Source organism: Lemur catta, chromosome 14, assembly GCF_020740605.2.
Source record: "Lemur catta isolate mLemCat1 chromosome 14, mLemCat1.pri, whole genome shotgun sequence".
Taxonomy (NCBI): Eukaryota; Metazoa; Chordata; class Mammalia; order Primates; family Lemuridae; genus Lemur; species Lemur catta.
The window spans coordinates 25,169,000-25,286,233 of record NC_059141.1 but is presented as its reverse complement, the minus strand read 5'-3'; the positions used below and the strand labels follow the sequence as shown (position 1 = coordinate 25,286,233).

At 51.5% G+C, this 117,234-nt stretch overlaps 2 protein-coding genes across 15 annotated transcripts; both read right to left on the bottom strand.

The window, feature by feature from the left end:
* Positions 1-64,820: 64,820 nt before the first annotated feature.
* On the bottom strand, positions 64,821-89,847 carry PYROXD2 (pyridine nucleotide-disulphide oxidoreductase domain 2). The gene is made up of 16 exons (XM_045568687.1): positions 89,519-89,847; positions 85,115-85,134; positions 82,621-82,714; positions 82,474-82,547; positions 77,116-77,271; positions 75,061-75,214; positions 73,392-73,453; positions 73,209-73,306; positions 70,970-71,111; positions 70,432-70,566; positions 69,127-69,199; positions 68,729-68,885; positions 67,982-68,136; positions 67,244-67,350; positions 65,666-65,786; positions 64,821-65,123 (listed from the first exon to the last, which is right to left on the bottom strand). Exons 1-16 carry the CDS (start codon positions 89,757-89,759, stop codon positions 65,038-65,040), a joined length of 1,875 nt encoding a protein of 624 aa, XP_045424643.1. The 5' UTR covers positions 89,760-89,847; the 3' UTR covers positions 64,821-65,037.
* Positions 89,848-90,871: 1,024 nt separating this feature from the next.
* Positions 90,872-116,836, bottom strand: HPS1 (HPS1 biogenesis of lysosomal organelles complex 3 subunit 1). 14 transcript variants are annotated; one of them, XM_045568675.1, is made up of 20 exons: positions 116,760-116,823; positions 115,157-115,273; positions 113,377-113,493; positions 107,952-108,089; positions 107,615-107,757; positions 106,404-106,512; positions 103,983-104,143; positions 103,364-103,490; positions 102,630-102,728; positions 102,401-102,470; positions 100,340-100,389; positions 98,981-99,148; positions 98,710-98,889; positions 97,847-97,908; positions 97,564-97,698; positions 97,404-97,496; positions 96,222-96,366; positions 94,125-94,238; positions 92,659-92,741; positions 90,872-91,511 (listed from the first exon to the last, which is right to left on the bottom strand). In XM_045568675.1, the coding sequence occupies exons 3-20, from the start codon at positions 113,491-113,493 to the stop codon at positions 91,352-91,354; spliced, it is 2,154 nt and encodes a 717-aa protein (XP_045424631.1). In that variant the 5' UTR covers positions 115,157-115,273; positions 116,760-116,823; the 3' UTR covers positions 90,872-91,351. The 14 variants fall into 14 exon arrangements, 13 of the variants coding, with proteins under 13 accessions (XP_045424631.1, XP_045424628.1, XP_045424633.1 ...); XM_045568672.1 differs by lacking the exon at positions 90,872-91,511 and adding an exon at positions 91,516-92,237 and having other exon boundaries at positions 116,760-116,836; XM_045568677.1 differs by lacking the exon at positions 90,872-91,511 and adding an exon at positions 91,516-92,237 and having other exon boundaries at positions 97,404-97,469.
* Positions 116,837-117,234: the final 398 nt, after the last annotated feature.

The following is a 117,234-nucleotide window of genomic DNA, read 5'->3' as shown; positions in this document are numbered from 1 at the left end:
AAGGGAGCTGAGGCTCTAGGAGAAGAGATGACCTTCTTGACTCACTGCATGAAGGGTAGAGCTGAGATTCAGACTCAAGTCTGTGGCACTTGAAAATCCATCCTCTTTCAACTACAGCACACTGCAAGACTGAAGAGGATGCAGACACTGGCAGGTTGTTAGCAATAGATGCAGCTGGTCTATGGAAGGTGGAATGCAGGAAAGTAGAGGGGGCAGACCCAGCTCGAGGCCTGAGGGTCTGCTGGGTCCAAAAGAGGTTCCCGCAGAGGCTGTCCAGGACCCTGGAGAGCTCCCGAGGAGCCTCAAAGACCGCCCCCCCCATGCGTTTGCTCCTCACAGCCACAGACCTACCTGGTGTTCAGCCTCTACCATGAACCTCCAGATGTTGCCGGCTGATCACCGGCATCCACAGGGAGGGTTTATTCCCTGCAACCCTGGGGGTTTATCCTGGATCATCCTCTGCACCTCCCACCCCCACCCCGCACCACCCCCGCTGTAAGTCTTTCTGTGCATCGGCTATTGGGAGGGAACGCTGATTTAGGGTGCTCATGTCTTCGTATCCAGAGTTGAAAATAACTTAAACAATCTCTTTCAAACTAGCCCACCTTTTCATAGATGAAATGACTGGCAAATGTGATCTGTTAATCATGCCAAGCTTCCTTTGGCAAAGGAAAACCAAACAGGCTGCTTTGCATAATAAAAGGTTAAAATTATGAGCTGTACAGGGAACAAATAAGGCTTGATCATTCAGGCTCGAAATTTGTGACTGAACCTCCTTGCACTTGCCTTTCCCGTTCACTCCACCATCACGTGTCTGCCCTCACCGACGGCTGTTTATTTTTAACCCACGTTTCCCCAAAATAGATACTAATAATTTTTCTGCAGCTTCTCTGGCAGCATCCTCTACATCGACCAAGAGCAACAATATTTCCTTAACCATATGCATTTGGGGTTTTCTTTGACACCGTAAATGGATTTTCTGCTTGGTATTTAAGTTGGTTCTCTGTGGGAAGCGTTGGCCAGTTCAGACTCCCTTAATAAGTTCTTCATGGCTGCGCTTGTGATGACATTAATGAAATCATCCTGAATATCACTGAGCAGATAATGAGCCCAGAGGCAGGGCCAGGGCCCGTGTGGAGGGACAGGTGGGGTGACCCAGCAGAAGGGGGAAAAGCTGTCTTTCTGGCTCCTAAAGGAAGGTGCAATGAATTTGAACCCCCTGGGGTCTGACTCTTCTCCCTCCATTTGGGGGGATTTGGGTGGGGAGTATCCAGGAGTTTAATGGATTTGTCCTCAGCCTGTGTGGGACAGTGAGACTCAGGGGACCGTTCTCCTTGAAAAGAAGCAATTTAAGGCTCTTCATTCCATGGTGAGAGAGGAACCCTGGAGGCAGGGTCTTGATGCTTTCTGGCGGCATTGTGCCCCTCTTTGTTGCTTGTCTGTAGATGCCCACGTTGACCCGCCTCCCCCCCCCCCCCGCCCCGCACCCCTTAGCCACACTGCCACAGGCAGCTCCCAGCCCCTGCCCCACTCCCTGTTTCAACCAGACGCTGGGCTGGGCTCCGATCTCTGGGGCCTCTGGCCATTCTCACACTGGGGAGGGTGGAAGAGGCCCTGGGGGCCCAGCTCAGGGCTCCCCAAGTTTAGGGGTCACCACGGCTGTCCATTCTAGGCTGAGCCACCTGTTTGGGGAATGGAAGGGGAGAATCAAAGGTCTCCACGGGGCCATTTTGGAGAGATCTGAGATGAGACGCAGAAAGAAGCAGTGCCACATGTCTAGGCCGCCCCATGCAGGTGACACATTGCACAATGTGGGGACCCCACTTGTGTCTTACACACTGCAGATTTGTAAATGAATGAATACAGGTTTGTTGCAATCAGGGATCCTGTACTAACAAAATCATATAGTACATACTTTTTCTACAATTGTAAGTAAAGTGTGTTATCTAAGGGAAATGTTCTCTACTTTGCACAAAGATGCTGTACAAGCTGGGCGGTTCTCTATTTGGGAACCCCATACATTTTGAGGGACTTTCTGTATCACCTATGAAGTAAATCTCATTCCACCATTTTTGCCTGGGCCCCAGGAATGTGAAACCAAACTGGTTTCCAAAGCCTGCATTCAGGGTGCCAGGAATGGGACCCACAGACAGGCGGCTGGGTGCTCTTGAAACAGGCATGTGACTGCTCGGACCTCAGCTGATCATCTGTGGGCTGTGAAGTCCATTGACCTGAGCTCCTGGGGACACTAGGAGGTACAGGCATGAGAGTGATGCGCACATGCTTCGGAGTCTGGGATTTGGAGCTGTTTAAAAACTCTGACACCGTAATATACACAGGGTTGGAACAGGGGTCAGATTACCCCCACTCCTGCAAACAGCGGTTCCATTTCATCCTTCTAGACATTCCAGAGCCGCTGGAATAACAGTCTGCTCTTCAGAGGGGCCATTCAATAGCTGTGGCCCTGCCCAGCCCCTCTGGCTCTTCCCAGAAGAAAACACACCAAGGCAGTGTGGGCAGCAGCAGAGTGGGACCGGGGGCAGCCAGGCAGCTGCAGAGGGCGCTGGCTGATCCAGACGTGGAGCTGCTGCTTTGGGCAACAGATGACCCAGTGGAGCAACCTGGCCGGTGAGTCCCCCAGGGAGGTCACTGGGAGGCCAGGAGCTGTGGCTTTGCCTCACCGTGAGCACGTTCCCGTCCGGGCCTTAGTTCTCCTGCTGCTCCGTGGAGGGGTTGGGAAAGATGATCTCTGAGGTCCCTGCCAGCTCCGGTAGGTGTGATTCTGGGCAGCTCAGCCCCTGGTGGCCTGGAGGTGCCACGTGAGGGGATGGCACGTGTGGGTTATGTCCGCCTTGGCCCTGTCCCTGGAGCCTGGAGCTCTCAGGCCACCTCCAGGCTGCTTGCTTGGAAGAAAACACATTCCTTTCCCGTCTGGGAGCCGGGCATGCCCCAGCCCGGCCTCGTGGCCCCAGCTCCCAGACAGCTGGTCTCCCAACTGGGGCACACGAAGGTGCCAGAGCAGCAGAACCACTCGAGCAATTGATTTCAGAGAGGCTTGGAGGTTATATATACGCGTCCTCTCCCCCCAGTCCCCAGAGAAGCCGTTCCCTGTGGCCAAACATCTTAGCTCAGGGGAGTGCAGAGCTGATAAAAATAGATTTCAGTCAGAGCGGCAGACATGGAAGGAGGGGACTCGGCCCCTCTCCCTCCTGAAAAGCAAGCACAGGTGTGTGCTCCACCCTGGGGGAAGGGGCAGTTGCCCCCCACCCATCTTCTCTCTGCTGAACCGCTGTGTGACAGTGCCTGGACCAGCGTCCTCAGCCAGGGAGGGCAGCAGCGAGAAGAGGCTCGGAGGGAGGCTTATGCCATCAATGAGCAGAGAACGAGAGCTTGGTTGTCAGGAATAATGATAGTGACCATGGTAATAACAGCAGTAATAGCTAACATTTATTGAGTGCTGGCTGTATGCTAGGTACTGCTACGTGTATTATTTCATTTAATCCTCATAGCAAAAGTAGAAGAGTTACGGTATTGCAGCCAGTTGGGGCTGCCATAAGAGGTACCATAGACCGGGGGCTTATAAACAGCAGAAATTTATTTCTCACAGTCCTTGAGGCTTGAAGTCTAGGACCAGGGTGCCGGCACAGCTGGGTTCCGGTGAGGGCTCTGTCCTCAGCTTCAGATGGCTGACTTCTCACTGTGTCCTCACGTGGTGGAAAGAGGGCGAGAGAGTGCTCTGGGGTCCCTTTTATAAGGGCACTAATCCCATTCACGAGGTCTCTGCTGTCACGACCTAATCACCTCCCAGAGGCCCTACCTCTTAGCACCAGCACACTGGGGATGAGGATTCCAGCAGATGCCTTTGAGGGGGCACAAGCGCTCCGTCCGTTGCGTGTCATTAGCTCCATTTCCCAGACAAGAAACGGGAGCTGAGTGAGGGTGATTCCTTGCCTGAAGCCACCCAGCTGGTCCACAGCGATGCCAGCATTCAAACTCGGGCCTGTCCCCCGGGAAAGCCCACGTGCCTGGCCATGAGGCAGTGGGAACTAGACCCGCCTACGGGGTTTGTGATCCAAGCTCTGGGGATGAGGGCACAGTGATAGACAGATGAGGGAGCTTCTCTCTCTCTCTCTCTCTCTCCTTTCCTACTTCCCTTGTTCCCTCCTTGCCCATCCATCACTCCACCCCCTGGCTCTTCTCCCTATCTGAGAGCCTTATTCCCTTCCATGGACAACTTCTTCTGTGCGTGGTAGGGAATGGGACCATTGCCGGCTCCAGGTCACTGTGCATGGAGGAGGAGCTTCTCTCCCACTGTCCTTATGTCACATCCCATGGAAGTGTCCTGACTGGCCCTGCTTGGTCATACGCCCAGCCCTTTGATCGGTCACTGTGAACTGATGAGGCCTTGGTTACATGCCCACCCTTTCAGCCAGGGCACAGACCCGCGATTGGCGACCTCACTAGAATCACGTGATTAGAGACGGGGAGGGGGGGTTGCCAAAAGAAAGGGACCTGGGCAAGAAGTGTTGGGTGGATAAACATACCAGAAGTTTACCGAATGATCTTAAAACGGCTTCTGTGTTTACAGTGTCTGTTAGATTTGGTGTAAGACCTTTTCCATACGCTATTTCTAATCCCTTTAATAGCCAATCAAGGTGGGTATTATAGATGGATAAGCTCACATATTCTCCCTTGGGAATTGAATCAGTCAGGATAGGCTTGGTTAAGGTACAGCAACAAACAGCCCTCTAATATCAGTGGCTTAAAAAACCACAAAGTCTTCTTCCTTGCTCGGTAGACATGTCCATGACGGGGCAGAGAGAGCTGTGCTCATTACAGTGGCTCAGGGAGCCTGGCTGACGCAAGAGCCACCATTTCAAATGTAGCCAGTCGCTGTGCCAGAGGGAAAGGAGCTCTGGAGGCCCCAGAACCTTCCACTGACAACTCACTGGCCAGAAGTAGCCACACAGCCTCAACCAACGACAGGGGGCCCTAAAAGTTCAAATCTACCATGGACCCAGAAAAAGGAAAAATCAGAAAAATTTAGAGAACAACACTAATGAATTTTTGAAAATCATTTTGTAATTTTCTTGCAATATGCAAAAGAGTGATTTTTAAATGTAATAATTTTATTTTAGATTAGTGCATTATTAAAGATTGTATTATAATGTTTATTTGAATCACTAATTATATCCATAATGTATAAAGATGAATTTGGACATTTTCCCCATTGAATAAGTAATAAATGCTGTTTAATTTATTTTAATTATGCAAAGAGGTGATTTGTTGACAAATTTTAATTTAATATATGTTTCACTTGAGGACCAAATGTATTTTAAAATGTAGGTTATAATGATAAGTTTCAGAATAAAAAACTACTTTTAGGACTTCATATTTGAAGTTAATGAAATTTTTATATTTCAAAAAAAATCAAATAGTTTTTTTAAAGGTAAAGAATTTTCTTTCATTGGATATTGCGATTAATGGGTAAGTTTGAAACCGCTATTTGCAAGCACTTCTCAAAAATACATTATAGGAAAGAATCATCTTTATTTTTAATAAATAAAATAGCCAAATTGGCCATAATTGCCACTGTGTTTTCCCTTTTTAGCACTGGTTTATGGAGTACTAGGAAAATTTTTAGGACTATTCTGTTTTTTATGTCCCTCATTAACTTGATGTTGTGTTTCCATCTCAGTGTTCCTTATGCTCCTTATCTTAAACCAATGGTCCATACTGGGTGTAAATTAAACTGCGTATGACTAAACATAAAAAGAATTTAACGCTGCATGGTGGTGAACCCACCAGGATGGTTAATGGGGTTCGGCTGAGTGAGGAGCAACGGGATGGAGATGGAGTCACAGCCACAATGATCCAATCTCTGCCAACGGGCAGTGTGCCCTCCTGTTATGCCTTCCGAGCGTGCACGCCCTTCTGGTTAAAAAGATTACTATTTTATTGCTGATTTAGAAAAGAAATGGAAACATACTATCACTGCCTTTAAGCATGAGGACCCCTTGCAGAATCCTCAGGAGCCCTGGGGGAGCACAAACAACCAATCGGAGAATGTCCCCCAGCATCAGCTTCCACGTCGGGGCACATCTGGACTCAGTTGTCTCCGTGGTTACAGCCGCAGGGTGCCCAGCACAGAGGCTTAGATGCTTGCTGCTTGTAGGCATTTGTTGACATTGCTTGATATTTGGAGGGAGCAAAGAAAAAAAGGAAGAAAAGACCAATTACCCCCTCTTGAGACTATTTCTCTCCCCAGTGTATAAGAGGGTTGACTGCATTGCCCGGGTCTGGATCGTGTCTACACAGCCCAGGGGACGAGAGGAGGCCCCCGGGCGGAAGGACGCAGGCAGGGCTGAAAGGAGAGGCAGACACCCCCCAGTAACCAGCGTGTGAACTCCCAGGCCGCGCCCTCCCCCCCTCGCAGAGCCGAGATAATGAAGATGGAACAAGTTCAGAGAAGGGCGGCAGAAGCGGTCTAGGAGACATGACTTACGGGAGGAGAGTTTAATTGGTTTAGCCTAAAAAGCCCATTACGCTCTCTGGTGGACATGGTAATGCTATAAATATCTACAAGGTGACAACAAGGGAGAGAGGATGGAATCTGTCTCGCTGGAGGCTGGGAGAGACGCAGAACCTGCTGAGAGCTTGAGCCCGTTTCGGGGGCTTGGAGACTTTTTATAGTCAGAATCCTTTGTTCCAATGACAGCCGGCGTGGACCTGTGTTACCGCTGAGCTTCCAGCTGAAGTAAAGGCCCCTGTCTGCCCTGCCCCTGAGATGCCCTCAGGGCTTAGCTGGAAGCCTCTAGGTGCCATACTCGGAGGTCCCCAGATCTGCTGTCCCTGCTGGGGAGTGGCCGGGTCCAAGCAGGAGCTGGGGAGGGGGGCACACAGAAAGACAGGGGGCGCGGGATGCAGCCTGGAACGGGGCCACCGGGTGGAAAGGGGTTTGGGATGAGACCCTGGTAGCTGTGAGACAGTCCCAAACAAGCCCTGGGAAGAACTGAGCTCATTACATCATGACCTGTGATTCCCGGCAGCTGCCGTCTTGGGAGCAGGTGCTGGCGATGGAGCAGAGGACCTTGGGTATAAGCACCTGCCTGCGGGTCTCTCATGGTCGGGAGAGGAGCTTGGCTTGTGGGGAGCATCTCGGCTTGAGCAGGTAGGAGGGTGTTAGGGAGAAGGGAAATAGGGACATCCCCTGGGCCTGGGGGCTGCCTCAACGGCCGAGAGTCCTGGACCCAGAGTGTGGAGGTCTGAGGACGAGGGAGGTGTAGTCCTCACCCTCGGGGGCCTTACGGACCATTCCCCGCCCCCACTCCGTCCTGTGCCTGGGCGCAGTCCCGGAAGCAGGATCCAGCCCCCGCTCTCCCTAACCCTGTAGTTTGTGGAGCAGGGTCCTAAAAGGGCAAAAGTGGGGGTCTAGGGGCAGAGGGGGAATAGGAATGGGGCCCAGACTGCCCCACACAGCTCCTAGAGAAGCCTCCTTCTGGTCTGTTCTGTTCCTTCCTGGCTGTGTGTGTGCATGTGGACATCCCAAAACTCGGGGTTCTTAGGTCACAGGTGGGGCCTGAAGCCAGAGGGCATCCCTGGAGGAGCCGAACACCCTGGTGACACATTCCAACAGGGTGGAGGCAGCGGGCTCCTAGCAGCCGTGGGGGGGTGGAGACAGTATTTTCTGGCGTTGCTTGGGAAGGCGGTGCAGGTGGGCGAGAGGAAGAGGGAGGGGGGTGCTGTCTGGCAGCAGAGAGAGGCCCTGGGAGGCTGCAGTGCTGGCGAGTGGCCCCACAGACCTCGCTCCCGCAGAAGTGGGCGCAGCCCCCACCCGGACCACACAAAAACCTCACGTGTACGCAGGACAGATGTGGGCCAGGTCACTGAGGTTAATACAGGACTGTCCCTCACCTTCTCTCATGTGAACACCCCCGTAACTTTGTTATTAGTGTCTCTCAATTTGCCAAGGAGGAAATGAGGCACAGAGAGGTCAGTTAACCCACGCGGTCTCACACAGCCAGGGAGTGGTTCAGCTGGGAACCTCACCCAGGGCCTGTCTGACATAGTCCAGTTCTCATCTTGGTGTTTGCCCCAAAGGGTGGTGTTAGCCTTGCTCCTCCCCACTCTCCCTTCTCCCTCTCCTCTCCCCTCATCCCTACCCTGACCCCTCCCAGCACCGGCTCCCAGACCTCTCTGAGCAGCTGCTGGAGGCACCTGCACAGGGCACTGGCTGCCAACGGCCCATTACCAGCCCTCTCCTGCCCCCTTATGGCCGTCCCGAGCCAGCCTTCGCTGCGGGCTGCCCAGCCGAAGGAAGCTGGGCTTGGCCATGACCCAGGCAAAGGTGTCCCAGGGCCTGGCTCCTGGATGAGAGACAGAAGGGTCACATCCACCCTGGAGGGAGGTGAAGTGGGAGAGCTCCTTCCCAAGGGGCCACCCTGGGGTGACCCTTGAACCTCTTCCCGCCAGAGGACAAAGACAGCCGCACGAGTCACTCCCCTGCTCAGAAGCACAGCTCCCTGCTGCCTGCTATGCTCTGGTTCCCTCTGTCCCTTTCCTCGCAATTTCCCTCCTCACGCTCTGTGCTCCATTTAGTCCCTTGGGCTTGACAGTCCCCAGATCTCTGCCAGATGCGTCCGCTGCCTGAGGTGCTGGCGCCTGCCCCTAAGCAGTGGACTTGTGCTTCCTCTGTCCTCCCTCGTGAGACACAATTAACTTGTCAGGGGACACTGGGACACTTTTGAGAGTAAAAGGGAGTCTTATCTATAAAAACACGGGGACAGCAGGTGTCAAGCAGGTCCTAAGCTGTGGGTGGTGGGGTGTAGGCTCCGCCCCAGCACCCACAAAGCTCGCCTCCCAAGAACCCTGCGGGCTGCTTGCTCAGGTGCAGTGTAGCAGCAAAGTTAGCGATGCCAAGGCCAGACCTGCCCTCCCTCCTGCCACTTCCAGCACTGCCGTCACACAGAGCTGAGCCTCCTCCCACTGGAGAGTCCAGGACACATTGGATGTCCTGGGCATGTCACCGGGCTTCTTCCAAGAAATACTGCTATGGCAGCTTCTCTAAATGGCAGAACACGATGTGGCTTATAAAGTCCCTTCGTGGTGCTCTAGCCCACTGGAACTCTATGGCATTCTCAGGAGGCAGGCATCATGATTCCCATTTTATAGGTGGGGAAACTGAGGCTCCAAGACATTAGCTTGTCCCAAACCACACAGCTACCGAGTGGCCCTGTTGGGACCCCAGGCCAGGTGTGTGGCCCGCTCCTCTAGCCCTCCACAGTTCACCACGGACTGAGTCTCGGCCACTCTGCGCAGGCCTAAGTGCCCCGAATGGGAAGCAGAGTTTGGTGGTGGGGGTTATAAATCATTTGCTGAAACCTCAGGCTAAGTACTAGGCATTCTGTGGTTTTGACTAAGTGTAAATGCTTTCCCTCAAGTCTGTAAGCTGGGCTAGCTCAACCAGAAATCCACTTCTGGGATCCTGAAGATATGTATAACTTTGCTATTTGTGGAAGCAGCATTCGTGAGCTCTTCCTTGGCATTTATAATAATTGTCAGTTAGAGGTTTGCATTCTTCCCCTCCGCGAGGGTCCCTCCCTGACCTTCTAGGTTGAACTTGTCTGTGAACCTCGTGGAGGTTTTTGGAAGTGTGACAGGGATGGGAATTAACATGAAGCAAGCGCCTACTATGTGCAGAACACGCTGCTCCTGTTCTCTTGTTGAGTCCTCAGCTTGGGCCTGGAAGTCATCGAGCTCAGGTTTCAGGTGGGAAATGGAGTCTGGGACTTGCCCGGGTCACACGCTAGGGAAGTAGGTGCTGGGAGTGGTTCTCAGAAGCCAGCAACATCCTGGGCAGGAATTAAAGCTACATTTAATTGAGACAAAGGTAGAGACCGTTCCAAGAAACCAGGGACACTTGGGAGCCTTAAAATCTGTTTCTGGAATTCCAAGGTCAAAGATGTCGGAAAGCTGCTGACAAACACCCATTAAAGGGGCTTTGGAATTCAATTAAATCCAACAAACGTTTATTACAGCCTCCCACACGCCAGGTGCTGTGCCAGGTGCTTTGCGGGGGAAACAACAATGAATAAGGCAGGTCGCTGCCTTTGTGGAACTCTCTGGACGGGGCTGGGGCACTTCTGGCCTCACCACACCAAACAGCCCCACAACCCAGAGGTGGGAGAACCGAGAGTCCTCGGTGATGGTCATCAAACATGTTTGGGGAGCGTCGAGCTCCAGAACCTTCTGTGGCAACTCATCCGTATTAGCATTTTCAAAGGCTTAAGAAGGGAGGACACTGGTTTAACTTTCTTCAGCCCAGAACTTCCTGAGCTTGTTTGGGAATGGAGGCCCTTTCTCCAACACCCCCTTGCCCCTGGTGGAATGTTTACTAACATCCTTAGAATGTTCCATGGAACACATTTTGGGACACGGTGGCCTGGGGGCAGCTCCATGGTGGGCCTGGGGGGCTGATGAATAGTCTCCTCTTTTGGAATAAACTGTAAGGTTCTGCTGTTTGGGGCTGCGGGCGTTTCTCAGCCTTTGCTCTCTTGGGTGGAAGATCCATTGCTGATGCCGTTCGGGTCTGGCTGCGAACTGACAAGGGTGTCTTTCACAGCTGGGGGATTACTCAGGCCTCCCAGCCTTTTAGCTAAAGGGATCCCTTGGGTCAGCAAACAAACATTTAGGACACACGAATATGGTCACAGCTTTCAAACGTATGCAAGGGCACAATTTCTAACAGGGGATTGATGCCATCTGAATTTTAACAGGGAAAACACACTGGGAAACAACAGAGGAGGGGCCATTTGGCCTCCGGCTTGGAGGCTTTAGTCAACAGGGCTCTGCTTTCATCCAACTGAGGTCGCCCTGCCCGCTGGCCAGACTCCAGGCATTTATTTGCAGGATGAAAATGGGCGGGCAACTGTTTACAGCATCTCAACATCCGAGCCTTGGCCTTACAACCCTGGCCTCTTCTCAGAGGTGACACGTAGGCAGGGCTGTTTACCCAGCAGAGGCAGTGCAGGGAAGTGACTTAGATCCCTGGGGAGGTGGCAAAATTAAATGCCTTCATGGGTGTGGTGACATTTTTCTTTGGTTGGGAAACAGCCTGGCACCGTGACTAAGACGATGTGCTCCAGTGTCATGCGGGCTTGGCCCTGCCTTGGGCCTGTCACATAATCCTCCCTAGCCTTGGGTTCTCTGTAAGACAGGGACACCTCCTACCCTGGAATGTCTAGTGCTTGATGAATTTAGATGTCTCCTGTGGTGTCCCTTTAGGATGTGATTGTCAGGGGTACGTGAAAATGCTTATAAACTGTACAGTGGTGTTCAGACAGAAAGGACTGTGGCTAAACCGTACCAGGTGTCCGCTGCTTGCCAGGGTCTGTTCTAAATCAGTCACCTGCATTATCTCATGTAAGTCTCACAACAACCCTACAAGGTGGGATAGCATGACCGTCCCCGTCTTACAGATGCAGAAACTGAGACCCAGAGAGGTTAAGTAACTTGTTGAAGGTTCCGTGTGATAGAACTGGGGTTTCTCTGCAAAGCCCCAGACCTCAGTTCTGTAATCTTTGCCAGGGAAGTATTCTCCTGTTGGGAGCTGCTGGGAGGAAGAAGCCTGAAAGTTGTGAGTTCGGGCACAGGGTCCTAGGGGCTCCCAGTTCTTTCCCGGGGCCTTTTATGTTGGATGTCCCCAGAGAGGAGTGGCCTTCTCACTCTGGCCCCTGCAGGTTCTAGTCCTTCCCTCTGTCCCGGTGAGGAGGTGGCTGCAGTATAGTTACTGCTGCTGCTGCTGCTGTGGTGTTACTACCAGCAACAACATTTAGGGGACCCTTTGTCTCCTTTCATCCTCACAACTGTACGGGAGGGGCAGCTAAACACCTCATTTCATAGTTGGAGAAACTGAGGCATAGAGAAAAGTTTTGCAAAGTCATTCAGCTAGTAAGCTCCTGAGCTGAGCCCTGAATCCCGGCATGCTGGCCCCAGAGCCCATCCTGTGGGTTCCGTGGATGCTGGTGTTTCAGACCCTGGAACGGCCAAAGGGGAAAGATGAGGTCCAGTCCCCAGGCCAGGCCTGGAGGGAAAGAGGTGGCCCTTTACATTTTAATATCTTATTATTTTGCATAATTAAGGTGGGTCTTACTGTGCTGCTTTTACAGACGAGGAAAGGCAGGCTCAGAGAGTTCAGAGAGACTCGTCCAAGGCCACCCCGCTGGGTGGGAGCCCCAGTCTGCCTGGCTCCAAAGCCCTTCTTGTCCTTCTACATCTGGTTCACCCTTAGAATCCTTCTGCTCTCTAAGGTTCCGAGTCCTTGGACAGCCAGGCACACTGTGTCCTTCTCAGAGGGCATCCGTGGGAGTAGGTCTCTACTCACTTCGACTCTTTCCTCAGCAGTCCAGACCCAAGGGCAGGTAGTAAGAAGGGACAGGGAGACGTGTTAATGGGGTGACCCAGATCACCTGTCTTCCCCCTGTGGTGGCCACGCCCAGAAGAATCTCTGCGGAGAACTTTGGTTTCTCTTCCCCCTTGGCCTCTGGATGGGCATTTTCTTGTTCAGACCCGTGACCTGCTCTTTTCCCAGAACCACACGCCCCTCCCTGACATGTCATTGCAGCACACATGGCACCAGGACCAGGAACTTGCAGCAGGACTCAGGGCAGGACGTGAGGCAGTTGCAGAGCCGGCTGCAGAGACGCTCAGCCTGGGAGTGCTGAGGGAGGTGGGTGTCTGCACAGGCCGGGGGAGGCAGGAAGGAGGCGTTCGTTTGTCTCCTTCCTCCTTTCACCGCGTTTTATTGCATACCTACTGTGTGCAGGGCACCAGGGCGGGTGCTGGTGTTAGCACAGAGGCTTTGGGGCTCTGAATTCAAATGCTAGCTGCGTCCCTGGGAAGTCACTTTCCCTCTCTGCACATTAGTGTCCTCATCCCCCAAATGAAGGCAGAGGCAGCCCCCAGCTCTCTAAGCTGTCATGAGCATTAGACGAGGTTATGTATGTTATCCATAAATACTGAGAACAGCGCACAGGCACATAGTAAGAGCTGAACAAACGGCGGCTATTAGTGCTATTATTATCTCTGTCCTTGGGAGTTCGCAGTCTGGTGAGACACAGACATTAAAGGAAACTGATTATTTCCTAATGACTTGGGCCAGGAAGTGATGCCGGGTTACACCAAGTAATGGTGTCAGAATTTCCTGCCTTTCTGCTCTCTATGAAGTGTGCTGAGGTCACATTCTGTGCTTCGTCCCGGAGATGGGGTCTGGCTGCAAGCGCCCACTCTGCCCTGGGCTGTGGGCCCACCACAGAGGTCCTCGCCATCTTCTGCTGTTTGGTGTCACCTTCCGAAAGGAGAGAAAAACTGCTGGGACTGGAAAGAGCAGCTGAGGCTCCTGTACAATCCTGCACTGCAGACAGGAGACAATGAGATGGAAAATCCAAATGGCCAAATGAATATATGAGCAAGAAGTTTAACAGCCTTGATGATAAGCGGCACATGAAATGATAATCCCTGGCATGTGACAAGCATTTCGGAAGCAACTAAGCAGAAAAGGATTAGTGGGGTCAGGTCAGGGACCCCCACTCCCCGGCCTAGCGGAATTCCGCTGGGGTGGGGCTGTGGTCAGCTGTCTCGGCTTGGCGGGGGCTTCGGCGGGCAGAGGCAGAACTCTGTTCTCAAGTGTCAGCTCGTTTATTATTCTCACAATCTTAAGCATAATATTTCCCTGGGGACAGAGGGGACTAGACTTTCCAGAGGCCCCAGAAATTCTTAGCTTTAATCAAACCTGTGATCATCTTACTCTCTGATCATAATTGTGGAAAATAAACAATTTAGTTTTTTTCTTTAGTATTGTCAATTCTGCACCCAAAAGATCATCTCCAGGAGATACCTTTAGGAAGATTTTTAAATTTTTATTATTTATTTATTTAGAGACAGGGCCTTGCTCTGTCACCTGGGCTAGAGTGCAAGGGTGTCATCATAGCTCACTGCAACCTCAAAGTCCTGGGTTCAAGCCATCCTCTTTCCTCAGCCTCCTGAGTAGCTGGGACTACAGGCACGAGCCACCACGCCAAGCTGAGTTTTCTGTTTTTTCAGTAGAGATGGAATCTTGCTCTTGCTTAGGCTGGTCTCGAACTCCTGGCCAAAGCCATCCTCATGCCTCAGCATCCCAGAGTGCTAGGATTACAGGTGGGAGCCACTGTGCTCAGCCAGATTTAAAAAAAGAAAAATTGATCTATCAGGTTAGAGTTAATCGCAGTCTGTATGGAAAATCTTTATTCTAGGAGGTCAGGTGTGCTGGTCTTAGGGTGAGATGGGACTGGAGGTAAACGTGATGTTGGGGTTTGCCTGCTGGGGGGACTCTGCCCTGGGCAACTGATAGAGTCCTGACGTGGTCTAGGTGCCACAGTGATGTTAAACCAAGACCCGGACTGAGGGAGGGGGCGCCCACAGCAGAGGACACGTGGGGGAACCAGCCTCGTCCCAGGTGGGATGAGTTCCCACTGGGGTGATCTTGTCTTGGTGGGTGTAACGGGTTGAATGATGGCCCCCCAAGAGGTATGTCCACACCTTAGCCCCCAGAACTGACAATTGTGACCTTACTTGGAAAGGTCTTTGGAGATGTGATCAAATTAAGGATCTCAAGGGGAGACCATCCTGGATTATCTGAGTGGGCTCTAAGTCTTTACCAGACATGGAAGAGAGAAGGCCATGTTTGGAGCGAACACTTGGAGCCACCAGAAGCAGGAGAAGTGAGGAGAGATTGTCCCCTGGAGCCTTTGGAGGGAGCACAGCCCCGCTGACACCTCGATTTGGACCCAGGGATACCGATTTTGGACTTGTGGCCTCCAAAACCATGAGAGAATAGATTCTGTTGTTTTAAGACCCAAGTTTGGGGTCGTTTGTTACAGCAGCCCTAGGACATGGACCCAGTGGGTGCAGAACTAAGTGGTAAGACATTAATTGAAACACTGTCCCCATGAAGATTGTGGCTCAAATATAGGACCTTTTGAGGCAGTGGCCCAGCGTGGGCTGTTGTGGGAAGGAGGGGACAAGAGGTCCAGAACCTCTTATCCTCATCCAGCCAGAGATGACATCAGCCTGGGTGACCTGGCAGTGCACCATCCTGGGTGACATGGTCAGTGGGTGACTCTCCCCTTGCTTCCTGCTTCCCGATCCTTCCGATTATGCCCGCTGGCTTGTCATGGTCACCAGCAAGAGATTTGCTAAGGTGACTTAAGAACACATGAGCTCATGAAGTGGTGGGGACATCATTTCAGCAGTGGCCAAGTCACACTGGAGTCTAGTGCCTCAACCACGTGCCAGCGTCTGCAGGGCTCTGGGACAGTCTGGTGGCTCTCAGGGAGCTGCCCATGTCCCTGGGGCACTTCTGACACCAAAGCCCCGTGTCTGGGCAGCTCATCCACTGAATTCCAACTCGCAGCTGCTCAGGCTTCTTGCCCCGAACCCTCGATTTGTCTCTCGAAGCCGTGGTATGTGCTGCTCCTTGCCAGCTGGGCAGCCTGAGGAGATAACAGCGTGAATGAACAGGCAGCAGACAAATGCAAAGAGAAATTTCACACACAGCCAGTCTCAGCTTGGCAGCCTTTTTCTTCCCCTAGGACACGTGTGTTTGTGGTTGTGATATTATATTTCACACATTAATATAGTCATATTTTCTGCTAGTAAAATTGTTCCTGGCTCATATAATGGGATTAAACATATCAGTATTTCATGGTGTTCCGCAAAAAGGCCCATAACTTCCAGGTGCTCAGCCACATGGACAAGTTTGAGAACCACTGATCTATAATAAAGGGTAAAAACATTGAACACATAAGTGAGCAGGATGTTTGAAAGAAGCCATTTGTCACTAATCCGTCAGCACTCCGGGAGGTGGTAACGGTCCGTGTGCACAGGCAAACTGATACATATAAGTTATTTAAATTTTTCAAAAAGTATTTGATTACACTTCATGTCTACTAGAATTGATAAGAAACACTGCTGAAGACCTTTTTTGGCCTTTGGTGCCATACCAGAAAATCAGCATCATTACTTCATGAGGCAAACATAGCCTCATTACTTCATGGCCACAGTTTGATCCGTCCATCCCAGCCTGTCATCGCAAACGGATGCTGTATGTATAAAAGCCACTTCACAGATGTTGGCCCCGGGGCCCAGTGTTCGTAGGGTCCACCTCTCAGCCAGCTGAGTCCGGAAGTGCCCGCAGTCTTCCAGACCTGAACTGTATCCTACTGAGCTAGCAAATGAAACCTACAGAAGAGTCCTAGAGTCCCTGCAAACTATTCTCTGCAGTTATGCAGGAAGATATGCTTCCAAGGCCCAGAAGCCTGGATGTTGGCTGCCTGCCAGAAAACGTTGTTGGGCCTCTGAACTCAGCAATGGACTAGCCACCGCTGGAGTGCGGAATGCATCTTGGTCACTGGACATCCCCAAATCAGAGACAGTGCACAGAAGTTTGCTGAAGACCAAGGGGGGTGGCAATTTGGGATGAGAAGACAGAGACATAAAAAGAATACTCATACAGTAGTAATAATAACAATAAACCTCTTTTACTAATACTATAGTAATATCATGCAATGAGATGAGACGGAGGAAAATGGTTAAGGAAAAGCAAGGAGGCAAGGGCTACACTTTAGACTTGGAAACGGTGACTTTGAAAGGGTGACATCAAACAAGAAGAAAGGCTTCTTTGTAAAATGGAGCACATTACAAGAAACCATTCACAGAAAACTAGAAAAAAAAAAAAGATTTAGCAAAATCCCACTTTGATGGATCCACAAGTGGCTCTTCAAGAAAATCATGAGTTTCGGGGCATTTGTTCATTCAGTCATAATTTAGTTGGTCCCTGTCATGTGTCGGGCACTGGGCTAGGCCCTGGGGAAACAGCTATTCAGAAGACAGACACTGTCTTGCCCTTTAAGGAATGAACGTGTTGGTGCAGAATCCAGCGAGAAAGGTGGTCATTGCAGTATCAGGTGATGCTCAGGGTCTGAACAGAGGGGGGGGGGCGTCTCCCCCAGTGCTGGAGAGCAGGGGAGAGGGGACCCTGGCTCACTGAGCCCTGGGCAGTGGCTCTCACACTGGGACACACCGTGCCCCCCGCAGAGGAGCTACCGGGAGCACAGATAGTTTTGAAAGCATTTTAATGACTGGGTCCATGTATAATGCAGCCGCTGTAGCCCCAGAAACGCAGACACCAGGCAATACGATGGAGTCTACCCTAGTATAAATATTTGATCTCCTAAAACAATATTACCGTAAATATTATTCGATGCCCTGAAAAGCTTCAAGCTCCTAGCTTTAATTTCCCCCATTAGGAGCCTAATGAAGAGAGTTTCAAAGTGAGCTCTCTGGGGACAGGGCTTACGGGCAGGCTCCACGCTGGGCCCTGGGGAGGGAGGGTGAGTGTGGACCAGGTGGTGCCGGCTCTCGGGAGAAGGGCAGGCTGAGGGTGGGGGGGCTGCAGATGTGGAGGGAGGAGCCCGTGCTAGGGTCCCCTGGGGTCCCCAGGGACGGTGGGGGGAGGCTGTACTTCATCCCGATTCCCAGAGAGGTGATCAACCATCCAGGTGAGAAGTGTGGACTGGAGCTGGCTCTGCTTCTGATTCTCTGGGTGGCCTCTGGCTCCAGACAGGGTCACCTCATCTGCAAAATACAGGTCACATTTGGCCCTACCTTCTAGGGGGGTGCTGGGAGAACGTGTGTGCTTAGCACAGGGCCACATGGTAAGTGCACAGGAAACGCCAGCACAGCGTAGCTCTCGCCCAGTGAGCCCCGGCTCTGCTAACTGACACCCCAGCCCAGGTTGAAACCCAGCCCCTCAGCATGGCACACCGCGCCCCGCAGGCACAGGGACTGACCTTAGCCTCTGCCCTGTGCTGACCTCCTCACTGCTGAGACAGGCCCGGGCCCAGCAGACTGGGTCCCCTACTGTCCTCTCTGCAGGAACACTCCCGTGTGCCTAGCCAGCTCCTTCCCATCTGTGGTGCTTTAACTGCTGTTGCCTCCTCCAGGGACCCTCGGGCATCCCTGCCGCCTCTTCTCTGGGCTCCCTGAGGGCCCTGACCCCACGATAGGAGCTGGTTGTTTGTCTCCTTTTCCATGCAGCTGTCTGGCCAGCCAGGAGGGAGCTTCACTCGTCTTTCTACCTGCAGGGCCCGGCAGAGTGCTCGGTGCTTGGTGCCCGGTGCTTGGTGCTCAGTGATTGTGGAACGAAGGAATGGATTACACAGAGATCTATTCAATACAATCACCAACGGATTTTCATACCTGATGTGCTGTTTGTTCCACCAAACTCCCTGGGAGCATTGTGATGCTTCTCAGGGGCTCAGGGAAGTTAGGTGACTTGTCCAGAGTTACTCAGCAAGTTAGGAGCATGACAGCAGCGGAGGCGCCTCTACACCCTGGGCCCAGGACGACTCTGAGTGATCACAGGGTGCTCCAGGGGCCGGGGTGTCGGAGTTGACTGAGGGCATCTTCCCCTAACTCTGGCTGATTTAAGAGCCGGGGGCTCCTGTAGAAATGCTACCCCTGGGTCTCCTGCAGTTCGGGTCACTGGGGTGGGAGTGGGATGGAGGGTGATTCCTGGAGCTGGAAGCCCTCAGGAGCTCCCAGAGTCACTGGATCCTATAACAGGGCTCTTGAACTTCCCGAGGCGTTCTCCTTGAGTGCTTATAGTTCCATTTACAGAGGAGGAAACTGAGGCACAGAGAAGTTGGGTCCCCTGCCCAAGGTCACACAGCTCGTCAGTGGCAGCACTTGGCACGGAACCCTAGCTCATTTCCCTGGGTCTTCGGCGCCTCAGAGATGGTGCCAGGACCTAAAACCAATCCAGCCCCCAGGATGGCTGCCGCTGGTGATTTAAAGGGCCTGCGGTGCTTAATCTTCCTGCCGGGCTCCCTCATTTTCGAAAATGTTGAGATTTAAGAGCTCATAAAACTGAGCTACAACAGTGCCCTGCCAAGAGCTCTGCACGGGGCTCTCTGTCCTGGCTGTGCTGGCCCTGTGGTCTTGTCCCCAGTCACCCTGGGAGAGTTCTGCAGTCGATTACAGCTGCCGGGCTCCTCGGGCCTCGAGAGGCCGATCAGGTTGTCTGTGTCCTTGCCAGGGCTAGAATGACGTGCGGGGTGGCAACGTGCACAGTGACTGACTGGGTTCGTAAATCGTTAGGATTCTGGCAGCAGCGGCAGCAATGCGGGCATCAGGGTGCAGGCTGGTTGCACAAGCAAATGAGCACAGATGAGCCTGTGGCCGCAGACCCTGTGGAAGCAGCTCTGGGGGTACCCGCAGCCCTCCGAACTCATGTCAATGCTGGTTTCCTTCTGGTTGGAAATGCCCTTCCAAAGTCTGGGGCTCCTGTCACCAGTGTACACATTCTCCAGCCATGCCGCCAATGCCTAGCATGGTCCTGTCCTGCAGTAGGAATTCTGTCAGTGTGTATGGGATGAAGGATAGATGGGCAGAAGGATGAAAGGGAGGGAGGAAGAGAAGTGCGTGGTAATTGATGATTAAAGTGACCCCCATTTCTCCATGTCTCCCTGTATCCACTCCTTTTGCACTGTGCCTTTTCAGCTCCTTGCATGAAGAGGTGGAGGGTTTTTTCCCCCTATGCCTTAAATCTAAGTTACGCTTGTGGCTTGCTTTGGCCAATGGAATGCAGTGGAAGGGACAACGTTCTCGCTCCAAGTCAAAGGCTCAGGACCTCTTGTGCACGTCTGTTTTTTCTCTTGGAGCCCTGCCAAGCTGACAAGTGAATAAGCACGAGCCGCCTGAGCGGGTGATGAGAGGCACGTGGCCCAGTCACCCCCACCCCAGCCTACAGCCAGCCAGCCACCCGGCCTGCGTGTGAGGGGCCTCTGGGCACCACCAGCTGACCTGCAGACGCAAGAGTGAGCCCAGTCGAGGTCAGCCAAGCCTGGGTTAGATCTGCTCTGCCAAACCATGGTCTCACGGGTGATAATAAGTGCTTGTTGCTTTTAAGCTGCTTAGCTATGGTGTGGTTAGTTATGTAGTGACAGCTAAGTGATAGCTAACTGATAACAGCATAGAAACCTTGGGAAACTACACCCTCCAGGGTCAGCCCAGCCCTGATATCTCATCATTAGAGGTCTCTTCCTCACCCCCCCTTTTTTTTTTTGAGACACAGACTCACTCTGTCACCTCAGATAGAGTGCTGTGGCATCATCACAGCTCACTGCAACCTCAAACTCCTGGGCCCACGCAATCCTCCTGCCTCAGCCTCCCGAGTAGCTGGGACTACAGGCATGCACCACCATGCCTGGCTAATTTTTCTATTTTTAGTAGAGACGGGGTCTCACTCTTGCTCAGGCTGGTCTCGAACTCCTGAGCTCAAGCGATCCTCCTGCCTTCACTTCCCAGAGTGCTAGGATTACAGGCGTGAGCCACCATGCCTGGCCGTCACCCTCTTTTATTCTACACCCTCATCTCCTGTCACACCCTAGCCAAAGCCTTTTACCCATGTTTGGACTTTCTTCATCTAAGTCCATGAGATGTTGTGCAAGCTCCTTCAACTCAATTCAGCCAACATTTATGGAGCCCCTGCCGTGTAAGAGACTCCATAGCAGATACTATGGAGATGGAGGAAAATAACACATGGTTCTCGCCTTCAATACACGTAGCAGCCATAATGACAGCAACATTAACAATAACTGATATCTGCACAGTCCTTGACAGTATTTAAAGAGCTTTCATATGTATCGTATTTTTAAACTTATGATTTAGGGGGTGACACAGCAGGTCAGCTGCAGAGTCAGCTATTACTGAGTACCTACTGTATACGTAGTACCATGATAGATGCTGGTAAAATATAAAGGCCACAGGTCACTGTAAAGATTCAAGCTTCACTAAGTGTTGAGTGGTTGAGTCCATCTCTTCTAGCCTGTATTTCTGCTTGTAGAAAAAATGGAGATGTTGAACCAAAGACTATAAAGAACAAATGTAAAGTTCTACCTTTAGGTTCAAAAAATCGATTTTGCAAGTGCAGGTTAGGGGAGCCACGGCACAGCATCAGTCCCTGTGAAAAAGATCCCAGAGAGGTTTTATTTGTCTCAGCCACTGAGAAGCCAGCTGGAGCTTAGCTTGCAGAATGAACACTATGGGGTCATGCTGCAGGACGGTAGCGCCCCGGCGGCTCAGAACACACCTAGGCGAAGGCTTTTTCAGGTCCTGCTCTACATTCTAAGGAGCACGACCAGGCTGTGGGCAGAGCGAATGGCTGGGATGGAAAAGTGTCAGGAAATTGGGTCTGGAATGTTTGGGAAAACTGGGATGTTTTGCCTAGAGAAGGGAGGGCTCAAGACAGATGCGAGGACGACTTCAAATGTTGGAAACCTGCTGTGTTTGAGATGCTGAACTTCTCCACTGCTGGCCACAAGAAAAAATGAGCAAGATGAGGGATGGAGGCATTGTAAAGGGACACATCTCAGTTCAATTTAATAAATAACTTTCTAATCTCTGGAGCCATCCATCAGCAGAACGGCTCTTCCTCCGTGGAGACCTGAGGTACCCACCGCAGGGTTATTGGGCTTGCTAGCAATGTGGGTTCAGTGACTTCCAAGGTCTCTTCCACCTCCCAGTTCCTGTGAGGCGCTCCTCAAAAGTGGCTTCTGAGCCCCCAGGGTTCTGCCACATTCTTTTGTAGACAGCTGATAGGAAGGTTAATTGGAAGAATGCTTCCATCAGCACGCTGGACGCTGGGGGCTGCTGAGAACATTTGAGAAATGGTCTGTGCCGGGAGAATGTATGTAGCCTTTCTATAGGAATCTATATAAAGATTTTATCTGTACAAAGGTTCATATGTATACGTTATAAAAACATGGCCTGCAGTTACATAACTATATGACATCTATAAAAATATATAATATTTATACATATTACGTAATTAAATATATATAAATGTGATGTGCAATTTACAATTCTGCCCTGAAGAGGTGGGAGTGAATGTCTGGGCCCCTTTGTCATCATGATGCGTGGCTTCTCTCTCCTTATTAAAGGGTGCAGGAACACGAAGCCACTAAACACCCAGCCAGAAGGGCAGTCAGAATAACAGTGCCACAGCATGGACACACATCAGCTGGGGGCAGGGACGCGATGGGGCCGTGTTCACTCACTTCTGGTGTGCAGCTGTGGGAAGATGTTGTTGACGATGATAATAGTGGTAATAGCTGACGTTTACTAAGCACTTATTATTTGCAGGGACTATGCTTTACGTATATCGTCTCATTTAAACCTCAAACAGTCCAATGCAGTAGGTGCTCTTGTTGTCTCTGTTTTATAGAGGAACAGTTAAAGCACAGAGAGCTCAAGTAACTTGGCCAAGGTCACACAGCCAGGAAGTGGCAGACCTTGTGTTTGAACCTAGATCTTCCACCTAAAGCCTGCCCTTTTAGCCTCTTTCCAGTCCCACCTTGTCTGTCTCTGCAGTGCTAGTGTCGTGTTAGCTGTCTGTCTGTCTCTTAGTCATCAGCAGTCCCTAGGGTGTGATGGGACGGTGTCAAGAAACATTTCAAGAGTGCTGAGCGATCCCACCACCTCAATATATTGATTCCTCCTCTGGAATGAGACAGGAGAGAAAGATGAGTCCCGCCTGACGGCATAAATTAGCTCTGTGCCCTTGGGGCCCTGTCTCCCGTGCCGCCTCCTTGCCATCCAGGTGGCGGGCCTGCCTGCGGCGGAGCGGTTGCTTTACAGCGATTCACGGCTGGCACATGGCAAGTGCCGGGACAGCAGCTTCCGCGCGGAGCCTGGACAAATGGCAGAACAGAGCAGAGGGCAACGCAATTTACAAGGAATCTTAGCAACCAGGCGAGGGGCAATAAACCAGAAAATCGCTGAGGAAACTCAGCGGAGCATGAGCTAAACGAATTGCAGGATTTGTGAACCAATTTACACCCGTCAGAGGAGGGGTGAGAGAGGTACCGGGTGACTCCGAAAGCCTCGGCCAGAGAACAAGGCTGTCACCTCGGGCAGACTTGTTGAAGGGCAGTGAGGACACACGGTCCCTACCGAGGGACAGCTGGGCAGGGGCCTCTGGGGACATTACTGGGAGGACTTTGGGACTCCTTCCTTGAGGGGGATCTGGGCATGTCATCCTACGGTGGGGGTGGACGGCAGGGGATGGGGGAAAGGTGACAATGGAGTGACCCTCTTCCTTGCTGCCAGGAAACAGATAAAAGATAGATAGATGAAGTGTTGTGGGCTCGAAATGGAGCCCAGCTTTGGTTTCCCTCTCAGGGAGTGAACACCATTTCTCACATGAGGCACCTCGCTGGGGGGTGGGAGAGGCGCGTGAGGACGTGGAAGGGAGGTGACGAGCACGTTCTCTTTGGGACGCTGCTGGGACACGTCTGTCCAGAAGCACATGCCCATCCCAGGAGACCTGTGGGAGGGACAAATGCACCTGTCCCCGGGACCTGTGCAGGGGGGAGGACGCAGGAAGGGACAGGCTTTCACAGTGTAAACATACTCCTAGTTAAACAGAAGCTCTGCAAGAGCAGACATATACAGACAACACACCCCTTTCAATCACACGGGTCCAGAACCGTGCCTGGCCCCATGGCAGTCTGGCATGTCCACATCGCAGCTGAAGGAGCTAGACTAACGGTAATAAATGTGCAAGATGAAGAATTGGTATTAAGGGACATAATCTCAGGTTAAAAAAAGACAACACTGTATAAAAATTTTGATAAGGGGACCAAGTGCACTGCCCTGGCTGTGTAACCCTTGCTGTTGCTCCTGGGAGGTGGGGAGTGTGACGCTGCACTGCAAGGAAATGGGCCTCAGTCTCCCCATCTGTAAAACGAGGGGCATTGGAACTAAAGTTCTCTAGGGCATATCCAACTCTGCCCTGCTGTGGTTTAGCGATTTTCAGCAGTATTGGTGAGAGGTGGAGGCTCAGGCTTTGTCCCGGGGGAGCAGTGTGATCTAGATTTCCCACAAGCCACACATAGCTCCCCCTAGAAGTTTCTGGAAGCCTCCCTGATTATCCCATTGCTCCCTCACCTCTCAGTTCTCTAGGCCCAGGGGCCACTGAATGGCTCCCTGAGGCTTCACTGCTGCTCAGCAGAACATAGCACAGGGCATCTGGCCCCTGCGGGTTGCTGCCATGATTCCCATCTCAGAATCCACAGGCAGTAGGGGGTTCAGAGTGGGGCAGCGGGCAACAGCAAAGACAGAAGCTACCATGAATCCAGGACCCGGCTTTCTGGCCCTGAGCACAGAGGTGGGGCGAGAGCCCAGCTGTGACTGAAATGGCTTTGGCTGCCAACCTAGTCGGTCGGGCACAGAGCAATTCACACATTTAGGTAAACACAAGGGTGGCGGCATGGCGCGGGCTCTGGAGCTGGACACAGCTGGGTTCACGTTCTCCCTCCAGGTGGCTGCGAGGCCTGGGCCAGTCCTCTGAGTGCATCAGTCTCCTCGGGTGCACAGGAAAGTGAGTAACAACACCTGCCACCTACTTCTGAGGGGTACCTGAAATAGCACACGTGGCACTTAGTGCAGGGCCTGGCGTGTTGTTAGCGCACAGTTAGTAAGTGTTAGCTATTCATATTTGGTGTCCAGAGCCCAAATTCCAGGGACTAAGATGCACACACTCTGTGCTTGTTACTAGGACATGCTAGAGATTCTAGCCCTGTGGGACAAGCTGGGGGCCTAGGACTCTGCCTGACCTGGGGTCCTTGGGACAGGCTGGGACTGCACATCGGAGGACTGGCCAGTGAGCTGAATGGTCTGAAGAATCAAGGCCACGTGGATGAGGACGAGAACAGAACCAGGTCTTTTGGAAAGGATCTGCCACAGACTGTATCAGTCAGCTTCTGCTGCATAACAAACAGCCACAGTATCTCAGTAGCATATGACATCAGGTATTTATTGTGTTCATGAGTCTATGAGTCATCTGGGGAAGCTCTGCTTTCACTGGGCCCCAGGCTGAAGGAGCAGCAGCTACCCAGGAGGAACTGTGCTCACAGCTATGGCAGAAGCACAAGGGGGCAAGTGGAAGCTCACCAGGCCCCTTAGGCTTAGGCTTGTAGCTGGCACACTGTCACTCTGTTCTGTTCTATTGACCAAAGCAAGGCACAGAGTCAGGCTTGAAGTCAAGGAGCAGGGAAGTATACTCTGCTCATGATGAGGCCACAGCAAGGGGGTAGTTGCAGGCAGGGGTGAGGAACTATGGTTTCTAATTTCATCTTTTACTTACAGTGCGGGCCCTGACGGGTAGGAGTGGATTTAGGAGACAGAGAGATCCCCAGGGGACGTACACCAAGGAAGGTTCACGGCAGGGCTTAGGAGCGAAGGAAGTGCTAAGTGGCAGAGCTGCTTCAGGCAGCAACAATAGTGTCCCCTCCCATGGGTCCCAGGGCACTGTCAAGAAGCCCCCTGGCCAGGACCTCTGCACTTTATCAGCTGCTAAGAGGTGTGAGGGTGGAGTGGCTGTCATCCTTACAGGGTGATAGCCCACTGTTCTATCAGAAAGAGGGTGTATTTTATCTGATCAGAGAGACTTACAGGACTTCAGTGATACAGGAAAATGACTGACATTCATTCCTAAAATTCCTATTCCTCTCAGACAGGCCTAATGTACTCAACTGCATCTTCTAATGGCTCATTGGGTGCAGCTGCCTGGAAATACCAGGAGGGAACCTGGCATTAATGAACGGAATGATTAATTAATAAGGCAACTGTGAATTAAAAGAGACAGTCTACGTGTCATGATTATTGTCCATTTATTTATGATTTGTGTTCCTTGTAACTTCCAAGCAAACTTGAGATGACTGACATTTAAAAATATAGGCCCCAGGACAGTGAGATTAAAGGCAAAATATCCAAAGTCATATGGATGAAGGGGGGAAATGATTAAACCCGAAACCTAGCAGAAGATAGTTACTGCAATTGCACATTAAATTGAGCTAAAGCGAAAGGGAAAATATGATGAGTTATTGGGCGAAAGGAAGCATAACCATTTGTCAGGAGAGCCAAACTTTTCCCTGACACTCAATGTGAGCGCAAATTTATCATGAGAATCTCAATAGAACGGACGGCGAGGCACATAATAGACGCTCTCTTCAAAGGCTTTTGCAGAAGATGCAGAAACATTCTTCAGACGGTCGTTTATTATATCGACCCTGGATAAAAGCTGAGGTCTTAGGGATGAACCCTTTTGGATTTAATATAGCCCCAGCTAATGGCTTATAGATTGTTGTGGAGGCAGGTCCAGTTAGGAGTGTTTAGAAGGTCAGCGCTGGAGCCAGGGGCAAAGCACTGGGAGCGACGCGTGGTTTCCCTCCGGGAGCCAGGCTGAGCTTGGACTCCTGGGCAGACACCACGTGCCCCGCGTCCTCCTGGACTCGCGACAGCTAAGTGGGTCCCCAGTGGGTGAAGGGTCGGAAAGCCCCTGGTATAGGAAGACACGTGGAAACTCAGACTACAAAATGCAATATGACTGTGGTATTTCATTGACATGAAAAGAGATGGATTTCCTAATCCACCAAAATGTTAATAGTGGTCATCTCTGGGTTGTGGAAGTTAGGTGGATTCCTTTTTTCTATTTTTCAAATCTTCTAGATTGAGCCAGTGTGACTTTTACAAGCAGAATAAAAGGAAAAAAAAAAGATTCCTTTTTTGAATTCTGATTTTTGAGGTCTTTTTATTTTTCTTTTGTTTTGAGATAGGATCTCACTTTGTCGCCCTGGCTAGAGTGCAGTGGCATCATCATAGTTCACCGTAACCTCAAACTCCTGGGCTCAAGCAATCCTACTGCCTCAGCCTCCTGAGTAGCTGGGACTACAGGCACGCGCCACCACACCTGGCTAATTTTTCTGTTTTTAGTAGAGATGGGGTCTTGCTCTTGCTCAGGTTGATCTTGAACTCCTGGCTTCAAGCGATCCTGTTGCCTTGGCCTCCCAGAGTGCTAGGATTACAGGTGTGAGCCACTGCACCCAGCCACTTTTGAGGTCTTTAAGTTGTGGAGAGGAACCACCAGCAATGGCCCATGTTTTCTTAAACAGAAGCTTTCCAAGCAGGTGAGAATGAGACTTTCAGAACCATGGAACAGCCTTCATTCCTGTTTCTGCTTCTCTCACAAGCATCTAAACCTAGCCCTGCCTTTCTGAATGGCATAAATAAATCATGCACCACTGGTTCCACATGGGAGTAAAGAATAATGGCGGAGCTTGGCAGCTGTGACCCCCGGATGTAAGAATGTATTACTTTATCGGCACGACTTCTCTGGCGGGAAAACTGGCAACACCTGGCAAAAGCCTTAAAAATGTGCATGTCCTTGCTACGTTAATTTTACACATGAAAATGTATTCTAAGGAAATAATCCTGGCTATACGGGAGGACTGAGCTATAAAGATAAACATCACAGCTTTCTCTCCATAGTAAAATGTGGGGCTATCACCTCACGCTTAGTGAACCTAAACATTCACTGTTAGAGATTTAGTTAAATAAACAGTGGTCCTAAGGAACACAACACAACCCTCACAAAGGACAGTTGGGCAAGATTCTTGGCGGCAAAGAGCCATGCTTTATGGGTCTCTGTTAAGTGAAAAGTGTAAGTTGCAAAATATGGTGTATAGGACCATTCCATTTTTGGAAAAAGAAAAAAATGTATCAGTGGGATTATAGACAATTTTCCTTTCTCCTCTCTTATTTTTGGCTTATATGTATTTACTAAAATTTCTATTGTGCCTATGTATTTTTTTGCTAACAAAAAAGGGAAAAATGCATGTTTTTCAAAGCAATACTATTTCATAGTTCTGTTTTCTGGAAGGAAACTAGAGGAACACCCCTCATGCTGGGTTATTTTTAAGGAGCTAATTGGGAACCGGCTTGCCCCGGTTTCAGGATAAGAAGTTAGAGCTGAATAGAGTGAGGCATCGTTGGTCCTTTGTCTCCTCCATCCTTTCCCTTTTGTCCCCCTGGGGTTTGAAGCAATTCGTACGAGAGTGCGAGACCCCGGCAGGCCCACCCTGCTCTCTCCTCTCTCCCATTCCAGCAAGTGTGACGGTGAAGGATGGAGTATGAGATGATGATGGGGCATGTTCTGAAACAGTGGCTGACGTGGGATGCCTCCTACTGGAACAATCGCTGACCCTGCCTTCACGCTGGCTTTTAAAAGATGACAGCTTCTTCTCAGGGTACACCAGCTTCTAAGAGACAAAGACCCAAAGCAGCGCCCCCGTGTCCTATCTGTATGCTCCCTGAGATTTATTTAGCTTTTTGCTGTTAAGGTCAGCCCTGCAAAAATTCATCTCAGTTCAATTTCTTACCATGTTGCTGTTCTTTGCAGACAGGCTGAGATAGACGAGCATTTTTCCTCTTGGTTTCTCTGGCTTATAAAGCCATGAGAAGTGAAAGGACATGTCTTCAAGAGGAAAGAATACATTCGGGCACGTCGCAAAGGTTGCCTGGACTTTGTGCCGTGAGATGAAGGGAAGTCTGTTTGAAATAAAGACAGGCCAAAAAAAATGTCCTAAGAGCAAAAGAAAGAAATCACAGACTACGGAGTCCTGGGCTTGAGGGGACCCTAATGAAGCCAGCAAAGTGCCTCATGGTTAGAATGGTTCTTAAAATATGGCACAGGGGTGCGGGTGGGACTTCAAAGTTCTCCACGTGCTACAGAAAGGAAGGAAACAAGTCTATTTTGAGGTCTTCCAAATGTAGGAAGCGTTGCATGTGTTACCTCACCGAGCCTCGCACAGCAGAGTAGCTGCCATCATCCCACCCTGCAGGAGAAGAGACCACAGTTCAGAAGGGGCAAGTGACTTGCCCGACGCCAGAAAGTGGAGGAGTCTGAATTTGAACCCAGGGCTGTCCGATCTCCCTCAGGGTTGATACTGATCACATGGCAAAAGTAGATAAGAATCTTAGCCCAGTGCTCTTGGCCTTGGCACTGAGCAGACAGCCCCAGCTCTTTGCCAGAGGCACTTAATTTTAAAATTTTAAATGCTTTCTATTTCTAGCACCAATCAGTTGTTTGCTTTTGAGATTGTAAACAAAGGGTTACTTCATTGTGTCTCGCCAAAGCAGTGCCAGGTTCTCGTTTATTCTCATGAGAGATTTTAAAATTTATTTTATTTTGCTTTGGTGTTTTGCAGCCGTCAGCAGAAGAGGCGGATGTACTTGGTTCACTGAAGTGGATAATGGCTAGAAGTTTTTAAGAGATTCTGCTCAAACAGGGAGTAAGAGCTCCCTTCCCTTTATCAGGACTCTGGGGGCCATGGGAGCAATTTCAGCACTTGGTGATTTTATAAACAAACTTTTATAATTTATTCTGAAGCATTTTCAAACTTACAGGAACATTGCAAGAAGAGAACAAAAGGCTCCGTTCTGCCTTTATCTGGATTCCCCAGGTGTTAACATTTTAGCCCATGACCTCCCCTCTCTATACATACATCTACCCATCGCCAGTATTCTTTTTCTGAACTATTTGAGAACAAGTTCCAGGTCACTGGATGGGAGAGAACAAGTTGCAGACCTGAGACCCCAAACCCTTAAATACTTAAGTAGGTGTTTCCCCAAATCAAGGACATTCTCCTACGTAACAACCACAAACTCTGCAAATCAGGAAATGACATTGATGCAACATGACCACCCAATTCACAGACCTCGTTTGAAATTTGCCAATTGACCCTTCTCTCCCACTTCCTCCTTGCCTCCCTCCCTCCCTCCTTTCCTTCCTTCCTTCCTTCCTTCCTCTCTCTCTCTTTCTCTGTCTCTTTCTCTCTCTCTCCCTTTCTTTTTCTCTTTCGCCCTTTCTTTCTCTCTCTCTCTCTCTTTCTTTCTTTCTTTCTTTCTTTTCTTTTTCTTTCTTTCTTTCTTTCTCTCTCTCTCTCTCCTCTCTCTCTCTCTCTCTCTCTCTCTCTCTCTCTTTCTTTCTTTCTTTCTTTCTTTCTTTCTTTCTTTCTTTCTTTCTTTCTTTCTTTCTTTCTTTCCTTCCTTTCTTCTTTCCTCTTCCCCTTCCCCTTCCCCTTCTCCTCTTCCTCCTCCTTTCAAGATCCATTCCAGGAACCAATCCAGGATCATATATTGCTTTTGGTTGTCATGTTTCTTTATTTCCTTTCAATAGAGAACATTTCCTCAGTCTTTCCCTACCTTTCTTGACCATGGCAGTTTCTAAAGAGTACGGATCCCTCACTGGGTTCATCCAGTGCTTCCTCATGCCTAGGCTCAGGCCATGCACTTGACAAGAAAACCACAGAAACGAGGCTCAGCTCTTCCCAGTTCACCTCGTCAGGGGACACACCATGTCCACCCTTCATGCCACTGGAGATGTGATCCTTGAACGTCTGTCTGCTCGAGGTGTCTGCCAGACTATATATAAACTCACTGTTTCCCGCTTTGTGACTGACACGTGTTTGGTGGGGAGATAGACCAAGGCTATGCCAATATCAGGGGCTGCAGAGCAATCCGATGAGGAACGTGATATTGGCATAGCCTTGGAATATCTCCCCCCAAATCCCACGTCTGTTGATACCTGTATCTGCAACTTTGACGGTGGCTTTCAGGTGGTCTGATCTCTGTCATTCCTTCCTCATTTATTTGTTATTTTATGGTAAAGAAAAGCTACTTCTAATTATCTACCTACCTACTTATTCATGTCAGTATAGACAATGGATTATAATCCATTAATGTCATTTATTTTGGTGCTCAGTTGTCCCAGATTTGGCCAGTGAGCCCATTCAAGCTGGCTCCTATACCCTTCTGACAGGTCTACATCATTCTTTGACAGAAAGAATGTCAAACAGCCTCTGGAACAACAGGATGTTCCATTTTGTCTTGGACTTTCCTGGCCTCAGCCCTGGAATCAGCCATTTCTCCAGAAGCCCTGGAGTCTTTAGTGGAGGTTGATGTTTAGAAACCAAACGCTGGGCACTTCTGCATCCTGGGACATGACTGTTTTCTAGGCCCTCTTGGAAGACAGAGCTAGGAACTGCATGTGTGCGTATATGTACACACAGCCTCACTGTGGAGTATGTATTTATGTGGATGTATGTAAGCACATCTATCTGTCTTCTGTCATCATCTCTCTGACTGTAAGTTTACGTGACACTTGTAATTACAATCATCGCCTCTGGATTCTTCCTGCTTTCCCCTTCTTCATGTTTGTAAATTCCTTCCCCAACAGTGAAAACCTGGCTCCGATTAGCCTCAACTTATTTACTTCTTCGGTCAGTCCCCTTCTGTAACCAACGTCCTGACGGTGCCAACCACCTCTGAGCCCCGGCGCTGCCACTGCCGTCGCAGCCCACCGCCACCCTGCTGGGGCCCTGGTGTGCTGCCTCGGAGGGAAGGAAAGAAAGAGGACGAGGGAAGAGAGGAGGAAGAACAATGCGAGGGCCTCTTCAGGGTCTTTCTGTTGTGTTCCTCTGTAGTTAGCACAGTCTGGGGCCACCAATGTTTGGAACCTGCCGTTTGTCACAGGCCATGCTGCAAGGACAGACCTATTTTCATACCTAAAGCCTCCCATGCCCTCCCCTCTTCCAGGTCACTCACCTGGTTTGATCCTTTCCATCAGGGACTCGAGCTGAGGGTGGCAGAGACTTGAGGCCCTGAAGTCTGGCCTGCGGCCGCTGCACACTACCAGCTGGTCAGCAGAGACCCATCTGCCCAGAGAACTGACCCAGGGTGCTCAGGACGACACCGGAGCTTACACAACCTGGGGGTCCTCTTTAAGAAAAAGAATATGAATTTGAGTACATAAGCCTGTGGTGTGGCCTTTGATGTCCCTCGCCCTTTCCGTAACTATTTATCTAAACGAGCCTTAGTGGCTCCCCACTGCTCCACCAAGAAGCCGGAACTCTGAGTACCAAGGCCCTGCTGATGAGCAGGCACCGGCTGTTTTCTCCCCTCTCAACTCAGAAAGCAAACTCAGTTCAACATTCTTGTCCCTGAAAAATGTTCCTCTTAACTAGACCACTGAATTGCCAGATAAGACTTGGGATTTTTGCAGCAGTAAATAAAGAAAAGTCAGAAGTTATAGTTTTGGCATTGCTGTCCCAGGGCTTTAGTCTGGCTCACGGAGATGCCTTCTAAATCAAGTGTCTGGGTGTCCTTCAGAGCTGCTGTTGACTCAGGACTCCCGGCCATGCAGCGCAGTACTCGCGTCCAGTTCCAAAGAGCTTCAGAGCTCAAATTGGAAGAAGTTTGCCAATCCACCGGCAGCAGATATTTTTGCAAGTGAGAGTTAACCCCCTTTGCAGCGGGCAGTGGACCCCAGATGAGCAGCAGTAGACCGCTAAGCAGAGAAGCGACTCAGGGTTAGTGGGCTTGAAAGCAGGGGGCAGCGTGCCACAGGGGGTCCCTCCTGCCCACTCCCCTCTTCAGGTAGCATCTGATGGTAAGAATCATGTCCCAGAGAATGGGCTGCTCCGTGTGGCCTTTGGCGAATGGGAGACCTACAGTTTGAATGGCCATGTGTGAAAATAAGTCTGCCCCCTGGGCATATTTCTGCATTGCAAGCATACGTGACCAAAGAGCCACTGCGTGTTGTGTGCATCAGGAAATAAACACGGTGGTGCCATCGCCCGCCTGCACATGGAGTTCAGAAAACCACACTCAAGAGGGCATGGAAATCAGTATTGAACACGAGACACTCAGTTACCACAAAGAGCTATTTTTGCTTATTCCAAATTGCTCTGTTTCTCTAAGCAGCTATTTCAGTCAGCCTCTTCTCTGGCTATGTATAGGGATGGCTCGTGCAATTTAAAAACAAGTGGGAAGAGAAAAGAAATCTGCAAATAGGCTAACAACCGGGGATAAATCTGGGGCCATTGAAAAGGTGGTACGAGTCAGTTATTTTCCCAAATATCCGGCCTCTCCAAATTCCGCCCGTGGGTTGGAAACCATCAAGAAATAAACATACAGGTACGTTGGAGGGTCACTTTCTAGTAAGTGCTCAGTGTTTAAAAATAGGGATTTAAAAGGAAACGTCTCCTCTGTGTCTGGCGGGGGCAGCTCCCTGCACTGTCTTTTGCTCTGCTACCCCCGGGGCCATGTATAGATGGCAGATGAGGGAAGTTGGGTCTATTTTTAAAGCTTTCTGGTTTTCTGTCTGTGGCCAGGGAGAACTTGGACAAAAGAGGAGCTCAGCAAAGGGAAAGTGACCTCAAACATTGGTGCGGTGAGTCACCCGGCAATTGTTTACTGGCTCCATGGCCCCAAATACGTCTGATCTGCCCACTCGGCTCCACCTCCCTTGCGGCCACCCTGTCTGGGTCCCCATTACGTTCACTGTGGCCAAGTGGACTTCCTCTTCTCACTTGGGGCTCCTCCAGCCCATCCTCCACCCTGCAGCCACAGAGAACTTTTTAAAGTGTATATTGGACCGAGTCACAGCCCGATTAATATAAATGCATAATAGAAAGTCTGGAAGCTGTTAATAATGGGTATCTCTGGGGAAGGGAGGCTTGAGTGTTTTTACTAGGGCTGTTTCTATGTGGTTTGAATTTTGTACCATGAGCTTGTGTTTCTTTCATAGTTTTAAACGAATCTCAAACATTTAATTTGGTCCCTACTACCCAGGAGCTGTAAATCTTGTGGTAGAGTCCCCAACATTAAACATTCGCTTGTTGACTGTGGCCTTGAGGAGCAGAAGCCGTGATCTCGGAGTGGAAGCTGTTGGAGGCGCGGACACCAAGGAGGCTGCCCCGACAGGCAGGGCTGCCCCACGGGGGGCTGCTGGGCCAGCCCAGGTGGTGGTCCAGGGCCAGCGCCGATGTCCGGGCTGAGGCTGGAGCCCTGAGCTGGGAAGTGGTGTCGGGGCTTTTGAGTCACACGCCCTGGGGGTCCCTGTAGTTCTGTGACTCTATGTGATGCCCCAGCAGGCACATTTTGTAGCCTGACTTCTCAGGAGACATTCCCCGGGGGGCCCAATCACACACTGCTTTCTTTTATTTCCACTTTCAAATTCCATCAGGCAAATACAGTCCTAAAACTCTTTAATTAACCTCTTAGTTTCACGTGCCCAGAAGGTAGGGACAGAGGTTCTTCTGAAAGAAAAAAAGAATATGCAAGATCTACACGGAATCAAACTGGATATTAAAAGTAAAAGGGTGAAGAGACTGCAGGAAAGGTGCCCCAGGAGGACAATCAGCACGACGATTGTCCCAGCCAAGCTTCACGTTGGGGCTTCAACCCCGGAAGCCACTTCACCTGCCAGTCAAGCCCGGCTCGTGCCTGTCCGTGCCTGCACCCCGCGAGGCTTGCTCTCTGGCCCCCCAGCTCATTCCCTCGGGCACAGTGCCGCTTCTTGAGGTAGTTCATTGTTTGGCTCCTGAAAGCAAAGTCATACTGCAGTCCAAAGGGATGACACATCCTTCGAGCTGTCATTATTCTTATTGTGGGATAAATAGAGATATTAGTCTGATTGGACAAGCGCTTTATGAAGCCTACCTTGTTCCCTGTAGTCTCCTAGACGTTTACAAATGGGTTGAACCATGTTTTTATTTTTTCCACCACCTCAAGGCCATACCGTTTCTCTTTTTAATATACAGACTGTGCCGCGGATAGAGTAAGTGCCAATAAATATTTGTTGAATTGATTTTCCTGTTCAGAGATGTGGCAGAAAGACCCTCCTGTTTTATGCACATAATTCTTTTGCCCGGCTATTGTTGAATTCCTTTTTTGTGGATACTGGTCACATCAGCCAACACGAGGGTAAATCTCAGGGTCTGCTGAGTGTTACCTGGGTCAACAAAGACAAATTCCACCCAGGGGCTGACAGTCGTGGGGAAGGGAGCCAAGGTGGTAAAAGAACAAGTCCAGTCCTGTGTGGACTACACTTGCATATAAGATGGTTAGTTCTGTAATTAGTGAAGTGCTTTGCTTGAAATAAGTGCCCACTAGACTTTAGAATTGTAGCCTGATTGTGAAAGAAAATGTTACTATTTCACGGCAATTCCTACCTGGCATTCTCCTTCGTTTGCCTGTTTATCACCTGCCTCCCCCATTAGACTATATAAACCCTCCGAGATCAAGAACTCTGCCCGTCTTGCTCAGAGCTGTAGTCCCCGTGCCTTGAGAGGGTGTGGCACGTGCATCATACTCGTTAGGTGGTTTTTGTGGGGATGGACGGCAGCCTCATGGCTCAGAAGGAAGCAATGTAAGGAACGGTTAAAATGGGCTTAGTTCTGGCACATGCAAGCCTGCTTAACCAGAATTTCCTGCTGGTATGGAAATAAAATATACTTTAGAAAGTGACCAGGACATCTTGGAGACTGAACTATGGAAGGAAACACTGAGAATGAAGATCAGGTAACGGATCTGTGAATTCCAGGAGAGAGAGAGATTTGTTCCAAATATCTTCTAAAGGGCTAACTCCCTTTGTGTTGCCCCAGAATGTAGAACCAGGATCCACAAAGAGAGGAGTTTTGTTTCAGTTAATGATATTTGAAAATAGAATGGGCTGGCTTAGGAGGTGGCGAGGTTCTTGACAGGGGAGATATCTAAGAAGAGGCACTGATGCTGTAGGTGCACTGGAGAACTGTGATGTTAAATGAGATAGCATGTGGCCTCCATGGCCCCATTTAATTCTAACCTGAAGGGCTCCAGAGGCAAAGTCCGACCAAAATAAACAAATACATTAACAGGAAAAGGGGAAGAAAAGGAAAAGAAAGGAGAGAGAAGGTTTGGGAAGTTCTGCCATGTCCCTTCCTTCAGGGTCCTCTCCATCCTCAACCTGAGGCCCCCACCCACGGCCATCCCAGAACAGCCCGTGACTCACGTGCCCCTTCTCCAGCCAGACCTGTGCCTCTCTCCGGGACACAGGGCCTGGGTCTAGCCCTTGGCTCCTGTCACCCCAATCCTCAGCCAGGTGTTCTCCTCATAGCATAAGGAAGACAACTGTTTATTTCATGCTGAGATGGACACCAGGGCTCTTCATGCATGCCCTCAATACACCCCTGTTGAGTGGGAATTGGTGGCCCTCTGTTACGGACTGAAGGTTTATGTCCCCAAAGTCATATTTTGAAGCCCTATGCTCAGTGTGGCTGCACTTGGAGGTGGGGCCCCTAAGGAAGCAATTAAGGTTAAATAAGGTCACAAGGGTGGGGCCCTGACCTGATAGGATTTGTGTCCTTACAAGAAGACACCAGCGTGTGAATTCTCTCTCCCTGTCTCCACCCCCACACCCTGTGCCTCAGAGGAAAAGCCACAGCGGGCACAGCAAGGTGGCTGTCTGCAAGCCAGGAAGAGCCATCACTAGAAAACAGATCGGCCAGCACCTTGATCTTGGACTTCTAGTTTCCAGAACTGTGATAAAATGAATTTCCATTGTTTAAGCCACCAGGCTCTGGTATTTTGCTATGGCAGCCTGAGTAGACTAAGACACCCTTTTAGTGGTAATTTCAAGGGGGAGGCATGACTTGAACTTCTGACACTTACTAGCTGAGGGGTTTGGGGCAAGTTATCTTTTTCTCTGAGTCTCAGCGTAGTCATTGGTAAAATGTGGGTCAGAACACCTACTACAGAGGGCTATTGTGAGGATGAAGTGAGACATCTATAGGGTATCTGGGGCACAGTAAAACACTTAGAAAATGTTATATTTAAGACTGGGTGTGGTGACTCATGCTTGTGATCCCAGCACTTTGGGAGGCTATGGCAGGAGGATCACTTGGGACAAGGAGTTTGAGACCAGCCTGGGCAACACAGTGAGACCCCATCTCTACCAAAAATTTAAAAACTAGCCAGATGTGGTGTAATAGTGGACAGGAGACTTAGCATGACTAGCTCCATTTTGCTTCTGCCTCCCTGCAATAGTATACTTTAGGTCATTCTGCTTAGCTCTGCACATAGGCTAGCTCATTTTAGGAAGAGTTTAGTTTGTAGTTCAACTCTAGAAGAGAGATGATAACCATCCCTTTCCCAAAATTAGCTCCCAGGGTGATAAGGAAAGTATGCACACAAGTCACAATGTTATGTTAAAGATTTATAGGAACCTCATGACCTGATTAATGTCATCCAAAGTTAACTGACCAAGAACAAAGAGGTTTCACAACCTCCTCAAACCCTCGCTGATGCACAGTTGTCTGTGGTCCTTGGTTACCTCTTGCAACACCCCATCTCTTCCCCTTCCCTTAACATAAAAAAGAGCTTAAAGTTCATACTAACTTAAGATGGTTCTTTAGGACATTAGTTCATCATCTTTATGGTTTGCTGGCTTTCCCAATAAAAATTGTTTTCCTTGCCTTAACACCTTGTCTCTTAACTCATTGGCTGTTGTGCGGTGAGTGGTACGAGCTTGGACTTGGTTACAGTGCCTTGCGCCTGTAGTCCCAGCTGCTCAGGAGGCTGAGGCAGGAATGTGACTGCTTGGGTCCAGGCATTTGAGGTTACAGTGAGCTATGATCATGCTACTGCACTCCAGCCTGGGTGACAGAGTAAGACCCTATCTCTAAAAAGAATAAAAAGAAAAGAAAATGTTATGTTTAAATGAAGACAGCCTCATCTTGAGGCAATAATATCTCTTGGTACGATTACTTGATAAAACAACAACAGCCATAACATAAACCACCTACCCCCCCTCAAAGCTGCCTCGTCTGGACATTGAACTTGAAGTCCCCATGTGCTTACCAATCATCTTTTGAGTTGCTAGAAGAGTGTTCATCTTCTGCCAACACCAGCCTCTCCTAGGTCTGCAGGATTCACATCCAAAAATTCATTCTTGTGCTCTTGTCCGTACAATTCTGGGATCACAGCTAAGCGAAGCAACGAGTCTGCTGGAACATTTAAGTCCTCCTGTCCTTCTGAGACCTGCAGACATAGGTAACAATTCCATCTGCAAAACTTACAAGTAATGATGCGTCCCCTGGGGCCATAATTCACCCCCTGAGGCCACCCCCTGCAGGATGGCTGGAGGTACCCCATCCAGGAGCCAATCCACTGGCTAGTTCCATGAGTGGTGCCAGCTTGTTAGAGCAAATCAGAGTGAGGGAGAGATTTACGGCTTATCTCAAAACATCTGGAACAGCAATGTCAATTCCAGACAAACAGCAGGAGAGGGTACTTGGGGCCAAATTACAGGCCTCGCTTCCGAAGAGCAGCTGCCCTGGGTGTTCGCCTTGAACACCTCTCAGCACGCTGCCTCCGCGTGTGCACATCTGGACGTGCAACTAGGAGTGAGAACTACACATTTCTCTTGCTGTTGAAATATGGCTCCCCGGGGACCCAGCAGGTCCGGCCAACACAGACACTTCCCGCATCCTGAGCTCAAACAAGGCCACATCCTCTAGGATAACAGAAGGGAAATCTTCCAAGCCTGCAAGCTGCTGTCAACGAAGAATTCAGGCATCCTCGCTTCGTGCTGAGAGGAGGCTCTTAAACATATCACTGCCTAGGCCGAGCTTAGTGGAGAAGGAAATAGACAATGTGATTAACATGTAACTATAAAATGCTGCAGCCGTGAAAAAGAGAGAGAAGTTACATGGAAGTAATGGCTGCGTGAATAGCCCCATCAAGCCACTTCCAACAGCCGCATCTCACTGAGCAGCAGTTATCTCATTCGCCAAGTGGAAACTGCCTTAAGACATTGCAAAATTAGTGATGCTGTGCCGGCAGCCACACTAACTGACTGCACCGGGGGCCTGACCACAGCCAACTTGCTAGAGCCTCAAACATCCTTGGATTTTCCCTGTAAAAAGATGATGGGGAAAACGGCGGGAGTTGGTTCTCAACCTCAGGGTCGTAATCAAGTGGGATGCGTTACAACTGATTCGTTTCTAAGGTAAAGGAATCACGTGGTGAGGAAAAGAGAAAGAAGGAAAGACATTGGAGATTATCCCTGTAATAAACGCCATCCTCTCACTTGTATTCTGAAGCAATTTCCCGATTGAGAGAGGAAGAAATTGTTACGACAAAGGCCACAGCGGTGATCAGCTAGAGCGCGAGGTAATCTGCCTGCCCTTCGCGGAACTCACACGAGGGAAGAGTCACAAAGTGGCTCTAGGACGGAGACGGGTCTGGGGCTTTCCTGTTCCAGTAAGGGCAGCTTCACCGTGGCTGTGGTAATTAAGGATTGAAGCAGACAGCCTGGGTAGGGTAGAAGGAATCCGTAAGTCCCTGCTATGAATCTGAGGTCCATACTGGAGTCCGTCCATGATGAGTTAAAATAAATCGCATTGTTCACTCCTTAGGTCTAGCACGCTGGGGCAGCTCAGTGGGGGTTTAGCGGTTTGGGCTGGTTAAGACTAGTTGGCATCAAGCAAGCACCTGGTTTTGATATCTCCGAGGCAAATGCTGGTGCACGTGGAAAGTTCTTTCTCAGAATGCAGTAGCTGAGGCAGGAATCAAGGCTGGTAGCCCAGGAGTCTGCTCTGAAAAGCAGCGCTGGAGTGGCGGGAAGGGGCTGCAGACTTGCGGGAGCCCCTTCCTGAGCCCAGGTGCGGGGGCTTCAGCTCCTCATCCCTCCCCGGAGGGTTTTGGGCGGGGCCCTTCCAACGCTGGTGCCACGGGGCTCTTACGCTCACCCATCTTCTGGTTAAGCCTCCGGCTCACAGCTTACCTGCCTTTTCTTGCTATCCTGGAGAAAACGTTCTTGCTTGATCTTATTCTCTTACAAAGTCATTCTCTGGTTTAGGGTTGATACTCCAGTCTTTTCCTTCAATGATACTGTTGTTCTATTATCTGCCACAAACCACTTTGTGTTCTAAAGGCTTATTAACAACTCCAAGTTCTGTGAAATTAGACAAGACAGACGCCAGGATGACGTTCTCCTCAAAGGGTCCAGCCCCGCGTGACACCCCCAGACCTGCACTAAGAGGTCTGCTCCCTCCTGAGCGGGCCTGGAGGTGCATGGTGTGCCTGGCTCTGTGTGGGGGACACCAAGACCCTGGCGTGGGTCCTCTGCTCTTACTGCCTGTGAGACGGTGGGTGAGAAACGGGACCACCTTGCGTCTCAGTCTTCTGATTCGTGGAGATCACTGTGGACCCGTCTTGTGGGGCGTTGTGGGAAGTAAAGAAGATCGTGTTTAGCACAGTGCCTGGAACACCTTTGGTACCCAATGAAAAGAACAGCTACATTCAGGCCCGGCCCTTGGGGGCAGCCGAGGAGGATATTAGGTATTGCTGGTAGGCTGTAGGCTGTGGATTGGGGGACCAAGTTCTTGAGTCCAAGCCCAGAAGAAAGTCCCGTCTTGAAACATGTGGGAGCTTGAGCCCTGGAATTCTGTTCCAGGGCGGATGAGAAAACATCCGTGTCTGTCCAAACCATGAAGGAAAGCATCAAGGACGGAGGGTTTCAAACTTTAAAAAGTCCCAGAGGCTCAGTGGTAAGAACCAGCGAGAGATCCAGGGGTGCAGGTGATCAGGGGAAGTGTCTAAGCTTAGGAAGGAGAGGGGAGGTAGACAGGCAGGGCCAGGTGCCCCAGACGCTCAGGTGCGAGTTAGACCTTGTGAGAAATCTCCGTGTCAACCTGATAGGGCGTGTTTAAAAGTATTCAGAAAGGAAAAGTAGACTCTATCCAAGGCAGCTGGTAAAACGCAGGGGCTGCTGCAGTCTGCAGAGACTGATTTTGACAAGGCTGGAGGATTAGGAGAGCATAATTGAACCAGCCCCCGACGACACCCTGTTTGAAAGGGACACCTCGGCAGACAAGCACACGGACGGGCTCTAGCTCTGTTTTTCTCTCTCCCTTTTGTTTCCCATAAAGAAGAGAAGACCTGAAGCCAGCAACTTAGGATAAAGAAGGGCAGATACTGTCCTTTCTTTACAGGAGCAACAAACAGGTGGCCCAAATCCTACCCTTCCGTGCTGGTGAGCACATGTAGACACAGACACTGCCAGGCACAGTGACCAGGCTGTACAGGGAACACGTTTTTTTGGAATTCAGTTTGGCAGATCCACACGTCTACAGCTAGGGCCTCATGGGGAAGACTGTGTCTTACATACCTCTGGGCTTTTGCTGGTGAAGATAACTAAACGAAAGGCACAGACACTTCGAATTGCCACCACCTGCTCCAGGCCCCTCACAACCCTTCTCGGCAGGGAAACCTCGGGTGGTCTCTGAACCTGTGTCCCCTGCCGTGAAACAGGGACGGCCAAACACCATTCCTGGGCTTGCTCGGAGCATCACCTGGGGCAGAGAACAGGCCTGGAAATGGTACCGTACCTCTCCAGGTTAGTGAACGTTGCTTTGCTCACACTGGAAGAGGACGAGGCCTTGCAGTCTGGAAGTGTTTTTCTGGGGGAGCGAAGGGCAGAGAGGCCGGGATGGTGGGTTGTCTACCGTCTCACAATGATCTGATGCCTGGAATTGCTGTACGGGAGTTAAAAATCACGATACAAGGGAACAATTGTGAAAATACACACAGACTCCAGCTCTGGATAGAACCAGTTCAGGAGACTCAGGAGGTGCCCAGGAAGTCTTCAAAGCACAAAGAGGAAAAAATGAAAAGAATGCAAGGCAGGCGACAGGGACCTATGATGAAAGAAGGATGAAAGGATGAATGAAGAGAACTAACGTCTGCAAACAAGAAAGGGAGGAGGATGGAACAAGCCCAGCTCTCCCTGCCAGCGAATCCTCTATTGCGCCATGAGAGGGAGGGAGCGGATGGCACAGAGGGCTTTGAAGGACAAAGGGAGGCAAGCCCAAACCAGATCACCGATGCGATAATGAGAGGTTAATAAGAGCAATTTCCAGATCTGTCAGCGCACATGGGCGTGACTGAGGCTGGAACGTGACTTGGGGTCTCCCCTAAGGTGCTACTGACAGAAGGGGAAGTGAAGCAGAAACATTGCCCAGGGACACAGAAGCCCTGGAGGGGAAGTTTGTTAAAGAATTTTCCGCCAGCGATTGCCTCCTGAGTGTCGTCTGGAGAGGAAGAGAGCAGGGAAGTGAGTGAAGTGTGGCCCATGCGCCTCCCGGGGCGGCTCTGCCCTGCCTGCTCCCCTCTAGCAGCAGGTCCGGTTCCCTCTGTCCACACCACCTCACATTCGCAGGGAGTTTTATGTGGCCCCGGGGCTGGCATTCGAGCTGCATTTCTGTTAGTGGTGAGAGCTGATGGGGTGACTCAAGGCACACGTATGTTATCTGAAGAAGACATGAGCCCGGCGCCCTAGAGGAAACAGCACGTGTGAGCAGTGACAGTTGCCAGCCACCCGTGTCTCCTTGGACAAGTCACTTTCCTACCCTGAGTGCTCTGCTCAGTCTGTTTTCTCAGCTATAAGGTGGGAATGGCATCAGAGGATGACGGTGAAGACCACCTAAGAGAGCAGGTGAAGTGCCCGGGGTTGTCGCCAGGACTGCCCTCAAGAAAGAGTTTCCTCTGCACTGTGGCAGGGGCCACCACGGTGCCTGGATGGGCAAAGGGAATCTCAGTTTGCAGCTGCCCGGCCTGGGCCCTGTCACTGACGTTTAGACATTGACACACGCTTGGGGGAAGCACCTTATTCCCCTTTCTGTCTCTCTCATCCTGTCCAGTCAGTGGTGCCTTTTAAAACACAGGCCAGGCCCATCCTTTGGGAGAAATACCAAGTGCCAGGGGGGAGGGACACCTAGCAGCCCCCGGGACCCACCTTCGGGCCTTGTCATTGGCCCCGTCTGCTCCTGCGGAGCCCTGTGTGCTCTCCCCAGGGTCCTGGTGGCTTCTCCCCTGTTCCAGCCACTCTGTTCTCCCTAGACTTAATATTTGCCCATTGCTTCTGCTTGGGGCTTTCCCTTTCTAAACTCTTCCCCTGTATCCTGCTCTTGCAGTCCTAGAGCCTTGGCTGTCCCCTGGGTGTCCAGCGTCCTCCATCTCACCGGGCCTAGTGGACTGCACCAACCTACGCTGCATGTGAGAGACGCTTAACCCGGGAATGTGTGTGCAGCCCAGGAGCACGGAAGGTGCGAGGGATGGAGGGGCGAGGGCAGGGGGGTGGTGTGTGGGCGGTGCACGTCTTCAGGAGCAGTGTGATTGTCACCTGCCCCCACCCCCGCCCCACAGACACGTTCTCTGGAGCTGTCAGGGGAGAGACGTGGGAGTCACACGGGCCCTCAGCCTTTGGCAGCCTCCGCCTGGCCGCTGAGGTCCCTGTGGGGAGGCTGTACCGGCTGCCGAACTGGCAGAGGCTGCACCTCACCTCCACCACCCCGGGCACAGACTCCTCATCTGACAAATGTGACCGGAGTCCTCACTGCGGTGAGCTCAGCATTTTGTCCCCCTGCTCTGACATATGAGTGATATTGGTATTTGAGCTGCGAGATCCCATTAGCTCTCCTCTGACCCTGGGGCTTTAAATTTCCCACTGAATTCATTTTAACCCACATTTATTAGCTAGGTACAAAGCTCTGGGCTCAGCATAGAAAATGAAAGCGGTGACTTGGCCCCGGAGGAGATGAGAGTGTGCCAGGAGCCAGGCTGTGAGATCTGGCTTTCAGTCCAGGGTGGGACGCCCCAGGGAAGGTGGGCAGGGGCGACAGAGCAGTCCTGGTCAGGGCCAGGCAGGGGTGTGTGGCTGGCTAGAGGAAGGTGGGCTTTGACGTGGGCCTTAGGAGAGAATCTGCAGACCGGTGGTAACTCGTGAGCAGGGCGTGGAGGAGCCGGTGTGGGCAGAGCCGTGGCGGGTGGTGGGGGTAAGCTGCAGAGGTGGGCCCAGACCACAGACGGCGTCGGTTAACACTGGAACTGCAGGCCAGAAGTCTGAGGGGCCTCAGGGGTCTGTGATCTCCTAAACTGCATGCAAATCTCTGAATGTACCTGCATTTTTTTAAGGGGGAGGGTCTACATATTTCATCAGGGTCTCCGTGAGAGCCAGAGCCATCACTGCTGATTTAGACCAGGAGAAACCCGCTGGAACATTGTTTTCTTATTTAAAAAGTTATTTATTATAGATATTTTCCAAACATACCAAAAGCAAAAGCAATAACATAACAAACTCAAGTCCCTTCCAACCACGATCAACTCACGGCCAGTCTCGTTTCAGCTGTACCTTCACTTGCCCCCAGGGATTTGGTGCTAATCCCAGATCTCAGATCATTTCAGCTGTGAACATCCAGGCTGTTTCTGGATAAAAAGATAAGGACTTGTCTAAGGGAAACATCACAGTACCATGAAGACATCTAAACATTTAACAATATTTCCTAAGTATCATCAAATACCCAATCGGGTGTCCACATCTCCCTAGTTGTCTCTTGACATTGTTTTAAAACAGTTTGTTAATTTGATTCAGGATCCATATAAAACTCATATATTGCCTTTTTTTTTTTTTTTTTGAGACACTCTCGCCCTGTCCCCCTGGGTATAGCTCAGTGGCGCCATCATAGTGTTAGGGTGGAAAGGCCAGTAGGTGCTCCTGGTGTGGTGGACAAAGATTTCTCACACAGAGATTAAGATATAAAAGTAGAAAAGTTTACTTTACCCTTTGGAAGGACAGTGAGAGTGTGTGAGAGAGAGAAGGGGGAGGAAGACAGCAGGGAGACCGCGTGGCAGCCCAAAGAAAGAGAAGGGAGATGCCAGCGGCAAGGCCAAGTGGCTCACTGAATTTAAGGGGGATGAAGAGAGAAAAATGGTGATGGCTGTCAGTTGATAACAAAAGCCACAGCAGGTAGATAACAAAAACTGCAAGGATGTCAAAGTCCAAGAGTTGGATTCCTGCCTTTCCTTGGAGAAGGGATTATCACGGGAGATGTGACTGTCCTCAAGATACGGTTGAGGCTGTAGTTCATTCTCTTGCTGTTTACTCAGGAACTCTGTAAAAGCAGACTCTTAAAAAACAATTTTGAAAGAGACAGATTTACATCTCTTTTCGGTCCATTCAGCTCTTTTCAAAAGTGCAAAACAGAACTCCCGCAGGGTGCCTGTTAGTGAGAGAACTCATAGGATTGATCTTTAACTGTTACTGGGGAAGTTGTAGGATTAGGTGTTTGCCTGTTATTGTTGCAAGACGGCCCCTTTCAATAGCTCACAGCAACCTCAAACTCCTGGGCTCAAATGATCCTCCTGCCTCAGCCTCCCGAGTAGCTGGGACTACAGGCACGCACTAAAACGCCCAGCTAATTTTTTTATTTTTAGTCGAGACGGGGTCTTGCTCTTGCCCAGGCTGGTCTCAAACTCCGGACCTCAAGTAATCCTCCCTCCTCGGCCTCCCAGAGTGCTAGGATTACAGTCATGAGCCACCATGCCCAGCCAACTTTTTAAAGTCTCTTTTAATTCGTAAGCTTCCCTTCTCTTTTTTTTCCTTGTAGTTTTTTGTTGAAGAAACCTGGTCATTTGTCTGCAGAGTTTCCCGCAGGCTGGATTTTGTGGGCTGTATGCCCAGCGTGTAATTTAACCTGTGCCTCTATCTGCACGTTTCTTGTACGTTGCAAGTTTGAGCCACAGATGTCATCTGATGCAGGTTTCATTCTTTTGTTTCAAGACTCCTTCAGGAGGTTCATAATGCCTGGTTGTTCCCCTTCTTACCGTCAGAGTGATTTTAAGCTTGCAAGCGTGGGCATTTCAGAAAGGTCTGTCTACAGTACGAGGTCCCGGCAGAGGCAGGGAGGCCAGCTGGGAAGCTCCCGCGTGGCCTGGGCAAGCTGCACTAATTAGCCCGTGTAAACAGGGGGCCTGTGTGCTTGCCCTTGCAGCGGGCCCCCTAGAGCTGCAGGCATCCCTCTGACGCCAGGGGCTTGTTTTTGTGACCTGGAGGAACTTGACAGCCACCCGAGGGCCATGAAGTGGCTAAATACAGCAAAATAAATGAGGCACTTTTATGGATATATTTGCTTTTTCTGTGTCTGCAAAAGCAAAGCTTTGCTGCGTGAATTAGGTTTCCAATGTGCTGCTCCTCCCTAGACGTGTAAACTCCCCAGGGGTTAGGAGGTAGATGGAAATGACTATAGCACAAGGACAGACCCCTGGCCTGTGTGGTTCTGTGTGTGTGTTTTAAAGAGAAAAACAGTGGCCATTTTTTAATGGCAAATGCTTAAAAAGTGAAAAAGCCTGAGATTGCAAAATCTCACCCTCCTAAATGGTACAAGAAACTTAATGTTTAAAAATGATTTTAAATTTCTTTGAGGGCCAAAAATATCCTCCTGTCTCTGTGCCCATCAGCTAGTCTCTGACCCTCCTTGAAATGAGAGAGAGAGAGAGAGAGAGAGGGAGGGAGGGAGGGAGGCATATTATACCACCTTTTGGAGGGTACACATAAAAGTATCCAGGAATGTAATTTTTAAGTGTGTAACTAGGTTTATTTTCTGATAGTCTTGAGTCATAAAATTAGACCTTAATTTTTGAAAGCATTCTCATTCCAAAATGTAATAAAATCATATTTAATGTCAGCAAACAACTTCAAGTGTGTTTTTGAAAGAAAATAATACATTTCGGATCATTATGAAGAAGCTTGGCCATCAAAATAAACTATAAAATGCAAATCAAAGGTACTTGGGTTATGTTTTGAAGTTTGCCACGGTACCACAGAGATTTGCTGCAGCAACAAAGACAGTAACTGAGCCAGACAGACCCCACTGGACCCACCTGCCATCCAGGCCTCGCCCCCCAGATCCTGCACCTCAGTCTGACACTTCCGTGGTGGCTCCCTGGTGTGTGTTTCCGAGTGTTTTGAGGAAGCTGATTTTAAGAACAACCAGGTTGACGTGGCGTGGAGAGGGCAGAGAAGCAGGAGAGGCCCAGCCCCGACGTCTGCGCCCGGGGCACTCTTGGACAGTAGTTGGGGAGGGGAAAGGTAGATGCTGAAGTCCGGTGAACCGAGGTTTTGGAGCTTGACTACCCCTTCCTGGCCCTCTGGGAGTGATGAGCGTTCATCACAGAGAGAACTGCCGTGAGGCCACACAGAAGCCGGGAGCCACGCACCTGAGTGAAGCTTCGCAGTGAACCCTGCTCCTACCTAAAAGGGCACAGCCCCTCTCTGGGCAGGTATTTGTCACGGGCAGTGGTGTCCTCTGCTGCCCCGTTCTCTATTCCTGACCATCGGGATGAAGGCTAGAGGGGGACAACGTGTCCTACGGGACCAGCACCCCAGACGCCGATGGCCTCAGCAGTGGGCGGGTCTGAGACAGACTCTTCTTTCTTTTTCCCTTCGGTGTTGGGCTTTGCTCTCCGAGAGCTCATGGGCCACCAGAGCTCTTGCCCACACTTTCAGACACAGGTTTCTAACAATTTGGAAAGTGCTCAGACAGGGACGCAATTCCAGATGGGCCACACTCCAGGCCTAATTCGGACAGCTCCCGTCTGATCTGAAGTCCCAGAAAGCCCATGGATGTGCCCAAACTGTGGAGCCTACTTGGGTGCGTGTGAATATTAACACAATCCCTGGTGGAGGAGTTACCTGCCCTGCGTCCCGGCCGGGAGCAAAGGAGGAGCGGGTCAGGACACCCCCCCGGGAACCTCTGCCACTCGGCACAAAGGCTCCTGCCTCCTGGGCTGCTGGAAGCTGCACGGACCCAAGTCCATGGCTTATTATTATCAAAGGCAAAAATAAAATACTGTCTTCACGTTCAGTACACAGGGACTCAGGGGGAAGCAGGTGGAAGGGAAGAGCAGGGGGCACGATCCGCTTATAGCGATGGAAGCCTTCAGGACGGAGCCCAGGCAGCCCCCACCGCACGTGCGGGTCAGGCCCTGCTCGCAGCTGCCCTCTGCCTTCCCAGGCCTGACTGCCCTCTGGATGACAAGCCCTCTGGGTGACGCACAGAGGACTCCACACAGCCCCGCTGACCCCTCTCCTCACACACTGCTTGAAACAGGACACGGGCGCACAACAGGAAAGGCTTGCTCAGCCCCAAACACGCCACCTGACGCGGAGCCAGCCTGGGGATGCCGGAATTTCCGACTTCACCTGACCCCACCCTCAGCCTGGTCGCAAACTCAGTGCCCTCTTTGTCCCTAAATGAACGGGGGCGGTTGTCTCACTCCGTGCCCAGGTGCCAGCTTGTTTGCTCTTCCGTGTAGGGAATATTTCTGGGCCTGTCCCCTTTTTGTCACAAAGTACCTAGGACAATACACCCCTTATAGGTCAGGGAAGGATTCTAGACCCTGCTCTTGTTCTGTCTTCTCCAGGATAAACACCTACCCTCAGCTTTATGAATTCCTTCCTATTCTTACTGGCCTTAGAAGCTATTTTCGATCGACCTGACATCTCGTGATCCATTGACAAAGCACCAGCAAGCGTGTCCCACGTGCACAGCTTGCTGTCAGCTCCCTACGTCCAGGGGTCGCCTGAATGTCACAGTGTGCTGCTTCCTGGCTGAGAGCAGGAGGGTGGAGGAGGGAGCTGGGGGAGCTGGAGGGGAGTGGGGATGAGAGAGCAGAGGAGAGGGAAGGTTGGGAAGGAGGCTGGAGATGGAAACTACCAGGAGGGAGATGGGAGCAGAGCTGAAAGGAAGGAAGGAAGGAAGGAAAGCACCTACTGTGTGCCAGGTACTGTGCTGGGGCCTTTATGTATTATCTCATCTAACCCTTACAGCAAACAGATGAGGGGACTGAGTTTTCAGAAGGGTTAGACAGTTTGTCCGAGATCACTCAGCGACAAGATGGCAGAGACTAGATTCACACTCAGACTCTGGCTTCGATTCCAGGGTTCCTTCCTTTGTACTCCTCTGCTCCCCTAAGACGGGGTGGCGGAGAGAGGGGACAAAGGGAAGGAGAAGGGAGGTGGAGTTGATCAACTGTCCTCTGGTTGCAACTGAAACTGATTCTAGCCACCTTAGGTGGAAAGGTAATTTATTTATTTGTTTATTTTGAGGCAGGTCTTGCTCTGTCACCCTGGGTAGAGTGCAGTGGTGTCATCACAGCTCACAGCAACCTCAAACTCCTGGGCTCAAGCGATCCTCCTGCCTCAGTCTCCCAAGTAGCTGGGACTACAGGCACACGCCATGACGCTGGGTTAATTTTTCTATTATTGGTAGAGATGGGGTCTCGCTCTTGCTCAGGCTGGTCTCCAGCTGCTGAGCTCAAGCAATCCTCTTGCCTTGGCCTCCCAGAGTGGCCAAGAGGATTACAGGCATGAGCCACTGCACCCGGCCTAGATAGAAAGGCTTTTATTGTAGGGACAGCAGGTGGCTTTCAGGACCCAAAGGACTGTAGGAGAACAGGGCTTTGCAAAGGACGGGAGCCAGAGTGTTCTGGGGGCTGGGCAGGAGAACCTAACTGACAGCTTCCTTGGGGTTCTGCCCTGGAGTAAATGTGCTCCAACCACTTCCCTCCCCCTCTGTGCAAGATTCAAAGTCCCAGGAGGGAGTCCGATTGGTCGCACTGGGGTTACGTGTGTACCCTCCAGCCAGGGGAGACCAGAACACCAAGATGGCACGTGGAGGAGAGAGATCTGGTGCTCCGAATACAACCGTCACATGAAGGGGAGATGGATGCTGCGCGCCCAAATGATTAATGACGACCACGTCAGAACTTTTTAGCTGTTGCCTCCAGATAGCGGGGGCTAAGATTCTGGCCACTTCAAACTGCATGAGGGCTGGGGCAGGGCCAGGCAGTTGAGTCTTGCTCATGACATTAGGATTGTCACTATCTTACCACCATCTCTGTCTAGCAGAGAGGGGCTGGGACCCCACCTCCTCCAAGCCTGCCCGCTGGCAAGGAGCATTTCTGCTTCTTGTAGGAATTAAAAAAATTCATGCAGTAAGGTTTCAGATCAATCAATGGTATGGACACACCGTCTTAGAGAGAACCCTCATAATGCAGTGGTCTTTACAGTAAAACCTCTTGAGTTGAAATTCTAGCACCATTATCAGCTACGAGGCTGTGAGAGAATACCCATCACTCTGAGCCTCAGTTTTCCTGCTGCAGAATGGGGGGAGGGAGAACACGTATTCTGCCTCCGTCTACACGGTGTTCTAAACGAAGTAAAAATTGTCTTAAGCTTATAAGCTGTGGGATAGACACAGATACAAAGAGGCGTTGTTAGCATTTTCACTGTAATCAAGTGAGCCCAGGCCACTCTGGGGACGTGGGTGGAGGCGGGGAAGGCGGCTACAAACCAGTCACGAGAGTGGAGGTTCGAGGAGGTGAGGGCGGGGTCTGGAGAATGCAGTCGTTTGAACGTTCAGGTCGTTTTCCACAGGGATCCGAGCCTTGTGAGTAGAAGAGGCTCCACTACATCCCTTCACACACCCCAAGGCCAAATAGCCTGAGGGCAGAGGCATAAATTCAACCGGTAATTTAAAAAGCTCCGATTAGTCTCATCTAAGCTCTGTCTTCTTTGCTGAGAACCCAACTAAGCCTTTCCTGGCAATTAAACTCGAGGCTGAGCATTCGCAAAGCTGAGTTGTCTCCAAGCTTCCCTTCTTTTCCTTTCACAGGTTGGCGCTGCTCGGAGATGGAACCTGATGAAACAGCCCCTCTGAGCGCCCGCTGCGTCCCGTTGGCGCTCCTTCCTGCAGCTGTGCTCCGAGATGAGCCTTTCAATCACTGCTCCCTAATAACTCCACCTCCCCTGATCCAGGAAGACGCGATTTCTCTCCCCCTCACACGCCCCGCTTCAAGCCATCTGCACACACCACAGAGGGGGCTGCCACTAACATCCGACGTTCAAACCCACCCACATCCCCCGGAATCGCACTGTTTGCACTATTGATGCCTCCCTCCCGGCGTGAAGCAGAACGACCAGTCTATTCCCCTTTCCTGTTCTAAATGTTTAATACAGGTTCCACGGACCGGGGCTGTAACCATGTGAACTTGGTCTTACATCTGTCCTTTTGCTAATTTATCATCGTCTGTCTCATCCTTGTCGTTTGGTGATTGTTCCGGCCTTTCTCTTCTTAAGGTCGTAGTGCCACTCACATCTTCACTGTTCACTGGCTTCCTGGAGGCTTCTCGAGGCTGTGAACTTCGTTTTATTTTCTGCCGCATCCCTAGCGCCTAGTGCAGTGCCTGCCCCCTGTAGGCACTCGGTAGGTGCTTATAAAATGCACGCATGTGTGCCAAGGGCCTGCGTGTATGGGCGCTGAAGCTGCTGTGATGGTGGTTCCCCCAGTCAAAACTAAGCATAATAATGAGCAATATTTCTGGCAGGGTTTTATTTTTCCGGCCCCCTGACTTTGGGAATTGGGATTTTGTTTACTTGTGGGGTCTTCCCTTAGAGATTTATAATTATAATGATATCCAGTAAGATTTTCACCACAGAGCTTCTAAAAACAATAAAAGAATTGTTTGAGCCTGAACCTACACTACGGAACGAGAATTATATATGGTTTACTGTAAAGTAAACTTAAGCATAATTATATATTGTGAACTACAGAGACACAGTGGGATTCCGATACTAATTTCCAATCACTCCTCACCACGCGTTGGTGAAAATCCTTAGCGAGGTGTGTGGTTAAGGAAGTGTCTGTTTCCACCCGGTTTGGATTTATTGTCTACATGTTGCTGGTCCTTGTATGCCACCTTCCAGGCTGTTCCTCTTCTATACTGGTCGGTCCTGAGATGTTCAGTTCCTTGTACTGGGATTCCACTGTCAGGATTTGTGTTAGTAATTGCAGAGACTTTAAAAAAAATTTTTATTTATTTATTTTTTAGAGATGGGATCTCATTCTGTCACCCAGGCTGGAATGATCATAGCTCATTGCAGCCTCAAACTCCTGGGCTCAAGTGAACCTCCTGCCTCAACTTCCTGAGTACCTGGAACTACAGGCAAGTGCCACCATGCCTGACTATGAGATATTAAACATTCCTGAGTGCAGGGACAGCAAACAGTTTTCTATCCCAGCTGCTAGCACTGATCAATGCTGTGTCTGAGCTTTGCCTGAAAGAACAGAGAGATCATCTGGCGATGTCGGCCACAAGCAAGGGATGAGGAGTGGCATGGCCTATGCCACATATTTGTCCTCTTTGCAGAAAGGCAGGGATGTCATATGGATGAAGGGAGGGCAGGATTCAAGTTGAAAAGAGCATGAGTATTTTAGGAAAGTGGAAACCTGGTGGCAGAAATAGAGTTCCTTTTACTCAATATCAATTGGTATTCAAAATCAATTTCAAACTAACAAGGCTAGTGGCACATTGAAAAATAGGAGCAAGAATGCCTGGCCTCGGTTATGACCGGCGTGGGGAAAGACAGGCCTGAGTCTACACGTTGGCAAAACAATCAACTGAGACTCAAGCTGATTTCCACGCTGTGAGTGTTAGCAGGCAGATGGGGAGGCGATAAACCACCCGCCCCCCTCCCTTGGCCAGGTGCAGCGAACTTTATGGGCCAGGCGTGTTACGAGAGTCTGGGCCCCAAACGGATTTCTGCAAACCCTCTCCCAGCTTCAGCAGCAGGGAAGTTGCCATTCCATGAGGGCAAATCAAATCGGGTCCTGGGAAACAAAATGTTGGAGACATTTAAAAAATTGTAATTAAAAAAAATTGAAATTGAAAGAAAAGGAGAGGACACTGTAATAAGACATAAATAATGTATGTGTACCATGAAGAGTTACAAAGTAAATTATTGCTCATTTATCAAAATAAACCAGTGGGATAGAGATAATACAACTTATAAATCGCCTGTCTCTCTAAATTTTGATCCTAGATGTAAAACATAAAATTCCTAATTAAAAATTCTAAATCTAAAATTAAGATGTCCAATTATAGGGACTGTTTAAATAAATGAAGGTTTATGTGCTTAATGGACTATTGTGCACTTATTAAATATTGAGATTATTATGAATGGAAGGGTTTTGAACAACATGGGGAAACGCTTGGTAGGTTGTTAAGTGAAACCTCAGTATTGTAAACACAGGTGATCAAAACCAGAGAAAAAGTGTTTCACTGGAAAAATCCCTTTTTATTCCTTTCTGCTGTAAGAAAAGTTTAATGTTATAAATTATATGTAGCTATGCTATTACATCTTTCTCTTTCAGTATTTTTATTTATCTATTAGGCATCAAAATATTGACAAAATTTGTGCTCAAAAGCTGTAACCATGGGCAATTTTTTTCTTTTGCTAGTTTTTATTACATCTTCCTTCTTGTTGATTGTAGCAATATTAGAGGAGAGATAAACAAAAGTAAAATGAAATACCCATTATAATTCTACCCTGGATAGGTTAACATTTTGGTGTTTCCTTTTTTCAAAATATTTTTAGAGACGGGGTCTCGCTATATTGCCCAAGCTGGCCTCAAACTCCAAGTCTATATGTTGCATCTATAAGAAATGTTAAAGGTAGAGCCCGCTCAGTCTCTGCAGAGGCGGGCCTCTTCCTCTGTAATCTAATGAGCTCTTTGCTTTATCCCAGAAAAACACAGGAAAGGGCAGGATGGCTCATCAATACTCCTGCCCTTGCCAAATGATGTGTGGCCAGGAAAATGTCAAGTGGCCCTGCTGGAAGCACTTGACCCGAAACAAGCGCTCATCTTCCCGGCACCCTCTGAGGGTGGGTGGGGGATGGCAGCCAGGCTCCCCCGCCCTCCTGGTGCACTACTCGGGCTCTGATATCTCGCCAGCTCCTCATGCCCAAGCCGTGTGCTCTCCGATGCTGCTATGGCAGGGACGGGAAAGACACAGTGAAGAGACACAGAGGAAGATCACCCCCTTTTCCAAGCCTCTTGCTCCCAACCAGCTGCAGAGAGTGTGAGAGGGGGGTACCCAGCCCTGGGGACCGGGAGCTGCTTAGAGGCCCTGTATTCCTTTCCTTGGGCTGTTGTGACAAAGTACCAGGAACTGGGTGGCTTAAATTTATTCTCTCACAGTTCTGGAGGCCAGAGGACCAAAATCAAAGTGTTAGTAGGGCCACACTCTCTCTGGAACCTCTGGGGGAGGGTCTTTCCTTGCCTCTTCCAGCTCTGGTCACCCCCAGTGTCCTTGGCTTGCAGCAGCAGCTCTCCAGCCTCTGCCTCTGTCTCCATGTGGCCTCTTCCCTCTGGGTCCGTGTGTTCACACGGTGCTGTGTGTGTGTGTTTGTGTGTGTGTGTGTGTGTGTCCCAATTTCCCTCATCTTGTAAGGACACCAGTCGTGTTACATTGGATTAGGGTCCACCCTCAGGACCTCATCTGAACTTGATTATATGTGCAAAGACCCTATTTCCCAATAAGGTCACATTGACAGGTACCAAGGGTTAGAACTTCAATATGCCTTTTGGGGGGACGCAATTCAGCCCACAGCAGGCCCTAGCAGAAGCCAACAGCATTAATCCTCTTTCACGATTTCAGATGTGTCTGGAGGGAGTGACTGAATAGGACAGACCAAATATCTGCTTCCCTAAGACACCTCTGTAACCCCCAGAAAATCTTTCTTGGGAGATCCATGACAAAGGTCGCCTTGGAAAAGTGATTAACTTCCCTGGGCCTCAGTTTTCTTATTTACTAAATGGGCTAAAGCAGTGACCTTCAAAGTGTTGCGCTTAACACCTGGTGGGGACTGAGTGCCGTTCTGGTCGCTATGCACTGACCCAAGAACGCGAGTCTCTCCCACGGGTCCTACGGTGACCACCCACGCTGAGTGGATTTCCCTTCTTACATACAGTTAAAGGCTACTTTCCAGCAACCCACAAAAATTTGGTATTCATAAACTAAATTTAGTGTCTTCGGGGTTCATTGAGGGCTCCAATTTGTTACTCTACACTATACTTTACACAGGCAGAATTCCTCCAGTTTTTGGAAGCAGACTTTTTAGTTAACTCTTCAGCAGTTGTTTTGAGCTATTGTGGTTTTCACTTGCTGTTATTCATACTTTTTATTTATAAATTACTGTTGGTTTTGTGCCCTCATTATCCCTTTAGTCTGATGAGTGTTTTGGTTTGTCCTAGAGTAGGTACTAATGAGTATTTACTTCACGAGAATTTGGGGCCTATAACATTGTCCAATATCTAGGCACTGTATGTAAATGAATTATAGTCCAATAATCACTCATATATCCCTATTGCTAAAGGAGATATCTACATAATTCCCTGACAGTTTGTATGGTAGGGTGACAAATCATCCCAGTTGCCCAGGACTTCAGGGTTTGCCAGCATGTAGAACTTTCAATACTCAAACTTGGACCATCCTGAGCAAATTGGCACAGTTGGTCACCCTATTATGTAGGGACACTTCACTGGTGGCTTGCTTGCCTGTGGAATTGTGCTGTTTTAATAACATGCGTCTTACAATCAAGGTTAGCATAATAAAATTAGTAGGGTTATTTTGAGATCACAGGGCATTCATTTATAATATAAATTTGAGTGCACAATGGCAGGTTCTCCTCCTTTAACATAAATAGGAATCATGCATAGTGCATATTCCACAGGGGCAGCGCAGCATGTCCATTTGATTCCTCTGTGATTCCCACCTCCTTCCCCTAAGCCCCACCCCCACAATTACCAAACTCGGGAGAGAAGAGAAATATGTGGGACATTGATGTAGTTTGGCCCCACTCCAGTGGGCACAGTCACAAAAGTTTAGGAACCCCTGGTTTAAGGACTCACAGTGCGCCCCCACCACTCTGCAGCTTTTGGTTGCAGATCTACCTTGACCTAGCTCAAGAGTCTGAGCAAATTTGGAGAGTGAGAATCAGCTTCAGGAAGCATCTCTGGAGGTCCTTGCTGAGAATTTCCCTCCCTTAGGCAGGCAGTTCTCCCCACCTTAGGAAGATTTTGAGTATGGTCTCCTTTGGATAGTGCCCACCACTGATTGTCTTATCTGGCTCCATTGTTTACAGGAAGACTGGAGGGGAAGAAACAGTTGCTATTTATTTACATACCTATGGTCAGCATGTAAGAACTCTGATTATGGCCTTTTTGCTTTTGGCAATTTAACTTGGTCCTCACAATGCTATGCAGTATGACTGACCCCACTTTGCGGATCAAGAACCCAGCTGCCTGCACCTGGCTCACTGGGTCTACCTCCCCCGACCCCTGCCCACCTGCGAGGTCCCAGGAAACCCAGGACTCCACTCACCTCAACAGGGGTCACTTGAAAACTGTGAGAGGGACAGAAGCTTTAAAAAGCCCAAACCAACAAGAGCTTTATGACAATTTAAAACAAATAAACAATTACAAACAAACAATTTAAAAATAAAACCAGCATGAACTCAGCCTGGAATGGAAGTGCCTGATGGATCCCTCCTTAGAATTCATTGCCCCCAATTCACCCCAAATCCCGGGCGACACCTCCGCCACTGTTTGGGCTGCTCTTAGGGCACAGTTGTCTCACAGGGCATCACAGCCACTATGAAAGGTGACCGAGCCATTCGTGGTAAGCAGCTTTTCCCCACCTACCATCCCCTTTTCCCAGCTAGGAATGCCTTTTCTAATATAAGAGTGTTTCTGCCTTATATTTGCAGGGGAGATATCCCTAACAGTGGGCAGGTGACCGTGGTACGACCTGATTCCTGCTCAGCCATGAGCTTTTTCTGTGCCCTGGCAGGGGACAGACACTCAGCATTCCAGACAGGGTTAGCAGTGGGACTGCTATATATTTAACTGCTAATCCCACTTATGTGAAATTAATTTGCTCTGCTATTATAACTCACCTTGCTTCCTGCCCTGCCCGGCTCCTATAATTTACACCTGACTGCTTCATTGTGCTCCTGCTTCCTGGGCTGAGGGGCAGCGGTGGGAAGCCGGGTCGGGGGGTGACTCACATCAGGAGGCTGCTCTACACAGAAGAGAGGTTTTCTCATTATAGACTGAGGAGGGTTATTATAAAAACAGTGTTGGTTTTTCCTCCTAATAACCAGCTCCTCTTTAGGCTGGCCGTTTCCAGGGAAGTTTGTGTACTATTATTAAACGTCTTCCCCACTCCAAATATGGGCTGCTCCAGTTTCTACAGCTTGCACATGAGTCTCTGGCTTCCCATCTGGCCTCGATCCTTTTTTGAAATGCAGGTCTCCACACAGCCCCAAAGCAGGTGAAGTGTCTGGGCTGCTGTAGGGGACATTACCTGTAAGGTGTTAAAAACATCTCTAACAAAAAGCAGGGGCTACCTGCCGACTAAGCTGCTCAGATCCGGGCTCCACAGCTAGAGTCTTGTGTGTGTCTTTTGGCCAAGGTGAGTAAGAGGCTGCTAGTGACAAGGCTCCTTTACAGAGATGAGCAGGAGCCATGCTGAGCTCTGTTGGGGCGCCTACGTTGAGCTTCTGGCAGGGCCGACAGTGGGGCGCGAAGGTCTAAAGATCTGGGTCTAGTCTCCTGGGGACAAGCTCCCATGCTTAACTCACTTCCACCTCTCAACAGCTCATCTGGGCCCCTGGGAGGGAGCCAGGGGAGGTGACGAGGGGGCAGCCCGAGGGTTTGCCTCTTGGCCTCCGCCAACACAGCGAATGTGGCCAGTTAAACAAGTTAGGGGACTGGGCATCCTCGACGTGTAAAATCCCCGCCATCTTCTCCAGCAAGCTCTGCGCTGGCTGTAGAACAAAGGCCACCTTCAGCCAGGCATAGGGCTCTCAGGAGCGTGACCCTCTCGCCCAGCCTCACACCTGCCACTGCGCGTCACGAGTCCTCATCCCATCCGGCTGTGGCTCCTGCGCTCTCTGCCTGCCCCACCTCCCGCCTTTGCCACGCGGCGCCTGAAGAACCCGAATGCCCTCCTCGTCCTTTTGCTCATCAGGTCTAACCCACCCTTGATCTCATTCTAACGCCACCCTCTCTGCTGTACGAAGTATTTCCTGACCCTGTGAGTTCACAGGCAGCTTGTCTGTCCATCAAATTCCACCAGTGTGCTCGTACAGGTTCCCACGGCCCTGGGGCTGTGAGTAATCCTTCTACGAATGTCTTCGTCTTCCCCCTCTAGCTGTCAATGCTTTGAGAGGAGAAACCGTTGTTTCACATTCCTGTATGGCCCCACACGGAGGGCGGTCAACGATCAGTGGGACTTGACGACTTGACGACCACACAACCAATGATCTCCTAGGTGGATCCAGAGTGTAGCTTCTGGCTTAGAACGTACGTGAATTTTGACATCCAAAAGACCTCAGTTCAAATCTTTTTTTTTTTTTTATTTCAGCTCATCATGGGGGTACATAAGTTCAGGGTTTTTTTTTTTTTTTTTTTTTTTTGTGAGATAGAGTCTCACTCTGTTGCCAGGGCTAGAGTGAGTGCTGCGGCATCAGCCTAGCTCACAGCAACCTCAAACTTCTGGGTTTAAGTGATCCTCCTGCCTCAGCCTCCTGAGTAGCTGGGACTACAGGCATGCGCCACCATGCCCGGCTAATTTTTTTTCTATATATATTTTTAGTTGGCCAGATAATTTCTTTCTATTTTTAGTAGAGACAGACAGCGGGGGGCGGAGGGGGTGGGAGGGGGAGGGTGGAGTCTCGCTCTTGCTCAGGCTGGTCTCGAACTCCTGACCTCCAGTGATCCACCCACCTCGGCCTCCCAGAATGCTAGGATTACAGGCGTGAGCCACCGCACCTGGCCTCAGTTCAAATCTTGTCTGTGTCAACTACCAGCCCCGTGACCTTAGGCAAACTATTTAACCTCATTGTGCTTGTGTCATCTGTAGGAACAGAGACTCATTGTAATCAGCTCCCAGGTTTGTTGCAGGTTTAAATGAAGTAACGCATGTGAAATTCTTGATTGGTGCAAAGCCCAGCACGGAATCAGAGCTCAATAAACAGCAGCTGTTATTATTATCTGGTTCCTTTTTGGGCCGGTGCCTCTTGCTACAGCGAGGCTCAACAAACAGCAAATTAATGCAGATAGATACTGGCTTTAGGAGAGGCATCCTAGAGAGAATGCTGAAGTGAGTTTTGGAAATCCAACAAGGAGAGAAATCAAAGGTTAAGCCAATGGCATTTCTCCCAACTTTTCAACAGCCTGCAGAAAGACTCATTTTTAGCTGATTCTCCAGATATTGCAGAGCTTTTCCCAGAGGCAGGTGCGGAGGGATCGTGCAAACCGCTGAAAAACAGTGCCTGTCTCCTGACCTTGGACGTAACAAACAGCCCCCGAGGAAGTAGCTCCAATTACAGTCGTGAAGTTGGAGGAGCCCTTTCAAGGTAGATTGATTTATTGGACCAAAAATACAGCTCAACAGCCCACACAGATTCCTACCTTTGGCAAACTGCCCTGTGTTCCCTTCTCTCTTGCCCCGGTGCATTGATCTGTGTGTGTGAGTTGGTACAGTTGATTGCAGATATGTGTGTGTGTGTGTGTGTGTGTGTGTGTGCATGAGCGTGTGCCACAGTTTCAGGGTGGATGCCCCAGTGTGGGGGCCTCTCACTGAGGGATGTCCAATGCCTTAAACTGAAGGGAATCTCACTCCACATCTTTTTGTGGTGGTTTTAATTTCATTCTCCTGCTCCAGGTGGGCACAGAATGCCTCTCACTCTGATCCCTCTGTTTCTGAATGCAGTAACGTGTCATTTTGTAAGGAAGGAAGAAAAGTAGTCTTTTCCGTGTGCCTTGTGCCAGGCAAACATTATCATCCCCATTAATCGTAGGAAACTGAGACTTGGAAGAGTTAAGAAACTTGCTTAAAGTCAAACGGTGGCAGAGCTAGGATCCAAACCCAGGTCTGACCTGACACCCTCAGTGGTGGCTGACCCCAGGCTTCACCCCGCTGGAGGATGGACAGTCAGCCACTGTGGGAGCAGATTCCAGATTGCCGAGCCATTTTAAATGTGAATACTTTGACATCTAGGGGCAAAATTTCAATTCATATCATCATAATTTGTACCCACCATGTGCATGCCTGTGTGGCCTTCTCCCTTAGATAGTTATCTGTCTGTGTGACAAATTAATACAAACTTAGCAGCTTCAAACAATACAATTATTATCCCAGAGTTTCTATAGTTCAGGAATCCAGGCAGAGCTTAGCTGGATCCTCTGCTCTCAGTCCCACAAGGCTGGGGAGGTCAGGCCACATTCTCATCTGAAGGCCGGGCTGGGGAAGCCTCCACTTCCCTGCTGATGTGGTTGCTTCAGCCTCCCATTCTCTGCAAGTGTAGACTGAGCACTTCAGCTGGAGGACGCTGCAGTTACTGGCCACATGGGGTTTCCCAACACAGCAATTGCTTCCTCACAGCCAGCCGGGGAGAGAGGGTCTCCTGCAAGATGGTGCTGTCATCTCACGTGACATAATCGCATACATGCCGCCATCTTTATCATATTCTATTGGTTAGAAGCAAGTCACAGACCTCACCCTCACTCAGGGGCAGGGGGTCACCCCAGGCCCTGGACACCAGCAAGCTGGGCTCATGGCACCTTCAGGGTCTGTCCACCCCTCTGCTTCTTGCCCCTCTTTCTTCTCCTGTCTCACCCCTCCTCCATTTCCCCCTGAGAGCCCAGACTCAGACACACGGCTTTACCAGTAAGTAAGAGCTTTACAGTAACGGTGTTAATAAGTAATATCACTGTGTTCCAGACACTAAGATAGTTTTTTTAAAACCTTTCTATTGAAGTATAATATACATACAGAAAGCTGCAACATCACATGTGTAGAGCTCTATGAATTTTTCAAAAACTGGACACACCTATTTAGCTGTCACCCAAATCAACCAGGTGGATGTTCCCAGTGCCCCGAAGCCCTCCTCAGGCCCCCTTCTAGGCCTTAACAGCCTCAAAGGTGAACTTTTCATAGTGTAGATAACTTTAGCCTGTTTTTTCTTTTTTACATTTTATAAGTAAAATCCTACAGCACATATTATTGGTGTTTGCCTTCTTCTTCTGCTCAACATAGTATTGTTGCCCATGGTTCTAGGTTGTTCAGTCTCACTGCTGACTAGTGGCATGAATGTACACAATACACTTATCCATTCCGCTGATGCACCTTTGCAGAGCTTCCAGTTTGGAGTCTTACAAACGGTGCTGCTAGGAGCAGCCCAGGGTGTGTCTTTTGGTGAACACAGGTAAGCATTTCTGTTGGCTACACCTGGGAGTGGACTTGCTGGGTCCTACGGTGTGCATGTTTTGTGAGCTGTGTTTACATATCATCCTCACTCCCCTCTTTACACAATGGCCTTTGGGGCCAGACCCACACTTTCTGCGCAGGTCCTGAAAGGTCAAACGGGAGGACAGGCCAACTGGTGTGGCGGAGGAAGTGTAGGCCTGGCTCCTATGTCTTTCACATAGGAAAGGAAAGACAGAGGAAGGTGGTTGACAAGCTTCTTTATTATTTTATTACTTTTTCTTAAGAGATATATTGTTTTGAATTTTTGCATACCAAGCAAATGTCCTTTGATCAGTGTCATTTAATTCATCTCTCAATTCTCTCATTATTCAAAGACATATCTAACCTGCTGCAGGGCTGCTGGTCCGACAACCTGCATTACAGTGCTGATATAATTTCGTATAAAACCTGAGAGAGTCCAGGTTCAGGTTCACCTCTGTAGCCTCCTCACAAGAACACAGGATATCTGCTGCACTGCTGAAACCCTGAAAATACGCCACCCTTCCTCGCTGTGGTGTGACGGGATCTTAAGGTGACTGAGAACCCCACACATCCACCGAGGATCTCTAAGACCCGGACCGTGTCTGAAACCCTCTGATTTAGGACAGATAAATATAGATCAATGTACAAATCATTCATAAGCCATTTGGACCAGGCCCAGACCATCATTTTAAACAACAATTCAAAGCCCCATCCATTTACTTTGGGCTTGTTCCTAAGCTCAGATGGTTTCCATGAAGGTGGTAAGAACATTTTCCAACCTGCCACCACGTGGCCAGAAAGACTTCAGGCCATTGCTACCAGCCCACGCTTTGTTCTTTCCTACTCGTCTCTCAGCCTCTGTTCTTCTCCACCTGTCTCTCTCTCTGTCTCTGTCTGTTTCTCTCTCTCCCTCTTTATGGATATCAGGATGTATAATATGTAAACATTACATATACACGAGAAATAGATGTATCTCTATCTACCTGTTTATCAACAAAATTGGGATCCTACTGTAGCTTACTTTTTATTAGTATTTTTCCGTGTGATCCAAAAATAGTACTTTCAAAAATATCATTTTTAAAATTGCTGTTTGATATTCCATCACATGCAGTTACCATGATTAATTTGACTAATTTTCTATTCTGGAACATTTAGGCTGTTTCCAGTATTTTGCCATTGCAAATAACACTGCATGAATATCCTTGTACCTAAATCATTCTGGATATTGCTGGTATTTTTCTTCAGCTAAGTGACAAGATGTGGAATAACCCACCAAAGTACATGGACGTTGGTTTTTGAGTCCCACTATCGAATACAAATTTATGCCCCTGTCAACAGTTTATAAGTGTGTCTTTTTTGTTGTCCACACTAGTAATTTTCTATTACAAATAATTTTTCTCAATTTTATAGGTAAAACATGATCTTTTGGTTTTAAATGTATTTAAGTGATTCCTGGTGAGGCTAAATATTTTTTCAGGTTTGCTGTCCATTTGTGTTTCTCCTTGTTTTGCATTTTGTGTCCCTTCTAATTTTACATGTCCTACGCCCCCACAGAGTGACCTCCTGAGCCCCCGCATCCCAGCCTATACTGAGGGGCCATGCTAAGGGCCTGCAGGAGAGCTTGGTGGCTGTCAACTGCTTTGCAAGTGCAACATGCATCGAAAGGCGCACACTCCCCAGGCCTGCCGCTGGCCTGGTCGGCACATCTATCATTCCTCCAACCTGGGCAGCCAAATTCCTCCCAGAGCTGTAAACCACACATCTCGGTGAGACTCTGGACACCACCCCCCGGGGGCCCTGAGAGCAGGAGGGCCGGCTAGTAACGACTTAACCAGGTGAGGTTCCAGTGCACTTCGGGTTTGTACAGGATTGTGCCTGGGAGGAAGGGTTCCCTACTGCTGTGGGGAAACACGACTGTAAATCAGGTAACGGTGTGTCCCTGACTTATTTATCCTTGTAAGAGTTTTATGTACTGGAGCCAGCAGGGACCCATTTGCCTGATTCATGGCCAATTTGCATATCACTTTGGGTAAGACTGACCCACCTTGCTCAGCGGGTCGGCATGTGCCGGGCCATGTAGGTGCCGAGACACCCCGCAGTGCCAAGCCTGCTCTTGTCCCTTGGTCTGAACCAAATGTCATCTTTCAGAGACATGAGGCATGCTAGGAAATCACCAAACAGTGGGAAAGTCTTCCTCTCGCTGCTAAGCTGGCTCTCTCCTCCTCTCCCGGGCCTCCTCCGGCTTCCTCCTCCTTTAGAGGGAATGTTTGCCTAGACGGCAGCTGTGCCTTGTCATCCCAGATGTGATAGGAGTCATTAGAGTAGGAGCAGAGATGATAAAACAGTAGCTTTCGGGGCCCTTGTCTGGTGTTAATTAGCAATCAGGCCCAAGCTGAACCCAACGTTCCATAATAAATTATGGTCCATCCTTACAAGAGAATATTAGGCAGCTATTAAAAATAATGTTTTCAAAGAATTTTTATGACACTGAAAAATGCTTATGACATGAAGTAATATGAAAGAAAGCTGTAGAGCCCACACACAGAATGTAGAATATGATCTGGATTATGCGAAAGACTAGCTGAAAATGTCACAAAACTGTCACTGTGATTACCCCTGCAAGAAAGATTATGGGTGAGCTTTATTTTTCTTTCTGATTATGTTTTTAAAATTTCCTACATTAGGCATTTGTGACTTTTATTTACCAAAAAAAAAAAATAATTATTATTATTTTTAAAGACCAGGTCTGTTGTGATCTGCTCCAGGCTCCTGGGGATGTCCCAAGTCCCTGTTGGTGTGTGCTGCTGTGTCCTGTGTTAGGGGTGTCAGGGACGGTCTGCTGCCGAGGCCAAGGATGACGGGAACAGGGCGGCTGCAGTCACAGAATATGAAGACGCATCTTACTAAAGATACTGGTCGGCCTGGACCTCAGCCCCCTCCCTCCCTCCCTCCCTTCCTCTCTTTTTCTCTCTCTCTTTTTTTCCTGCCTTCCGTCCTTCTTTCTCTCCCTTCCTTCCTTCCCTCCAGAAAACTGGCAATCCTGACCAAAAGCAAATTGTCAACAAGCTCAAAAGGTTGGATGTCCCAATGCTGAGTTGAGGAGAGGCCCTAGTTTGGAAAGAGCTCGATGGACTCAAACACTATCGTGCACTGTGCTAGTCACGGCACCTCCAGTGGGCTGGCTTCAGTTCTGGGCACCCGGTTAAAGTATGGAATAGTGAAAAGACTGCCTTCTGAAGCATACGAAAGTGACAATAACATCTTCAATGACATTTGCAGTGACACCTCCATGTTCTGAATGTTCGTGACGTGCCAGATCCTGGACTAAAACATCATCTGTTATCTCAGTTGGTCTTTAAAGCAGCTCTTTTACAGAAGAGAAATTTGGGCTCATCAACAGTAAGTAATGAGGTGAACATACCCGAATCTGTATAAATTTGCCCAGGGAAGGGAAGGAGCCTCCCCAGGGGAGCTTTGGCCTCATTTGCAAGGGGCTGCTCAGGGCTGTGGCCTTGGCTGCTGGAGAAGCCGCCTGGGAGAGCTGTATTACCAGGGGACATTTGCATGGATCTTTCTGACCCAGAGTGACAACCCAACTCACCTTAGAATTACATAGGTTTGTACTGAAAGGTTTTATTGATGCAACAGGCTTAGCTTGTGGGAAGTCAGAGGCTGAATGTTCTGGAGTCAGGAACGATCGGCTCCCAGATGGGCTCAGTGGACCCACTCTGCAGTCACTTGATGGCTGTTTGCCTGACTGGGGGCTTTGACGGCCCGAGGCGCCACGCACTGTTCAGGCCCATGGCCCCTGCGGGTGACCTGGTGGGTCACTGGGGAATGGGTCCACTCTTCCCGTTTGCCAGGCCCGTGGCAGCAGGTGACTGGGCCTCACCGGGGCAGTCCCCCAATGGCTGGGAGTGGGGGCCCAGCCAGGGGGAAGGGGACGCTTGGGTCAGACTCTTCCACCATCAAATGGACAGTTCTGAGCTGATCTGGTGAGAACGCTGAGTGTCCCAAATGCGTCTGTCTCACCTACTATTACACGGTCCTACTAATGCACAGAAAATAATACAAGCAAACTCTCTGTATGAAATATCGTTTTTAATAAAACAAACTAGTTCATTCATGGAGGCATGGGGTGCAAGGTTAATTTGCCTTAAGTGTAACTTCAGGTTTCTTCTATCACAATGGCCTGAGCCTTGAGGACTTGACTGCCTCAAGTAATAGCCTTTGGAGCTGAGCTTCCTGGGAAGCTGACCCAGTGGAGCACTTAGAATTCAGGGGTGAGCTCTTCCTGGGTCAGAGTTCATTCAGGGACGTGCTCTTGAGGTCCCTAAAGACCACAGAGGCTGCATTTCTTCCAGCGGCTCCCATGACGCCTCCTCCTGGAAGGGAAGGGAATCTCCCATGAACCAAGGCTCTGCCTAACCCCCAGCGAGCCAGGGAGCCAGGGAGAGGGGCTCACAGACAGCTGGTGACAGCAGAGGGGGCTGCGTGGAGGGCGGTGCTGGGGCCACAGGCAGTGGAATCGCCTGGGACAACTGCTATAGCCGATCCTGGGCCCCCCTCCGGGCTTCCTGCTCCCAGGGGGGCCAGGTCCACAGTTCACAGTCTCGAAGTCTGAGAGTCTACGTGCCAGGCACTTAGCACATGGAATTAAAATTTGAGGATAAGGCCCGGAGGGGGAAAGTACAGACGCTTTCTGGGAGGCTGGGGCCCACCCGGCTCAGAGAAAGTGTCCACATGAAATAAACGGTAGGCACAAGAAAGATGCTTCCTGGTCTAAAATATGGATAGGGTTAGGGACACGGGTTTCTCACAGCCCAAAGTTGGAAGGGGTTGGAACTGGAGAGATACCCCCACCGGGACACGCCCTCGAGCCCCCTGAGGGGCAGGTGTGAGCTCAGCGGGGGGCGGAGCCACTCACCAGGGTGGGCCCCACTGCCGCAGAGATACAGGCCCGGCAGGGGGCAGCGGTAGCCGGAGTGCAGGGGCACAGGCCGGGCGAAGTAGAGCTGGTCCAGGGACATGGCACCGTGGAAGATGTTCTGCGGAGGCAGGGCCGTTGTCATTGACATAGGAGTGCTGCGTCTGGGCTGCCCTGGCTGCCTTTCCTCCCCCACCCTGTTCTCCAAGGAAGGTTCTTTTCCTTCCAGGGTGTTTTCTCGGGTTATTAAGATGCAGACAGGAAAGGGGATGAGATAGAGTAGGCACATGCCCTGGGGCTGGGGGGCAGTTTTCCAGAGCTGTTTTCAGGAAGGATGAAGGGTAGGCAGCATCTTCAGAGTGTGAGGAAGATGGATGGGAGAGAAAAGGGGCGACTACAAGGGTTTTGCTGTGGACTATGAATCTCGCTCATTCTGTGTGAAAAATAGGAGGGTTTGGCTGCTGGCACACGCTTCTGCTGAAATATGTTTCTTTGCTAAGGCGTCCACCTGAGCCTGGACCCTGGTGTCCAAGCTCCAGCAGAATCACAGTAAATGGCAGCAAAGGGGCCACGGTTCTGCTCTGCTGGCTCAGGTGACACGAGCCCCAGGCCGAGAAGGGAGGCAGTGTGGGACAAGGGGAGGGTCAGACCCGAGGGGAGGTCTGGACAAGACCAATGTCCACAGGACGTCACCCCGGGAGTGCCCCTCCCTGCCCCTCACCTTGTCTCAAACTGTGCCCCTGGCCTGCCCTCAAGTCCACCCCTCCCCCATCTCCCTGCCTCAGTGGCCGACACCCCCTTCCTCCTGGCCTCGGCCGGCCCCCTCCAGACCGCTCAAGCCACCTGCCCACGCCCGCCACACCACCCACGCCTCCGTCCCGCCGCCCGGCCTGCTCCACTCTGCGTCCGGACCGGTGCTGCCCACGGAAACATCATGGGCGCCATGTATGTGACTTTAGATTAACTAGTAGCCACATTTAAAAAGGGAAACCCAGCTGGTAAAATTAATGTCAATAATATATCTTATTTATATCAAAATATATCCAAAATATTATCATTTCAACATGCAATCAATATAAAAATTACTAATGAGACATCTTACGTGTTTTTCCGTACTACGTCTTTGCAGGCTGTGTGCACCCGACACTCACAGCACATCGCATTTCGGCCTAGGACCCCTGCGCGCTCGGTAGCCACTGAAGCTATTCTGCACAGCCTCCTCACGGGCCTCCCTGCCTCCCATCTTTAGTTTTTAATAAATTGGAGAGCAGTCCGAGGACACGCTGCCTTAAGGACAGGGCTCCCTCTGAAGAAAGTCAGATGGGAGAGAAGACGTGGACCCTGAGGCAGAAGAGCCACAGTCCCAGCGACCTTCTCGGCTGGGCCTCCATGTCCCTGCGCCTCCTCCTTCCCTAGATCCGACCGCCTCCCTGTCCCCTCGCAGCCATGGTCTCTGCCACTGTCCTCCCATCCTGATGAAAGCCGGCTTTGGAGGGACAAGATAAAGCCAAGAGGGCACAGTCAAGAGGTGGGGGTGCAGGGAGAAGAACATGGGGAGACCCCCAGGCTCACACTCACCCCTCCGGGAAGCCCGAAGATTCTCTCCAAGTCTGGCGGCGTGAGGATGTCTCTGCCCACCACAGAGGCCTTGAAGCCCGGGGCGTAGGCCTCGATCCAGTCGAACACTGGGTGCCACACAGCAGAGAAATGAGGGGGTATCAGGAAGAGGAAGAGGCGTTATAGTTGTACAACTTGGTGAATTTCCTAACATGCACTAAGTTATATACTTATAAGGGTTTATTTTATCATATGCAAATTGTACCTCGATAAATGAAAAACAATAAATTCGGTCCATAGGCAAATAAATAATTCATCCCCCAAATCTATGGGTGGGCCAGGCCAGTCCCCCACTCTTTCCTACCTCCTCACCCCAACGCTAAACACAACGTTACTGTCTCCTCTTAAATATGCAAAGCTTTTTTCACCTCGGAGCTTTTCTCAAGCTGTTTCTTTTGCTTGGAACGCCCTCTGCTGTCTGGGCAACTCCTATTCAGCCTTTAAAACCTTTCTCAGTTAGTCTCCCCCACTAGACTGTGAGCAACTTGAGGGCAGGAACTGTGTCTTTTGGGCTTCCTTGGCCCAGCTCCTGACCCTGCAGACATTCACTGTGCTGACGTGAGGTTGCCTGGAGTCCTCCTCTCCCTCTGGGACAGCACCTGCGGGTGTCCGTCCTGAGTGGGGCAGTCAGGAGGAGAGACCCGGTCGGGTCACTGGCCCGCTGACACTCTGGGGACAGAACAGTGTGGCCCTCTTTACCTTTGTCTGCGTAAGCGTTTCTCTCCTGCTCGTCCCAGACCTTGCCCCCAGCCAGCGTGTAGGGCGTGTACTGAGTGAAGAGGGAGATGACGTGGCAGCCGGGGGGCGCCAGCGTGGGGTCCAGCGCGGAGGGGATGCTCAGCTCAATCATGGGCCTGTGGCCAGCAGGGAGGAGAGGGGGTCAGGTCCCAAGGAAGGGCCCCTGCGATGGCTGGGGACACAGTGAAGGCCCTGAGAGGACACCAACACCACGTGATTGCTGCCACACGGCCCCTGTGGTTGTTCACTGCACGGGCTTAGTGGCCGCTGGGGAGTCCGGACCACCCTAAGAAGCCCACCTATGCCCAGCCCCCGTGTGCATGGCCTGTCCTGGCCTTCCTCCACCACAGCTGTGCTCCAACCAGGGCACCCAGAGCAAATGTCCCCAGGGTCAGGATAGACAATGCAAATGCCATGCGTAAAGGGGCCAGGCCTAAGATGCAGGCACTAGGGTGGCCAGATTTCAACCAAGCTTAAGCTGCCTGGTTACCCTTTCCAGAGCAGGCCGAACGAAACAGCCGCTGGGGCTGCCCTGGCACCCAGCAGAGCTGTGACCTGCTTCCTGCCCTTAGGACTGAAATACAGATGCAGGCAGATCCTAAGTCACTGTGAGGATTAACACCAGATGGAAGAGGCTGCTCCCTGACAGCCACCCGCCACCCCAGGCCCATGCGTAAGAACATCAGGGGCGCAAAGCCCGGGCCCCACCTGCGGGAAGGCAGGCCGTCCACGGCGTCTTCGAAGGCCTGCTGGAGGAGGAGGGTGTCTTCGCAGTTCAGGTGGATGGAGCACTGGTGATGTGGCAGCGGCTGGCCCCCGGGAGCATTGGGGGCTGCCAGGAAGTTGGGCAACCTGTCTACAGCCACTGAGGGGCCCAAAGGGAGGGTCAGGTGTCAGCCGCCAGGGTCCTCCCTCTGCAGCTGGTACCTGCTCCCCCAAGCTGGGGACCGGGAGCAGGAAAGTGTGACCAGTGTTTCACCTTCAAACTGGGGGCAGGTAGAGGCAGGGAATGGAGATGAGGGTGGAGGCTGGTTGTTCCCAGACCTGGACAGTCCTTACTCAGATATGTCGAAAGACACAGCCCTGCAATCTGGTGTGCCTCTTACCATTGATCTTGGTGACAGGAGACTGGGTGTCCAGCTGAGAGATTCTTTTCACGAACTCCTCTGGAAGCCACTTCTGGAAGAAGAAATCTCCATGAAAGGCCTGAGATGTCCAAGGCCCCAAGGAAGCTGCCGCAGGTCCCTCAACCTCTGCCCCCCGAAATGCTCTTCATCTTTCAGAGCTCAGACGAAACCACCTCCTCTGTGAAGCCTTCCTGGATCCCCTCCTGCTCAGTGCCAACCACTTCTTCCCCTGCAGCCCCCAGCAGTCCTGCCTGAATAGCTCACACCTCTTCCTGCCCGGGATAGGGCCACGGTTTGCAGGCATCCTTTCACTTCTTGTCTCTCTGCTCCCGGAAGTCTCGAATATCTCAGACTGGCCTTTACAAGGTGCTTCATACTGAGGTGTGCTCAATTTTATTAGTGGAATCACTCAGAAAAAGTGGTGCCTTGTTCCTAAGAACAGCACCAAGAATGGCTGGGAGCTCCATGCTCCTGTACACATTATTGTACATTTTGGGGACAGGAAAGGTAGAGTCAATTGCAAAAAAAATGCCCCAAACGCTCGCCCTCCCTGTGTGCACACCCTCCTCCACATAACTTGGTGGAGCCATAACACTCTGGCTGTGGGCTCAGCTGTGACACTGGCTTTGGCCAATGCCAGGAAATACGATGCAAAGAGAGCAAACAATACGACCCCTGCATGATTGGGCTTGCTTTGGTCCTCTGCCAGACCCTGAGAACATGCCTGGACTACAGAGCTGGAAGATGACCGACTCATGCAGCGGAGCTCAGTCACCCCCGTTGTCCCAGCAGAAACCATCCTGGACCAGCCACCGCCAGCCAGAAGAGCGAGTCCCGCCAAGATCAGCAGAGCCGGCTCTCTGACCCGCGGCTGACCGCACAGGCACGAGCAAGCCCACAGCAGCTGAATTCAACCAAGGTCAACAGAATTCTCCAGATCTGGGCGCTAATACTTCTTGCATGTGCACAAGTTTTGTGCTTGCTTATTAATTGATTATTTAATAATCATTAATATTACAATAGATAATTGACAGAGGGAAGCAATCAGGACAGTAGGGAAGTTGTGGAAATAACTCTGGATGGAAAGTCAGCTGTGGGTTCCAGCTCTGGCTCTGCCCACCGCACCTCTCGGGCCCTTTCTCCTCACCTGTGCGGCTTCTTCCCTGTTTTCCACCTGCCCGTTACCTGCCCAAGGACAGGGACTTGCACCTGCATCTCGCACCCTGAGGCACCGGTTTTCCACCCCTGTCTTGGCGACATCTAACCTGCACACGCCCGCCTCACCTGTGGCACCAGCTTCAGGAAGGTGACCTGCGGCGACGCGTTGGACAGCACCACTTTGCTCCTCACCTCCGTGCCGTCTCGCAGCACGACTCCTCGCACGCGGCCTTCGCTGCTCACCTGCACCTTAGCCACTGCCTGGAGCCCACCAGAAAGAGGCCCCAGGAACCCCCCAGGAAGGGGAATCCAGGTTGGAGCTTGTGGGGCGTCCACTGTCTGTGCCGCTCCTAGGCACTCGCAGCCTCCGTGTCCCAAATCCACCCCACCAGGCGCTGCAGCTTCTCCATGAAGCCCTAACGCACCCCGTCCAACACGAAGGCTCAGCCCAAATGTGGCTTAGTGATCAGAGAACTCGAAGGGGGTGGTCAGAAGAACTGTGACCTCACTGGCAATGGCTCAGCCACTAACAGGCCGTGCAACCTTAGTCCCTGGGTTTGGAGCCCCATGTCGTTCACCAGTAACACAGGGGACCTTCTGAATCCCAGATGTCCTATCCTGGGACCCTTGCCAATCACTGGGGTGGGGTGGGGAGGCCGTTCACCTTTTCAGTGAAGATACTTGCTCCGTGCGTGGTGGCCGAGCTGGCGATGGCATCAGAGAGGGCACCCATGCCTCCCTGGACGAGGCCCCAGGCCCCCCGCATCCCTTCCAGGCTCCCCATCACGTGGTGCAGCAGCACATACCTGAGGACAGACCATCCGAGTCAGGGCCTGCAGGTGGGAGTTAATCCCCTGGAGTTCCAGGTGCAAACATTCCTTTCCATCTTGACCTTGAGCTGTCCCTCTCCCACTGGCCTTCAGTGAGCCCGAGCTCTTGCAAGAGCCCTCTGCCTTCTCACGCTGCACCCTCGCCCAGGCAAACGTCTATGTGCCCAGCTCCATCACCGATAACATGGCAGCGACACCCAAACCCGCCGCTCCCGGGCTCTCCTGAGCCCCAGCCCCTACGTGCAGCTACCCACACTCACGTGCTGTTCTGGCAGGCATCATCAAGCCCTCAGCTTGTCCCCAGTCCCCAGCCTGTCTCTCCTTCAGTCCTCCCTATCCTAGTGAAAGGCGCCCTGAGTTTCCATCTGAAACCAGGTGTCAGCCTTGAGCCCTACCAGTCCCTGCCCACCTACTCCCAACAACGTCGCCCACTCTGCCTTCCACAGACCCTCTGCACACGCCCGAGCCCCGCGGCCTCTCTCCTTCCTCGCACCGCGGCCGTGGTGCCCCCACCGGACCACCACCTCCCACATCGTTCCCCTGCAGAGCCCGGGGCCTCCTCTCAAAAGCCAGCCTGCTCCAGCTGCTTCTTCATCGCCTTCCAAAGCCTCACCAGCTGGGCGCGGCTCTCAGGGAATGCCTGTTTCCTAAATTGGCCTCCAGGGCTCCTGCCTGCTGGCCAGCCTGGCCCTGGTCACGCCTCACTCCCCACCCCCCTCCCGAACCGGCCTCGAGCTTCCTCAAATGGGTCCCACGTTCTCTGAACCCCAGCATTTGCACCTGCCGTTCTCTCCCTTCCTCCCTCTCCCTTCCTCCCTCGCCTTTTGTTTATCTAACTCCTCCTCGCCCTGCGGGTTTTAGACCAACTGTCTCTTCCTCAGGGAGGCCTTTTCGCACCCTGGCCCAGGCTGTCCCCCTGCTGTGCCTCCTGTCACAATGCTCAAGCCACTTCACTGCCATCACTCGCTCTGTGTCTGTCCTCCCCGTTAGGATTTCTGCTCCGTTCACTACCAGCCCCTCGCACGTTGTCCGCAGCACCTAGCATAGGCCAGTGCTCCAGAAATAATTCTTGAAACAATTAATGAAGAAACAAATGACTTAAAGGCACATTTCACAAACTGAGCAGTTGCTAAGCCGCCCCGAGACCCGAGGACAGAAGAACAGGAGGCCCCAGCTGGAAGGTCCACGTTGCCAGCTGATCACAGGCTTGGCCGAGGCGGAGCAACTGCTGCCGACCGCCCTTCTCCATGGCCCTGGGGAACCAGGGGGTGGCTTAATGCGTGTTGGAAACCGCTTCCCAGGGTGCTCTCATCCCTTGGGAGAAAAGCCACGTAGACAGCTTCTAGCTGCACCTTCTGGAGCACTGGAAATGGCCCGACACTTGGCAGCGTCCTCCATCCCAACACACACACACACACACACACACACACACACACACACACACACACGCACACACACACACGCGCGCGCGCACACACGCGCGCACGCGCGCGCCCTGCCATGCCCGCTCCACAGGGCTCATTAAGTCATTCGGCAGCTGCAGACTTCACTGTGTCTGACTGCCACCTCTCGGACCGGGCTGTAAACACATACCCCCACCCGCAAAGAGAACGGCGGCTCCCTGTCCATACAAGGGTGTCTGTGTGTCCTGGGGCCCAGGGAAAGGAACATGGGGGGAGGTACTGCGGGCCTTTTTGGGAGTTGGTGCGGTTGGGGGGAGGGAAGACAGGGAGGAAGGAAGACATTAATGTCGAGATATCACAGCGGGAGATGGGGGAGAGGCTCTTCTTAGTGAAGCAGTGGAAAGCAGTAGCCAAGAAGGAAGAAATGGGGGATGGGTCTGACAGCTGGGGCTGTAAATTAGCTCTGCCACTTAATAGCTGTGTGACTTTGGGCAAGACACTTCCCCTCTCTGAACCACAGTTCTCAGATGTTGCTTGAGGGTTAAATTAATCATGTGTGAAGTATGTGGCTTAGAACTGGGCTCACTGGGTGAGCTCAGTGTTCTCTGCCCCGTTGGGGATCGTGCCCTGCTTCTGTGCAGGCCTGTGCCCCCCTGAACCCCTCACTCACCCACTCCCCTGAGAGCGGGGACTTGCCATGGCTCCAATCACGGCGTCTGTTGCTAGAGTGGCTTTTAGAGGCTCTGACTCAAACCACTGATCCAGCACCTGGACAGCAAAACAGCAGGGAGAAGGGCTCAGGGGCCTCCATGGGAGGGGGGCCTGGTCGGGGGAAGGTGGGGGAGCCACTCACCTTGGCAATGGGAGCCGTGAGGACCTCGTAATACCGGGGGAGCTGGGCCCCCAGGATGCAGCCTAAAAGGGAAGATCCACAAATGTAAATCGAGACAGTAATAAGGAAACACTCTGACCTGGTCGCAGGGGACAAAAGAATGGCAAGAGGCTGAGCCTTTCTGATGGCAGGCAGCGTAGCAGGGGACACATCTGGTTTGAGTCCTGGCCACGCCTCTCACTTGCTGCACGGCCTTGGGCACAGTTTTAACATCTTTGAACTTGTTTCTTTATCTGTAAAATGGGAGTCATATTTTATACCCCCAAGGACTATTGTGAGGATTCAGTGAGATATGTAAAACATTTGCAAGTACATAGCCACTTCATGCATTTTCGCTGCCGGCATCATTTTTGAAAATTTTTTACTTGTAACTTATTCCTTCACTCGGAGCTCTGTGTGGCCCATGCCCTGGGAGGTAGCCGGCGTGGCTACTCCATTCCCCTGACCCTGATTCAGACAGTTTCAGAGAGTAACTAGGCATTAAGGCCTTGAGGGCAGGGATCACAGTCTCTAGCCATTGAAGCCCGTGTGCCTAGCTTGGTGTCTGGCACATAGTAGTTGCTTAGTAAATGTTTATTGCATGGGTTTTGCACCAAGCTCTTTGGACTGCTTACCTGAGAGGCAATGTCTCCTTTTGGCGTTTGTGATAGACTCCACTGGCTCCATACTCTTTCCATGTAACTCTGCAGTGCCCCCCACCCGCCATAGCTCGGTCAGCCTGCCTGCTCCTTGACTCCGGGCTCATCCGTGGGACTTGCTTGGCCAACAGATTGTTTGCAGATGTGACACAAGCTGGGCTTGAAACAGGCCTGTACATCAGGGCTTGTCCTCTGGGCTTCTGCCATTGATGTGAGAAGTCCACGCCCAGACTAGCAAGCTGCTTCCGAGAGCAGGATGAGAGTACCCAGAGCAGAGCTGCCCCCGCCCAGGTCAGCTGAGCCAGCTACCACACAGACACATGGGAAATAAATGTTTATATGCCACTGGAGTTTTGTGGGTTTTTTTTTTTAACCATAGTTAACTAATTTGGTATTTTTCTAGGATATATTAATAGTAGCCAAACTGGTGTGTCTACCCTAGAGGAGTGGTAGAAAATAATAGCACCTGTGGTGAACCTGCCCTTCTCATACCCATGACAGACATTACTAATTGATCACAGAACTTTCCCTTGCAGAGCCCAAATTAGCATCCTTCTCCTATGGGGCAGCTGTTCAAATTCTCTTGGCTAATTTTTTCTGTATATATTTTTAGTTGTCCATATAATTTTCTTGCTATTTTTAGTAGAGATAGGGTCTCGCTCTTGCTCAGGTTGGTCTCGAACTCCTGACCTCAAGTGATCCACCCGCCTCGGCCTCCCAGAGTGCTAGGATTACAGGCGTGAGCCACCGCGTCCGGCCCCTCTTTTCCCCTGTTTTTGGGCCTTGGGATCACCCTTCAAAATAAAGTACTTGGACATCAGCCTTTGTCTCAGGCTCTGTCTTTAGGGCACCGCCCTTAATTGATCGCAGCCTATTAACTGATCGCAGCTGGCAGGCTGCCCTGGAGGTTCAGGCTCATGTCCAGGCGTAGAGATAATGGGCTCACCTCCCTGACGGTCACTCGTGCCCCGAGGCCTGCACTTTGCACTTACCTGCCTGCAGCAGGGGCTTGAGGCTGGAGAGCGCCCTGGCCCTCTGCCGCAGGGAGCCACGCTGGAAGGCCGCCAGGTCCACAGGCGCTGCGTCCAGCAGAGGGTCAATGGCTAATGCCAAGCGATTCATGAACTCCTCGTACCTGGGAAAGGCCTGGAACAGGGCTCTAAGTCAGGCCCACTGTCCGGAACCCCACAGGGACATTGCCCCCACACTGGGCCCTCCAAATGGCCGGCTGCACCCCACGGCTGAGCCGTGACAGCTCTGCAGGCCTCGCCCCACGTGGCTCAGCTTGGCTCTGCTGGGTCCCCCAGGTCTAGGTCTCGGTGTCAGCATCAACACCGGGGAGCCTGTGTCGGGGGGGCCAGAGAGATCCCGGGCAACAGGAGAGACTTGGGATGGCGACAGGGACCTGGGGCTAATGCCGGCCAACATGTTGCCAACCACAGAAAACCAGCAGGTATCCCAAGGCGTGGCCTCTGTGATCACCATAAAACCACCTAGGAGTTTCTTCTTTCTGTCCTTCCACACCTGCACGTGTTACTGGTAACAGACCTCTTTGCCTGTCGTCCTGCGTGCCGACTGCTCCCTTCCGGTCCCCTCGTCTCACTGCTGTCTCGACACACGCAGTGACAGAAGCCCGCCTCCTCTCACTCCTCAAGCTCCCACCACAGGGTCCATTCTCAGCCTGGTTTCCACACCCACCCTTCTTCCCCGGCAGGCACAGGAGAAGGACGGTGCCTGTGCCCACCTTGATTCTTAGCCCAGAACTTTTAACTCTGGTCTCTCTCTACCCGTGGACGTATCCGTGGCGTTGTAACACATGCTACATACCGAAAAGTTCCGTGCTGAAATACATCTGAGAAGTCTTGGTAAAAACGAGGCTAAACAGCTTTCTCTAGAGCAGGCTTTTAATACGACAACACGCAAAGACACCACCGGAAACCAGACTCCTCGCTTTCCACCGTGGGAGGTGGGCCCTTGCCTGCTGCCTGTGTGGTCACTAGTGGGCAGGTGACGACGGCCAGAGTCCCGCAGGCCCAGGGCCCCGGCCTCGTGCTGGATCCGCTCCCGTGCCTCTGAGACAGGCAGGATATGGAGCCGGTGGGCCGGGGTGCTCTGGGGGGCCGGTGGTCCCCAGCCTGCTGCCCCACAGAATCACAGGAGAAGCACTTCCAAAAAGCCAAGTTCCCCAGGTGATTTTGATACTGGGAGTGTCTGTGCTAAGTTTCAGCCAACTTTAGACTGACATGACAAAAAGCAATGTACACGGACCGCCTTAACCTAGGTTCTTCTTACAAAAAATGTCTCCACCAAGATACAATTTAATACTACACCTTTAGCTTGTATCCAGGCTTGGTACAAAAATGGCCACTCAAAGCGTCTTTCTGTATCTGCAGAACCAGCTGCACCAGGCCCATTCCATAATTCAGCGACTCATCTAGACAAAGCTACCCAGTGAATCCCTAGAATGCAATCCAAGTAAAAAACGTACCCTTTCCACCCGATGTGTGCTCACCTTTCGCCAGCCCTGCACACCCTCACAGATGCTCTCTTGCCTTGAGCTGCCAGGATGGTGCCTTGGGATGCCAAACTGGGTGAACATTACCGCCAGTCTCTTGTCCTAAGTTCCTGGTCCAGTTCATTCCATCCTAAATTGCCTCTGCTCATCCCTCACCTTGCTCTTTGGGTTTCATGTGGATAAACACTTGGAATTCTGCCTGAAAGCAGGAGGAACATGAGCACACACAGCACAAGGACACACCAGCGGGTGCCCTTCTGAAATCTGCCCCATGCGGAGACCATCTGAACACACTCGGTGTGGGGGCCTCCTGTGTCCACAAGTCTTAATCACCGTCTTCCGTCCCCTTCTCTTCTCAGGGCCAGAGATCAGGCGCACACTGGAGCCCTCTAGGGAGGGGGGGTGTCCCGTCCAAGCCCCTGTGGCCTTTGGACAATGTGTTCTAAGATAATCCAACCAGGCCCACTTTTTTTGAAGAGCCACCTCCAGGCTGTGAGGGAGGAGGAGCTCAGTCACTGGTCACTCTACCTACCTGGGCATCCTTCTGCGAGAACTGGGCGATCTGCTTCTGGTTTTCCGCCATGTCTGCGCCCAGCAGAAGGGACCTGGGTGTCTTGCTTCCTGTGCCCTCTTCCAGCATGGGGCTGAAGGAGTGGGGGTTCCGAAGGTGAAGCCTCAGCCCGTGCTTCTGCAGAACACCAACAGTGCAGGCAACGCGTTAAGGGATCTGTGGCCTCTGCCCGCGACCTTTCTCTGATTGTGTGTGTGTGTTACCGTTTAGGTGCCTGCCTGCAGGTTCCTAAGGTGTGTGGTCCTGCCTCCTGTTTTCTTAAGATATAAGTTTATGAAAAGCCTCTTGCCCAGGTACCCTAGGGTGGTCCATAGTACACCACACAACACCATTCCACACCACATCACACTCTGCCACACCACACCATGCCACGCCACGCCACGCCACACCACGTCACACCACACCATACCACATCACATCACACACCACGTCACACCACACCACACCACACCACGCCACACCACACCATTCCACACCACACCATTCCACACCACATCACACTCTGCCACACCACGTCACACCACACCACACCACGCCACACCACACCACACCATTCCACACCACATCACACTCTGCCACACCACGCCACACCACACCACACCACGTCACACCACACCATACCACATCACATCACACACCACGTCACACCACACCACCCCACGCCACACCACACCACACCACACCACACCACACCATTCCACACCACATCACACTCTGCCACACCATGCCACACCACACCACGCCACACCACACCACGCCACACCACACCACGCCACGTCACGCCACACCATGCCACGTCACACCACACCACGCCACGTCACACCACACCACACTACACCACACCACGCCATGCTCCTCTGTGCCGGGGACTGTAATAGGGTTTACAGTGATTATTTCACAACTTTGTGAGTACAGTCACGTGTTGCTTAATGACAGAGATATGTTCTGAAAAAACGCGTCATCAGGTGATGCCATCCTGTGAACACCACGGAGTGCACATACACAAACCTGGGTGGCGTGGCCTGCCGCACACCCAGGCTGCGTGGTGTGGCCTGTTTCCCCCGGCTACAAACCTGTGCAGCACGCGACTGTGCTGAACACTGTAGGCAACTGTAACACGACAGCAAGCATTTGTGTATCTAAACATGTCTAAACACAGAAAAGGCACAATAAAAACATGGTGTGAAACATAGTTTGCACACCAGTACAGGGCGCTGGCCATGCGTGGAGCTTGCAGGACGTGTAAGTTGCTCTGGGTGGCAGTGGGGGAGCGGCGAGTGAGTGTGAAGTCCTAGGTCACTGCTGTCTACAACTCTAGACTTTGCAAACACTGTATGCTTTGGCTACACTAAGTTGTAAAATTGTTTTCTTTCTTCAATAATAATTTAACCTTAGCTTATTGTAACTCTTTTACTTTATAGACAGTTACCATTTAGCTTAGAATACAAACACACTGTTCAGCTGCATCAAAATATTTTTTCTTTATATCCTTATTCTGTGAGCGTCTATTTTCAAAAGTTTTTATTTTTTACTTTTTAAACTTTGTTGTTACAAACTAAGACACAAACACACACATTAGCTTAGGCCTTTGCAGGGTGAGGATCACCAATGTCACTGTCTTCCACCTCATCTTGCCCACTGGAAGCCCTTCAGGGGCGGTGACACAGTGGAGCTGTCGTCTCCTATGACAATGCCTTCTTCCAGAACAGCTCAGAAGGACCTGCCTGAGGCTGCTCTATAGTTAGTTTTTTTTAAAAAATAAGTAAAATAAACTTTTTAACTAAAATAACAATACAAAGTATAGTATAATAAATACATAAATAGCCAAGTTGTTTACTATCACTATCAAGTATTAAGCGCTGTATGTAACTATATGCATTATGCTTTTCTACGGCTGGCAGTGCAGTAGTTCTGTCTACACCAGCATCACCACAAACACAGGAGTATGTGTTGCGCTGACATTACAGTGGCTACGACACGGCTAGGTAACAGGAATGTTTCTGCCCCACTGTAATCTTATGGGGCCACTGTCACACACGCAGTCCGTCCTTGACCGAAATGTCGTCACGCAGTGCACGATGGTGTTGTTATCCTCAGTGTACGAATGGAACAACAGAGGCTCAGAGGAGCTAGAAACTTGTCCCTGGTTCGCTTTAGGAGGTGACTCTGGGTTTCAAAACCACATCTCTGTGACCCCAAAGCCCTGGCTCTCAGCATTGGTCTGCAACTACCCCATTTCAGAAATAAATAATTAAACTTTAGAAAGACACAATAAAGCAATGGTTATGTGAAAATCCATACTTACAAAGTAGATAAATTATTCACATCAGAAAATTTTATTTACTTTTCAGACTCATTTACCCCAGGGTCACTTTAAATGGAAGTTCCCTTGACGCACTTAAACTATGACTTGATTTACAAATATTTGGTTAGTGCATAGAACATTCCAAGAGCACGTCTACTCCTTCGAAGGAGGCACAGATAAAACGAAAGGGGCTGTGCCGCCTCCACAAATACGCTACTGTCCCGCTGTCTAGAGCCTTCTTTCCCAGACCCACAGCCCGCTCCTCACGGCTCTGAGGTCTCTGCTCAGACGCTGCCCCAGTAGCCAGGCCTCCCCTCACCATCCCAGCACTGCCTGCCCCCTCACCCTGCATTATTTCTCTCCAAAGCACTTGTCACCACACGGCTAATTGCATGTTTAGTTTTTGCTTGTCTTGCCCAAGTAGAATGTAAGCTCTCTGAGGTCCGGGGCATTGTTCATGTGCTCACAGCAATGCAGGCAGTAAGTTATTCTGTGGACTCAATGTATGAATGCTGTGTTGCAGACACGGTATGGCCCCAGAGGACAGAAATGACATCTGTGAGTAGAAGTTTTAGGAAAGCACAAGGAAATCAAAAAAATAGGCTTTTCCAACGATTATAGCTGGAGTTGCCCCAAACCAGAGACATTCTGGAAGGGCAGGCTCGCCATGGCATGGAGCATCCTTTGGCAGTGATTCCACACCCTGGTAAGGGCTTGGGCTGGGAGCCTTCATTTTCCTCAACAGCCAAGTGGGAGTAAGAATGATAGCTGACCAAGCCCTTACTGTGCACCAGGCTGTGTGCTGGTGACTGTCAATTTCGTGGTGGAGCCTCAGGAGGCAGGTGCCGTCACCACCCCCATCTCACAGACGAGGGAGATGCAGGGACTGAGAACCAGCCGGCTGGGTTCCAGAGGCCTGACACCAGGTCCCCTGCAAACTGCACGGGGCTGGCGGTGTGGGAGTCTGAGCAGTGTCACTACCAAGAGGCCCGAGGCAGTGCATCAAGCTCGAGAGCAAGGAGTCATCAGACCTCGGCTCGAATTCTTAGTCGTTTTCTAGCCGTATGAACCTAACGCCCCGAATCTCAGTTCCCTGATCATACAGTGGATTCTCATCTCACAGGTGAGGTTCAGTCGAGATAAGAGGACTGAAGCTTGTCACCCAAGATGTGACGCTGGCAAAATAAATGCTCTTCTTTATTGTTTTGGAAAGAATAGTCTTGGAAAGAGCTTAGTTGCCCTCCAGGTTGTCAATGTCGCATTAAAGCAAGGTGCTCCATCCTCCAGGGGGGTTGGTCCTGTGTCTCACGCGGCAGGACTGCTTCTGCCTTACTGGAGCACCATGCTCCCATTAATGTGGCCCAAGTCAAAGGTTGAATCATGTAGTCAGTTCACTTGGGAGCTTCCAGTTAAAGGAACACTATGGCAAATATCATTTTCAGATGAGTAACTTTTCTTTTTAATACAGACAATTATCTAGTGATAGTCTATTCTGTGATTCTTGGTCTTCCTAAGTTAGCTTTGTGAAAAGAAGGGTCAACCCCACCCTCACTCCCCAACATCTGAATAACTGGTGCGTTTGCAGACTGCCTTCTGCTGTAGTCTGGCATGGACTGGATACAGGAAAGTGGACCCCAAAACTGGGGTCTGGTTGGAAGGCCAGTTGGGTTCTTGGCTTCACACAGGAAGGAATTCAAGAGTGAGGTGACACGGTAAAGCAAAAGCAAATTTACTTAACTAAGTAAAGAAAAACGAGGCTACCCCATAGACAGGGCAGCGGCTATTTCTCAGAGCAACAGAGAGTAGCACTCATGAGTTTCTGGGGTCTTATTTTACACATTCTATTTAATTTTATGTTAAGCGGAGGAAGGATTATTCATAAGATTTCTGGGAAAGGGGTGGGAGTTCCAGGAACCAAGGGTCCCTCCCCCTTTTAAACCACATAGGGTAACTTCCATGACATGCCATGGCGTTTGTAAACTGTCATCGCACTGGTGGGAGTTTCTTTTCGCAAGCTACACATTACAGGCGGAGCATCATGAGCAGTGAAGGTAACCTGAGGTCACTTTTCGTGGCCATCTGGGTTCCAGCCGGTTTTGGCCGGTTTCTCTGCCTTCTCTTGTTTTCTCAGAGACCTTGGTTCAGGTCTTACGACTAGCAGGGCCTGCCGTTTCCCTAGCTCAGACCGAAGACCAGCAACCCACTCCCAGGCCTTGGCTAGATTTCATCCAGACCTGGTACCAGGGTGTTCCCTCTCTCTCAAGAGCGCAAAGAACTCCTTTACGTGAGCCAGTTAGAGCAGCCAAAGAGCTGTGAACAGTGGCAGAACATCTCCTTCACATCAAACTTTGAATTTAGAACAGAGCTGGTGCTATCGTGCGGCAGCTGCTCATGCAGGTGGCACAGAGAGCCAGTTCCTCAGTGGCAGTGGCAGAGGCAGCACGCAGGCAGGAGCCAAGTCAGCTTCAGGAAAGTGGTGATGGGGTTTATATTAACAAAAGAGGCATGAGGGGGGAAGGGAGCAGAAGGGGGTGGGGGGCAGGCCTGTGGGCAGAGGTTGGTGGTCTGAGAGGTGAACAAGGCCGGATGTGCGTCCCCAGGATCCCACCACACAGCCCAGGAGCCGGAAGAGGTGACAGTCCCTGGGGGAGCTTCCTGCTCAAGCCACTAGGAAAGGAAAGCAAGCTCGGAAGTTCCCGAGGGCAGAAATGGCGCTCACGTCCCAGGGCAGCTGCACAAACGCAGGCAGCGCGGGCCCACGTGGGCCTGAGGCTGGCAAAGCTCACCCTTCAAAAGAGGGATAATTTTTTGTGTGAAATTTCCCCATTTTTAAGACACTGGGTGGACTAAACAAAACCCATCTGTGGGACCGCAGCAGGGAGACCATGTGGGGACAGACAAACCCTTGGATGGAAGAGACCTGGGTGCGGGAATCACCTCGGGCACACACAGGAGCCTCAGCCCCAGCGGGAAGACAGAACTGCCGCCCCCACCCTGGGGCCCGGGGGCTCTACCTTCAGCTCCAGGTCGGTGTAGATCTGCGGCCTCAGCAGGCTGAGGAGGTAGGACGCTCGGGAGAACTTAAACCCTGAAACCGAATCAGACGAAGGCCATCACCAGAGGTCACCCCCCTGTGCCCCCCACACCACGTTGGGGCTCACCTGGGACTATCTCCTCGGTGACAGCTGCGCCCCCGATCACATGGCGCCTCTCGAAGACCGCCGTGCTCACCCCCAGTCTCTGCAGGTACGCCGCCTGGGGGGTACACAGGGCCCTCCCTTTGTCCCTCAGGCACGTCCGGGCTCCCTGGCCAAGGGTCCTCACTGCAGGCCAGCGTGCCACCCCGGCTCATGCTGTCCCCACATCTGGGAATGCCGTTCCCTTTGTTTCCTCCTGTTCCTGCCTTTTCCGGCTGTCTTCTAAGGTCCCACATGCCTTCTGCTGCCCCCCATCTCCCAGCTGAAGGCGACCTTCCCTCCTTGGAGGCCTGGCCCCTCTGGGAACTCACATTGCACCCTGCCACCCTGCCCCGGGACGTCCCTCTCCTGCAGGCAGAAAGCCAGCCTCGTTTCTCCTGCAGGCACGGCAGGAGGCCACGCCGAGAGGTTGGACTTGTGCACGCTGAGCCAGACTGCTCAGGGCCAGCCCCTCATTCTCTCCTTCCACTGCGGCCTCAGCACCTGACCCACCTGCCTCAGTTTCCCCATGTGCAAAAATGGGGCCGATGAAAATGCTCCTGGCATTTATAAGACTGCTACAAGGATTAATTGGAGCTGGTCCCTAAATGGGACTTAAAATGGTCCCTGGCACATAGGACATGCTCAATAAATGAGGCCGTCTATAGCAGAACTTTACTTTAGGGAAAAAATGATGCAAGGTTCCTATTAATTCTTCTCTACCATGTAGTGGAAAATCAACAAATATTCAGAATCAAGCTGGGCATGAGCCTACAGATCTAAAATACTGGTCTTTCCATCACTACTAGCACCAACGTGACAACAGGGAGGGTGTAGTTTAAAAGCCAAACTTTTTAAAAGTTCACTTGGCAACTGTGATGTGATGTGCGTCACCTCATTGAATCTGCCCCACAGCCTAGAGGTGGGCACCATGATTCTCTCCATTTCACAGATGAGAAAACCGAGGCTCGGTGAGGTTAGGAGCGAGCCTCAGGCTCACAGAGGTGATGAGTGGAGGTGTCTGGACCAGAGAGTTTGGACCCAGGATCTACACTCCTCACATATCTCACTGGGAAAGGAAAATGAGCAGCCCTCGGCACCCAGCAGCTGGCCTGGCACGCGGAGGTGCTGTGTTATTCTATTAGACATAAACTCTTCCGCAGATCAGTAACCTCAAAGAAGGCTACCCTGAGACTGAGATAAAATGGGACAGAGCCAGCTCAGTTTTGTCTGAGCACAGACAGAAGCACGGCCCCTGTGCCACCCTTCTTGGCAGACACAAGTGACTGCTGCTCCTTCAGTCCCCCTCTCCCCTCCCTACGCTCAGATGTATTGGGATGCCCAGTTATAGGGCCGTCCCCACATCCTGACAGCATTTACTCCACAGCAAGCCCCTATTTTCTAGAACTTTCCTCACTTTGCCAAACAAAGCTCAAATCCCATGCCAGGCTCCCTCTAACACTTCCCACGGAGGCCCGGCTCCCCCTCCTGCGATGGGTGGGAAGCCAGCTTGGTGAACTACGGTGTGTTCCTGGCGTTTGTTGCTGAAGGGCACCGACCCTAGCCTTCCTCTAGCTGGGAACTGGCGCTGGTGAGAGCCACCGTTTGTGTAGGGCTGAACGTGCCAGATCCTCGCAGCAAATCGTCCCTCACCGTCACCGCAGCCCTGCGAGGGCGGGGCTCTCGCTCTCAATTGACTGTGGCTCGGGCGGGCTGGGGGCTCACTGTGGCCTCTGCAGGTGGCAACTGGCAGAAGTGGGAGATGAACCCGAGTTTACATAAATATAAAGTCGATGTTCAAAATTGCTGATCGGCGGAGGTACAAAAGGTCCCCTGTCAAGTGTCAAAGTAAGACTGACACGTCAGGTACAGTATTAGGGTTTAACGTAAGTCCCTCTACATTAATATTCCAGAGCTGCCATTGCTTCAGGAAGATGCTCCGTGTTTGTGCCTTGAAACCCTCTGTGACCTCCCAGAGGGACAGGGACACAGAAGCACAGCCAGAGGGTGACTCTGGCCCGGCCCAGCTCGGGATCAGGAAGCCAGCTGCGTTGGGGACGGGCCCTGGCCCTCTGCCGGCCTGGGCTCCTCACCGTCCCCAGGCCCCCTTTGGACACACAGCAGCTGTGCGCTCCAGGTGGGCACGCGGCCTGGACGGGGCTCTACACGCGAGGGCTGCCCAGGCCCCGCAGTCAGGTGACTCCCTGGGCTCCCGCCTGCTGCCAGCTATGCTGGTCACATGCTCCCCGGCCTTTCCACCACTCCTGACGCTCCCACAGGCCGTGGGGAACCACTTTCCACGCTGAGGACAGGACAGAAAAGGAGCCCCCGATGTCCTGCTCAGCTGACTGCAGACGCACACTCAGCCTGCCCGCACCTCCTTCTCCCTGTGGCCTTCATCCCACCTGCCTCCTCCCGCGGTTGCCAAGAGCCACACCCAGGGGCCAGGAAGAGGGGACGACGGAGGGGAGGTACTCACAGCCACCAGCCCGTTGTGTCCTGCAACGAGATTGGGGAGGGGGGAGGACAGTGTCACTGGTCAGTGGGCAGACACTGTCCTGGGGCAGTGTGGCCACCCTCCCTCCCCACTCCTGCCCCCTGCACTCAGTGTCACAGCAGCACCTAGCTCGACCCCACGAAACAGCGGGGCTGTAGGCGTCAGAAACCCTGTTCTTGCCCTGCTGGAGGAGTCCTGTCCCCTGGCTTGGTCAGTGGCTCTCTGCTGGGGTGAGGGGCAGGAAGAAAGCCACGGTCACCGGATGACAGCGTCACTCGGGGGAGGGGCAGGCCACTATGTCTGAGGGGGCGTCGCAGTTTACTTGGCAGCGTCTGGCACGCTGGTGCCACACGTCCCAGCTCACGTGGAATAAATGGCCATCCAGGGAGTGCCGGGCACGTGGGGAGGGAGCTGCTGCCAAGAGCGGCTTGTTTTGCCCCAGTGTGGTTCACAGTGGGCATGACAGCGCCCAAGAAGGCTTTATTCACGCGGCCTTGTTGTTGTCAATCCCCCGTGTTCCAAATATAAAATATGAACGGTTTAAAATGAAGCAACTAAACACGTACAGCCTCAGTGGGTGCTAGCGTAACTAGGTGTGCTTCAAGGGGGCCCCTGGGCCGGGAGCCTGAACGTGGCTTTGGGGTCCCATGTGCAACACCAAGCCCACAGGTGGCGGGTGCTCCCCCAGCTTGCTAAGCTCAGAATCCCCTGGGAAGCCGTGTAATGTCGACCCCCAGACCCCTCCCTGGGAGTCTGTTCGGCAGGGAGGGGGGGAGCTGGAGGCTGATTCCTCACGAGCTCCCAGGAGACTGGTACAGGTGGCCTCAGAACCACACGCGGAGCACACAGGCCCTTGGGCCGAGCCCGCGGCCACCCTTCCCCTCCCAGCTGCTGGGGACAATCACCGGCAGGCAGGGATCAGGCCCCAGTGGTTTCAGCAAGGAGGGCGGGTAAGGCCTGGTCTGGAACACCTGGCCCGGTTTTCTACTTGGGGACAGATGGTCACTCTGTCTTTGAAGATGTCAGCAGACGACACGGTCAGAGGTGAGCACTGACCTGCACCCAGTGTTGCCGCAGACCAAATGCTCACTGTTAACTTGACAGATACCCACAAACGGGGCAGCAGCCACGGCCCACATGATGGATTCTTCATGGTGAGTCGATTTTGGTTTAAGTTTCCCACATGGAGACTCCCAGGACTTGAGAGGCCACTAAGCCAACTTCTCATCCATTAAAGGAATCTCTAAAACCAAGTTTTTCAAACCTCTTTGACCGCAATCCACAGGAAGAAGTGCGTTTTACACTGTGACCTGGCACTCACGCACATATAAAGTTTCATGAATACTGTTAACTCTTACCACGTGAGAAGCATGTGATAGTCTGTCTGGTTGTATTTCATCTTAATTCATGGTTGACATACGCTCTATTTTTACGTACTTTTGAAAATGTTCGTAAGAGGTTTAAACGCTGTGCTGGCTGGGACTCCGAGTGGGTGGAACCTGCAGTGTGAATAGCTGTTTCCCCAGACACATGCGACACAGGGAAGGCACACGGTCCTGGGCTCAACCCGGCTCCTGCCACTCGCCAGGGCACGGCCCTCGAGTTGTTCGGCTGCCATGGGCCTCTCCCTTCTTCATATGTAAAACAGAGGGGGTGCCAGGGACCCGGGGTGTGGCAGGACTAGTAAAGCACCTGACCCCCAGCAGACCCGCAGCAAATGGCAGCTGTTTGTGTTTTTTTTTTTGTTTGTTTTGAGACAGAGTCTCACTCTGTCTCCAGGGTTAAAGTGCTGTGGCGTCAGCCTAGCTCACAGCAACCTGAAACTCCCGGGCTCAAGTGATCCTCCCACCTTGGCTCTCAGAGTGCCAGGATTACAGGCATGAGCCATCGCACCCAGCTGCTATTTGTCGTTTAATTGGTGCCAATCACCAATCTTGGTAAACTACTAGTCTTCCAAGCAGCTGGGTCCAGTTTAATCATGGCATGTAAGCCCACGAAAGCACAAGCAGACCTCAAATGACAAAGGCTGCGGATCCGACAACCCAGGACCCCCACCCCAAGTCCTGGCTGAGCCCTCCTGTGGCTTGTGGTGAGGCCCAGCACCCCTTGAAGGGGTCTGAAGCTGCAGGCTCAGCCAGCCCTCAGGCTGCCTCCAGTGTCCTTGGCAGCAGGCGTGGGCTATCGTGGAGCCGCCATGAGCACACATGGGATTCACCCGCAGTGTTGGTTGGCTCCGTGTGGACTTCTCACCCTCAGAATCCTAACCACCAGGTATGGGGCCAGGAGTCTGCATTCTAACAAGCTCCTCTGTCATTCTTAAGCACATTTAGTCAGACGACTAGAGTCATCTTCGAGGTGGCAGCCAGTACTGGACTCAAACATAACCCTTCTCTCAGACTGTGCCACTCTGTTCCTCACTCAGGCCCAAAATGCCTTTAAACCAGGCTTTATGTTATGTTTAGCAATTAAAGAAACCATGTCAAGGAAAAGCTCACACACTGAGAATCACACCTGTGGGCAAGTCACCAAGGCAGCTGGTGACCTAGAGTCAACCTTCCCCACGAGGAGACAGCAGGGGTGAGCTGGGACCAAGGGCAGAAGAGGTGGGGGGGGGCTTCTCTGAGGCTAAGAGGCCTGGGGCACTTTCATTTCCTGAGCCCAGTCCTGGGGTGCTGGAGAAGGTTCCTACCAGCCCAGCAAATTTGTGAGCTGGTTCTCAAATAGCCACTGTTATAAATTAAATTATATGAACTTATAATTGAATAAATTAATTAAAAAGAAGGGTAAAAAATACTCCAAACTCACCACTTCCTAATTATTTTACTACATTTGACTATGACCTATGCTCTTGCGGTCATTTGCCTCTATGTGCATATCCGGACGGTGGACACGCCATTTGATGAGGACACACCATGTGATGAGGACACGCCATGTGATAAGGACACGCCCCACCATGATGTGCTACCCTGTATCTCCCCCAGATCACACTCAGTGACGTCATGTTGGTAACAAGAAAGGCTATTGTGGGAGTACTTACACCACAGCAAGCAAACGTTACACCTCAGGGCTTAATTCATTGTTTTGTTGATTGTTAGGCTAAGAAAGTGATAGAAAATGCTACTAATGCAGATTAAACTTGTGTCTTTAGCTGTTACATTGTGAATATATAGCACAAAAAATGGAGGAAATATTCTTCTAGTATTAGAAAAATATTATCTGATTGAGCAAAATCATTCCTGTCATTAAAGGAGTGAAGTTGGAACATAAATCTTCGTTGTTTTACTTAAGTTCTACTCTTTAAAGTAAATGAAAATATCGAACACCATTCCTTTCGGAACTACCCTCATTCGTCAGTTGCAACCACAGGTTAGCTACTGAGTTTGGCAAAAATCAAAGAAAGCATTTGCTAAGAACCACTTGGCTGCACAGAATTTAAATGAGGAGTACTGTATGTTTTATCTGTAAAATTGTGTGCTATACATCTTTTATTTCAGTATTTATAATAAATGTATGTGTGCACACACGTATACGCACACATATCACACATTTTTCCCTGGGAAGGCGACTGTTGAACACCCAGCAGTTCAAGAATGCCCTGAATACATACAAAAATGAAGAAATGCCAAAACAGGGATGCAACTTTGCAGTTGTATGACGAGTGTCACCTGTCACTGTCAGGCCTGTCACTGTCTCTATACACCCCCCTGCAATGATGCATCTGGGACCCTTTGTGCGTGTGAGTCAACAGCTGGGAGGGCAGCGACCTGGTCCTGGGCCCACGGCCTCTCCGGGTCAGTCACCCTGTAGACTTTGGCACACGGAGCCTGAGGGTTAGCAAAGTGTCACAGGATCACTGCACAGACCCCCTAAGCGTCCCAGGGGTGCAAGGTAGTGGGGGGCTGTCATCCTCTGCAGGCAGGCAGTGGGGACTCTCTGGGACTCAGTTCTATCTTTTCCTACCTGCCCTTTATGAAAGGACGCTGGTTTCCTCTGGGGGTGGGTAACCTCAGTGTCGAGGGGTGTTGACCAGAACTCAGGGCAGGTGGGGTGGCTGGATTTCTCCTGTCGGTTGTCTCCTGGCTCTTTCTTTCCACCCTTACACACCACAGGCTTTCAGAGAACATGGTGGAAACTAGGTAATTTTGCAGGAGATTAGGGGAACTCCCTGAGGTCACCTGGTGCTCGTTTGTCATTCTAGATGGGAAGACCCAAGCCCAGAGAGGGCAAACATTTGCCCGAGACCACACAGCAAGTCAGCAGCAGAGCCAGCCCCAGAACGCCAGGCGCCTGCCTGCCTGCCAGATGGAGGGCTTCCCCTCACAGCCCCTGCTCTCGGCTCTGGTCGGGCTGCCTTCCCGCCCCCAGCCCTGGCTCAGCCCGCTTTACCTGCTCCTATCACCACTGCGTCATACTCGGGCTTCAGGTCGCCCCTGGCTTCCCAGCGAGCTTGTCTCCAAGCAGGGCAGGGAGAGGCTCCCATGGCCCTGCTGAGACCTCGGCCACCGGCAGCCATTTCTGCCCCAGGCTGGCCGGCCGTGCTAGGCCAGGAATTTGCTCGCAATCGGTGTTTTGTGCCCTCCCAGGCAGGGGAGGAGCACGGGGAAAGTGAGAAGAGAGGAGGAGCCATGGCCCAGCTGCTCGATCTTAGCCTCGGGCCAGGCTCCTCCCCGCGGAGTCTGTGAGTCAGCGCTGGGTGTCAGGGGACCGGGTGCCACCTCCAGGACACCAGAGAGCAAAGACCAAACTGATAATTCCCTGGGGCCCCTGTGCGCCAGGCAGGCGCTGTGCTGGACACAGGACGCCCCACTTTACAGATGAGGGCGCTGAGGGGGCATGGGGAGTGGGTGGTGGAGCCAGAACAGGGTTTCAAAGGTCCCTCTCCTCCCTGTGTGTCTCACTTCTCATACAAGAATGCCATGTCTGGGCCGTGCTGGGATGGGACTCCTAACAAGAGAGACTCTGCTCCCATGCCGTGACCTCCAGGCTTGGGAGGGTGGGGACTGCTCTGTACCCGCAGGAGGCTCCAGGGGCCACTGGCCCAGGCCTCCCGGGCAGCCACTGAGCATCACCACGACCAGGGCCTCCAGCAAAACTGCAGAGAAGGCCAGGCTGCCGCTGGGGCCCTGCGGTCCTCTCTGGTCCTCTCCTAGATGCGCAAACACGCCCACTTAACAGGCGGCTGCAGAATCTCACGAGGGCTTAGGGGCAAGTTCACTGTCTGGAATTCCTGGGGTTTGCCTTTCTCTTTTGCAGGCCTGGACATTTCTCTTCTGCCTTTTGGCAACTTTCCCATTTTCCAAGAATCCTCAAGGATTAGAGAACACATCTGTAAATACCTTCAGCTAAAGTGCTCTCTTACTCTCCCTCCGGCCTGTCTTGCATTAGGAGCCCCTTTGTTCTCCGCCCGTTACTAAGCAGACCTTTCCCCTTGCAGGAAAACAGCGCCCTGGGAGTTGAGTTTCCAAGCTGCTCCGACACCAGCGTTACAGAAACCTGCTATTAGAAATGAATCTCGAAATTGGGAGAGTATGTGGAAACGGTGATTCTGAGTAAGGGCTTTCTGGGGCCCCCTCTACTCTCAACTCAGGCGTCCCTCCACACACCCCAGAAGGTTTATGACGCACGTGAATCTCCCTGCTAAATCCGATTCGGGATGTTCACCCCGGTGTTATTTACGACACAGAGAAATCAGGGGACTGGTTAAACCAGACACATCACGCGCAGCTGCTAAAAATAAAGGGAAAATATTAGGTGACAAAAGTGGGTGTCCTAAACAGTGGTGGGCCTACAGGTTTAGTTTTTTTCCTTTGTGCTCTTAATTTCCATCCATAAAATCATGATATCCATGAGGAACACAGTCCAGTCATCTCAGGGGATGTCTCACTGCTGCCTTCTAAGGACTTTAGCCCCAGGTGTGGTTCCAGCTTCCTCAGCACCTCTGTTCTCCCCGAAGCCGTTTCCTGCAAGGGAAGTACAGGTCTTCCTCCAGTAATTTCAGCTCAGTTTCCCCTGAAGATACAGAAGACGCAGCTCCCGCATGTGTGTCACGAGGGCGTCTGTTCCTTTGCTGCGGGGGGTGCTTATTTCTGCCGAGTCACTTCTCTGGCGCAGCACCGGCCTCCTGGCCCCAGAGGAGCAAACGCTCCCCAGTCCCTGTGTCCATTCTGGGGTAGAAACGTCTTGGTTGGAAGACGGGCTGTACCCCTCGGGCAGTGGTTCTCAGTCGGGGCACACCAGGTTGCCTGGGAAGCGAACGTGCTGACCAAGTGAATGCGAACCTCTGGGCCAGACCCCGGAGCTCCAGAACTCCAGCCCCAGGGCAGACGCCAGCAGGTGTGACGGTGCCAGGACGTAGCAGGGCCCAGAAGCACAAGCACATCTGGTTTGAATGACAATAACCAATATTTATTGAGCACCTGCCGAGTGTTCTGTAATCCTCGTACCCACCCTGAGAGGGAGGTGCCAGCACTTTAAAAGTGGGGAAGAGGTTTGGAGTCTGACAAACTTGCCCAGGGCCACAGAGAGGATGTGGCAGAGCTGGAATTCAAGCCCAGCCAAAGGAGCACCTTTTACCCAGGCAGGAAATGGCTTGCCAAGCTTTCCCCACTCAGAGAACAGCAGAAAGGGGGTGTCTTCAGACAGCCTTGGGCCCTGGCAACCTCCTTCCCGTCCCCCAGGATCCAGGGAGGGGCGGCTCTGGCACAGGAGCTGCTGCCAGTTCTAAGCTGACAGCCACAGTAGTTCTAAGAACGCTTGGCCTCCCTCTTCCTCCAGAGGGGAGGACTGGGGGGCTTGGAACCCCACATGGAGGGTGATCTAGGTGCAGTTTAAGACGCCCTGGGGCTGCCTGAGGACCCCACCCCATCCTCAGGCGGAGGCTCTTGCCACGGGGAACGCTGGCAAGCGGGTGGGGAACGGGGTGCCCGGGCAGACCACCCTGGCCTAGAGCAGTGGGATGCGGGAGGCTTCCCAGAGGCGCCGGGCCAGCTGGCTGGCCTGCTGCACCAGCAGGTCGGTGGGGATGACCGACAGGTGCAGGGCCAGCAGCTCGTAGCACCTGACCGCCTCGGCCGGGCGGCTCTTGCTGTAGTAGCGCAGGAGCTTCCTGCGGAAGGAAGCGCAGGGCGGGGTTTAGAGTGAGGTCCCCGCACCGCTCCAGTGCCGGAGCCTCTCCCGCCCCTCGTAGGCAGACGTCCATCCCCTTGGTCGTATCACCGGCCCTGCCCACGGCCTCGACACCTTCTCCTCCTGAGCACGGTGGCGCCCCAGCTAAGAGGCGCCAGCAGGGACACTGGGGGCCCAGCACAGACGCGTGCCCATGCTGCCACGACTGCACCAGCAGGAAGTGGCGGGAACGCAGATGCGCCCTGCGCTCACTACCTCCCCCACCGGACACCAGGCCGCCGAGAAGGGCTCCCAACTGGGGTTTCTAGCTTCTTGGGTTGGGGTGTTCCTGAAGGAGGAGCCCACCCCAATACCCACGTCTAGTGCATGGCCCTTCCCAGCAGCTGCCCGAGCCAGGTCACCTGTAGTAGTCTCCTCCCAGCATGCCGATGGGCACCGAGTCATCGGAGAGGACAGGCACCTCGATTATCTGGAGCTTGTACCCCTGGGGAGGGAGGACAGGGAGGCAGTGGGTGTGGGCTTAGAACACGGCTCACGGTGGACACACTGGGTTCACAGCCGGCTTAGCTCTGCTCAGCGCTTGGCACTTGGGAAAACGCATGGACCAATTTTACCCTATTCCCTCACATGGGAAATGGGAATAACAATGATCTCGTTATAAACTGGAGATAACATATGTGAAGCCTCAAGTAGGAGCTCTTGCCACCACCAGTAAGTGCACTTGGAGCACCAACAAGCACGTGTTCGGGGGCACGTGGGCGTCACACGGGGCCTCTGGGGGCAAAGCATGATCAACAGGCCCAAGGCTCTGGTTTGAAGGAAACAGGATTCCCAGGGTAGGAGTGGTGCGGATGGGAATTCAGGTCCGCTGGGCCTGCCCTGTGTGCCAGGCACAAACGGGTGTTGTACACACATCTTGGGCACTTCTCGGGGCACAGAGGGAAGATGGGAGCCTGCACGTCGGGAGAGCTGAGCTCAGGCCCTGGCTTCATTTCTCACGACCTCGTGGCCCTGGCCATGGTGTGTCATCTCCAGAGCATCAATGTCTCCATCTGTAAAACGAGGTCAAAGATCCCTGCTCCAACTGCACACCACTGAGAGGTGCCAGTAACTACCCTGTGTGCTGGAAAGGGGGCTGGCGCTCTCGGTGGGCACAGAGGGTGCAGGCGGGAGCAGGGGACCAGGGGCGTGACGGGCAGAGGGAACACTCCTTAAAGAGCTGGGATGATGAGTAGAGGTGACAAGGGAGATGAAAACAAACAGAAACAGAAGGAAAGGAAGGGAGAGGAGAGAGAGAGAGAGAGAGAGAGAGGAAGAGGAGGGAGGGACAGGGGACCAGCCACACACAGTAAATCCCCATCACCTGTGCTTAAGCCGTAGCAACAGCGAGGTCTAGAGAAGGAGGAACAGGCCCGGAGGCAGAGACCCCAGCCACACTGTCAGCGTCACCTTGGGCAGCTGCTGCCCGCTGGCCTGTACAATGGGAATGACAGTGCGCCACGCTTATGTACGTGACCGTGACGACACTAAGGCACCGCTGCCAAAGCGTGCGACCTGAGCAGCCTGTCTCGCAGTGGGGCGTGCGTCCATCTGCCCACGAGCGCGCCTGGACGCTGCGCGAAAATAGCGTGAGCTTGTCCGACAGCCAGATGGAGGGATCACAGAGCAAAGATAAATGCCCCTGGAAAAGTGCGACCTCTGAGTTCTGGGTCCCAGCCTGCAGCGCTTACCTGCCGTTCTGTTCATCCCATGGGCAAGAGGAGAGGGAGAGACAGACTGAACACAACTCAGAAAAAAGGTATCCAAGAGTTACAGGGATGGAAAGTGTTTCCAGAACACCCTGCCCCAGGGACCGGGCCACACCCACCATGTCATTCTCGAACCACAGGAAGTAGGAGCAGTAGAAATCCCCCTCCTGGAACAGCAGCGTGGTGTAGCCCTTCTGCAGGTATCTGCGCGCCAGCCGGATCAGAGACCAGACCTGGGGAGAGGAGACAGTCGGCCTGAGCCGCCCCTCCTGCCTCTGGAAGGACGCAGAGTGCTGGCCAAATGGATCCTGGATGGTGGGAGTCCCTCCTTAGTGCCAGGGCGCTGCCTTGGCTCGGAGCAGAAGGCTTAGCAACGAATCATTATTGGATGCATGACTACCTCTCAGTCATGGTGGGGATAAAATACATGTAAAACCACTTTGTGTAACTTTACCATACACATAAGCCACAAGTTAGTAAACTGATCATTCGGTCCAGAAAATAGCCAGGGGCACTGTTCTTTAACACAGTAGGCGATCAAGGTGTGGCCCTCGGAAACCCCTCCTCTGTCTAGGGTCACTCACTCACCCAGTCCCCTCCAGGGCTGGGAACTGATGGCACAGGGCTCAGGCCAGGAAGGTGCTGGGGAGGCGTGCTCCACCGTGGAGCACCCTGAGCCAGGCACGGCCTCTGCTCCAGGGTGACGTCCAAACCAGGGCTCACCAAGATCGGATGGAAACACAGGACCCGAGGGACCACATGCCTGAGCTCTCCTCAGGGATGTTCTGCCTAATGTAAGGACTGTCACCAACGCTGCTGGTGCACTCCCCGAGGGAAGCCAGCAGGGACAGCCGCTCCCCCATCTCCCAGGGCTGGGAACAGGCGTGGTGAGCCTCTCACCAAAGCCTCAGTGGAAGGGATACGCCATCCACTCCAAACCTGATCTCAATGTAGTATCTACTTAAGTCTGCAAACAAATACATTGATTGGAAAGCAATTTGACTACATGCATCAATAACCTTAAAAACATTCCTCCCATCTGACTTAGTAATTCCATTTCTGGGAATCCATATTGAGGAAATAATCAGAGAAGAGAACACAGATGTATGCGTAAAAGGTGCGCACGGCAGAATTATTTATAACAGCGACAGCCGGGAAGCAATCTCATGTTCAAACACTGGGGAAATGGTTAAGTAAATTATGCTATATTCACATGATGGAGCTGCTAAAATCACGTTTATAAAGAATTAATGGTACGAGGAAGTGCATCTGGTATAATGAGAAGTGAAAATGTGGTAAACAATTGCATATACAGAGTGACCTCAACTACAACCAACTGCTCTGGAAAACAGCAAAAAGAAACATAGCAAGAGAACCCCAACTCCCTCTGGAGACAGGGATGGAGATGGTGACGATAATGGGACCAGTAAACGCTCAATGAATTGTAGTATCTGTAATTTGTGCCACATATTGCACTAAATATCTCACACGCATCACGTAATCTTTGCAGTAGTTCTGTGATGTGCAGTCTCATCATCTCCTTTTACAGATGAGGAAACTGAAGCTTTGACGAAGAAATGCCCAAGACCACACACTAGCAGGAGGCGAGGCTGGGCTTCCAGCACACGGCTCTGGCACCCATCTTGTTGTAACCATTAAAACACACTTTATTTGGACCAACTCCTCCGTATGTATATATAGTTTTTTAGACAGTAGTAGAGGCCTCCCCTTCCCCACCAAAAACACAAGCTTGCTACGAAGAGTCAGTTAAGTCAGGGGAATAAAAGAACTTGCAAAGAATGTTTCCTTAGCAGAAAACACCTAGTTTTAAATTTTGATGCCCAATTGATTTACCTTGCAGTTCTTTCCATTTAACTCAGCGAACACCTGTTGAACATTTATCTATGCCAGCACAGGCCACTTCCTCCTCTGCCCTGCTGCCCAGAGCGCTCTGCTGAGCCCAAGCACACGGGAACCAGCAGGAGAGGTGGCCCGACATCGCTGAGGCCCACCTGGCCCGTGCCCGGTCCCTGAGGCCAACAAGACAAGCTGCTGTTCCCGAGGCGTCTGCAGCGTGTCTGGCACACAGACGCTGACAAAATCCAGGAGGGGTTTGGGGCCATGAGAGACTCACAGGAGCCCAGGGGACCCAGGAGCTTGTCTTCTTGGGCAGGGTTCAGGCCTCAGGGCACTGAAGAGTGCCTGGGCCAAGTTACCTTGGTTTTGACGAAGGCAGCCAGCGGCCCCCTGCCCAACTCCGATGAAGTCTTTTCACTGCTGCTGAGGGAAGGAGCCACCATCTGCCCGGTCGTGCGGTCCACGTAGATGAAGTGCACCAAGCCTGGGAAGTCTTCCAGGTAGGTGAAGGTCTGAGTTAAGGTGCGTATGAAGCCAGGACCCGGGGGGCGGTGCTCCTCTGCCCTCCTATCGGCGTCCCGCTCTGCCCAGCAACGGTGTGGGGAGGGCCGGGCCTGCCCTTCCCCCCAGCCAAGCCCTCGAAATGCCCATGTCCCCAGGTCTCCGCTACCTCCCAACTCCCCAGCCTTGGGACGGTCTAAGATCCTTGACACTTGCACATTTAACATGGGCAGTTCTGGGTTCTACAGGACACAGTATGTTCATACTCCATCATTTCCATGAGGGAAGATTTTAAGTCAGACACACTGTGAGGCTGGAGTGTGAGCAGAGCCCACTGCTAACGAGTGAGCCTAGCTGAGCGCCAGCCCACCCACCGTACCGTGATCCTGTCAATCTCTATGCGTCCTCACAGGAGGCTGGAAGACTCCCACTCGAGGCAGACAGACACCCAGGGAAGTGCAGTGGCTGGTGGCTAAAGAGGCCCCGGGCGTGCCTGTCACCTGCCTGCTGAAGAGGAAAGTTTCTGGGGAGGGAGGCCTGACATTTCAGGTATTTTAATATAGGAAAAAAGTCTCTATATAAAGTCCCATGGAAAATCAGTATTAAATAAAACTAGTGTTCATAATTAAAGGGTGAAATAAGTTTTAGAGGTGGGTTTTTAACAGGGATATACATTTACTGCAGGCCTTCTCAGAGCCTTTCCACACCGCCGTGCACTGTGATGACCTAAGGAAGACCTGGCCCTCTCGCACCGACCAGGCCACAGGAACCCCAGCCTGTCCCCAGTGCCACTTTGCCAGCCGGGCAACACCGACATAAAGGCTCTTTGGGACAGCAGGAATTTCTGCAACTTCAGGTTGGAGTGTTCCTATAGACAAGGCACATGGGACACTAACTCCTGTCACGTTCCTTGAGAGAAAAGTGGCTGGGGTGGTGGAGTATTACCCTCCCGCCAGGGCCGGCCGTCCTTCCAGCCAGCAGGGAGGGCACAACGGGCCGAGAGGCTTGCAGGGCTGGCTTGGGCGCAGGCCCCAGGATATGACACCATGGTGATGTTCCTCCTGCTCTTCACCAACAGGAAGTCCTTCCAGTCCAGCAGCTTCTCCCTGCAGGCGGAGGCAGGGACGAACAAGCTGCTGGGAGCCGTGTGCCCCACGTCCAGTCCCACTGCTGGGATCGAGGGGGCCGCACGGCACTCACTGCATGAGCGTCTGGGCTTGGTCCTGCAGGTGCTGGGGCAGGTGCGGGCCTCCCCGGCCTGGGGCTGTGGTCAGGAAGCTCAGCCGGTAGATGGCGCAGAGCTGCCGCTTCACCTTCCCACACGCCTGGAGCAGCCTGGGCGCCAGGAGATGAGCCCATCACAGCGGAAGGGACCCAGGGCAGCCCCTTGCCTCTGTGTGGGCCACCCCACTCCTGCACCCAGGATAGACAGACAGATCTAGGGGAGCCCCCCTCGTCCCTGTCCCTGGGGCTCAGCACTTACTCCCGGGAGGATCCTGGCTCACTTTTGGAGAAGGCCTTGGTCTTAAACTCCAGCCAGGCGCTCTGTAAGGAAGACAGGCGGCAGGGCTGCTACCTGACCGTGCTCCCACAGGGCAGGGGCTGAGCTGCGTGGAGAACAGCCGCTGTAGGGGCCTGGGCCGGGTTCTAACAGGAAGGCTTGGAGGCCCTGCGGATGCTGCACGGCCTTCAGACTCCACAAAGAAGAGTGGACTGGGGCCTCCCTCACTTGCTCTGCCTCCTGCAATTCAGCTACCTTCAGACAACACGGCTCCAGTGAGTCCCGGCTCCTCAGACAGACCCAGGCACTGCCCGCTGCAGGAGTGGCCCGGCTGCCTCGGCCCAGTGGCTGCCGCCTCCCGCTGAAGCCCCACCCAGGCCCCGTGTGGCCTGTGTCTATGGCTTGCACACTGTCCCACATCCCCAGGGGGTGGGCTGGGGCTGTGTCCTGCGCTTTTCTGTGTTGCCCTCGGCGCCCAGGCGCCCTGGCCACACTGCAGGGGGATGCCCTGAGATGGGCCGATCACTGACCTGCACCGATTTGCTGACCCAGGCTCTGGCTCTACCATTTATGAGCCAAGTTATGACTTATCGAAGCCTCAGTTTCCCTATCTAAAAAATGGGAATTATAATTCATGCTCTGCCAAACACATGAAAAGGTTCTGAAACTTAAAGAGCAGCTAGGTTTCTGCTGCCATTTCATACCGAGGACCACAAGGGTCACAGAGCTGTGGCAGGGCAGGCACGGCACCCAGACCACTGGCCCCCCACCCGCTGTGGACTGGAGCTCTGCTGCCCGACCCCTCTCCCCCTCCCAGGCCGGGTGGACCAGGCTCTGGGTCTCACCTGAATCTCCTGTCCCCCACGATTCTTGACAAACTTGTCCATCCTCTGGCGCAGGTCTCCCATGAGGGGCTGGGACCGCAGAGCACCCCCGGCCTCCGGGCCCTCCTTCAGCTTCTTCTCCAGCAGGGAGAACCCATCCAGCAGCTGGTACAGGGCCAGCGCCAGGGGCGTGCTGGGGCTCTGGGGGAAACAAAGGCAGAGGGCGGTGAGTGGGGCCACCCTGGAGCTGCCCCGGCCAAGCGCACCAGGGCAGGGTGCGGGGCTCTCGTACCCGGGTCAGGAGCACCATGTTGATGCCCGGCCACAGGGGCAGGCAGTACATGGTGTGCGGCACCAGGGGGCAGTAGCTCTCCTTCACGCTGGCATCCAGAAAGATCCGTCTGGGGCCTGGAGGCGCAGGGGTGGGGGGAACCAGCGCTTGGAGGGTGTCCTCGGCTATCTGTGAGGAAGGAGAGCTGCGGTGGGGGTGGGCAGCAGGACAGAACCGTCCGGCCTCCTCCCCAGGCCGGACCCACCCACTGCTGTGGTAGACCACAAGGAATAAAAACTTTGAGCTCCAAGAAATTCCAGTTCCTAAGAATTTCCCACTCTGCCGGAACTGCCCTGGCAGCTCCGGTTCTGCTGTCTCTCTCTCTCTCTCAGCTTTCTGGGCCTTTCTGCCCGGAGTCAGGCCTGGAGGCCAACAGGGCAGTGGGGAGGGCCCAGGAGCTGGGTGGCGGCAAAGAGGAGACAGAGAGGGCAGGAAAGACACACGCAGGGGGAAGGGGGAAGAGGCTGCCTCCCCGCGCCTTCAGCTGGACGAAGGTATTCCAGCCGAATGTGTCTGTCATTCCTGCTGCCCTCAGAACATCCAGCCAGCCACCCAAATTGGGGAAACGGAGGCACAAAATGACTAAAGGAGGAAGACTCCAGTCTCAGGGAGGGATCTGAGTAAGAAAGCCTTTGGCAGGAAAAATTGGAGAATTAAGGAAATCATGAAAGATTCTAAGGCTGTCACTTCAGTGTTGTCTGTAACAGCAGTGTACTGGCTGTTCTGGGATTTGCTAAACAAATAACAACATGCATGAGATGGACTCTCGAACAACCGTTACCAACGATACTATTGAGGAGTGCTTAGTAAACAGGCAAATGCCTAAATAAAAAAGTATAATGAAGCACATTAGGATCCAAATTTGATAAAAGGAAAAATATACAAACACGCACAGAAATGCAACGTATGTGTACGTGCACATGTACAGAATCCTCGGAAAAAAGTCTAAAGGGAAACACCCAAAGTTGTTACTCTTACTTTGAGAATAGGATTGAGAGTAAATTTTTACTTCCTTTTCCACATTTTACTTCTGTATTTCCCAATTTTTCTACAATAAATATGTTGACATTCTTATTTTTAAAAAACATCAAACATTGTCTTGGCCTTTCACTCCTAAGCACGGTGGGGAGGGTGGGAGTTTTCAGGAGCTGAGGCCCTGTGCCTGGGGGAGGAGGAGGGCAGGGTGCCCCCATCACCCACCCTGGGCTTAGCTCTGCTGCAGGGACAGGCCCTGCACTGACAGCCCTGAGATGCGCAGGGCAAGGCTGGGGGCGAAACCCTCCGACCCGCTGGTGCCCCTCAGAGCCAGGAGAAACTCACCTGAGGTGTGTCAGTGGGTGGGGTGCCCCCCTCCAGCCAGATGGTGCTACCTGCGGGCCACAGGTCATGACGTCACAACGGAAGGTAAACAGCGGCCTGACAGTATGCGGGAGGTGCAGAGGTGGCCCTGTCCCATCAGCGGTGCCAGGTGGGCAGAGGCGCTGTGGTGTGGCTGGAGCAGCACCCCCTCTCACCCCCACCCCCAGGTGGCAGGCACAGGGCAAACCCTGCAGTCCCTGGGCTAAAGTGGCCTGGGCCTGGGGAGGGAAGGTTCCCCCAGAGCTCCTGAGGATGGATTTGGTAATGGGGGGGGCATTTCCTCAGCAGCCCTCCCTTGGCCCCTAAATCCCCCCTTGTTCCTGCCCTCTCTGTTCCTTCAGGCTTCCCCTCCCGAGGAGTCAGTTGCACACAGTCCACATCTCCCCATTCATTCGTTCAATCAGCAGACTTTTACTTAGCACCTACTACGTGCTGGGAATTGAGCTAGAGTTCCTTCCTAGCGTAGCTCACAAACCTACTGAGCCCACTACACACCTGAAATGCTACATGCTTGTAATGATACTGTTATCTCGTGTGCTTCATTGCCAATAACCCTCACTTGTAGTGTGTTCCTACGTTTCAAACACCCGATTTGCAAATGGATGAGTACAACCGAAGCCATTTGTAAGCTGTGAGTTCTGTGGATGGTAAAAAGCATTATTTACAGTTCTGAGGCATAAAAAACTACCACTGAGGGAAAGCGACTGGGAGGAGCATCCCGATGAGTGCGGGGAGGAGGTGGGGGAAGAGGAACATTGGTGATCAGCCACATGGGTGCTTCCCAGTGTGCCTCGGCTCGTGGAGGGCTCAGAGTCTGAAGATCGCTATGAACCTCACCCCGGAAAAACGTACGCGCACGTGTGGGTTGGCACACACTGTCAGGGGCCCCAGGCTCCCAGCCAGTCCAAGGACCTAAGTTAAGAACATCTAAGCCAGAGGTTTTCATTTCTGACTACACATGAAAATCACTTTGAGACCTTTAAAAATCCTGAAACCAGGCTCAGACCAATTAAGTCAGGATGTCTGGGTACCGGCCCCGCTTAGCAGTAGCTTTTAAAGATGCCCAGTTGAGTCCAATACGCGGCCAGAGGTGAGAAGCAGAGCTCCACCCTAAATCTGCACGTGGCAGTGGTTCTCGCCCGAGGGGCAGCAGACTCACCTGGGGACATCTGTGGTATTCGCACTTGGGCCCGGCCAGCTGGCGCTGCCCAGTGACCGCAATGTGCAGCCGGGGTGACAGCCACTGCTCTAAGGGGGCGCACAGCACATGCCTTCCCAAACTCAGTCCCCAAGGAGTCTCTCCGCCTGAGCCCTGGCCTTCGTTCTTCTGTCAGATGATGGGGACCCTGCAGCCCTGGGGCCACGTGTGGCCTCCAGATCCCCAAGTGCAGCCCTTCCACCGAGTCCACACGAATCCCTTTATTAACAGGATCTGGTCTGTACTATGTGGATGCAGTCAAAAGGGCGCACTCAAGGATCCAGAAGGCCGCAGGTTCCTCACCCCTCCGACCAGACCCTTCTTCCTTTTCTAAGAATTTCACAGATAAATGTGATGAACATGGTGCTCGTTCAGTGACTGCACAGTCTGGATTTGGCCTCATCTACTGCTCTAAGCAAGGCTATTTTTTTTTTGTTAATAACATTTTGAATATTTATAATTTGTTTTTATTGTTTAGCCACATTCTTTGGAAACACATGTATGGTATAAAGACTATTTATATTTTAAGAGGTATGTGAAATCAAATGATTATTACTTAATTATTAACTACAAAAAAGAAAGATGAGGCTGAGAATACACATAGAGAAGAATTTTAAAATGAAATCAGCTTGTCATAAAAAAATTTGGGGCTCATTTGAGTGGTCTCAGTAGTCCTAGAATTCGATCTGGAGCCCGCGGGAAGACAGAGGGAGGGGAGCTGCAGATAACACCCTGTGCTCCAGGAGTGAGGGACCCACTGGATCTGGAGACAGATTCCCCAGGGCCGCCTCTGCCTCCAGCCTCCTCCTCCCCCAAGGCCTCACCTGAGCTCCGCTCTCCGGGGGAAGGGGCCGGTGTGAAGTACTCCTCAGGCAGGGAGAAGCTGTCTGTCTGCTGGGGGGGAGAAAGCGCTCAGGCTGAGCCCTCCCAGCTGGCCTGAGGTGGCCCCAGGTAGAGGCAGACCCCCCTGCTCAGGCTGAGCCCTCCCAGCTGGCCTGAGCTGGCCCCAGGCAGAGGCAGACCCCCCTGCTCCAGGCAGGGCACAGCACTCACCGTCTCTGCCGAACTCCCCCTGGACGGGCCTGCGGAGTGAGGGCTCCGGGCCTGCTGCACCGGGATGTTCTGGCTGCTCCAGGGCCTCCGTGGGGAAGGCTGCGAGAGGGCCGGGGAGGGCTGGTCAGCCTGAGTGCCCCGGCTCCCCGCCCAGCCGCCCTCTGCCTCACAGCGTGGCACAGAGAAGCCCTGCACCCCCCACCCGGCTCCACCCGCAGCCTGGGTGCAAAGTCCTCAGACTCTCCCGGGACGCTTCAGTTCTAGGTGGTCTGTTTTTTCCCCAGAGACACTGAAATTCCAGAAATCCCAGCACATGGATATCCAAACCACCACTACCACCGATGACAGGTGACAACGATGGTGGTGGCCAACACCGAGTGTCCCCTATGCCCCAGGCACCGCTGGGCTCCACCTTCCCAACAGCACAGGCCACTGTTACCCAGTGAGGCTCACGGGGCAGGTGTGTGCCCAGCTCACACGGCTAAGAGGTAAAGCTGGGTTTCAAACCAGGACTGACCCCAACAATCTGTACTTTTAACCCGCTAGACCATGTGCATTCCAGAGTTCCCCTCACATTTGAAAGCAGCAGGAAAAAAATCATGCCGACCACACACCCAGGAAGAATTACGACTTAGAAAACACAGCGTCACCAGGGGAGCCCGCCCACCACTCCCCAGGCAGCTTTTCTGAGCCGTCGCCCTGACGGCCCCACTGCCTGGGGAGCCTCCGGAGACCTGAGCGTCCTCGTCGTCGTCGTCGTCGTCGTCGTCGTCCTCCGCCGTGCTCTCGCTGGGGTAGAGGTCCTGGACCAGGAGGACGAGGGCGAGCAGGTCCGCTGGGCGCAGGGAGCTGGCGCTGTGGCTGCAGACGGAGAAGGGCAGCCTCAGCACGTGCCCGCCCGGCAGGCGGCAGCAGACAGGGGCAGGCAGGTCAGGGGAGGCCAGCTCCTGCCCTCCAGGAGTTTGCAAATCTGCCAGCTTGGACTTAATCCTTTCTGGAGACAGGCACGGTATGAATAAAATTAATTAACTTATCAATTTTTAAGAGAAAACTTGGTTGGTTATAAAAGAAAAGAAAAAAATTTACCAATGGGAAAGCGCCAAGGACCAATACTAGTGTAAAAAGAAGTTCTAAACTGAGGCTCTAAGACAGTGTTCCAGGAAGAAATAATCCAGACAGGTGAGTGAGCTGAAAGGGGCTGAAGAACTGAATCTGGGAGGGCTTCCTGGGGGAGATGGGTCTCGGAGACTTTCCTGGCATGGGAGGTGGTGCTTTTCAGGTAGAGGGAGTAAGAAAGGAGAGGGTGGGAGCCAGGGGCCTCTGAGCCGCCACACACAGGGACTTCGGGCTCACCTGGAGTAGAAGGCCAGCAGCTTGGAGTGCACAAGCAGGAAGGCGTGCAGGGCCTCCTCGCCGCCCCGCTCAGGGCTGGTGTTGACGGCCTGGACGACGTGCCGCTCCAGCGCCTCGATGCACAGCTCACAGAGCTGGGGGTGAATCAGCCGCTCCAGCGCCTGGCCAGGGGCGGGCAGGAAGAGGAAGCCATGTCACCAGCCACCTTCCCCTGCTCTAGGCCCTGGGCTCGTGGGTACACTCACTGTCCACATTGACCTTATACTATGCAGCAGATACTTGGGAACAGGAAGACTGAGACCAGCTGTGTCCCCAGTTTCCTGGGGCTCACAGTCTGGTCGCTAGACTCTAGCGGACAGGCACACAATATGCAAGGAAACACAAAGTAGGTGCCAACTGTAACACGTGCTGAGTACAAAATATACAGCACTAAACTAGAGGAAAATGGCAGAGACCTACTTGGGTAGGGTGTCCAAAGAAATGTCCTTGAGGAAGTGACCTTTAGGTTAATATCTAAAGAACTCTGGACGGCCTGCCAGAGGGAGAGGGAGAGGGAGAACACTGTAAGGTGGGGACACAGCAGAAGCAAAGGCTCGGAGGTGGGGAGAGAGTTTGGAGCAAAGCTGTCCAACTGAAATGTAAGGCAAGCCCTATGTATAATTTAAATTTTTCTGGTAACCACATTAAAAAAGTAAAAAGAAACAGATGATATTAATTTTAATAATATATTTTATTTATCCAATATATCTAAAATATTATCAACATATAATACAAAAGTATTCTTTTTTTGGGCTAAATTATCCAAATCTGGTATATATTTCACATATATAGCATAACTCAGCCTCGACTAGCTTTAATTCAAATGTTCAACAGCCACAAGTAGCTAATGGCTACCATATTGGACAGATCTAAATGTAGAGTATTCCTGAAACTGAAAGAAGTCCCATGGGACCAGTGCCCAGTGAGGACAAGAGAGGCATGAGATGAGGACAGGGTGAGACAGGCAGCAACAGATCCTACAGGGGCTGGTAGGCTGGGAAGTAGTTTGGATTTTATCTTACCTACATTAGGTCACCTCTTATAAGAAGTCTTTCCTGATGCTCAGAAAGAGCTGACCACTCCATCTCTTGTGCCACCATGGCTTTTGATGAGAAACCTAACATGGCAGCCAGGATTCTTTACTATATTTTTTAGTATATATGATTTCTCCTCAAGGGCAGGGATCATGTATTCATTCATCTCTGTATTCACAGGGCCTGGCACACCTCTTAGCATATGATAGGTGCTATACACTTATTGGAAGAGTGAATGAGTGAAGGTGTGTGAATTAATGACTTCAGATCTATCTTCCAATTCACTAATTCTCTCTCTAGCTATGTTTCATTTGCAATTTATTACAATACATCCCTTCAGTTTTTCATTTTAACAATCATGTTTTCATTTCTAAAATATATACATGAAAGAATCACAAATCTGCCCAGTCATTTTTCAGTTTTTTGCAATTTGTTCCTTTTTGTGAGTCTACCTTTTATATTTCAGTTATTTTATATTCTGTACCTAATAATTCTAATATATAAAACTCCTTGGGATCTAAACCTGTTAGTGATTGGGTCCCCTAACTCTCACTCATTGTGGTTTATTTTCTTGTGTATCTAACCTTCTTTAATTGTGAGCTCATATTTGTTTGATCTCAATTTGTCCTCCAAAGCAGTGGTTTTCAAAGTGTGGTTCTTGGACCAGCAAAATCAACATCACCTGGGAATTTTTTAGAAATACAAATTCTAGAGCCCCCATCCCAAACCCACTAAATGAGAAATTCTGAGAGTGAAGCCCAGTAACTTGTATTTAACAGCCCTAAAGATGATTCTGACACATACTGGAGTACGAGAACCGCTGATCCAGAGAGAATCTGTGTTTGGCCCCACAGGGAGCCAGGGAGTGCTACTGACCAAAGCCACTTTAGCGCCTCAGGTCTGGGCTTCACCTAGAGCTACCGGTTCAGCTCCTCTATCTTGCCTCTGGCCTAGGGCTATTTTGTGGCTGTAGTGTTGGTACCATTTGCACTCAGGGCAATGTTGCCTTTAGTGCTGCTTTTTTCCCACTGCTTTCCACTCTAGTTTCAGCTCAGTCTCATTTTTGTGGGAGGTGGGAAGGGGCTATCTTCAGAGATTTCCATAATTTACAGTGAACCCCAAAACATTTAAAAGTCTGCGTTACCCAGGATCTAGCTGCTTTTCTATTGGAAGACCTGTCAAAGTACCCCACTCACCATGTGGCCAGAAAAAATAACTCCCCGAATACATGAGTTTTAAGGTCGGCTTGTGTCTTCACTTGTTAGTAGCAAAATATGGTCTTAAAGCCAGATGCCCCCTCGGACCCGACACCTCTGAGCCCTGACGATTCCCACACCCGGTAAGTCACCTCCACAGCGAAACACTGCTCCTGCTCCCGCAGGCGGCCGTAGGTCCGTAGCAGACTCTGGAAGCGCTGCCACACCTGGACACGCTGCTCCAGGTCCGCGGGCCGCAGCCTGGGGGCAGAGCCAGAGAGAGCAGGAGAGACCGTGAGAAAGCTGGTCTCCCCAGCCCCAGCTTAGCATCGGAGCTGGGAGAGCTCATGTGTCGTGACCCCATAACTGGGACAGCCACATAGCACAGAGGAGGCCGTGTTTCTGGCTGAGCCCTAGCTGTGCGGGGGTGGTGAGCACGGAGCCAAGGGGCAGGCACCTGAGCAAATCGCCTCACACACAGACCTGTCACACAAAGCCAGCTGGAGGGAGAGCCAGGGTGGTGCCTGAGTTTTCTACGCCTCTCACATCCCCTACAGGTGACTGAAGGCAGAAAGCTCTAGTCTATCAGCAGAGCCACACCCAGGGCCACAACCAGCTCAAACGCTGACGGGACCCGCACTGGGCATCCCAATGAAACTGTGACCTACCTGGGCTAAAATGACTCAGGAAATGTTTGCTAACTTGACAAGTGCCTCCGTACAGGTACTTGCTCATGTCACCACAAAACTCAAAAGACCCAGAGTTCCACACTTTGCTACTTCCCATCCATGTGGGAGAATTGGGGGGTGATCCCACCCTCACTTCTAGGCCTGCATTGCAACCACGTTTCTTTTCTGGGGTCCCTCCTGCCACTCTCTTTCCCTGACTTCTTTACTGTGGGCGTAGAGACAGGTTCGGGGTCTGTCCCCTCAGAAAACGTTCACATGATTATATGAGCATGCACAGGCTCATGCTGTTCTGGAGCGAGAGTCTAAAGCTTCTCTGAGAAGCCACCGAAGACTAGGTCAGACCAGGTGCGTAGGGACAGGCGACTGGTGTTAGGGGAACGGGAGGGGCACTGGACTGAGAATCCTGAGCTCTGATCTCCAGGCTGGGTGCCGCCACCAACCAGCTGGGTGGCCCTGGGCAAGCTACTTAAATTCTCTGTCCTCAGATCCCCATATGTAAAATGAAAGGGTTGGATAAGATGGTCCCTTTGAGCTCTGCTTCTCTGACTCAGAGACCCAGCCGGGGCAGAGTGTGGAATGGCAGCTTCACAGAGGCCGGGCACCTGCTGCCCGGCCCAGCGAGGGTGCTCAGCAAAGGACACGGTGGGGACAGGGGACAGGCTTTGAGCACTCACTCCTTTCGGATGAGCTGGCTGTCCACAGTCACCAGCCCGAAGTGCACCTCGAACAGGTACTTGAGCACACACAGCTTCCGCCGAAGGTCCCCCTCAGTCTCTGTGCGGTCTCCGTTGATGGCGATGAACAGGCACTCGCCAAACTGTAGGCACAGCGGGGCCAATGTCAGCCAGCCCCGGGCCCTCCCTTCACCTGCCCTGATCTCTGTGGACAGGGAGGGGAGGATCGGGTCCCAAGGGACCTGGATAAGAGCAGCTTCTGCCTTCTAAAGGAGTCTCAAGTCCAAGATGGGGAGAGGCTCTGGACTCCCCACAGAGTGAAGAGGGCTGCACTCACCAGGTGAAGGACACACAGGTGGCTGTCATTTTCCGTTGAGAAGCAGGTGTATGTGTCTGAGAGCTTCTCCAGCATCGTCATGGAGGAGATAATGACCGGGGCAAGAAGGGTGCTGAGCTGGTCCTCCAGGGCGGGGAGCTGCAAGAGGGGAGAAAAGGACACTGCTTAGCGTGGGCCAGATACCGGGGACAAGACCCAAGCCTGGACATCAAGGGCTCCACAGGGCCAGAGCCACCAGGGAGGTTTTCGCTGTCCTACTAGGGAGGCGGACCAAAAGACACTGTGGGTGGTGGTTAGGAAGGCTGGGAAGGGTGACCAGCTAACCGTCCTGCTCAGGCTCAGAATCGAGAGGGAAACACTAGGAACGAGGCTGCAGCACAAAAGGGGAATGTGCGGAGCACGGGACGGAGAAGGAAGTTTGCTACAGCTCCATACTGTTTGTTCCAGTAAGTCTACTTTGGAGAATTTATCCCACAGAAAATGACCAGAGATAGGGACAAAGACACATGCACAAAGATGTTCACTACAGCACAGTTTACTGTAAACCAGAAAAAAACATTCATGTCTAGTCAAGGAAGCAGCTACATAAATTTCAGTACATCTAGATGATGGAAGAGTCCAAAGCCACTCAAAATATTAGAGTGTTTCAATGACATGGAAAATTCCTCTGATACAATGTTGCAGTAAAAAAAAAAAAAGATATGAACACTCTGTATTTAAAAATGCATGGAAAAAAACAATGTGTTGAAAAACACTAAGAAAGTAAATACTGTTAAAGTCATTACTTTTGGACAGAGGGATCATGAGTGATTTTTTTCCTCTACTTTTTACGTTTCTATACTGTTCCTATTTTCCACAACACGTGTGCATTTACTCTGATAAGCTCTTCCCCATCCATTCTCTCCACCCTGCAAAAGAAGGAACAAAACACATAGACAAAAACCAAAAGGAACTGCATAGATGTGTTGAAAATCTGTGAATAAAAACGGGATAAAGCCAGTGGAATGGTAACAACTCAAATTCTTCACAGTGGAATAAAAAGAAAGGAAGAAAACAGCAGACCTTCCATGAGCGGCTTTCAGAAGACGAGAATGAAATATGGAGAAGGCGGAGCCTGAACTTGGAGCTGGGGAAATCTACAAGGAGCTCAGTAAGACCTTGCCTTGAAAAGAAAAACAGGCAACTGGCCAGCAGTAATGTGTGGCATTTAAAAGATGAGTGGGACATGGCAGTATTTTCCTGCCAACATCCAGGAGCTGAGGACTGTGCCCGGCTCCTGCAGTCTGCCAGGCAAGCTTCCACGGTGGGTCCTTCTCATCCTCTGGTCCCAGCTCAGATGGCTCCTTTGCTGACCACCCTCAGACCACCCCACCCAGCCACCCCCGACCAATACCCTGTGTAACTTCTTCAGACCATTTGTCCCTACTGAACTCATGGTATTACCTTGCCATCTGGTTCACTGAACAGCATCCCTCTTTAGACTCTAAGTTCCATGAAAGCAGAAATCGTGTTGCTAAGTTCATAGCTTTATCCCCAGAGGCCGGCACATAGTAGGTTCTCAATTAAAATTTGCAGAAGGAATACCCCCCTGAGGCAAGAATAAATGTTTGCTGAATTATTCACATATCATTATTTTCTTGAACTGTCATGAACAAATTATATTAATAGAAAAGTCACTTAAAAATCTAGATTGTCTCTGGGAGGCCGAGGCGGGTGGATCACTCGAAGTCAGGAGTTCGAGACCAACCTGAGCAAGAGTGAGACCCCGTCTCTACTAAAAATAGAAACAAATTATCTGGCCAACTAAAAAAAAAAATATATATATATATATATATATATATATATAGAAAAAAAAAATTAGCTGGGCATGGTGGCGCATGCCTGTAGTCCCAGCTACTCGGGAGGCTGAGGCAGTAGGATCGCTAAAGCCCAGGAGTTTGAGGTTGCTGTGAGCTAGGCTGATGCCACGGCACTCACTCTAGCCTGGGCAACAGAGCGAGACTGTGTCTCAAAAAAAAAAAAAATTCTAGATTGTGTATAGCAACTCATCTTAAAAGCAGCGCAGTCATGTGCCGCATAACATCATTTTGGTCAATGATGGATCATATATACAAAGGTGGTTTCATAAGATTATAATACCATATTTTTATTGTAATTTTTCTATGTTGAGATATCTTTAGATATCCACACACCACTGTGTTAAAACTGCCTACAGCATTCACTACAGTAACATGCTGTACAGGTTTATAGCCTGGGAGTAACAGGCTGTACCATATAGCCTAGGTACGTAAGAGGCTATACCATCTAACTTTGTGTCAAGTGCATTCTATGACAGTCACACAATGACAAAATTGCTTAACAATGTATTTCTCCTAACATATCCCCACCATTAAGTAAGACTTGATTGTAGCTTTTTCTGCAGATATATAACTTTTTTTTTTTGGTGAGGAGAGATGAAAATTTTTGGTGTATGTAGAGTGTAAGGGGGCATTCTCATATATTACTTGGTGGAATTATAAAGTGGTACAATATCTTTGAATGACTTTTGACTCAGTATTTCCATTTTTAGGAATTTATCCTAAGGAAATAATCAGATAAAGGATAAAATTCAAGCACAAATGTTCCTTACAGCAATAGTGACAGCAAACTGGAGCAGTACCTGTGTTCAGTATTAGGAATATGGTTAAGTAAATGATACCTTTACTCACATACTAGAATATAATGCTTCTCTTAAGAATTACGCTTCTGAGAATATTTAACAAAATGGAAGAAAGATCTTGATATAATGGCAAGTGAAAAAAACAGGAACTAAAATTGTAAATGTGGTATGATCCCAACTATATAGAAAAGATAAAGACCCCAAGAAAGTATATCAAAAATCTAATAAGCTCCGGGTAGTAGAAGTACAGGTCATTTAAAAACTCTTTCTTTATATTTCTAAATTGCCTACAATTAACTTACATTATTATATTTATATGATCAGGAATAAAAAGGTGTTGCACCTAAAAAATAAAACTGTAGAGAATTTTTTCCTTTTTTGGCCCTGGCCCTGCACAGCGCACCCCCACATGGCCCCGTCCTGCCCCTGCCTACGGCCCTGGTGCCGCAATACTCCCCAGCCCCGCACAACCTGTGCAGCTCTACCTGGCCACCCTGGAGCCCAGTTAGCTCAAGGATGACAGAGGGGCATCTGTGGGTGTCCCCAGTATGCACCCAGTAGGTGACAGAAATGTCTATGACCGGTCCACCTTTGCAAAGGCTGCTTCTAAAATAAAGAGTAACCAACCTTGCCATGTGCTCCCTCCGTGCCAGGCCCTCTCCTGAGGGCTCTGCACACGCACCTCCAAAGACTTCTTCCCTTCACACTAGACATTCAGGAACTGAAAAGTCAAGAGTTTGTTTCTTTACCAGGTTTTTAATAAAGAGGAAGAGAACGCCTGCCAGATGGTTTGCTTCTTAAACTGACCTAGTTGAAACAGTAGAAATACCTAAAACTGAAATACCTAAAAATTCTTAATTTAAAAATTATATGTATTGGCTGGTAAAAAAATAAAAGAGCCTAACACACAGTCCTGTTTTTAGCCTAAATAAAACCACCTGTATGTCTATAATCTCTGGTTTCTTGTCTTCTCCTAAAGATTGTGACAAGAACATTGGGATGCTGATGGTGGAATAACCTGCCGAAGTGGATCAGGCATCGGTCAGATGACCTGGCCCGTTACAGCAGGAAGGGCCAGAGAGGTAACTGATCTATGCTGCTGCAGAAATGCAAAATTCTCTCTACTACATCCCCGATAAAAATTTTTTTAACCTAGAATTAATCTGGAAAAATTTTCAAAATAAATTACCCCTTTAGAATGTAGAGTGGAAATCATATAAGTGAAAATGACAAGTATTTCTGAGTTGTACCATTAAAGCGTTAAATTGGACGTCCATATGCAAAAAAAAAGCCTTAATCCATACCTCCACCATATACAAAAATTCGAAGATCATTAGACCTAACATAAAACCTAAAACTATAAAATTTCCAAAATAAAATATAGGAAAAATGCTGTAATTTTGGGTTGGGCAAAGATTCCTTAGCTATGACACTAAAAGCATGATCCATAAAAACAAAATGGATAAATTGGAGTTATCAAAAATTAAAAACTCCTGCTCTTTGAAAGACACTATTAAGAGAATATAAAGAAAAGCCAAAACTGGGAGAAAATATTTGCAAAACATATATCTAATAAAAGACTTGAATCCAAAACATATTTGAAGCTCTCAAAACTCAATAAGAATAGTAAGAAGAAACAATCAACCCAAATTAAAAAAAGTCAAAAGATTTGGCACATAAACACACACAAAGGTGCTCAAAATCATTAGTCATTAATAAAATAAAAATTAAAACACGATGAGATTCTAGCAGACATCCATTAGAATGTCCAAAATTACAAAGACTCTATTAGCAAGGCTATGGAGGAACTGTAACTCTCAAACACTATGGGTGGAATGGAAAATGACACAACCACTACGGAAATGTCTGGCAGATTCTTAAGAAGTTAAACACACACCTACGTGATCCAGCCATTCCCCCCTACGTATCTGTCCATGAGAAATGAAAGCATGTGTCCATACATAGACTTGTACATGCATGTTCACAGCTGCTTTATTTGTAATAGTCAAAAACTGGAAACAACAGAGATGTCCATCAACAGCAAAATGAATAAATCATGGCATATTGATACAAGAGATCACTACTCAGCAATGTACTACGGATACGTGCTACAACATGGATGAATCACACAGTACCTATGCTGAAAGAAGCCAAACCACAACCCAAACCAAACTAAACCCAAGTACATACTGTATGAGTCCATTTATATAAAAGTCTGTAACATACAAACTAAGCTATCATGACGGAAAGCAGATCCGTGGTTGCTACAGGGTGGGGGTGGCCAAGGAGGGATTTTATCTGTGGTGTGGTAGATGTGCTCACTGTATTGATCGTGATGGAATCAGGTATACATACATATCAAAGCATATCATATCGTGCACTTTACATACGTGCAGTTTATGGTGTGTCAATTATACCTGAATACAGCTGCTTAAAACATTAATGTGAAGCGTATGTTAAACTTTTTAGGTAGAGAAACCAATGACACTAAGTTTCTCTGCTGTGTGATTAAAATTCAACTCCTCTTCCCCTCATTTAGCCCAGTGAGCCCTGGTGGGGAAGGGTGGGATGGGGGTCCCTGCACTCAGAGGCCGACCTTTCAAGATGCGAGTCTAGGTGTGAAGGACGTTGGACTGTGCACACTGCCCTGCGGATTCCTCAGGCTGGCCCAGGAGGGTGAACACAGTTCTCTTGCCTCCTTGCCTTTGGGAGTTTTGTGCTGTTCCCTCCCATCCACCCTCCTGGGACTGCCCACCCCACACTCACCTCTTCCTCCTCATTCTCTGATTGCCCAAACTTCAGCCGGAGACTCTCTTCAAACTCCTTGTCTGTCCAGTAGAAGAGGACCTCCGCACCCTCAGTGGTCACCAACACACACTTCATCTGCCAGGGAGAAGCAAGTCAAGGTGACCCCAGACCCCTTGTCCAGGAGCTCAGCCTGAGTAATGAAAAGGATCCCAACTCCAGCAAGCATTCATGGGCCCCTCTGCACACCAGGCTCCACCACAAGCGCTTCCCAGTGTTACTGTGACACCCTCACAACTTGATGAAGCAGGGCTCTTTGGTTACCCCCATTTTACAGGGCAGGACACAGGCACAGCTGGAAGTGGCAGAGCTGGGATCTGAACCCAGACCTGTCTGGTGCCAAGGCCAGGGCTCTGTCTGCTGTTATCTGGCCCCTCTCACCATAGCATCAGACCCACCATGGGGCCTACTGGAACCAAACCGGATAGGGAAGGGACCCAGTTCTTAGTCTGAACACAGAACCATCTGTGAGGGGAACCTGGTCTGGAATGGAGGGCAGCCCTGAGATCTTTCCCTTAACTAAAAAACTGCTCAAGAAGATGGGCCTCAAAGTCCATGAGGAATTTATGTCAGCATTACAGAAATTCCATTCAAAAGCTCCCCCTGCTCTTGGCAGAAACAAGCTTCCTAAGGACCCTGTCCACGGTTCCTTCTCACACCTGTTTAGCTGCCACTTCTTTGGTCACATCCATCAGTGACTTTAACCCTTCCCAACCTCCTTCCCCACCACCTGCTCAAGCACCCTCTGTGCTTGGTTGTACGAGCAATGCATTTTACTATTCACCCACTGGCAGATTCTCAGTACAGAGCTTCCCACACTGTGCCTTGGTGCCCTGGGTTGCGGCAAGACATACATCCTCTAAAACCCTTGGGGTCCCACCAAGTCTGGCGAGGCCAGAGCTCCAGGTGGCAGCTTGCAGCTGGGAGGCCTCAGGCAGGGGCTTTAAACCCTCTCGTGTGCCTCAGTGTGCAACGCAGACGTGACCATGTTGTATGTGCTTGATATGACGATGATTGGGAAACTCTGCTCTAACTCTTCCACGAGTGGCTGTCTGGCTTCCTCGGAAGGATCACAGCATCTCCGGTCTTGTGCTCTCTCATCTTCAGGATCCCCGTGTCCGGCTTAGTGGTGCTCAGTGAACTCTTCCCAAACGCTAACTCAGAGCACCTGGCCCCAAAGTGTTCCCAGGTGAATGTGGGGCGATCTAGCAGTACAGGGAACAAGGAATGCAGCCTATTCCCACGGGGTTGCTGAGCACTAAGGCAGAAAAAGAAAAGAGGCACAGATGTGGAGAAAAGGCTGCTCTGGGACTCCCGGCAGAGTGTGACCAAGTCGAGGGTTTGCGGGGTCAGCCTGATGGGAAGGAAGTGAGTGGGCTGGGGACAGGCTGGCTGGAGACGGGAGAGGTCAAGGTCGTGGAGGCCAGTCATCTTGGTGTGAGGAAATGAGTGCTTGCTCCCTGGTGGGGCTGGGAGAGTGGAGAGGAAGGGGCCAATTCAAGAGCTGCAGCTAAGTGACCTAGCAGGCCTTGGTGACCGCCTCGATGCAAGGGAGGAAGGAGAGACCCGGCACCAGCATGAGGGAGACACCAGGATGCAGAGCTGGGCATGCCGTAGGGAAGAGAGTCAGCAGAGCCCAGGGTGCTCAGCCCACTGCCCACCTCACTCTGCTGCCTCACACAGCCCCGGGGCAGGTGCTGCCTGCCTCCCTGTCTGCCCCAGGTGGGGCAAGATCATCTACCTCGGCACGGAGCACGGCAGAGCCTCTAGACAGCCAGAGGTTCAGGAAGGGCTGCAGCAGACAGACTTGGTGACCAGCTCAGGGGAGAGCAACGCAGCATCCTCAGTCCTGCAAATGCTTAAAACAGAAAGAGCGTGAGGGCAAGCAGAGACACTCTAGTCTCGACTGCTGCACAAGCTGGAGAAGGGCTGCATGGTCCCAGGTCTCTCCAGGCCCTGAGGCAGTCTGCTGAGAACATACCCCAGCTCCTGCCCCTCACCTCCCATCATGGAGAACAAGAAGAACCGGGCCAGCACTGCCCTCTCTTTCTCTGTGGGTTACTCAGAGCTCCTCAGCAGTTCCAGGGAGCCTGCACTGGGTGACTGATGGGAGACAGCATGGCACATCCCAGGCCTGGGGGGAAGCAGTCCCAGTCCCAGTGAAGAGAGAAGGCATCCTGGATGGCTGTGGCCAATCGCAGTAAACCCTAGCAGAAAAGGCAGTGGGACCAGGTTCTATAACAGTTTTGGCTTTGCCAAGTCACTTACACCTCCCTAAGCCTAAATCTCCTGGTGTGAAATGGAGCAACATCTGCTGTCTCCACCTCACTGCAGGATTAGAGGAAGTCACCGGAGTGACCTCAGTGAGCTGACCTTAGTGAGCTCTGCCATCTGTGGGGGTCTTTATTCTTATTTTCCAGCTTCCCTTCTTCAAATAACAGGGTAGGCAAAGCTGGTTCCAGAATCATTCATATTCTGACAAACGGTAGGAACCATAGAAAACTTAATCAGGAAATCAAACACTGTAAATAAATAAGGAGCAAGTGACTCCTAGGCACAGATGAAGGGCTGTTGGGGGTTCAGCATCTTCTGCAACCTAACTCTGAAACCAACTCCACCACCTGCACGATTGACCTTAATGCCAAGTTTCCCCAAACATGGGGGTGCTTTCAGTGGACAGTAGGTTCTGGTTTTCTTTCTTTCTTTTTTAACCAAAGTCTGTTGGAGAGAGAACCCAGCGGTGTCATTTTGGGATTTCTGTGTTCTCCTTGCTGTCCTGCCCTAGAGAGGGAACTCAGAGGGAACTTACAGGCAAAGGGAGCCCCAGACGGCGCTGGGCCAACCTGAGGGAAAACCCCCAGCGCTCACTGTCACCATCTGGACCCCGGGCTCTCCCCCGCTCCCCGGCGAACTGCCCCCTCGGCCTCAGGCCCCGCCCCACAACGACAGGCGACCCGGGGGGCTGGGGGCCTCGCTGAGCCGGGGGCGCAGTCCGCCGCCGCGGGGCGCCCACCCAAGGGCAGGCTTCCTGTTTGCCCAGCACGCCGCAGTTTCTGTCCACTTTCACCCCCAAATGTCCACCTCTTCCCCACTCCCGAACCTCATGGCGACCTTGGGAAAGAGGCTTCACTTGTGACACCGCCCCACTTCATGGCTGGAGAAACTTTGGCTCGGAGAGGTGAAGCGACCCGCCCGCCCGCGGTGGCTAGGGGCCCGCTCCTGGGGACCCCTACGGCCCCTGCCCCACTTCTGGGAGGGCTGCGGGGGGGGTACTCCGAGGTAGCCCGCCGCCCACGGAGGGGACAGCCAAGGGCTGCGCTCCACGGCGCGGGAGGCCCACCTACCAGCTCGCGGACCGCACGCCACCCGCAGGCCCGGAGCCCGGCGCGCTTCCGGGAACGGCCCCGTGACCGGCCCACGTGACCGTCCCGCCCCGGGAAGGGCTCTCCTCGCCTTCCGTGGGTCCAAGCGCCGCCCCTGCCTGAGAGCCCCTGCTGGGCCCCCTGGGCCCGCCGGCTGCGAATCAGGCTGCCCTGTGGCCGCAGCCGCCGCCAACACGGAGGGCGCTGAGGCCCAAAGGGCGGGGGGACGCGTGCGCAGCCGTCAGAGGCACCGGCGATGTGCCCGGCACTGTGCTTGGCCCTTCACTTGCCTCCGCTCAAGCGATTCCCCACCAAGGCACTGCGACCGTCCCAGTGTAGGCCCACTTTACAGAAGACGAAACTCAGGCCCAGAGAGAGGAAATAACTTGCTGAGGGGCCGGACTGGGATCACAATCCAGGCTTCCTGGCTCCCTGCTGGGCTCTTTCTCCCCTCTGG

Bases quoted from the DNA above. Each gene is read 5' to 3' on its own strand.
- PYROXD2 (XM_045568687.1), bottom strand. From the start codon at position 89,759: ATGGCTCCTCCTCTCTTCTCACTTTCCCCGTGCTCCTCCCCTGCCTGG. The intron at 71,112-73,208 runs GTGAGTGAGGGG...GTCTGTCCTCAG, and splicing joins CCCCGCTCTCAGGGGAGTGG to GTATGTGCTGCTGCACCACG. The intron at 70,567-70,969 runs GTGAACGGCCTC...GGTGGGCTCCAG, and splicing joins CAAGTATCTTCACTGAAAAG to GCAGTGGCTAAGGTGCAGGT.
- HPS1 (XM_045568672.1), bottom strand. From the start codon at position 113,493: ATGAAGTGTGTGTTGGTGACCACTGAGGGTGCGGAGGTCCTCTTCTAC. The intron at 108,090-113,376 runs GTGAGTGTGGGG...CCCCTCTTGCAG, and splicing joins CAGAGAATGAGGAGGAAGAG to CTCCCCGCCCTGGAGGACCA. The intron at 102,471-102,629 runs GTGAGTGCTGTG...TCTCCCCCCCAG, and splicing joins GGGGGAGTTCGGCAGAGACG to CAGACAGACAGCTTCTCCCT.